Genomic DNA, 134,913 nt, shown 5'->3' with positions numbered 1-134,913 from the left:
TTTTTGTACTCTTTCCTTTTATTTCTCAGGCCGCCGACACTTAGGGAAAATAGAAAAGAACCTATATTGAATTATCGGGGGCTGGTTTCCCCCGATAGGAAGCAGCACTGGATCCTGAACCACCAGGCCTTCCCTGGGTTGTAGGAGCCTCATGTCGACAGGCAAGCACCATGCCTTTTGTACTCTCGCCTCCATGTTTCAGGCACGTATTGCATGAGTGCACAGATGATACTTAAAATGATCTAGAATTATATTTAGTTATAGTCCTATCCCCTTCCTTTCCAGAATGACTAAACTGAGGCACAGCCAAACTGAGTAAAGTTTGCTCAAGGTCATGAAGTTGAATAGTAAGAAAAATAGAATCCAGGTGCACCAGCAGATCTTTGAAGTCATCTTGCCTTCCTGTTGAACCAAAAAAATAATAATTCCTGGGTAGGGAATAGATAAAGCAAGGGTTTCTAGAGAAAGGAGAAGTGGTACTAATGAGAAATTACAGGAAAGCTTGATATTTTAGACAGAGGAATTTATATGGACTCTTAGTGCCAGTTTTAGAACAAGGAAATGATGCAGAGAAAATTAATGTGTTGGGGAAACCGGGGCTCAGAAACACATCCTTCCCTTCAGGGCTTGTGAAGTGCTGGAAGATCTATAGCAGGTAAACCAGGCAAGGAGAGGACCAATAGGAAGAGCATGGGGTTCTGAGCCAGAGGGAGCTGGATCAAGTCCCACACCATCTGCATGGCCTTGGCCTAGTGACTCCATCTCTCTAAGCCTCAGTCTCTGCACCTGTGAAGTGGGGATGACAACAGTGCCTGCCTCCCAGGGCCACTGTGAGAACTCATGCATTCAGCAAATCCTTATAGAGTCCAGGCCCTAGGCTAGGAATCACATATGGAACAGCAAACAGGACAGACACAGTCCAGCTGCCAGGGGTTCATTCTGGAGGGGAACAGGTAAACAATGAATAATTAAGGTAATCTCAGATATAACGTTACTGTGACAACAATACAAGCCAGTAAGGACAAAGAACGACTTGTTGGGTAGGGGCAGGGAGGAATTATTTATTGGAGTTGTCAACAAAGGCTTCCCCTTAGAATGATGAGGAAACACAGCTATAGGAGGGACCCTCATTCAAAGCAAAGAGCGGCAAAAGCACTGGGATGGGGACAAGACCAGTGTGGCAAGAGCAGTGAGAAGGTGGCCAGGTGACACAAGGTGAGTCTGAGGTGGGGACAGCAACCTGCCCAGACAGGGCTCTGGAGAGCATGGCGAGGCACTGGTGTTCCAAGGGCAATAAGGAGCCCTGGGAGGCTCTGAGCAGGAACATTCCACGTCCAAAAAGTAATTAACCTTTTATTATTTTTTATAGAGACAGGGTCTCACTCTGTCGCCCAGGCTGGAGTGCAGTGGAGCAATCTCGGCTCACTGCAACATCTGCCTTCTGGGTTCAAGTGATCCCCCCAAGTCAGCCTCTTGAATAGGTGGGACTTACAGCTGTGGGCCACCATGACCAGCAAATTTTTGTAATTTCTGTAGAGATGGGGTCTCCCTATGTTGCTCAGGCTGGTGTCAAACTCCTGGGCTCAAGTCCTTGCCCTCCCAAAGTGCTGGGCTTACAGTTGTGAATGATACGCCTGGCCAATGATTGACACTTTACGAAGGCCACTCTGTCTGCCATGTGGAAAATGTGTCACTGCTCAACGAGTTCTCCTTGCTTGTGCCTAAACACAGCCAATTTATCAAGACAGGGGAATTGTAACAGAGAAAGTATTTCATTCACACATTGATGGCTGGAGTTTTATTATTATTCAAGTCAGTCTCCCCAAAAATACAAGAATTGGGGTCTTTAAGGACAATTTGGTGGGTACGGGGTTAGGAAGTGAGGAATGCTGTTTGGTTGGGTCAACAATGAAATCATAGGGGCCTAATGGCTATTGTGAGCTATTACAGTAGCTCACAACTGTAATCCCAGCACTTTGGGAGGCCGAAGGGGGCAGATCATTTGAGATCAGGAGTTCGAGACCAGCCTGACCAACATGGCAAAAGCCCATCTCTACCAAAACTTCAAAAAAATTAGCCAGGCATAGTGGTGCATGCCTGTAGTCCCAGCTACTTGGGAGGCTGAGGCAGGAAAATCGATTGAACTCAGGAGGCAGAGGTTGCAGTGAGCCGAGATTGTGCCACTGCACTCCGGCCTGGATGACAGAGCGAGATTCTGCCTTAAAAAAAAAAAAAAAAACAGAGAGAAACCATAGGGGGTTAAAGTGGGTTTTTCTTGTTGTCTTCTGTTCCAGTGTAGGATCACAGTGTTGTAACCCAGCGAGTTGTACAAAACACCACACACTGAGACTAATTCAGGAGTCCTTTATTGCCGGTGACCGAGAGACAGCTAGAGCTCAAAATTCTCTCAGTCCTGAAGAAGGGGCTAGATTTCTTTTTATACCTTCGTCTAAATAGGGGAGGGGGAGTCTAGCTGAAGCCATTTTTACAGAAGCAGAACAGGCAAAAAGTTAAAAGATAAATGGTTACAGAAACAGTTACAGGAAAATAAACAGTTCCAGGTGCACAGGTTTAAACTATCACAAAGTGATCAATGCAGGGGCTTTGGGTGCCATCAACTGAGCATGTTGCTAGGAGCTGCTGGTACAGCTTGCCTCAGTATCTTATCAGCAAGTGCATTCCTGGATGTGCTTGGAGTCGGCCTGCACTAGTTATGTCCTTAAGGGAGGGAGTTAAGGGGCTGCAAGTGAAGGAACCAAAATGAAGTCTGTCCGGCTCTCTCAGCTAAGATAGAGTCAGTCAGGTTAAAACAAGGTAGGGCATCACAACAGAACTGGTTGAGCCAGATTACCAAGCACTGATCTCAGATTTTACAACAGTGATATTATTATCCCCAGGAGCAATTTGGGGAGGATCAGAATCCTGCAGCCTCCAGCTGCATGGCTCCTAAACCATAATTTCTAATCTTGTAGCTAATTTGTTAGTCCTACAAAGGCAGACTGGTCCCTAGGCAAGAAGGGGTTTTGTTTTGGGAAAGAGCTGTTATCATCTTTTTTTCAAAGTTAAACTATAAAGGGCTGTTACAAAGTTAAACTATAAACTAAGTTCCTCCGAAAATTAGTTCAGCCAATTCCTGGGAATGAGCAAGGACAGCTTAGAGGTTAGAAGCAAGATGGAGTTGGTTAGGTCAGATCTCTTTCACGCTAATCGTTTTCACTGTTAATTTTTGCAAAAGCAGTTTAAATTAGACTGGGAGAGACAAAAGAGGAAGGCAGGAAATGAATGCACAGGGCCATAGTAGGGGTGCAGGCAAGAGAAGAGGGTGGCTGTGGTGGTGCAGAGAAGCGGGTAGTCAGGATTTGCTTCTGATGTACAGCCAGCAGGACCTGTGGGCAGACCAGCTGCAAGCCGTGGGAAGGAAGAAGCACCAATGACACTTGCTGGGTTTAAGATGGAAGAAGACTGGGCAGCCAGGCAAGTTGGTGGGGAAAGCAGGAGTGCTTTTGGCCACACTGCATCTAAGAAGACAAGCTGCAATGCAAGGGCAGAATGCTGAGGAGGCATCCCGGATGGAGGAGTGTAGTGCTCAGAGGAGAGAGAAGAGAAGCAGCTGAAGGGAAATGTGCTGGGAGGAGGGGGAGTGTGTGAGGGTGGGCAGGTGGGTGAGTGAGCACCCTTGCACAAATATTGGATTTCATTTTCACATTTTCCCTCTTTCTGCTTTACTCGTGAGTGACCTAGAAACATATACAACTGTGTAAAAAACAAAACAAAACAAAACTTCTATATGGTGTAGTGGCATTTCTCCTATGCCATGGTGTTGTTGTGAAGATTAAATAAATTAATACATGTTAAGATGCTTAGAAAAGTGCCTGGCACATATACAGTGCTCATTGCATATTATTTTTATTTCAATTCAAATGGAAAAAGACTAGTTTACCTAGCAAGGGGCTTTTGCATAACTTACTATCCATTTTGAAAAAATGTCAGATGCTCTTACCTTTAATTGAAAATACATTTAATATCAAATATGTGCATGGAAGAAATCATACTAGAAAAGTATGAGAAAAACATCTGATTGGCCTGGCACAGTGGCTCACGCCTGTAATCCCAGCACTTTGGGAGGCTGAGGCAGGTGGATCCCATGTTCAGGAGATCAAGACCATCCTGGCCAACATGGTGACACCCTGTCTCTACTAAAAATACAAAAATTAGCTGGGCATGGTGGCACATGCCTGTTATCCCACCTACTTGGGAGGCTGAAGCAGGAGAATCACTTGAACCAGGGAGTCAGAGGTTGCAGTGAACCAAGATCGCACCACCGCACTCTAGCCTGGCAACAGAGTGAGACTCCGTCTCAAACAAAACAAAACAAACAAAAATCTGATTGAATAGTTAGTTGCCTAACCTTGACAAAGCAGGACTTTTTAGACCACATGGAAGACCCAGATGCAATAATGAAAAGAGTGACTTGTTTGATCACATACAAAATTCTGTAAAGTTAAAAAAAAGTTATAAATTATGCCAAAGATAAGGAAAAAGAAAATATTGCATCATATATGACAAGCAGAAAGTGAATTTCACCGAAATAAAAGATCTACAAACTGATAAATAAGGCCAGCAGCGGTGGCTCACACCTATAATCCTAGCACTTTGGGAGGCTGAGGCGGGTGGATCACGAGGTCAGGAGATGGAGACCATCCTGGCTAACACGGTGAAACCCCGTCTCTACTAAAAATACAAAAAAATTAGCTGGGCGTGGTGGCGGGCGCCTGTAGTCCCAGCTACTCGGGAGGCTGAGGCAGGAGAATGACGTGAACCCGGGAGGCGGAGCTTGCAGTGAGCCGAGATGGCACCACTGCACTCCAGCCTGGGCGACAGAGCAAGACTCCATCTCAAAAAAAAAAAAAAAAAAAAAAAAAAACCCTGATAAATAATCCAACAGGAGATTTCTCTTCATAAGAGAAAATGCAAACCATCAAGGGATAAATGAAAAGAGGATTTGCTTTTCACCCATCTAATTTGACCCAGCCTTCTTAGTCATTGATGCTGGGAATATGAATTGCTACAACCTTTTCTGGATGATCTGGCATATAAAAAATGTGCATATTATTCTACTCAGTGATTTCTCTTTTAGGAATTCAGACAAAAGAAATAAAAAGCACCAGTACTGTATGAACCAGCAAAGCACTAATTTTTTTCTGAATGAGCATCAATAGGAAAATAAATTATGGTTATTTATGTATTAAATAAATTATGTTTCATTACATTTTGTAATATGTTCAGCTATTTAAAAGCATATACTAACTTGAAAAAATGTCCGTGGCCTGCCGTTAAGGAAAAAAGGCAAGTTATATAGTAAAGAACTAACATTTTACTTTTGGTTTTGGTTTTGTGTGTGTGTTTGGTTTGTTTCTTTTTGTCGTGGTGGTGGTAAGTGGGGGGGGGGTGCACATTTATATATGTACTTAAGTGTATAAGGACATAGGTAGAGGAGACACCCAATTACTCATGTTGATCGCCTCAGAGAAGTGGGATGGAAAGGTGGGAAGAGCAGGGAAAAGAACTGTACTTTGGAAAAGTTAAAATGCCTATAGAGACGTAAATACATACTTTCTCTTTACAAATCTTTATATAATTTAGACCCCCCCCCCCTTTTTTTTTTTTTTTTTTTTAGATGGACTTTAGCTCTGTCGCCCAGGCTGGAGTGCAGTGGCACGATCCCAGTTCACTGCAACCTCTTTGGTCGTGATTCAAGCGATTCTCCTGCCTCAGCCTCCCAAGTAGATGGGACTACAGGCGCATGCTGCCACACCTGGCTGAATTTTTGTATTTTAGTAGAGACAGGGTTTCACCGTGTTGCCAAGGCTGGTTGTGAACTCCTGAGATCAAGTAATCCACCCGCCTTGGCCTCCCAAAGTGCTGGAATTACAGGTGTGAGCCACTGCGCCTAGCCAATTTAGCTCCCTTTTAAAATTAAAAATGGGCTGGGCATAGTAGCTCACACCTGTGATCCTAACACTGTGGGAGACTGAGGTGGGAGGATCCCTTGAGCCCAGGAGTTCGGGACCAACCTGGGCAACATAGTGAGATCCCCCATCTCTACCAAAAACAAAAACAAAAACAAAAACAAAAACAAAAGCTAGGTATGGCAGTGTGCCTGGTTCCCAGCTACTAGGGAGGCTGAGGCAAGAGAACCCTTTAGCCCAGCCCAGGAATTCAAGAATGCAGTGAACTGTGATCACACGACTGCACTCCAGCCTTAGCAACAGAGTGAGATACCATCTCAAATAAATAAATACATAAACAAATAAATAAAGCAGTCTAAATATGGGTCCACTATCCAGAATATACACATTAAAAAAACTTACAACTCATCAACAAAAAGACAACCCCAATTTAAAAATGAGCAAATAACTTAAACAGCCAAAGATCTGTAAATTGCCAACAAGCACATGAAAAGCTGCTCAAAAGCATCAGTCGTCAGGGAAATGTTAATCAAAACCACAATGAGATGCTACATCATACTCACTAGGAAGGCTACATTTAAAAAAAAAAAGAAGAAGAAAAGAAAGAGAAAAGAAAAAAAAAGGAAAAACAAATGTTAGTGAGGATACGGGGAAACTGGAACCCTCATTAAGCACAGAATTACCACATAACCCAGCAGATCTACTCGTAGGTATTATACCCAAAGAACAGAAAACAGGCACTCAAACAAATGCATGTACACACATGTTCACAGCGGCATTCATTCATAACAGCCAAAAGGTAGAAACAATTCAAACGTTCATCAACTGATGAATTGATAAACCATTGTGATACAGCCATACAATGGAGTATTATTTAGCCATAAAAACGAATGAATAACACGGTGAAACCCCGTCTCTACTAAAAATACAAAAAATTAGCCGGGTGCGGTGGTGGGGGCCTGTAGTCCCAGCTACACGGGAGGCTGAGGCAGGAGAATGGCGTGAACCCGGGAGGCGGAGCTTGCAGTGAGCCGAGATTGGGCCACTGCACTGCAGACTGGGCGACAGAGCGAGACTCTGTCTTAAAAAAACAAAAACAAAAACAAAAACAAAACCGAATGAAGTACTGATAGGTGCTCCAAGGTGGATGAAGCTCAGAAACATGCTAAGTGAAGGAAGCCAGACACAAAAGGTCACGTGTATGATTCCATTTATATGAAATGTCCAGAATAGGTAAACCCATACAGACAGAAAGCAGACTGGTGGTTGCCAAGACCCGGGAGGGAGGGGAAAATGGGCCATAAGTGCTTCATGGAGTTGGCTGTCCTTCGGCGTGATCGAAATATTTTGGTAATAGCAGAATGGTGCTTGCACAACATTGTAAATTTACTACACGCCACTGAATTGTTCACCTTAAAACGGTCCATATTACATTATGTGAATTTCACTTTAATTACAAAAAGAAAGAGAAACGCTAGCGTTTACGCATGCAGAGGGCAGGATGGAGACGCTCCTCCAGGCGGCCTCGTTGCTGGCAGCCCTTCCGCCCGCCGACGCCCCAGTCAGTACGGCGCCCGGCGAATCTGGAGGGCGAAGCTGCGGTGGAGCAATCACAACAGGACTGTCAGAGAGGAGGCGAGCCAGGAGGAAGATGGAAAGGCGAGTGGCAGCCTCATCTCTGGACTCCACCGCCGCAGCCCGGTCAAGCCGCTCCGCCCAGGGTCAAATCGGACTCCTAACTCCGCTGGGTACCTGAGACGACGCGGCAGGCGGAGGGGTGGTACTGAGGGGGCGGGGACGCGGCGGGCGGGTGGGGCAGCCTCCCGGCTGGGCACGCCTCCACGCCAGACTTGACGCGAAGGAAACCGGAACCTCTCTGCCGGGGTTGCCAGTTTCCGGAAGCAGCTTGAGTCTGGACGCCAACGTTGGCGACGCTGGGAAGCAGACTTCCGGCGCCATATAGTTTCACCAGGTATCTGCGGCGAGTTAGCGGCGGCGGCGGCGATGAGACAGAAGCACTACCTTGAGGCTGCCGCGCGGGGACTGCACGACAGCTGCCCGGGCCAAGCCCGCTATCTCCTGTAAGAGGACTGGAGAGGAAGCGGGAGGCGAGCGGGGAGGTGTTGTTTTACTTCTCACAAGTCTGTTTCTCTTTTACAGCTGGGCCTACACTTCGTCGCACGGTAGGAAGAACGCCTGTCTCTTAGTGCGTTGGGCTCCTGCCCCGCTTTCCTCCATTCTGCACAGCGCTCAAATAAGGATGATGGACTCTCTCCCCTCCTTAAAAACTACAACAAAACAAAACCCGCATGTTTCTGCGTTTCGTGAAAAATCCACATTCCTTAATGTGCCTTGTCTTGCTTTGTTAGCGGCATTTGAGACACTGATCAGTCTTGAAATAGTTTCCTCCCTTGGCTTCTAGGTCATTACGTAGTTCACCTCCTCTTTATTACTTCTCGATTTGCTTGCTGGTTCCTCCTAATCTCCCCAAGCTTTAAGTATTGTCGTGTCCCAGTACTCAGCCCTTGGACCTCCTTTCTAGGTACACTCACTTCTTTGGTGACAGTTTTTCATCCAATCTCATGGCTTTTAAATACCATATACTGAGGACTTACAAATGTATATACTCAGCGCAGACCTCTCCTCTGAATTCTAGACTCATATATCCAAATGTCTTGACAAATTCTTTTCAGTGTCTAGTAATTCAAACTTAGCTAATATGTCCAAAACCTGAGCTTTACCCCCCAACAAGATCCTCCAGTTTTTCTCATTTCAGTAAATAATTCCATCCTTCCCTTACAGTTATTGAGCCCCAAAACCTTGGAGCCATTCTTGACTCCCAAACTCTCTTTCTTCCCCCAAGCCAGTATGCGAGCAAATCCTGTTGGCTTTAAAATGTATCCAGAATCAGCCAGGAGCGGTGGCTCACACCTGTAATCCCAGCACTCTGGGAGGCCGAGGCGGGTGGATTTGAGGCCAGGAGTTCCAGACCAACATGGCGAAACCCCGTCTCTACTAAAAATACAAAAAAATTACCCGTCGTGGTGGTGCACGCCTGTAATCCCAGCTACTCGGGAGGGTGAGGCATGAGAATCTCTTGAACCTGGGAGGTGGAGGTTGCAGTGAGCAGAAGTGGCGCCAGTGCACTCCATTCCTCACCACATCCATTGCTACTACCCTGCTCCAGGCCATCACCAGCTCTCTCCTGGATTATTGCTAACAGCTCCCATGCTTTTCTAGTGTGTTCTCAAGCCAGCAGCATGAGTGATTCTGATAAAAACCAAAGCTAGATCATGTCACTTCTCTGCCACAAACTTAAATGGCTTCTCATCTCCCAGTAAAAGTGAAAGTCCTTTAAAAGGATTATAAGGCCCTGCATCATAGGCCCACATACCTCTCTGACCTACTCTCTCTTTCCTTCACACAACTCCAGTCACACTAGGCATCCTTGCTTTTCTGTTTCAGGGCGTTTGCAGCTACTCTTCACTCTGCCTGGGATTCTTGCCTGACACATCTGCTATCATGCTAATCCTCCGTTTCCATCTGGTCTCTATGATATCACTCAATGAAGCTTTCCCTAGCCACCTATTTAAAATTACAGTTAACTTCATCAACACTTCTATTCCCCTTTCGTATCTGCTTTTTTATTCCCAGCACTTAACATTTGATGTTGCTATATTTATTGTATGCCTCAGTGAATTGTCCTTTGTTCACTGCTGTGTCTCCAGCACTCAGAACAGTGCCTGGCATTCTTAATTGTCACTTAGTAAATATGAATGAATTTCACATTTGGTGGAGCTAAATTTAAGTGTGGTCTTTAGCTTCATAAGTGCTGCTATATCCCTGGCACTTAGCACAGTGCTCAATGGTAGATACTATTCATTGTGCTGATTATTTAAAAAAAGAAACAAAATCGCAGTGCAATTTGTTATTTTGTGGTAAATGCACTGGTAAAATTGGTGAAACATAACAGCCTTTTAAAACTTAGTAGCAAGTAATGAGAAGTGGCTAGATTTTGGATATATTTTAAAGCCTACAGGATTTGCTAGCATAGGTTGGAGATTTGCCTGTCTGTTGCTGAAAGGAGTGAATGGATGGAATTATATTTGCAAAGTAAATTACCGCCAATTTGTCTTTTTGTAAATGTTTATATTTTGAGTTTGCTTTAAAATGTATATCTGCTTATATTAAATATCAATATACTTTTTATAGTATTGGCAGTTTGAGGTACAAAACATTCTAATTTGCTGAATTGTGAGTTTCATTTGTATAATTTTAGATGATAAGAGCACTTTTGAAGAAACGTGTCCATACTGTTTCCAGTTGTTGGTTCTGGATAACTCTCGAGTGCGTCTCAAACCCAAAGCCAAGTTGACACCCAAAATACAGAAACTTCTTAATCGAGAAGCGAGAAACTATACACTCAGTTTTAAAGAAGCGAAAATTGTGAAAAAGTTCAAAGACTCCAAAAGTGTATTGGTAAGATTTCAGTCCAGCATGTATGAGTAAACTAGAATTTTATTTTCTTTCACTTAAAATCAGTTTAAGAATCAACCTCGATATAACTCAGATTTATAGTAGTATATTTGGATTATCAAAATATATACATAAACTATTTCTCTAGTGATTAGTGTTTCATTATAAGGACAGCTTATTTTTATTTTTCATGATTACCTAAACCAAACATGGTGAGCTCTCAGTTGTTTTGAGATCCCATTGTTGAGCATTATTTTTCACAAACGTGCAGATTTCTTGAACTGACCATTATGACTCCACCTAAATTGCAGTTACCACTACATTATTTTTTCAGTTAATGGTCCTTTGCTTCAAACAGTAGTATGTTATGTATGTAGGTATCATGCCACTTCTTCAGCTGTCCTCCTACTCCATGTCAGAGTGTGTATTTACAGGTATGCCCAACAAAGGTGAATGTGCCTTTTGTGCTTTAAACATTTTATTGAGGGTCTATCATATGCCAAGCAACATTTAATATTGGGGATATAAGACGAAATAAAACAACCAAAATCAGATTACGTATGGTTTACCATACGGAGGCCGGTAGCAAATACACTTTATATCCTGCATATTCTATGTTAACATTTATCAACTGTTCAAGTATGTGCTTATTGTCCAGCACTGTGCCGGGCACTGGACATTATGACAGCTTATGTCTGGCCTAAGACTATAATTAGTAATTACTTGGATTGAAAATTGCCATATTTAGGAGTTTACTAGTGTTGGTCACGTAGGTACATTTTGCTTTGTCATAAAATTGAATGGTTAAAGGGAAAGAAAGAAGAGATAGAATATTGAAGTGAGTATAGAATTCAGTTTCTTAGTTCTTGGAGAATTGTATTTTTCAAAAATCATTACTGCCACATATTTGGAAAATGTTCTTAAATGGGAAGACAGTAAATGCTGCCTCACTGTCTTGCAGTGTTTTGCCCTCATGAAGCTTACATTCTAATGTACTTTCATCAGAAGTCAGCTAGAAAGGTGCTAGAGGTGTTTTTCTGATTTATTTTAATCTGTATACAGCCTCCTTCCAAAAAGTGTAAAGCAACATAGACCTTTGATAGATGCAGATCTTCCATTGGCATTTTCATCTGCTCATGAACATCAAACTACTCACTTAAATTAGTTTGTATTAATTTGCTGAGGCATGGGCTGAGTCCTGTGCATAGTCAGTCAGATATGTAGAAGAAAGGAAATTAGCTAGAAAATGGACCATTTCTTGAGAAATGAATCCTGAAAAGAAAGTCAACTTCTAGATCTAATGATAGGAGTGAAGAGGTGTGGGAATATAACAACTCATTTGGTTGTATAAGTTACTTTAGACCTATATTTACAAAATTGCTAAGGATTTGAAGGGGCTACTTAAATTTCCAGTGATACTCTGCCATGTTTTTTTTGAGAAGAGGCTTGAAGTTCATCTGTAAAAAAATATTAAATGCTTACTGCTGTTACAAAGAACATTCCTCCAGATGTTAAAGAGTATCGTCTCCCATCTCTTCCCTAATTCCCCCCAAACATGGTTTTATATTTAAAAAGTAGAGAGTTCATTATCTTTGAAAATCTATTTTAAATTAAATAAAAATGTTTAGCCATTCATTTTTATTGAACATTTTCTCACTTTAAATTTGTCGGCTGGGCACAGTGACTCAAACCTGTAATCCTAGCACTTTGGGAGGCAGAGGCGGGTGGATTGCCTGAGGTCAGGAGTTCAAGACCAGGCTGGCCAACATGGCAAAACCCTGTCTCTACTAAAAATACAAAATTAGCCGGGCGCAGTGGAAGGCACCTGTAGTGCCAGCTGCATGGGAGGCTGAGGCAGGAGGATCGCTTGAACCCGGGATGCAGAGGTTGCAGTGAGCCAAGATGACGCCATTGCACTCCAGCTTGGGGACAGAGCAAGAATCCGTCCCAAAAAAAAAAAAAAAAAAAAAAAAAAAAAAAAAATTTGTCTTATTTGATTCTTGCTATTAGACTGCAAGTTCCCTAAGGACAGCCTCTATTTTACTTACCCCTATAGTATCTGGTGTAGTCCCTGACATTTAAGAATTCAATTAACATGTGGTTTATGGGGTTAAATTATGAGATAAATGACGGTACTGATATTTCTTCTTTTTATGGTAGTTGATCACTTGTAAAACATGCAACAGAACAGTGAAACATCATGGTAAAAGTAGAAGCTTTCTATCAGCATTGAAGAGCAATCCTGCCACTCCTACAAGTAAAGTCAGCCTGAAGACACCAGAGAGAAGGACTGCAAACCCAAATCCTGACATGTCTGGTTCCAAAGGCAGGAGTCCAGCATTGATTTTCAGGTATCTTTATCCATGAAGTTTTTGAATTGCCAGTGTTAACTCAAGTGTTTTCTTCTAATTTCCTGTGTTTAATATATACTCCCTAAATATGCCATGCATTTCAGAACTTGGCCATTTTTCTTCCATATGCTTTTCTAATGTCACATACTCCCATATCTTCAATGCTCATTTCAATGCATTTGACTTCTACATATGTTACTCTACTTCCAACATCTCCTGCACCTATTTCCAACTGCCTGCTAAATACATCCACTTCAGTCCCCTACATGTTCAAAACTTAGTTCATCATTTCCCCACAGCTAACCACTCAAACCTGTCCATCCTCCTTAGTTCCTTATTCTGTGAATGAACACACCTTTCTGGACATTTTGACCTAAAATGACAGATACATTCAAAAATCCCTATTCCCTTCATCCTTGTCACTGATTTATATTATACTTTATAATATATATATATTCTACTTCCATGTTTTCATCTTTTTACTCCTTTTTCTCTCTAGTGCTGCTATATTATATTCTGGTTCAGGTCCTTATGCACCATTTGTCAGGACTACTGCAGTGATTTTCCTAATGGGTCTCCCTGCTTCTAGGATCAAACTGTTTTCGTGTGATCATCTTTCTGGAGCATAGCTCTGATTAGAAGCATCACTGTGTAGCATATGGATCAGTGCTTTCCCTCCCTATCTGGCACCAATCTGTCTGCCTGTCTTTCTTTGCCTTAAATCATCCTATGTGCCAACAAAACTGAACCATTCATGGCCGGGCATGGTGGCTTACACTTGTAATCCCAGCACTTTGGGAGGCCAAGGCGGGTGGATTGCCTGAGCTCAGGAGTTCGAGACCAGCCTGTGCAACACAATGAAATCCCGTGTCTCTTGTCTCCTAAAATACAAAAAATGAGCCGGGCATGGCAGCGTGCAACTGTAGTCCCAGCTACTTGGGAAGCTGAGGCAGGAGAATTGCTTGAACCTGGGACACAGAGGTTGCAGTGAGCTGAGATGGCGCCACTGTACTCCAGCCTGGGCAACACAGCAAGACTCCGTCTCCAAAAAAAAAAAAAAAAATACCGAACCATTCATAGTATACTTTCTTGCCCTAAACATTTGTTCTTGTCCTTTTTCTCTGTCAGAAATTCCTGAGAAAATCTTAACAGGCATTTGTCAAATGATAATACACCAAGGATAGCCATTGCCTGTATATGGCCATAAAAAAAAAAAGAGTAGAAAATGATTGTCATTTGTTGGTATAACTAAGTGTGGGTTTTTTTTTTCCAGAACACCTACGTCTGGACAGTCAGTATCTACTTGCTCCTCAAAGAATACAAGCAAAACAAAGAAACACTTCTCTCAACTGAAAATGTTACTTAGTCAGAATGAGTCCCAAAAGAATCCAAAGGTGGACTTCAGAAATTTCTTATCTTCCCTGAAGGGTGGACTTTGAAAATAAGAGGTGCCTGATGTCAATTCTGAAACTAAAGTAAAACAACTTTTTAAACTTTTAGTTTTTGAATACGTGGAAACTAGATCTGAATGCAAACTTTTCTTGGCATCCTTCAGTGTTTATGGGGAAAGTACCTCATTAGTATGAATACCTGAAACCTGCCTACCTCGTAGGACGGCTGTGAGGATCAAAAAATATATGAAAGTTCCTTGTAGATATATATCTATAGATATGTATGTGTATGTATATAAAGATATATGTGTACATTGAGTAGTGGCATTATACTATTTTTTCTTCCTTTAGTCAGCAGTTTTTATTTATGTCATTTTCTTTCAAAAGGGAATTGAGATCTTTATGAGAGGGTCTATTCACTCAGAAGGGTTTCTTCCATGTGTCTATAGCATTACTGATAATTCAGGAAAAGGATCAAGTCCTATTTTCTCACAATTATCTGCATAACCGTTTTAGTAAAACCTGAACCTTATTCCTATTTTGATTGCAAAAGTAAATATCTGGAACATTCCTGATTATAGATCACTCAATAGGAGACTAAAATTTTCTTTCTGTTTAGAAAAGGGAACATACTGTTGGTGATACTATAAATTAGTACAGCAACTTTGGAAAACAGTATGGAGGTTCCTCAAAAAACTAAAGGTAGAATTACCATATGATCCCACATCTGCATATATATCCAAAGGAATTGAAATCAGTATGTCAAAGAGATGTCTGCCCTACAGTATTTCATTGTAGCATTATTCACAATAACCAAGATATGGAAACAACAGAAATGCTTGTCAAAGGATGGATTTTTGTAAATGTGTATATACACAATGGAATACTATTCAGCCTTTAAAAAGCAAGAAATTCTGTCAGTTGTGATAACATGGATGAACCTGGTGGACATTATGCTAAGTGAAATAAGCCAGACACAGAGAGACAAATACTGTATTATTTAATGGGATCTAAAAAAGTAGAGCTCATAGAAGTAGAGGATATAATGGTGATTACTGGAGGCTGTGGCTGGGGGTGGGGGGAGTAGAAAGGGAAAGAGAAATTTCAATTAAGAGGAATAAGTTCCAGTGATCTATCGTGCAGCATGATGACTATAGGTAATGTATATTTCAAAATAGCTGAAAGAGGGTTTTGGCTTTTTTTTTTTTTCTTTAGAGATGGAGTCTTGCTCTGTCATCTGGGCTAGAGTGCTGTAGCATGATTATAGATCACTGTAGCCTTGAACTCCTGGGCTCAAGTGATCTGTTGCCTCAGCCTCCAGAATAGCTGGGACTCTAGGCACACACCACTGCACCTGGCTAATATTTCATTTTAAATTTTTTCATTTCCCACTACAAGAAGCCATAATTATTTTTGTAGAGGCAGGATCTTACTATGTTGCCCAGGCTCATCTTGAATTCCTGGCTTCCAGCAATCCTCCCAACTCACTCTCCCAAAGTGCTACAATTACAGGTGTGAGCCACAGTGCCCAGCCAAAAGAGGATTTTTTAATGTTCTCGCCACAAAGAAATGATAAACGTTTGAGGTGATGGATCTATTAATTAGCCTGATTGGATTACACCAGTGTATACATGTAATGAAACACATTGTGTCACATAAATATATACAATTATTTGTCTTTTTTTTTGAGATGTAGTCTCACTTTGTCGCCTGGGCTGGAATGCAGTGGTACGATCTTGGCTCACTGCAGCCTCCGTCTCCTGGGTTCAAGCAATTCTCCTGCCTCAGCCTCCTGAGTAGCTGGGATTACAGGCGCCCGCCACTATGCCCAGCTAATCTTTTGTATTTTTAGTAGAGATGGGGTTTCACCATGTTGGCCAGGCTGGTTGTGAACTCCTGACCTAGTGATTTGCCCGCCTCAGCCTCCCAAAGTGCTGGGATTACAGGTATGAGCCACCGTGCCTGGCCTACAATTATGATTTGTCAATTAAAAATATACTCAAAGGCCAAGGTTAACCACTTGGTTTTATAGTTGCATGAAATAAAATTGTGCTAACTGGTGCCAGCACCAAAAGACCAGGTATTCACTTTGTGTCCACAGCATCTGGCACAACACAATGGTTATGGTAGCTGCTTTACCTTTCTGGCTAACTTCTCTCTAGAACATCTGTTTCTCTTGAACTCTTCTTGCTGCTGATCACCTGGTCATAGCGAGCTCTTTGCAGTTCTCAATACATACGATGTACTTGTCAGCTTCGGGCCTCTGCATGTGCTTTTTCCTTTAGGACTACTTTGGAGACTGCCCTCCACCTCAACCCCACTGCATTATGAGGGGCCACTTTTTTTTCCACAGTTCTGGTGACCCTGTAGTGTCTTGTTTCTGATCATTACCAACTGCCTGTGAGCTCTTTGCAGACCTGAGTGGTCTCATGTGTATCCCCAGTACTTAATTTGTTGTCCAGCACACAGCACAAGCTCTGCAGATTCCTAGACTACTACATTTAATGAGTTCTACTTGTTCCACACTAAGAACTAAGGTCCTTTCTGAGCACATGATTGGAAAGTAGATAAAAAGTAGTAAAGACAGGGACTCTTTGGTGGGAAGTTGTTCGCATTACTTCATTTGCAAGTGAGGGACACGATGGATTCTTGACTTTTCTATTTGGCAGAAAGGTCTTTGGGCATTTCTAAAGAATATTTGAAAACTGAAGTGTGGATATAAAACTATAAAACCTTTAGAAGGAAGATACAGGAGTAAATCTTCATAACCCTGGACTATATAGTGGTTTCTTAGGTATGACATCAAAAGCACAAGCAACAACAAGAAAAACAGATAAACTGGACTTCATAAAAATTAAAGACTTGTGTGCTTTGTTCAAAGGACACCATCAAGAAAGTGAAAAGTCAGCCCCCGAGTGGGAGAAAATATTTGCAAATCATATACAAATGACCTCCAACTTACGATGGTTCAACTTGAGTTTTTTGTTTTTTTTTTTTTTTTTGAGACAGAGTCTTGCTCTGTCGCTAGGCTGGAGTGCAGTGGCGCAATCTCGGCTCACTGCAACCTCACTTGAATCACTGGGTTCAAGTGATTCTCCGGCCTCTGCCTCACGAATAGCTGAGACTAAAGGCACATGCCACCACGCCCAGCTAATTTTTGTATTTTTAGTAGAAACAGTGTTTCACCATGTTGGCCAGGATGGTCTCGATCTGCCCAACTCAGACTCCCAAAGTCCTGGGATTACAGGCGTGAGCCACTGTGCCCAGCCTCAACTTGAGATTTTTTAACTTTACGATGGGTTTACCAGGACATAACCCACCCTAAATTGAGAAGCATTTGTATCTGATAAGGGACCTATATCCAGAATTATAGAGAACTCTTAAATTTCAATAATAAAAAGACAAAAGATGGTCAGAATCTGAACACAGTTCTCCAACATGGCTAATGAATACATGAAAAGATACTTCATACCTAGGCTGACTCACAGACACAGTACAAGTGGTGAAGATGTAAAGAAACTGGAACCATCACACATTGCTCCTAGGATTGTAAGATGGTGGAGTCACTTTAGAAGTTTGGCAGTTCCTCAAAAATTTAAACAGTTACCATATGACCCAACAATTCCACTCAGGCATATACCCAAGAGAACTGAAAACAGATGTCCACACAAAAACATATATATGAATGTTCATGACAGTAGTGTTTATAATATGCATAAAATGGAAAATTCAAAATAGCTATAAGAGTGTTTTTTGAATGTCCAGCAACTGTTGAATAAACAAAATGTAGTTTTTCCATACAGTGGAATAGTAATGTTCAGTCAAAAAAAAAATTACTGATATATGCTAGAACATGAATGACCCTTGAAAACATTGTATTAATTGCAAGAAGCCAGACACCAAAGACCACATATTGCGTGATTTCATTTATATGGAATGTTCAGAATAGGAAAATACATAGAAATAGACAAGTGGTTGCCAGAGGGATAGGGAGAATGGGGAGCAACTCCTAATGAGTGTGGGGTTTCTTTTTAGGGTGATAAAAATAGTCTGGAATTAGATAGTAACCATGGTTGTACAACTCTGACTATACTAAAAACACAATTCTACACATTGAAGAGGTAAATTTTATGTGAATTATCTATCCTTAAAAAAAAAATTACCTAAAATTTAATGTAGACATTAAGTTTTAAATCCTGTAAAGAGAAGCAGCAGAGATACAACATAGGCTCAGACTTTGAGCAGCTCTAATTTCATGGCTTTCCTGGGCCTCCACCATATTGCCATAGGGTCTGTCACATGCTTATGCATCCTACTGGCTACAGCAGTGCATCCTGAAGACAGCTCAAAATAGCCGTGGGCTACTTTTCTAGCCATGGGCTGTGGAGCCTGGAACATGTGACCAGAGTACCACTGACCCTGTGGACCAGCAAGCGTAAGTTAAAGGTAGCCATCATGAGGATGAAAGGAGATCCTCACCAACCAGAAAGGGATGTATGGGGTAAGCAGAACCCTATTAGAGAGAAAAGCCAACAGGAATGATTGGGAAAATGGCAAGAGGGGACAAAAACTGGTGTGCCTTGTTGGTGATACAAAGAATTCTGGGATGACAGAGTTGATGACAATCTGGAGGCCAAAATCATCTTTGACATACCCTAGTTCTAAAGCGGACACTATTCTCCCCCTCAGCACAGCCCTGTGGGGCTTTTACACAATGGTGACTTTTACTTTGATCCCTACTCAGATTTTAGAACTCCCAAGTAATGTTCCCAAATGGATCATATTGAAGAGGAGCAGTACCAGTGAATTAACTGGGTCTCAAAATATAATTGCACATTTCAGATGTTGCCTTAAAGTTGTGTCCTCTCATTTTCTCATTCCTGTTCAGTTATAATAGGCAGTCTTCCTCTTACTCACCAGGGGATTCCGTCCCTCTGATTCAGGACCATGGTATATGGAATCGCCCTGCCTTCTCATCTTCAGCCTCTTGCTGTACGGGATCCATCCTCTTAGCACTTTTTTTCTCTAAGTAAACTATTTATTGCTGTATAACACAGAGAAACACTCATAGCTCTGATCACAAATCTGAGTCAGATGCCTCCTGAAGAATGGACTTCTGAGGAGCATCGTACTCACCCGAGCACAGCTCTCACACAGGAGTTTGCTGAGAGTCTCCTGCCTGTGTGCCTGCCAGTATGTAAGCTCTGTAAGGGCCGTAACCCCAGGGTATAAGTAACTCAGCTAGAACATGTGCAATACACTTCTCTCTGTACTGACGTTAAACTTACAATGAAACAGTTTTCAGAATAAAAATAAATTTGTATATATTAGTTATTTGGAAAGAAAATCTCAATTTTTCTTTTAAAAACGTTATGATAGAAACAGTTTTTCACAGTCTACTTGTTTTAATTAATTACAATTTGTATTTTCCATTTTGGTGCTCAAGTTGTTAAATCTTGGCCAGTAGGAGCTCCTCGAGCTCCTTGAGCTCCTTGTAAAAGCTGGCTGCTTTGTTCAGCACCATCAAAACTTTGAAGGCATCCCCTCCTTGCTTCTCTGCAAAGAAAAGTTCCAGGACCATCTTCACTCCTTCAGCCCCTGACATGGAAGCAGCCACTGTCCAAGAAATCCTGCTACTTTTGAGCAGAAATTCATAGTGACACCAAAAACCGAAAACTGGGCTGCTTTTACTCAGGAACAGTAACGGTGCTGCTACCCTAGACCACGCCAGAGACAGAGCTGGAAGAGATAAATTCCTTTAAAACATCATGAGTTTGCATATCTTATCACTTAACATTACTTGAATGTTTTAACCCTTCAACCAAATAATAGTATCTTTTCTAACTTGATAAATCATACAATTATTCCTTTAATGAAAATTCGTGGCCAGGCATGGTGGCTCACGCCTGTAATCCCAGCACTTTGAGAGGCCAAGGTGGGCATATCACTTGAGGCCAGGGGTAAAAGACCAGCCTGGCTAACATGGTGAAACCCCATCTCTACTAAAAATACAAAAATTAGCCAGGCGTGGTGGCACACACCTGTAATCCCAGCCACTAGGGAAGCTGAGGCATGAGAATCGCTTGAATGTGGGAGGCAGAGGTTGCAGTGAACCGAGACTGCACCACTGCACTCCACCCTGGGCAAAAGCTTCAGGTTTTTTTGGAGACTGTCCAAAAAATAAAAATAAAAAAAATTCTTAATTATGACCAAGAATTACGTGTTTGAGAGGCAATATAGCCTGCTGGTTAAGCTTGTAGTCTTTGAGGTCCTGCCCTGGTACAGTACCTGGCTGTGTCATTTATTAACTGTGTAATCTTCAACAAATTCTCAATTTATCTGAGTGTTTCTTTATATGTAAAACGAAGGTATTAGCAGTACCTACCTCATAAAAACTTGTTGAGGTCTCAATGAGATGGTGCATGAAAAACACCTAGAAAAGCAGATGGAATATTGAAAGTGCTCAGCTGAGCTGTGCTGTTATCATTGATCAATACATCTATGAAATATTAATATCAATACCAACAATAAAACCACTGATGACCAACAAGATTTTAGCACCTACCCTACAGTGGTTCTTCCTTGAATACATCCCACTAATAATGTAGGCAAATTGTTTTGGGGTATTTGTAAACATTTTTTGGTTGTGATAATTTTGACAGACTCTCTTCTTTAGACAGGCTTCTCTGAGCCCTCTTGTCAACTAGGCCTCATCCTTGGGCTCTGTCTTTTTGGCTTTGCCTAGCCCAGTTTTAGCAAGAATCCTGCTAAATCAGTTTAGTGGGAATTCCCCACCCTTGATATCTGACCACTCTGGCCTGCCTTCAGCAAGAATCCTGTCAAAGTCAGTTTAGCAAGAATCTCCCTATCCATGATGTCTCCTCTTGGTAGTTTTCCATCCACTATCCCCCTCACCCTGCTCACTGGCTACAAAGCCCCAGCTGTCTTTGCTATATTGAGGTTAGTCCAGTCTCTCTCCCTTATTGTGATAGTCTTGACACCTATAGCAATAGTCCTGAATAGAATTTTCCCTACCATTGTAACGTGTAATTTTTTTCTTTAACAATATAAACACTTTTCTAATACATCCTTAGTTGTTTATGTTCATTTGAAGGCAGCTTAGTAAGTCTAAGACAGACTTACTTTCATAGCTGCTTTCACTTATGATCCTTTCTTGAAGTGGCATGTAGGTACTAGGGTTAAAGAAGCCCTGATCTGTGAATTCACTTCATGAAATGTAGAAAACACAAATGACCCGATCTCCAAAATTACATACAAGAGGTCCTTTCAGCCTCAGTTGGGTCTTCCTGTAATGACTTAGTTGTTTTTGTTCATCCTTAGTTGTTTATGTTCATTTGAAGGCAGCTTAGTAAGTCTAAGACAGACTTACTTTCATAGTTGCTTTCACTTATGATCCTTTCTTGAAGTGGCATGTAGGTACTAGGGTTAAAGAAGCCCTGATCTGTGAATTCACTTCATGAAATGTAGAAAACACAAATGACCCGATCTCCAAAATTACATACAAGAGGTCCTTTCAGCCTCAGTTGGGTCTTCCTGTAATGACTTAATGCATAGTTATAAGTACAAGATGTATATAAATCATTTTCGGCCAGGCATGGTGGCTCACCCCTGTAATCCCAGCACTTTGGGAGGCTGAGGTGGGCAGATCACCTGAGGTCAGGAGTTTGAGACCAGCCTGGTCAACATGGTGAAACCCCATCTCTACTAAAATTACAAAAATTAGTTGGACATGGTGGTACGCGCCTATAATCCCAGCTACTCTGAAGGCTGAGGCATAAGAATCGCTTGAACCCAGGAGGCAGAGGTTGCAGTGAGCCGAGACTGGGCCACTGCACTTCAGCCTGGGCGACAGACTGAGACTCTGTCTCAGGAAAAATCAGTCAATCAATCAATCAATCATTTTCTCTGAAATAATTCCAAATCTTTTATTTTTCTCAAGGATGGAAATTACAGCAAAACTTTTAGAACTGACATATTCTTTTATAAATTGGGCATCCCAAAATGATGGTTTACAAACCTTGGGTATGGTCCTCTGTTGTCAGTATTAACAGACAAAAGAAAATGCAATAGTATAGGTGTTTAAAGTACACAATTTTCAATATATTCAGTTCAACTTTAAGCCCTTTTTAGCCCGGTCTTAATATGAAAGCTTTTATATTTATCTATTCAGAGCTATCAGCTTTTTAGAGAATATTTTCTTACCAACTTTAATATGAAATCACACACCCCAGTATACCAAATTATGTTTAAATTTACAATATTTAAAGCATGTTTTAAAATCCTTAACTTTTAAAGATATAATAAAATCTCTAACATATCAATAGATCATATGTATTTCAAATTAGTTACTGCATTATTTCATTCTGGACTTAGGAAAAGATCACACAAAGCTTATGGGACAATTGGGTAGGGGTATTAAGTATCCATGTTTTGGATTTTTGTTTTGATATCTTGGAATTACATTTATAGCATACAGATCTAAATAATTCTCCCTGTCAGTCTTAGTGTATCAGAGTACTAGCTACTGTTCTTCATATACCCTCAGGGAAACACCTGGGGATGATACTTGATACTTGGTATTGAAATAGAATCGTATGTGATTCATATAAAAAGACTAGCCTAGGTGCACTCCAGCCTAGGTGACAGAGCAAGACCTTGTCTCAAAAAAAAAAAAAAAAAAAAAAAATTTTTTTTTTTTTCTCTCTAAGCCTCACCCTTTCCAACAGACCTACCCTAAGCTTAACCATGTAAACTTAACCTGCATTCAGATTCATTTGATGCTTTTGGATTTACACTGGGCAAAGACCATTAACAGCATGAACCCTTTTTTTTTTTTTGAGGTGGAGTCTCACTCTGCCATCCAGGCTGGTGTGCAGTGGCGCGATCTCGGCTCACTGTACCCTCTGCCTCCCAGGTTCAAGCAATTCTCCTGCCTCAGCCTCCCGAGTAGCTGGGACTACAGGCATGTGCCACCACGCCTGGCTATTTTTTTTTCTTTTGGTATGGGGTTTCACCATGTTAGCCAAGATAGTCTTGATCTCCTGACCTTGTGATCCACCTGCCTCAGCCTCCCAAAGTGCTGGGATTACTGGCATGAGCCACCGCACCTGGCCACAGCACTAACTTTTGGTAGTGATTTATAGTTTTAAAAAAGTATGTTTATATATACTGTCTCATCCTGTTTAATTTTCATTTAATTCATCAGTATGTTGAGACAGGTTTTCAAAAAAGAACTTTTAAAAGTCTTTTTCATTGTTTATTTGACCCATGGTCAGTTGATCAACCTTCAGAAATGAGTACATATGTCATTCCTAGAGCTATAAAGCACTATCCATCTATTGCCCACAGATATCAACCATTCTTTCCTCAGTGTTGTGTTAACTTTTTCACACCACTTGTGTAGAACTTATGACATTATTTAAGCATCTGTCTCCTACATTAAATTCTGAGTTCTATGAGGGCAAGCTGTATCTCACTCATCTTTACACCCTTTCTTATGCTTCTATAATGTCTGCCACATAGTAAAGGCTCAACATATCCATTCAACAACCTTAGAAACTATGCTTGCTATATTGAATGGATAAGAGGTGTTTATTTAGATACTCTGACTTATTAACTGGACTTCTGACAACTTAGGTCCATAAAATGCAGAAAAGCTGAGAAGAATCTTTCAATGGGTACCCTTAGGAAACCATAAAAGCCGAGACCATGTTCCTCTTACTGTTCACTATAGTTCAGTTGGCATCACTTTTTTTTTTTTTTTGAGGCGGAGTCTCACTCTGTCGCCCAGGCTGGAGTGCAGTGGCCGGATCTCAGCTCACTGCAAGCTCCACCTCCCGGGTTTACGCCATTCTCCTGCCTCAGCCTCCCGAGTAGCTGGGACTACAGGTGCCCGCCACCACGTCCGGCTAGTTTTTTGTATTTTTTTAGTAGAGACGGGGTTTCACCGGGTTAGCCAGGATGGTCTCGATCTCCTGACCTCGTGATCCGCCCATCTCGGCCTCCCAAAGTGCTGGGATTACAGGCTTGAGCCACCGCGCCCGGCCCCTAGTTAGCATCACTTTTGAAGCTGAAAGCAATCCATCAAACTTTTCACCCAGACAGATAGCAAAGAAATGTATTTTAACTCCTGTTCCAACTCCAGTCAACTTGGTAATGGCTACCTGGAATGCTGACTGTATTCAGGCTTCATAGAATTAGTGATGTAAGCCATAAGCAAGAGACAGAGGAATATAAGATGAGAAGGGCATATATGGCATACACCTGTCACCCTTCTCTGAAGGGATGATGGCATGGGTTCAGACACAATGCAAATCTGTAGAGTTCTTTGATACACTATTGTCCAAAGTAAAGAGAACTGAAGATGCTACAATTTTGAGTTTATAACTAAATTTTGTTGGCTTTTATTGATAAGTTCAGATGGTATATATGTCTAAAGACTAAGATTATTTTTAAAATCAGAACACATCTGCAAACAATTACTGAAGTCATGTTTCAATTTTATCCTTCGGAAAACAAAAGTACACTGTGTGGAGGATTTTTAGAAGATATAAAATACTATTTTAATTTCATTAAGTAGCATATAAAGAAGTCTGTGCATCTTTAACGTATTTAAAAAACAAATGAGATTTCTAGTACAGAATGAAGGAATTCTAAAGTGCTTACAGAAGCTATCTAAATCCACGCAATGTACTAAGTAACTTAGGTCCATAAAATGCTGCAAAGCTGAGGAAGAATTCTGCAATGGGTATTCTTAGGAAACTACAAACTCAAAGAGCACGATCCTCTTACTGTTCACTATGAATGTTCTAAGTAATATGTATTATAACAAAGATGGAAGCCAAATCAGAGTCCAAAACAAAATGAAACTGAAGAATATTTTAACCAAATGATGTATAATGATGGCAATAACTTTCTGTAATAAAAGTATTTAGAATTTGTAAAATGATAGATAACAAACACTTGATAAATATGTTCATTGTATCTAACCTCATTATAGTATTCAAAGGTTATTAACTGCCAAAAATATATGTAATGAATATTTTATTTCATATATGACTACAATTAAGATAACAGCTGAAAATAAAATTGCTTAACTATTCCCCTGGGTTATCTAAAAAAGCAATTGTTTCACTTTATAAATACTATAAGAATTTATAAACTAATTTAAATACTAAAAATATACAGCTTTTAAAAAAATTCATATTCTGAAAACGCTTCCCTTATATTTAAAAAAATTAAGCTTTCTGTTTCTAAGTGGTATTCTTCAAAAGAGATGCCCTTAAAAAAAAAAAAAAGATTTTTCTAACCCAAAGCTTTATGCCATACTGCAAAAACTGGTTAAAATTATATTTTAACCAATCAATAAGTTCGTCACTAGCAGTTAGCTTCCTACTGGTTCCTGGAGGGAAAATTATGCTCAAGTGGAAAAAGATGGTGCTTTATGCTACCGGTATAAAATTTTACCACAACTATAACTGTTCTGTTCCATCAATGGATATAAAAGCAAGAAAGTAAAGAGAGAGAAACTAGAAAGAAGTTGCAATCTTTCTTCATCATGCTAGCCAACACATAAAGATACTAGAAACTCAAACAGGGAGAATGCTAAGCACCGATGACATCTGCCTGTACTTGGGCATCCACAGCTATTAGGTATATAGGGATACAAGGAATTGAACATGAAGCTCACCAGAGGTCCTGCAGCACTCAAACACCAGCTCAGAACGCGGAATGCAAACAGACTTTAACCTCCCGCAGTTTACCACATTCCTGCTGCAGCCTAGCAACTCAAATCAGAAAACCACAACCCAGGCACCACTTCCCACCTTATGGCAGTATAATGAAATTACACAAAAATACCTCTAAAAGAATCAAATAGCATTGTGAGCACTCTACTAATCTTGTACTTTTCCTATAAAAATACAAAATTTTATAACTTAAATATCAAGAGCTAGAAAAGACAATAGATAAATACTAACACAGTATTTTGAAAAAGTCATGTTTTAATGTATGATTTAAACTTCTTAAAATTTCTCACTTGTTTTTCCATTAACATGAAATTTCCTTCATGTTAGAAATATGAAATATGACTCTAAAGAAATATGACTTTAAAAAGATTACAAAACTGGCTTGGTGTGGTGTCTCACACCTATAATCCTAGCACTTTGGGTGGCCAAGGCAGGAGGATCGCTTGAGGCCAGAGTTCAGGACCAGCCTGGTCAAAATAGCAAGACCCCAACTCTATCAAAAAAAAAAAAAAAAAAAAAAGACGATAAAACTAACCAAACAATACCTGTACAACTGAATTTTTAAAGACATATCTGAATAAACTTAATGGCTCTGGACCACAACATCATTTACATTAATTCAAAATTTCAGTTTTATACTTTTTCCATGAAGCACAGAACTCAGATATATGTATAATTCTATGGTTCATTGCAAATTCTACTTTAGTCCATGATCCATTTATCGAAGAGACATTAAAACAGTTTCCATTTTTTTACGTCATCCAAAAAACCTGTGGTGGTATAATCATACCAAGGGCTACTGAGTCTTTTATGGTAAGGCAGATGATGGTCAGACCCCAAAATGCATTTCTGTTTCTCTTTCACTCTCCCATCCTCAGAAGAATCATAAGAACTGTGCTAAACAGAGAAATTAAATAAGAAAATATAGAGGAATTTGCCCAGGTGGAGAACGGGGTTCTTGAGTTTAAAATAAGGAAGATGAGGAGGGAGAGCATCAGAAAGAATAGCTAATACATGCAGGGTGATGGGTTGATAGGTGCACCAAACCACCATGGCACGTGTTTACCCACGTAACAATAACAAACTTGCACATCCCGCATGTGTAAACTTAAAAATAAGGCAGATGAAAAGCATTTTTTTGGCTTGTCAGGAAGGCCTGCTATTACAATTGCTTTTGTTGGAACAAAAAGTCCTTTTAAAACCTCTAAAGGTTTGCCATATGTGAGAAGAAGTCTATTTGAGGTAACATGTTGGATGCCTACAAGAGTGGTTCCCAAAACAGACCTGGAACTTAAGTGGTCATCATAATTACCCAGAGGGCTAGTTAAAAAGATATATTGCTGATCCCCAGCCTCAGATTTTCTGATTCCGTAAGTCTGGGGGCCCAAGAATTTGCACGTCTAACAAGTTCCCAGCTGAGGCTAATACTACTGGCCTAACAAACCTGCTGGCGTGGAAGAAATATGTTGTCTAGAACATGCCTAGTAATAGTTCACTCTGACTCTGCTTTGTTGATGTGAATACAAATAATTGCTTTGAAAAAAACAATTGGAAATGAAAGTAGGGATTCAAACAGGTATTTGTACACTGACATTCATTGTAGCTTTATTCATCAACAGCCATAAGATGGAAGCAAACCCAAGTGTCCATCAATGGATGCGTGAACAAAACCTGGTGTACACATACACACAATGGAATATTAGTCAGCATTAAAGAGGAAGGAAATTCTGACATTTGGTACAAAATGGAAGAACCTCGAAGACATCAAGTGTAATAAGTCAGTCCTAAAAAGAACAAATATTTTATAACTCCATTTATGTGAGGTACTTCTAGAAGTCAAATTCACAGGAGGAGAGCAGTTGTTGCCAGGGGTTGGTGGGGAGGAGGGTGGTGTGAGGAGTTATTGTTCACAGGGTCCAGAGTTTCAGTTGGGGAAGATGAAAAAGTTCGAGACATGGATGGTGGTGATGGTTGCACAATAATGTCAATGTACTTAATTCCAGAGTACATTTAAAACTGGTTAAAATTTACCATATGTATATATGGCTAGACACTTTTTTTTTCTTTTTTTTTTTTTGAGACCGAGTTTTGCTCGTTGCTCAGGCTGGAGCGCAATGGCACGATCTTGGCTCACCACAACTTCCGCCTCCCGGGTTCAAACAATTCTCCTGCCTCAGCCTCCCAAGTAGCTGGAATTACAGATATGTGCCACCACGCCTGGCTAATTCTGTAGTTTTAGTAGAGACGGGGTTTCTCCATGTTGGTCAGGCTGGTCCCAAACTCCCAGTCTCAGGTAATCTGCCCACCCTCAGCCTCCGAAAGTGCTGGGATTACAGGCGTGAGCCACCGCACCCAGCCCTGCTGTGTATATTTTAACTAAAAAAAAGAAAAAAAGTATCCTCCCACAAGCCCCCATCCTTCGACAGTGCATTTAGCTGACATCTTGCTTTTTAGTTTGAATACTTGGATAACATTAATTTCACTATCACATGAAATGTTATGCAAAATATAGACTTGGTGATGGTGGAACTGCAACACAACACATCAGTGTAAGAGGCAGCATCATGTAGTGGTTAAGGGGCACCAGCTTGGAGTCAAACTTGGAGCCAGGTTTGAATCTTATCTTCACCATCTACTCGTGCAGAGTCACACAGAACTTAAATTATTTTCGTTGCCCAGATATAAAAGTGGAATAATCAGAGTATTCACCACAAAGGATAAGTGAGGTGCTTAGAACAGTTCCTGGTGCACAGTAAGTACCATATATGTCAGCTACCATTATTATCTGTTATAAACCATACATTGCTTTGTAGGGCATGTTTCTCAAAGTGCAGTCTATGAACTACCTGCATTAGAATCATCTGGGTAGCTTGTTTAAAATGCAGATTTCTGCATCTATCCCAAATCTTCTGAAACAGAATCTGTGGGTATGGGTTCCACTGTATAAAACCTGCTACTGCAGAGGCAAAAAAGTGGATGGGAATGGGAAGTATCTGAATTCAGATAAAGTGACCAGATGCCGCCCAGGAATAGAGAACCAGGGGTACTGGCCAGAGGACTGCATCTCCCCAACTTTTTAGATGGTAAGAATCACAGAAAATTTTCTCACTAGGTATGTATCCTTTTTGTAAATGCTCCAACTGAGTTTATCAAAAATTATGGCAAACACTGCCCTGGAGATTCTCACAGATTTCTAGTATTTTCAATTTTGCTTTAAATTCAAGGAGTGGTGAAAGGGCATAGGCTCCAGGAGGTTGAAAGTACCAATTGAATCTGTTCACTCAAAAGCACTTAATAAAGCACTACTAAGCAGTGGACCAGAAAAGAATATGTGGTCTTGTTCTTATCCCATAAGGAACTTGCTATATAATGAATTGTAAAAACCATACTTTATTATCTTGTTACCTGGAATTTGTTTAGAGCAGTGGTTGTCAGAACGTGGTCCGTAACCCCAGTGGCATCAGCATCAAGTTGTTTGAACTGTAAACCATCAGGCCTTACCCCAGACCTACTGAATCAGAAGCTCTGGGAGTGGGGCCCAACTCTCTGTAGTTTATAAATCCTCTAGGTCAGGGGTGTCCAATCTTTTGACTTCCCTGGGCCACAATGGAAGAAGAATTGTCTTAGGCCGCACATTAAATACACTAATGATAGCTAAATGAGCTTTAAAAAAAAATCTCTTAATGTTTTAGTTTACAAATTTGTGTTGCACCACACTCAAAGATGTCCTGGGTCACGTGCAGCCCACAGGTTGGACAAGCTGGCTCTAGGTAATTCTGATGCTCACTCAAGTTTGGGAACTACTGGCCAAGTAATCTCCTTCAGCAGTCTCTCTACCATAACATCAGAATTACTTCCAGTACTTTGCTTCCCTCCCAGTCCATTAATCTTTCCCCTTCCCACCCCACATCCAATGAATCAGATTCACAAAACAACCTACACATTTCAAAAAGAACATAAAACTTTATTAAGAACATCTTATACTGTCATCAGATACAGCCAAAGAAAAACGGGTAAACAAACAGGGAAAGTTCATCTTCCCATGTGCTATTGCCACCTCAAAACAGACTCCTGTGTGGATGGCTGGAACAACAGTTGGCAACAAATGCTCTGTATAAATAATTCATTAAGTAACACAATGTTTCCTTTCTATACAGAGAAGAATTGGGCTTACATTTTAAGCTTTGATATAGTGCAACAACTATGAAACAAGACTACATCTTTAGGAGCTATTTCTTAATAGAATACAAAGCAGTTTAGTAGCTTTATGTTATTTCAGATAATGTAATTGTTTTAATGAAAAGTTCAGAAAGGACATTCTAACTTTCCCAATTAGTTATATTTGTACTGTTGAGTTTTTTCTCTCTAAAGATTTCTCAGAATCAGTTCAGTAACTATACTTTAAAAAGATGAGCTGCTCATCTACAGTGATAATTGACAACTTAGTTTTGTGATTTTGCAAATCAAGATGTCTGGGTCATCCCCACTTTTGCTGATTCTGAAAGATTTCTTATAGAAAAACCCTGATTCAGAGTGCATGTGAGAGGAGATACCAAAATAGCTGCATCTGGACAAGGAGGTTGGCTATTGAGCACAGCTGATACTCTGATTCCTGGTTCCCCTCTATGGTCCTTTTACTTACTGTAGTGATGGAAGGAGAGAAGGAGCACCCGGGAATCTGTTCAGATTGCCACTCCAGACAGCTCTCTGCACTGTATGTGGAGAAAAGAGTGATGGTATCCATTCAAACCATAGTAGCCCTACGGCACCATGCTTTTCTCTTGAGGGGCCAGACCAAACTGCACTCAAAGATGCATGATTTGCCTCAGGTACACAGTGGAGAAAATGCTCATGATTTACAATTTGGTATTATAATACCCCCAACTAATCCCATTTCTTGAGAAAATGAAGTCTTCCTTTTAGGAAGAACATTTGCTGCTAAGGCTTACCATGTTAATTATCACACGGCTGAAAAGATGACTTCTAAATCAGACTGTATTGTCTGTGTTCAGTCAATAAGTTAACCAACAACTGAAGTTTGTGGAGGATTGGTCGAGGGGTGGGATTCAGGTTTTTGAGTACTATCACTTATCACAAATCTCATCAAGCTTTTTAAAAAAATAATGCATTTTTATCATAAATCTTTAGAGCAGATACTGGCATTAAAATCAGTATCTAAGTCAGAAGTCTGTCTGAAATGGTGAAAATATTTCAACAAACTTCTAAGATTTCAAATCTTCCCAGGAGTACATAGTTTATAAATTAGTTTTAAATGGAAAAAAATATATATTTTGAATGGATAAATCACCACATCAGCAGATCATAAATAAGGTCAAGAGATTGAAAATAAGTTAACATACAAGTTTTTGCTTTCACATTAATAAAAACTTAGTATACTTTCATAACATGTACAACCAGGTGTCATTAATTGTGCAATTGTCACCTCCCCACTTGGCTGAATCTTTTTCTTCAATTTCCTACACCTAGGGACAGAGGTACACAGTACAGGCAGACATCCCAGGGTGTGAGTGTGGCTGCTGCATGCTGTGTTCTACTTAGAGCGGTGTTACAAATGTTGGTCAGGATCTATGATTAGTAACCTGTGAACCACGTTACAAGTAAAGGACATTCATAGTTAAGAGGATTCAGTTCCCAGGTGAGCTATCAGCGGTAGTGTTAGGGAATCTACTATTCTTTCTGTGAGAAAATGCACCCCAAGTCCCAAAAGTTGACTAAAAAACTTTGGAATAAGCCATGTATTATTAGTAGTGCATGGAGGGGCACTACTTATATGTGTCTCTGTTTTGGAAAGAGGTCAAATTGTTAAAAGAACTATTTGCAGAACTACTTGGCTATTAAAAATAAATGTCTGCCTTCTTCACATGTAATTCATTTTAACTATAATTTCTAATACTGAGAAAGAAACAATGAAGCCATTCAGACTAGAGAGACATAATTGGCTTGTGGGATTTTCAAGATGTTTTATTGACTACCTAATTTGAATCTACTTACAAGGAGAAGAAAAATGTCTACTATGTAAAGCAATGAATGAAAATAAACGTTTATCCTAAGTCATTATTAAGTACAAATCCACAGCTTAACAACGTGTTTTTAAAAGCAGGAGAGCATGCAACTGCTCTAACACACAGGGTTAGAAATAAAAGGTAAAAGTACATTTGTTTTGGTAACTGTAAATATACAAATATAAAATTTACCATATCTACCCTGTAGTGTGGCACTGCTTAACTGCCAAATATACAGTCATTCAAAAACCTTAAGGAAACATTTAAAATGTCTCAGGCTACTTTACTGAACATTAACGAATATTGTGTTCTTGAGCTATTAGAGCTAAAAATACTATTTTTTAAAGTTATACGAGTAAGGGAATAATAAAAGTATCATTATTTCATGTGTCTTTTAATCCCATAGATGGCTTTTTGTTAAAGGGATCAATTATGTTAAAAGGAAACTGATTTGACAAACTGAAACCAGTTCCAGAACCAAAGTTGTCCTCTTGGTAGAATGTCAAAATTTGTTATTTCCAAAGTATTTTCATTATTAATCTACTCAAATAATTACAAACAGTTTAATCAAGGGAGTCACTATTTAACATTTTTAAAATCTACACTGGCAGTTGGAATGGAACTTTTACAATGCTATTAAGGAACAGTTTTCTAGACTTTCATCTGCCCCTCAAAGTGACTTCTATGTTGAATGTTAAATTACCGACCTCTAAGGAATCAAAGGCATGTAGAGACACAGAATAGATATTTTGTTTGGGGAGAAGGGTAAAGATTATGTTGGAACATTTAGTCCCTTCTACAATCAAGTCCTAACTATACCATAATAAAGTCTCAATCAACTCCTAATTAATTCATCCCCTTTAGGAATTACATAGCATACAGTGATTAGATGCTGAAGAAAATAAAGAAAAACAATTGAAAATACCCGAAGAAATAGAAACAAGGGATTTCTCACAAGGCCCCGGATCAAAAAAAAAAAAAATTTACAAAAAGATCTTTTGAAAATAATCACTATTTGTGAGCTTATTAATACACACAAATCATCACTTTGTTCAAATTAAGTCATGTTAATTTACCAATAAAATAGTAAACAAACCAACATTTTAAACAATTTTATAAATTACTCGTTGTTCCTTTTGTTAGTGTTTCTTTCTCAACAATATACAAAAATAACACTACAGGACTATCCACCTAACCTGTCTCCATCTCTTGCAAAGTCCTGGGACCTGGGAAGAGGCTGGTCCATCAATCTTCACTGTAGATGTCTCCCGCAAAGGGCAGGTGCATGTGGCTGCCAGTGACGTTGGGCAATCGAGATAAGTCTGGCAGGTTCTGGATCCGGGACCTGAGTTCTTTGCGCACCAGGGAAACTCTGGCTAGCTTGCGCTTGTACTCCTGTAACATCAAACCACTTTCATTAGCATTCAGGGATTGAAATAACTTCCTAGCTAATAATGACTTACATCAAGTCAGGTACTGTACATACTCAGTTAATGCCATATTTAAAAACGTTATTCTAGTGTGAGTTTTCGCATCAAAAGATGAGCTTTGGAAATACATAACTAGTAAACTATTATTATTAAGAAAAACCACAATCTTTAGCTGTTGCTTCACATCAGTAGAAAGAAGACTAACATTAATATGCTTAACCTCGACATATAAGATGTTCAGTTATTCTTGAGTTTGGGCAAGAAAAAGTACATATTTATTTTCACAAACCTTAACTAAAATTTGGCAAGAACATGTATGAAAACTCAATAAGAATGGCAAGAGTCTGCGGTGTTTGAAGCAGGACTGCTCCCTTCCTGTGCCCTCCCATCTAAGCAAGGAGGGTCCACTCCAGACTGCTGCAGCCAAGAATACAGGATCACTCTCCCTACAACTCCCAGCAGGAGGGCTTTATTCCCAGAAAGAGTGCCTCTCATCCTACCCCAGCTACCTGGTGCTGAAGCTAAGTCCTGAGATAGAGCAGGTAAGAGCCTGGGGAATCCCTCCTGCCCAGCCCCCACTCTTGGAAAAGTAGTTTTTTCTTATGCATGGAGAACTGAAAATACTTGGGCCCTGATAAGCCTCACTCCCAACTCATGAGGAGGTAGCTCCACAGAAGAAGAGGCAAGCCAAGACAGCCTTAGGTTGCTGCACCCCCTCCCCTTCTCCAAAAGCTCAGCACCCACAGCAGTGTATCACTCAGAGAAAAGCTTCCCACTATACCCATCTCAGTTCCACGGTCCTGACTCAGAGATTTGGTCTGAAGGAAGTAGCAGGCAGTAAAATAGATATGTCCATGGCAATTCACTACTACCACAGTGCATGGCACAAAGCAGGGATATTCAGGCTCTTTCCAAATGTCACAGGTAAGTCCTGGGAGGACCATCCTAGCGAGTGCATAGATAAGGAAACATCTAAGGAAGAAACCCAGCTAGAAGTTTACTGCTACTCTCCAGGAAAGAAAGGACTAGGGCCTGAACCAAACCAACAGTAGTAAGGATAGAGCAATGTCCTTTATAAACTACATTATATGTACATAATACCTTAATTTCAGACTAAAACAATGTTTAGAAAGAAAAATCAGCAGGAATTGGTTGTGGTTCTGCTGTGAGGAATAATAAGGGTTCAGGCTTCAAAAGCAGGTGGATATCAGGGCTGTCACCTGAGACAGCAAAGAGAGGGGCACAAACTCCTTTGGAGAAGGATACAGAGTTCATTTTTAAGCATGTTAAGTGTGAGTTATCCATGGGATTTCTAGTAGGCACTTGGAAATGTGATTCCAGTATTCTGAGCTACAAATAAAAATTTAGGCTTTATAACTGACAAATTCTAGCTAAAACCAAGAGAAGAGTATGAGCCACTTAGGTTTATATAAATAATCTACAACATTTCTCAATCATTTTGCCCCTCCCTTCTCTACTCTTCTGCACATCTACCATGAGCCAAGATTTTGTCAAACTTTATTTTCCGTGGTTTTAGTAAAAACATACATATAATGAATCTATCTGATTTTCTATCTTTTCCATCATACCACACTACCTCCTATGATTCTAATGTGTCCACCCAAAAGATGGCATGACCCCCCTCCCTCTCCTGGTTAAGAATCACAGTACGCACAGGAAGGAAGAGAAGTGAGCTAATAGCAAAATGCAGAAATGTCACCAATGTTGAAAAGGATCATGAAAAGAGCAGTAAAAGAGTAGCAGACACCAGGATAGAGAAGTGAGCATGTATTTGGAAAGTTTCCCACTTTTTTCTTATGAAAATACTGGCTTGCTGAACAGATGCTTTGGATGTGGTAACTATAATCCAACCCTTCAAGAACAATACCACTCACATCCATTATCTGAATAACTCAGTAATTATCCTTAACTAAGAATATCTGCTCTTTTTTTTTTTTTTTTTTTTTTTGAGACGGAGTTTTGCTTTTGTTGCCCAGGTTGGAGTGCAATGGTGCCATCTCAGCTCACCACAACCTTCACCTCCTGGGTTCAAGTGATTCTCCTGCTTTGGCCTCCCGAGTAGCTGGGATTACAGGCATGTGTCACCAAGCCTAGCTAAGTTTTTTGTATTTTTAGTAGAGACGGGGTTTCTCCATATTGGTCAGGCTGGTCTCGAATTCCTGACCTCAGGAGATCCGCCTGCCTCGGTCTCCCAAAGTGCTGGGATTACAGGCGTGAGCCACTGCGCCCGGCCTGCTCTCCAAGATCTTATAAAAGAATAACAAATTCATTGTAATTTGATATTTGAAAAAGGTTCACCTACAGCATTTCATACTTGAAGTTTCCCACTTCTTAAGTGTGGGCTGTACGTGATGACTGACTTCCAAAGAGTACAGTATGAAAAGGAGGGAAAAAAGATCAACTTTACAGAGGAGAAAAATGACAAACAATACCTAAGCCATGTGATAAAGGCCCTATCAACACTATCACTCAGGTTGACAGTATTTCCTTTGACACGAGACGAAAATGGCATTCTCCTTCTACGGTCTTCCTCCCTGAAACATGAGACTCCACTTTAGCTGTGAGAAAAACATCAGAAAACCCCAACTGAGGGACATGATAACTGAAAACTATCAAGGTCATCAAAGACAAGGAAAGTCAGAGGAACCGTCACACCCAAGAGAAGCAGAACAACCAAATCTAATGTGATATTCTGGATGGGATCCTGGAACAGAAAAAAGGACATTAGGTAAAAATTAAGAAAATCTGAACAAAGTATGGCCTTTAGTCAATAATGTATCAATATTGGTTCACTACTTATGACAATATGTATCATACTAATGCAAGATGTTACAATAGGGGAAACTGGATGTGAAGTATATGAGAATTTTCTATACTCTCTTCATAGTTTTTTGGTAAACCTAAAATTATTCTAAAATTAAAACTTAAAAAAAAAGTCTGATGGACAAATTAAACATTTTCCCAGATTATCAAAGCTGTTTTGCATAATTCTTAATCTTCACGAAAATGCTAAAACACAGGTATCATTATGCCTGTTCCATAGATAAGGAAACAGGCTTTAAAAACTGAAGATAACACGCTGGTTTCCCTTCAGGTAATACAAATCTTCCAACTTTTACTAAAAACTGAACATAAACTGCTCAAGGTTCATTAACACCAGGCACCACGTAACATAATTGATTTTGATACATCAAAATTGATGAATAAATTAATGTATCTTAGTTATTTCTGGTCAAATGTCAACATTTGCTATTCAAAAAGATACAACCAAAAACATTTTGAGATGTTTTGCAGAGTAGCAGTTGTGTTATCCACACTGTGATGCAACTTGGTTAAAAATACTGGCCAGGCACAGTGGATCACACCTGTAATCCCAGTATTTTGGGAGGTCGAGGTGGGTGGAATGCTTGAGCTCAGGAGTTTGAGACCAGCCCGGGTAATACGGTGAAACTTCTTGTCTCTACAAAAAGTACAAAACTTATCCAGACATGGGTGGCTTGCACCTGTAGTCCCAGCTACACAGGAGGCTAAAGTGGGAGTCACCTGAGCCCAGGAGGTCGAGGCTGCAATAAGCCATGATTGTGCCACTGCACTCCAGCCTAGGCAACACAGTAAGACCCTGTCTCAAAAAATAAAATAAAATTAAAAATAAAATAAAATAGAAATATCTGTATTTAAGATTACAAATAATGTATGGCCACTACAGCAAATATATTAAAGTTATTTTAAACTATATAGAATTTTTATGATATTAAGCCCAATATGAACAAAATTCCCTTAAAGTCAAATACAGTAAAAATTCCTATTTAGAATCTTTTGTTCAAGTTTTTCCTCCTTTACCTGTCCAGGATTCCAATTTCTTTCCATACTTCCAATTACCAGCTGAAATCCCAAACTCTACATTGAACCTTCCCCAATGCCTTTTCTCGTATCTAAACTTTCACTATTTTCTGACCATGTAACAATGTATTGCTTTAACATCCTATTGACCACTCACACATCACATATATAGAAAACACTTTTTAAAAAAACTGATGAATGAAATGTCAAAAAAAGACGGAAAAAATTCTATCATTTGAATGGTTAAACCTCTTTCACACACGTGTATATACATATGTATCTCTTAAGAAATGCAACATTCATAAGCAAAACATTCAATATCCAACATTCATAAGCAATTTCTTTATACTGACTTAGCTACATGCCTTTAAAAATTATTTTTGGAAAGCAAGAGAATGTAAATAAAAGGAATGTAACTGAGTATCTATTCTACTACAAATAAGATCAGCAAAGAAAACCAACTTTGCATGTTTTTCCTCTACTACAAATTTTGCTCTTCTTTCCATCTTAACCATCTTTAGTCAAAAGCTACTTAAAGTTTTTAAATTGGGGCACAACATAAAACTCCTAACTATTAAGAAGATACTTCAGTTAGTATATATGTGTATCCATCCGTGTAACCAACACCTAGATCAAGATAACAGCCTTTTTCAGAACCCCAGAAATTTTCCTCATACCACCTCTCCTAACTTTTAATCACTATTTTCCAAACTTAAATTAGTTAACTACCATCCTTCATAATGTTCTTTACACGACTCACTTACACTATTTACATAATATTTAAATCAATTCATTTTTTAACATCTTCATTCTAAGAAATAATATCCATGCAATCACAGGTTTGTTGTGCTCATTTTGGTTTTGACTCACACATCAAAATAAACGTAACTAGGGCCAGGTGCGGTGGCTCACGCCCGTAACCCCAGCACTTTGGGAGGCCGAGGCAGGTGGATCACCTGAGGTCACAAGTTCAGGACCAGCCTGGCCAACATGGTGAAACCCCGTCTCTACTAAAAATACAAAAATTAGCTGGGTGTGGTGGTGGGCACCTGTAATTCCAGCTACTTGCGAGGCTGAGGCAGAAGAATCACTTGAACCTGGGAGATGGAGGTTGCAGTGAGCTGAGATTACACCATTGCACTTAAGCATGGGCGACAAGAGCGAAACTGTTTCAAAAAATAAAAAAAAAAGTAACTATTAAAATAATGTTCTCAGGTGGCACCATGGCATGGGTGCATTTGGGAACCAGTGCTTTACCTCATTCTTCTTACTCTGTTGACCTAAGCCACTTTACTTCCCGTTTTCCTCATTCAACAAGGCCCACCTTTCTGTCCTTAATTTACCCTTTACTTGCCACCAGTGTCATCACTACCACCCTAAAGTTTGTTATCACCTCAGTCATGAGCAACCCTCAGGTCAGTTTCTGCAGTTCCAGCTTCATACCAAGGCTCAATTCCACTGATCATATCCAAGCCCCTCCACTCTTCAAAATTTTGCTCACCTGTCTGTCATAAGCCAGGCAAATTTTCACTTTGCCTAAAACGTTTCCACTGTTCTTACCATCCTTACTCTAGGCTCCTAGCTGAAACTATCTCTGCACTGTTTGGTTGTTAATACGTGTAAGCCTCTGTCTTGTCTTTCCAAGGGCAGAAGCCTTCTTTACACTGCTGTACTTCAACACTAGTGAAATAGGAAGTGTGATTTGCCTCGTGTGCACTGAAAGTGGGCTACGGCTTCTTGAAATCTGAACCACCATTACAGATTTCTTTACAGTTAATACTAAGTATATATTGAGGATCCAAATTTTATATATTTTTCAAGATCTACATTAAGACTAAACACTGCCATAGAATCTTTTCTGACTCTGGCCTCAAGCTAACTTCCTAAGATATGCTACTACATGAGTTATTTCTGAATTACTACTGGATTGTTTTCTAATTTCATACCCATAATTAGGAGAAAACACACTTTCTATGTATCGACATTACTTGCAGTGTCCAGCAGGGGACTGAGTATCAACAGTACGCCCCAGTCAACACTCCATGAAGTCAGAAGATCTGGATGGAGTACTGTTTCCTCAATCTACTATCTATGTAACCCTGGGCAAGGACTCCCGAAGCTTATCTAAGTAAGTCTCAGATGTCTCCTTCATAAAATAAGGGTACTATTTTATACTGCTGTGTGGCCAAACTGATGTGGAAATTTTCAAATTAGGAAATGCTATATAATTGTGGTTATCATTCTGAGATGATATCAGAATCACCTTGCAGTTAAGAACATCTAAGCGAATAAATTTCCTGAAATTTGTAATTCTTGTTCATTTTAGGACTGACCCAGATAGCTGTTCTAAACTTCTAGTTGCTTTAAATATATATTATTTCTGAAATTAAAATATTTACATTGCTGCCTTTTTCTTGCAGATGCTGCTAATAATTCTGCTTTTATCTTTCCTACATAATTGTAACAAAAAAAAAAAAGAGAGAGAATTTCAACTACATCCATATGGGTATTTTTAGTGGTCAATTAAAGGCTTTGGTCAATTCTAAGCATCATACTTACTGTATTGCAGACCTATGGCTTCCTACCCATTTCTTGATAAAAACAGCAGAATTTGTAGAGAAAAAAGGTACAAAGTTTGTTTTCTCCGGTGACCTCATTTATCTGTAGTATAATGTCCTTTGCCTCTTTTAAGAAGTTAACATACAAGTCTTTCTTAAGCCACTGCCTTCAATAGAACTACTAAGAAGCTTCAGTTCTCATTTTTAGGAGCCATCACCATTTACTTTTACTTCGTTTAGCATGTCCTGGAATTGGGCCTCTTTTCCAGATTAGAGGGGAAAACTAACTGAAGTATTAATCAAGATATAACACGCACACATCCATTTTCTTTTTTAATAAGGCCAAGAAATTCCATGACGCCAGGGAGTTTCTGAAACTGCAGACTAGTCAAGTCTGTTACCATCCCCAGGGGACAGACTGCAAAGGAGATAAAGATCTCAGTGGCTTGCCCTTACCTTCTGGGAAACAAATGCTCAAATTTAGCTTGGTCTCTAATCCTGGAATTGATAATTTTAAAAATATAAACTCCAATGTATCAAATCCTTTCTCATTTCTTTTCACAGGTTATCCTATACATCTCAGATGGAGCAGTCATTTTTTTCCCCTTGACTGCAGAATTAGTGTATCACCTAACGAACTGTCTCACTTCCTTTAGTTCATTTCATTCTCTTAAGAAATCTACTACTGCAAAGTTTCATTAATCTTCCAGATTGTTAACAAGCATGTGGAAAAAGGTATTTATCAGGTTTTCGGCAAGGAATCCAATGCCTGACTGTCAACTGGGTTTTGAAAAACCGGTAATGTTAAATTATTAGGGTAGATGCTACAAATAAACTTTATATATTCCAAGATTTCATATACCACTGTGACCCTAACCAAATAGCTACTACACTTTTCATCTTACTACATGCCAAACATTGTTCAAAGTGCTCCATTTAACCTTCAGAGATAGATTATTACTAATCATGTATTACAGATGAAGAAACTAAATCACATTTAACCACTGATTAAGAAACTTCACCCAAAGTCAACAGACAGGGGCCAAAGGGGGCTCCAACTTAAGATAATCTGTCTTCAGAGTCCTCATGCTTAACCATTATGCTAACCTCTCTCTCGTGTCCTGGAATTATTTTGGGGGTGGGCATTCTGAAGATGTTATCCAAACGAAAGCTCAACTAAGGGATCAGCACAGTGACAGGAGAACTAGTTATGTTCCTAAAACTCAAAATCCAACAAGGAAACACTGTGACTTGTATCAGGTAGTCTACTTCTGTCCTTAAAACATCTCTGACATTCCTAGCAGTGAAGCAGAGTTGTCATTTTCCCATGAATAACAGCATATGGGCCCCACGATAAATTTTCTTAAACAAGAGTAATAGCAGCAACATAAAGACACTAGGGAAAAGGCAGCAAGGGGCTAGTTCAACCAGAAAAGGTGCCCAGTGTCAGGAAAGCTGAACCTCCTAATAATGTTTTGACCTTGAGGGTGGAAGGATGGAGCAGAGAGAGTAAGCCAGCAGCTGATAAGCAGCATTTAACTTTGGTTATTTCTGTTAACAAATTTCAAATCAAGCAGAGAGAAAGAATTTAAAGAAATGACCCTCCATAATCAGTCTTTCTACATGTACTCATATTCAAATGAGGAAGTTAATACTGTTACCTTTGTTTTCTAAGTAACGTTTTAGCCTCACTCACTTAGTACATATATTATCCAGTTAATAAAGAACCCATTTCTCAGGGTCATAAATGTCATCTAATCTGGTGTTTCCCAAACTGGGTGTTCCATGAAACATCATTCCATAAGGTTTTAACAAGTAGGCCAAAAGTCAGAGATTCTGGGCTTATGTTTGTAAGCAAAAATAGGGTTCTTTGCTATTTGTAAGCAAAAATAGGGTTCTTTGCTAAGTTCCAAGAGTACAATCTGGTTTGCAACATTCCTCAAAATCACTGAAATACATTTCTGCTGAACACTTACTACCATCTTACAGAGCTAACAGCTTATGTACCGAATACAGTTAGGCAAACATTGAACCCAGCATTTCTCGTCCTTGTTATTTAAGGACGAGACTCTTTTTGACCACCTCCAGCAGCAGCAAACTCACTAGTTTGTCTTTCACTTTTGAAGAATAATTTCATTGGGTATACAATTCTAAGTTGGTTTTTTCTTTCAACACTTATCATCTATCTTCTTGCTTGCATGGTTCTGCTGAGGCGGCCATAATTTATCTTTGTTATGCTACAGGTAAGGTAAGGTGATTCCCCCTCTGGCTTCTTTCAAGGTTTTTACTTTACTTCTTTCAAGGTTTTACTTTGGTTTGCTGCACTTTGAATATGGCATGCCTAAGTAGAGATTGTAGGCATTTTGGTATCCTGCTTGGTGTTAGAGCTCTGAGTTTCCTGGATCGGTGGTTGGGTGTCTGTCACTAATTTTTAAAATTCTTGGCTATTTTTACTTCAAATATTTATTCAGCTTCATTCTCCTGCTTTCTAGTATTCCAAGCCCATGTACATTATACCTTTCCAAATGGTCCCACAATTCTTGGCTGTTCTGTTTATATGTGGGGACTTCTTTTCCATTCTGTTTTCACTTTGCATTTCAGTTTGAGAAGTTTCTATAGACCTAGTCTTCAAGTTCACCACTTCCTTCCTTGGCAGTGTCCAGTCTGCTGAACTGCCCATCAAAGACACTTTTTTTTTTTTTTTTTTTTTTTTCTCCACAGTCTCACTCTGTCACCCAGGCTGGAATGCAGAGGCACAATCACAGCACATTGCAGCCTTCACCTCTTGGGCTCAAGTGGTCCTCCCACCTAAGCTTCCCAAAGTGTTGGTAATTTTTTCCCCCTAGCATTTGCTTTGGATTTTTTCTGGGCACTTCCACCTCTCTACTTATATTACCCACCTGTTCTTGCATTGTATCTACTTTTTCTGTTACACCCCTTTACATTTCAATTATTTTAAATTGTTGGTCTGATCATTTCAAAATTTGTGCCATATGTAAGTCTGGTTCTGATACTTGTTTTCTCTCTTCAGACTGTTTCTTGACTTTTAGCAGGCCTTGTAATTTTTTATTGAAACCTGAACATCAGGTAACAGTGAGGTAAACAGGTCAATAGTGTTATTAATCTAGCTAGGAGTTAGACTGTGCGTAAGATCTGCTATAGAGGTAGATGCCAGAGACTAAAACTCACTACTTTATTAAATAGCCCTTATACATTAGGAAGTTTTAAATGGCAGAGTGGTCCTGCTTGTCACCTGTAACACATCCGCTTGTCCTAGTTCTGCTCTGAGAAGTAAACCCAAATCCTCTTTTCTGATAGCTTTCAAAGGTTCTGAAGATAGGTATTCACATAATTTATATCCCTCCCCAGCTCTGATCTCCCCAGTTCCCTCAACCATTCTCCAAGGAACCTTAGTTCCATTGCCCTTTGTTCTTGTCTCTGCCTCTGGATACACTGTAGCAAGTTAATTCATTTTGGTAATATGGAATCCAGAGTTGAAGTAGAAACCCTGCTGTGGTTTAACCAGCATCTGATGAAATAGAACCTATCTTCCACATTCTGATCACTTAGTTTATTAGCGTAGCCTAACACTAAACAAGCTGCATCACCACGCTAATAGCTATACTTGTTCAGTGCTTTCTCCCATTAAGTGATGCCAAGCCAGGTCCAGACAATACTGATGCAAATTAACTTTGGAAAATCAAAATAAGGGAATTTATACTAGAAATGTTTAGGCAAATAAAGGTATAAAGAAAGAAATGCAGTGTTTCACAGTGATCTCCATTCAATTTGCACTGGTTATAGACGAATGGTCTAACCTCTCAAGAACATTACTCGACAGAAATGTACCTTAACCATGGTTTAAGTGAATTAGCTACTGATGGGTGAGTTTCAGAAGCAGAAGTTCTAAGTAAATTCATGTGCATATGTGCATTTTTCAAAGCTGCTGGCAACTCAAAAAGTTAAAACTTCTATATTCTGCTTTTTGATATAACTGCTTTAAGAGGTTTGTATTTTAAACTTCTTCAGTGCAATGATATCAAAATATCAAAGTCTAAAGGTTTTTTTGTTTCGTTGGTTTTTTAAGAAAAGGTCTCACTCTGTTGCCCAGGCTGGAGTGTAGCAGCACAATCACAGCTCACTGCAGTCTCGACCTCCTGGGCTCCAGTGATCCTCCCACCTTGGCCTCTCAAGTAGCTATGACTACAGGTGCACACCACCAAACTTGGGGAGGGAGAGGGAGACAGACAGACACAGAATTTTTCTTTTTTTTTTTTTTGGTAGAGACTGGGTTTCACCATGTTGCATAGGCTGGTCTTGAACTCCTGGGCTCAAGTGATCCACCCAAAGTGCTGGGATTACAGGCATGAGTCACCATACCCAGACAAATTCTAGCTCTAACATGAATCTTACTTCAAAAGCTAGGAGGGGTTAAATACATTTAGAAGGTATTGTTACCAATGATAGCATTCCACCAATAAATCACAATGGCACACTGACAGACCTCCAATCTTACTTTCTTTTTTCCAAGATGGGTTCTCACTCTGTCACCCTGGCTGAAATGCAGTGGTACAGTATCAGCTTCCAACAACCTCTGCCTCCTGAACTCAAATGATCCTCCTGCCTCTGCCTCCTGAGTAGCTAGGACTACAGGTGCACACCACCATACCCAACTAATTTTTTTATTTCTTGTAGAGACAAGGCCTTGCTATGTTGCCCAGGCTGGTTTCGAACTCCTGGTTTCAAGCAATCCTCCCACCTCGGCTTCCCAAAGTGCTGGGATTACAGGCATGAGTTGGCGCCCAGACTCAATATTCTTTTCAGTAATCCACTGCCTGATTTGTTATGTAGGCCTAGTTCTTTCAATAAATCCAACAAGAATAACTTATTTATCCCCATGTGGATAAACAGACCTTAAAAAAGTTCCACTCTTATTTGAAATGAAAGAAACAAGAGATACCAGTCTGGCCAATATGGGGAAACCCCGTTTCTACTAAAAATACAGAAATTAGCTGGGTGTGGTGGTGTGCACCTATAATCCCAGCTACTGAGGAGGCTGAGGCAGCAGAATCACTTGAACCTGGGAGGCAGAGGTTGCAGTGAGCCAAAACCCTGCCATTGCACTTCAGCCTGGGCAACAGATCGAGACTCTAACTCAACTCAAAAAAAAGAAAAGAAATAAAATAAATTAAAAAAATAAAAGACAATATAAATCTGGCTACCTAAGTTGAAGCAACTCACTTTCACAAAGACTTTTTAAAACATACAACCACATATTTGCAACTATTTAAAACAAAAAAACAGTGAAACAAAATATATGAAAATTTTAATAATGGTTTTCAGTGACTGCTATAAATTTGTGGGTGGTTTTTCTATTTTTCAGTATTTTCCAAATTTTCTCTAATAATTATGTATTGCTTTCATGAAGGGAAAATTCTTAGCAAAAAGAGGCAAGGAAAGAAAATTTTAAACTCTGTAGTTCACTTTCATAAGCTGAATTAAAGTACTCAGAAGTATTCAACTATGAGACAAATACGGAAAAAGTTAAAGGCACTGAATTTTAGAGCTAGGTCTTATAAATCATTAAGTTTGAAATCCACAGCATGAAAATGAAGAATGCCTTGATAGTATACAATTTATTCAAGTTCATAGAGTCACTTCTAGAACCCATAACTCTCAATTCCCAGTTCATGATTTTACTCCATGTATCACTCACTGGAGACTAATCAAGATAGACAGCCAAGCAGGAATTAACTTTGTACACACAGCATGGCTACAACTATGTTGTTGTTGTTGTTGTTTTTACAACTAGGTTTACAATGACATTTTTAATCATGATTTTTTTTGTAAAAAAAAAAAGACTAAAGAAAATATATCAAAATGTGACCGAGCTGTTTGAATGGTTTTAATGTATTTTTTCACATTTCCCTTAAAGACAGTAATGTTAATACCTCTGTGCCTGTTTTCATTTATAAAATAGGTAAGATTAGAATCTACCTATGACACAGTATTAATGAAAATAGAAAAAGTACTCAGAACAGTGTCTTGGCACAGAGCTAATGCTAAGTATTATGATTAAATTTTAGAGTATTATCTCACATACAAGGGAGTTTGAGTGCCACGGCAGGGTTTTATTTTTTGGAGACAGATCAGACAATCTGGAGTGCAGTGGCATCACCATGGCTCACTGCACCCCTGACCTCCCAGGCTCAAGCAATCCTCTCACCTCAGCCTCCCAAGTAGCTGGGATTACAGGCACGTGCCGCCATGCCTAGCTAATTTTTTAAAAATGTTACGTAGAGACAGGGTCTCGCTATGTTGCCAGGGCTGGTCTCAAACTCCTGGGCTCAAGCTATCCTCCCACTTCAGCCTCCCAAAGTGTTGGCATTACAGGCGTGAGTCACCATGCCTGGCCATAGCAAGGTTTCAGTTAGGTATAGACAGTGGCAATTTTTCACCCCCGTAGTGTACAGAAATGTTTTATGTAGTATTGGAGATTTAATTTGAGAGGCTTAAGAATTCTGAGAATCTTGAAACTAATAAGCTATTGGAGGCTTCAAGGGCAGCATCACCTGATAAAAAGGGAGCCCCCCCATCCCCCAGCCCAATTGTGCCTATAAATCCTCAAATGGAGGGAAATGGTGCTGGATGATTAGCCAGAAAGGGGTAAAAATGCCAGAATACAGACAAAATAAAATCTAGCAGGCTAAGCCCAACCTAACAATCCTAGAACCTGACAATCCTAGAACTCCTAGCTCACTAGCAGGAGACACCTAGATGCTCCCCTCCTTCCCACAGATACATTCTAAGACAGAGTTGAGGGAAAAGGGTCATCTGGCCTATATACCTGCTTCTGCATGGGGACACAACATTCTGGCAGGCATGAATAAAGCTGTATTATGTGTTCCTGTCTTCTTTCCTCTTCCCAGTTTTCCTTCTGTCCTTTTTTCTCTTCTTTACTTTCAGGTTTTGTCCCCTTGCCATCCTGTGTTTTACTGTCAAAGGAAACTCTTAACACTTTCATCATTTACAAGTGTACTGTGAAATTTCCAGTAGTTCTGAATTATCTACAAGAGATCTCCAACTTTCACACAAAGTCCACTTTATTACACAATACACTGTTAATCCTGAATGGCTTTTTTGAAGCAAAATTCAGGCTTTCACATATCAACTAATAAGCAGGTCAGAACTATCCCATGATGATGTTAGTCAGCATTTCAGTTTTGTACAACGGGGTCTGCAATGTGGGTGATACTTGTGATAAGAAACAAGGATAGGTATTAGACATGCTGAGTGGCAAATATTCAGGTAGCTCACGTTATGTTCAATACTAAAGGAAAAGAATAAGAGAATTTTCTGATTCTGAATTGGAATTTAGCATCAAAAGATTCTAGAGATCCAAATGCAAAGGAATTCAGAGAACACTGCTTCTTTACATCTCATGAAAAAGCAAGAGAATATAATTGTTACACATTTTTGCTTGACAGATTTAAGGTAAGTTAATAAAAATGAGACCACCATCAAAATCAACATAATTTCCAGATTGATCTACTAAAAACTAAATTCTGGCAGGGCGCAGTGGCTCATGCCTGAAATCCCAGCATTTTGGGAAGCTAAGGTGGGCAGATCATGAGGTCAAGAGATCAAAAACAGCCTGGACAACATGGCAAAACCCCGTCTCTACCAAAAATAAAAAATTAGCTGGGTGTGGCAGCGTGTGCCTGTAGTCCCAGCTCCTCAGTAGGCTGAGGCAGGAGAATCGCTTGAACCTGGGAGGCGGAGGTTGCAGTGAGCCGAGATCACGCCACCACACTCCAGCCTGGGTGACAGAGAGAGACTCCAACTCTAAATAAATAAATAGACACAACTGCTTTTGTCCAAGAGTTTGAGACCAGCCTGGGAAATATGAAAGACTGTCTCCAGAAAAAAACAAACCAAAACAAAAAATAACCTAAACTTCCCAACTTGAGGACCAGTTCCACTTAACTACTAAAGTTACTTATTCCTGTTTAGCTGGGAGAGGCTACATTTTTAAAAGGCATTGACTGCATTTAATAATTTTTCCTATGATTTTACTAATTTTAAACTATTCCTTGGGTGCTTAAAAAGCATCAGTAACTGTAATTTTTAAAATTATAATTAGACTGGCGCTTTGGGATGCCGAGGTGAGAGGATCACTTGTGCCCAGGAGTTGAAGACCAGCCTGGGCAATACAAAGAGATCTCCTCTCTACAGAAAATACAAAAATTAGCCAGGCATGGTAGCATGCATCTGTAGTCCCAGTTACTCAGGAGGCTGAGTAGTGAGGATCACTTGAACCTAGGATGTCAAGGCTGCAGTGAGCCATGATTGTGCCATCACACTGTAGCCTGGGCGACACAGCAAGACCCTGTCTCAAAATATATATATATATATAAAACTTTAAAAATCTCTCTAGGAAAAAAATAACTGCCCCTCATGGTATATCAATTTTGATATACTGAAATTCTGTATATTTTTATACACATTTGATGCTGGAATTTTGTATGACTTATTTTCATATATATTTTTAGGAATGCATTATGTGCAACGGTAGAGCACCATTTACTACATCAAGTTTAAACCACATCAGCACAACTCCAGTTTTCCAAAATCTCACAAAATCTCTCACTTGTTCCACTCTCATTCATCTCCTCTCATTTCACAGTCATTATGGCTTTGACTCTGTTACTTATGTTGTTCCTTGCTTACCTGCCTAGAATTCCCAAACATTCCTTTGCTGATCAGAAGTGAAGATACTCTCATCACACGGCTGGACACCCTGTTTTCTGATGGACACTAACTGGGCATGGGAGTAGGGAGAGGAAACTCCAGATGTTCAGGCATTTTCAGCAGTTATTTCACATAATTTTTTTTTTTTTTTTTTTGGTATTAACTATTTCCTAGGGGAAAGTTCTTCCCTTTGAGCTTTTTCTCTTACGTACTGTCTTTCCAAAAATGCTTAGTGGTTCAACCATCTTTACTTAAAGTACAGACTGTATGAATAACCCACTTGGGCTGTCAGAAGGGTGGAAGAGATTCAACATGGATTATCCCAGCAACTGGTTTTCCATATCGATTATCTCAATCACTACTGGCCCTCATCAGCCTGGAGAAGACACTGCCCTTTTCCTCTGTTCCAAGCTCCAACACAGGCAGACTCCTCACCATTGCTACCTGGCCCAAGAAAGGATATTGAGGGGTTTACCCGCCTGATTGTTTCCACTGCAATAGAGTCACTGTGTGTTGTTCCAAACTCCTGCTTCCAGGTGTCTCACTTCTGGCATGGAACATTTGTGTAAATGCTTCCACCTTTACAACAGTACATGCTAGGATGTGAAATCTTTAATTCAATCCTGTCACTGTTCCATCTTCCATGAATACTGTCTCTTCTGGGGCACCCACAGCATTTCTTCTCTTATTAGAACAGAGATATTACATATATATTATAATTTCTTCATTTCCTATGTATCTATTTACTTCATCAATACTTATCTTTTTGGCAATCTTTATCAACCATTATGAATAGAACTGTGACAATGAAAATGTTCTTTATCTGCATTACCCAACATGGTAGCTAACAGCCATATGTGGCTAGTGAGCACTTGAAATGTGCCTACTGCTACTGAGAAACTGGATTTTAATTCTTATTTAATTTTGATTAAACAGCACATGTGGCTGGTGGCTGCCTAGGGAACAGTGCAGCTCTGTAACTCCACAGTGCACCCTCTCAACCCCTGCATTTCATGTGTCCCTCCCCCATTTCATTCCCATCTCCATTTCATTTCTCTCCCTTCATTATATCTATCTTCACAGTCAACAGATATGTAACTTAGTATATATTTACATACATCTTTGTAAAATATGAATTTTGTATACTATATAATATGGTATGATATATAAATTTTATAGTTATTTTAATATAAGGACAGAATATACTGTTTTATGTAATTATTATATTCTAACATATATTCTCTTTTCTATAAATTCTAGGAAAGAAAAGCTACAGACAGACCTGGTGGCACACGCCTGTAATCCCAGCACTTTTGTGAGGCCAATGCGGGTGGATCGCTTGAGCCCAGGAGTTCAAGACAAGCCTGGGCAACATAGCAAGACCTTGTCTCTACAAAAAAAATAAAAATAAAAAATAAAAGATCAGTCAGGTGTGGTAGTGTGTGCCTGTAGTTCTAGCTTCTTGGGAAGCTGAGTGGGAGGACTGCTTGAGCCCAGGAGTTGAAGATTTCAGTGAGTTATGATCATGCCACTGCACTCTAGCCTGGGCAACAAACAGAATGAGACCCTATCTCAAAAAAAACAAAACAAAAGTTGAAACTCAGTCTAATACCTTAAAATAGAAGGGTAGGACGTAAATGTCTTTTGTTTTTCTCTACAAAAGAGTGTGAAAATCTAAATCAGGCAAGGAAATGGGGCAAAACACCACTTTAATTGAATCCAAGAGTCCTAATTTCATCAATCATATTTGGGAATACTGGCAGGTTGGGGAAGATGGGGAGAAGAAAACACTTTGCACCAACTTGATTTCTGAAACAACTACTTCCAAGAAATCATGAAAAACTGCCAAAAGGGTAAACAGCAAATACTTTATTACCTCCAGTTGAAAGGAGACAGACTTCATAAACAGCAGACAAGTAGGCTTGACTCAGATAAGGCAGAATCTCAAAAAAATGATTGAACAGTTTAAAAGAACTTGGGAACCCAGTTGCAATCACTGAGATACTAAGACTTAACTAGCAAAACACACACTTCCTCTTTGGGAGGACCACTGAGCTACAGATAAAAAAAATACTACAGACATCTGAAAACTCGAGTATCCCCATAAAACTACCTGATTTCATGGTTAAATGCTAGAGATATGCGAGCTAGAAAATCTCCAGGTTTTGTTGTTGTTTTTGGGGGCTAAAACCTCTGAGGTATTTACTGCATGTGTGGCAGTTGAAGCACCTAACTCACTTAAATCCCATAATAACCAGATAAAGTCGGTACAATTATTATCCCTATTTTACAGACAAGGAAACAGAGGCCAAATGTGTTGTCGAATGTCACTGAGATAGTAAGTGGTGAAGCAGAACTGAAACTTAGGCAATCCTGCTCGAGTCCCCACTCTTCACCACAAAGCTAATCTGCCCCTCCAAATGTTTACTAATATAAGACCAAAGTCAACCAGGAAAAGTTAATAACCACTGGCCTCTTTTCTGGCCTTGTATCTTCAACATGTAAAAATATTTTTATTTTTTTCTGTAATTAAAATACATCCTTAAGAAATCAGCAGAAGAAACAAAGCCAAGAGAGCCAAAATAAGAAATCACAAAAGTCACGTTTTTAAAAAACTCAACAAGCTAAAACACTGGTTCAGCAAGATAAAAAAGACACATATATTTTAAAAACTACATAAGAATCTGATGAATATCTCCAAGATTAACAATGGCAGATGTTAAAAAAGAGAGGTTTGAGATAGTCCCAAAATTAACACAAGCAAAAAATGCCAATGCCACACTGCCAAAAATGTGCACCTTCCACAAACAAAAAAGCTCAGAGTCTGTAAGTAAAATAATAGCTTATATGCAGCAAAAATAAATGTGATAAACTATTTATGCCACACTAAAGATTTTGTAAGAGTCCACCCTTGTCTACAATTTCACCTTCCATGATTTCAGTTACCTAAGGTCAGTGTTGGTCCAAAAATATCATATGAAAAGTTCTAGAAATAAACAGTTTCTAAGTTTTAAATTGCATGCTGTTCTGAGTAGCATAATTACATTTTACATAATTACATCTTTTTGTCCATTCCACCCAGGACAAAAATCATCCCTTAATCCAGCGTGCTGTGTACGTTACTGCCCCCATACAATGTGACTGTATAGAAACAACAGTACAGTCATACACTGCATTACATTTTGGCCAACAATGAACTGCATATACAACAGTGGTCCCATAAGGCTATAATGGAGCTGCAAAATTCCTATCACCTAGTGACCATTCCTATCGCCTAGTGTAGCCATCCTAGCATCATAGCACAATGCATTGCTCATGTGTTTGTGGTGACAGCCATGCTACCAGGTGTATAAAAGTACAGTACAATTATATACAGTATATATATGATAATGAAAATAAATGACTTTGTTATTGGTTTATGTATTTACTACACTTTTTATTGTTAGATTATATTCTATTAAAAAAAAGTTAACTGTAAAATGGCCTCGGGTCCTTCAAGAGGTATACCAGAAGGTATTATCAGATACACAAATACTTACCAGTGTATTACAACTGCCTACAGTATTCACCACAGTAACATGCTATACAGGTTTGTAGCCTAGAAGCAACAGGCTATACCATAAAGCCTCAGTGGGTAGTAGGTACACCGTCTAGGTTTGTGTAAGTGCATGCTACAATGTTCACACAATGACAAAATGCCTAACTATGCATTTCTCAGAATGTATCCCATCGCTAAGTGACACATGACTATATACAGTGTATAAGGTTCAGTATCATCACAAGTTTCAGGCATTCACGATGGGTCTTGGAACACAGGACCTACAGATAAGCAGGGGACTACTGCATTTACTGAAGTTTGTTTAAAGAGTCTCTATTCAAATAATAATTAAAAATGTAAAAATTCATTAATGTTTATTAGTAGGCTAATTAAACAGTATTTTGCATTTACATTAAATAGGTCCAAACATTCCTACAGACTCTGCCAAGCTCTGGAGGTGTGAATATTTTAGTCATTACTCCACATCATTTTAACAAGGACAGCTGGTGACTGCTGTGGTTTCCAGAGGTACAGGGAGGATTCAGGGAGTACAATACCAGAATAATTGGATGGCAGGCCTGGTGTGCTGGCAAAAATAGAGGCAAAGTCCCAGTCAGATCTGGGCTGACTCAGCAAACTCTGGCACTAACATCTACGACTCCTGATTCCTTCTTAACTTGACTTGAGTTGTAGATCTGTGAACTAGCCAAGTAAACAAAATGATAAATCCCTTTCTTCAACAGAGACCACAGAAATCTGACAAACAATCTACGCTCCCAACATTAGACAAGCAGAGTTCTCATGCAGTAAGGAAGCATTAGTATAACAAAAAATAGCAACAACAACAAAACCATAGGAAATACTGAAGGAAAATGAGAAAAGTGAGGCAAAACAAAAGATGAGCAGCATGAAAAGTCAGAACATTCAATATACCTATAATAAGATTTAAGAAAAAAACTATAAACTGAGAAGCAAAAATAAAAGACAACTTGGGTCTTCCTAATATAAGGGCACATCAACTATCAAGCAAAATTAATGAAAGACCAATATCCGAGATATGTGCTAGTCAGTGTAGGATAAAGGAAAAAAATACAATATCTAGGCCAAAAGACAAAAAGATACTCAGTCAAGCTATTGTTCACAGGTGAACAGGAAGGACAGCCATTCTCAGACATGCAAAGACCTGGGCCATTTTTGTTGCTCTTCATGACATCTTTATTTTTATCCCTTATTTTAAAATTTTAAAATGTAATTTCTCTTTTCTTTTTTCTGGAGTATCTTTTCAAGTAAAAAAAAAAAAAGTTTTTTTACATTTCTGACACATGAATCAAGTAAAATTTTAAGTGAAAAATAATGCATGAATAATGATAATGAAACAGTAAAACGTTTCAAAAATAAAATTTCTTAAACACCAACAAAATGATCTATCCAGAATCCTATAAACAAAGTAAGTCCATAAAAAACCATAAGGAAGGAGTCTGAGAGAAACTGATAATGGGCTATTGTTTCAAGTCATACATTTTCAGTATTTGTGGTTTTTATTATCTTCCTGTGATTTTTGGTACTCCACATTTTCTCCAAAGTGAGAGTATATAAATATACACACACCTACATACACATACATATATAAAAGAATATATGTATTTGGACAAATATTTTTTGCTAATTTCTTTAAAAAGCTTATAAATTTCTATTACTGCCAGCATGTGTCATAAATATTTCAACAAATAAAAAAGCTTATAAATTTCTAGCAACTGTCCAGAAGACAGAACAGACTACTCTCAAAACAGTATGTTCCCTTTACACCAGAAACTTCCAAGCAGAAGCTGGCTAAACTATCTCATCTTTCAGGAAAGATTCTAGAATCACATCCAGTACAAAGTCAGTTAGATGGTCTCCAAATTCTTTCTAGTTCCTGGCTACAACAAATATCATCAACCTAAAATGATACCATCACTTATGACAGAAAAACAACCTGATTTTAAACTAGGAAAAGGACTTGAACAGACATTTCTCCAAAGCTAAACAGTCCATGAGCATGAAAAAGATGCTCATCATCATCAATTATTAGGGAAATGCAAATCAAAACCACAATGAGATACTACCTAATACACATTAGGATAGCTACTATCAACAAAAACAGAAAACAGCAAATGCTGGTGAGGATGTGGAGAAAACGGAACCCTTGTGCACTGTTGGTGGGAATGCAAAACGTTGTAGCACTATGGAAACCAGTATATCAGTTCTCAAGAAAATTCGAAAATAGAATTAATGTATAATCTAGCAATTCAACTTCTCAGTATATGCCCCCAAGTTGAAAGCAGGGTCTCAAAGACATATATATATTATATATATATATTTTTTGAGACAGAGTCTCACTCTGTCACCCAGGCTAGAGTGCACTGGCGTGATCTCGGCTCACTGCAACCTCCACCTCCTGGGTTCAAGTGATTCTCCTGCCTCAGCCTCTCAAACAGCTGGGACTACAGGCATCAGCCACCACGCCCAGCTAATTTTTGTATTTTTAGTAGAAGCAGGGTTTCACCATGTTGGCCAGGCTGGTCTCAAACTCCTGACATAAAATAATCCACCCACAAAGTACTGGGATTACAGGCATGAGCCACCAGGCCCAGCCTCAAAGATATTATTTGCACACCAACATTCATAGCAGCATTATTCACAATAGCCAAGAGGTGGAAGCAACCCAAGTATACATCCATAGTCAAATGAAAACATGCAGCGTATACATTCAACGGATTACCATTTGGCCTTAAAAAGGAAGGAAATTCTGATGTGTACTACAAATTGGATGAACCTAGAGGGCATTATGCTAAGGAAATAAGCCAGTCACAAAAAGAGAATACTGTATGCTTTCCCTTATATAAGGTATCTAGAATAGTCAAATTCATAGAGACTGAAAGAAAAATTGGTGGCTGGGTGCAGGGGGAAATGAGAAATTGTTGTTGAATGGGTAGGTACAGTGTTTCAGTTCTGCAATACGAAGAGTTCTAGAAATAAGGTGCAAAATCATGTGAATATAATTAACACTAGTGACCTATATACACTTAAAAAAGCTTAATATGGTAAATTGTATGTGTATTTTACCTGAAGTTTTTTAAAACAGTAAAACAAAACTATACCATCCCTTTGACTGAACCCAGAATTTGGTCTACTAGTTACTTTAAATCACTACATACATTTAAGTAATCTGATAAAAGGCAAAGAGAAAAAAACTATGTAAAATAAATGCTTCTGATACTTATTACCAAACTGTCCTCCACAGAGTGGACCAAATGAATTTACATCAACAATGTGTTAAGAGTTCCCATTTCCACAACCCCACGTCATTACAAAGAATATCACTTTTTTTCTTTTTTCTTTGTTTTGAAATGGAGTTCCGCTCGTTGCCCAGGCTGGAGCGCAATGGCGCAATCTTGGCTCACTGCAACCTCCGCCTCCTGAGTTCAAGCCATTCTCCTGCCTCAGCCTCCCGAGAAGCTGGGATTACAGGCGTGCGCCACCATGCCCAGCTAATTTTTTATTTTTAGTAGAGATGGAGTTTCTCCATGTTGGTCAGGCTGGTCTTGAACTCCTGACCTCAGGTGATCTGCCCGCCTCGGCTTCGCAAAGTGCTGGGATTACAGGCGTGAGCCATCGTGCCCAGGCTGTTTTCTTAAACTGTCACTAATTCAAGCATGAAAACCATATCTCCTTATTGCTTTTTCTTTTTCTTTTCTTTCACTTCTAGGAATTTATGAGAAGACTAACACGGATAAGCCAAAACTTAGCTGAAGGGTGATTCAGAGCAATGTTTTCAGTATCAAACTGGAAGTAACATAAATGCCAAAAGGTGACTTAGAGCAACGTTCTTCAAGAGCAAGGAACTGGAAGAAATATAAACACTAAATAGTTAGCTGGCTAAACAAATACTACTACTTTTTTTTTTTTTTTTTTTTTTTTGAGATGGAGTCTCGCTCTGTCACCCAGGCTGGAGTGCAGTGGCCGGATCTCAGCTCACTGCAAGCTCCGCCTCCCGGGTTTACGCCATTCTCCTGCCTCAGCCTCTCGAGTAGCTGGGACTACAGGTGCCCACCACCACACCTGGCTATTTTGTATTTTTTAGTAGAGACGGGGTTTCACCGTGTTAGCCAGAATACTACTTCTACAGAACAATATAACTTAGCTATTAAATGAAATTTATAATCAGAAAATGTTTATAGTAAATGTGCAAAAAGACACTATATAAAATGGCATGTACAGTCTGATTCTATCCTTCTAAATCTCGCCAAAGGTTATTTAATGGGTGATAAAAATTTTAGATGGTATCTGCATGTGCCTATCAATGATTTTTCAACTATGATAGGCATGTACTACTTTTGCAGTTAAAAAAAAAAAAAAAAGTCAGATGTGGTGGCTCACGCCTGTAATCCCAGCACTTTGGGAGGCGAAGGCAGGTGGATCACCTGAGCCCAGCAGTACGAGACCAGCGTGGGCAACATGGTGAAACACTGTCTTTACAAAAAGCACATAAATTAGCCGGGCATTGTGGCATTCGCCTGTAGTCCCAGCTACTCGGGAGGCTGATCCCGAGGCCTGTGAGGTCGAGGGTGCAGTGAATCATGATTGTGCCACTGTGCTCCAACCTAGGTAACAGAGTGAGACCTTGTCTCAAAACACACACACACACCTCACTGCTACCACCTACTGTAGTTCAGGCTTTTACTGCTCAGAACATAAATTTTTGTAATTAAGTTGCATCTGGTCTCCCTACTGCGAATCTTTCTCCAATCCAATCCACTCAGCAACTTTAACCATTTTCAGACACTGCCAACACCACCATTCCTTTCTTCCCTTTGGCCTGTTATCAACCTCTACCGGGCCTGACATTCAAGTGCCTTCCACAATGTGGCTCCAAACTACTTTTCAGTCTCATCTAACTTCTAAGAACTGATACAGTAACAACAAAATGTAGTCTTTGTTACCAGTTTATTAAGGACTTCCTTTGTCTCAAGAAAATGTAACTGCCCATATGCATCATTGTTTTAACCATCAGAGTTCCATGAACGCCTCTCTTGACAGTTATTAGTATTAGTATTACATTTCCATTCCATGAATGAGTGAACAGGCACAAAGGGCAATAGACTGTAAATTCCTCTCTGTTACAGACTTTCATGTAAAAGAACGAACACTGGCTTAAGGACTCTGGTTTCATCTGTAGCTCCAGTTCTTCCACTAGATGGCACTTTTACTCTTTGCAAATTCAGTACTTATACAATGCTATGGATTACTACCGTTCATTTCTTATTCATGTTATTCTCACATATTGTTAGTGTTATTCTCCTACAGAAGGGAAAAAAACACAAGCTGGTAAAATAATTCTACAATTTCAAAATGATCATTTACTCCTTTGTTCAAAATGCTCAGCTGCAGCTCTACAAACTGCATGCCTTGAACACAGCCCACTTAAGACTTTTTAAGTATTGGACTCTACTAAAATGATTTAACCAATTATGTTGGATATAAATTTTATTCAAAATCCTCAAGGGTCTTTCAATCATTTTTATTTATTAAAGTATCATTCTTTCCTGATTTAGTTGCAAATAAGTTATCAATTTAAAATATATACCTCTTGCAGGTTACATTTCTAAAGGCATTCATTTACTTAACACAAACACCTGAGTGCCTACCAGGCGACAGAAACTACTCTAAGCATTGAGGGTATGGTAATAAACATGAAAAACAAAACAAGGTTCTTCATCTCACGAAACTAACATCCTAGTGGCAGGTGCACATGAAAACTAAGTATATAAAGTATTAATAGAAATAAATAATATGGAAGAAAAACAAAAACCAAAATGACAATGTAATACAGTTGGGAAGAGGGTGCCAGAGGAATGGGTAGGTGGGACCAAAAGAAAAGGATGTAGGACTCTCTGAAGATCTGACATAGGAATATAAACCTGAGTGGAAAAGGAGCCAGCTAAGGGAAGAGCAGGAGGCAAGAGCATTCCAGTCTCTCTCTGTTAACAATCAGCAAAGCAAAAACTCCGATTTTAGAACATGCCTGATATGCCTGAAAAACAAAATGCACGCCAAGGAGATGATACAAGATGAGGTTAAATGGTGTCTGATATGAGTTCAAAATAAGATCCAAAAGTGTATTGGGGGATCATTGATGAGTTTTTAAAGAGGGGTGTGATGGGATCTTATTTCTTAAAAGATCCATATGGTTGCAATGATGTAGGAAGTTGTGAGAGGGAGCAGGAAGATCATCTTTCAAGCTAGGTAATACATGACAACCACTTAGACGGGGGTCGTTTGGCAGCAGTTATGAAACACATATATTACAGTTCTACTTAATTAAGACATAAAAAGTCTTCCATTTATATGATAGAGCAAACTCATGTTTATCTGCTCCCTCCCAATAAGTCACTAAAATGATAAAGCAATTTACACAGGCAGAAATCCATAAAGACAGAGGAAAGTGGACCACAGCACACAGACGGCAAGAACCTGCTGGAAGGCCGGGTGTGGTGGCTCACGCCTGTAATCTCAGCACTCTTTTGGGAGGCTGAGGTGGGCGGATCAACTGAGGTCAGGAGTTTTGAGACAAGCCCGGCCAACACGGCGAAACCCTGTCTCTGCTAAAAACACAAAAATTAGACAGCCGTGATGGCACGCACCCGTAATCCCAGCTACTCAGGAGGCTGAGGCAGGAGAATCGCTTGAACCCAGGAGGCAGAGGTTGCAGTGAGCTGAGATCATGCTACTACACTCCAGCCTAGGTGACAGAGTGAGACTCCATCTGAAAGAAGGAAAGGGAAAGGGAAAGGAAGAACGAACCTGTTGGAAGATGAGGACAACTGCAACAGGAAATAATGACCAAAAGTAATGCAATTCATCCCAAGGAATTGTAGATACGTTGCAGACTTTGAAGTACCAGCCTCCTTAATATGTAACGATGAGTCTTAAGGTTGACAATAAGGATCAACTAAAACTCTTTACACAAATCTGGTAAAACCCTTATCCCATAGAACTAAAAGATGGTAGAGAGAAACTCAGCAAAACAGTGTGTGCATTTAGGGACCCAAATCACAGTGCTAAGAGGTAAAGCACTGTTCTAAAACAGATGTCCTATGTTATCTAACCAGTAAATCTGAGGTGTTTCCCTCTGGAGAAAATGAATGGCCTTGGACAGAAGACATATAGATAATATTCAGAAATCACCAAAGACGGCAATAAGACTGATAACAAGGATCAAGTCTTTAACATGAATCAGCGATTTCATCTTTAGAAATTTATCAGAAGAATTAACAGTATCAATATATACAGGCGAAAAGTTAACTAAAGAGATGTTCCCTGAAATTCTGTTAAGAATATAAAAGCAATAAAAATAGGCAGTCTGAACAACATAGCAAAACCTTCTCTCTGCAAAAAATAAAATAAAAAATTGGTCAGGCGTGGTGATGTACACTTGTAGTCCTAGCTACTTGGGAGGCTGAGGCAGGAGGAGTGTGAGGTTACAGTGAGCTGATCTTGCCACTGTACTCCAGTGTGGATGACAAAGTGAGATCTTGTCTATTAAAAAAAAAAAAAAGTAACAACAGAGCAGTTAAATAAATTATGATACATCCATATATTCAAAGAAAAACAATGACATATAAGATGCATATAATGTATTACATGAAAACAAAAGGACAGAAAATATAGAGCCCATAAACAGGGCTAAGTCTTTTGCTTAAGAAACTTTTTCCCTATTATGGAAATAGATTACTTGTATCATTAACAACTAAAAGACTCGATTCCTGAAAAAACTGAGTTAAACATAAAATATTTTAGACAATATTTAGACCTCAAAAATATAAATCAAGAAACTAGTCACATGCTTCTCTGAAACATCCACAGAGCTGCATCTTACCAAATTCTCAATTTAAATCAAAAACAGGCATACCTTGTTTTATCATGCTTCATTTTAATACACTTTCAAGATATTGTGTTTTCTTATAAGCTGAGTTTGTGGCAACCCGGCACCAAACAAGTCTACAGGTACCATTTTCCCAACAGCGTGTGCTCACTTAAGTGTCTGTCAAATTTTGGTATTTCTTGTGCTATTTCAAACTGCTTCACTATTCTCATGCACTATGGTAATCTGTGATGAGTGATTTAAGACAGCAAACTTAATCCACACACATTGTCTGTGTTCTCGCTGCTCCAGTGACTGGTTGTCCCTGTCTCTCTCCCTCTCTATTTGCTGAGACACAATATTGGAATTGGGTCAGTTAAGAATCCTACAGGTATCTCACTTTAAACCAAAAGCTAGAAGTGATTAAGCTTAGTGAGGAAGGTATGTCAAAAGCCAAAACAGGCCAAAAGTTAGGCCACTTGCACCAATTAGCCAAATTGTAAATGCAAAGGCAAAGTTCTCGAAGGAAACTAAAATCGCCACTCCAGGCCAGGTGTGGTGGCTCATGCCTGTAATCTTAATACTTTGGGAGGCCAAGGCAGGAGGACTGTTTTGAGTCCAGAAGGTCAAGACCAGCCTGGGCAACATAGTGAGACCCTGTCTCTACAAAAAAATTAAAAATTAGCCAGGCATGGTGTCACATGCCTCTATTTCCAGCTACTCAGGAGGCTGAAGTAGGATTGCTAGAGCCCAGGAGGTTGAAGTTGCAGTGAGCCGTGATCAAGCCACCGTACTCAAGCCTGGACAAGAGTGACACAGTATCTCAAAAAAAGGTGGGGGACTACTCTAGTGTACACACAAACAAGAAAGCGAAACAGCCTTACTGGTGATATGTAGAAAGTTTTAGTAGTCTGGATAGAAGATCAAACCAGCCACATTCCCTTAAACCAAAGCCTAATCCAGAGCAAGGCCCGAACTCTCAATTCTGTGAAGCCTGAGAGAGGTAAAGAAACTACAGAAGCCAAGCTTGAAATCAGCAAAGGGTTTATGGGGTCTATGGAAAGAAGCCATCTCCATAACTTTAAAGTACAAAGTGAAGCAGCAAGTGGATACAAAAACTGCATCAAGTTACCTAGAGGCTCTAGCTAAGGTCGTTGATGACGGTGGCTAAACTCAACAACAGATTTTCCATGTAGGAAAGGAACCTGGTATGGGAAGATGATGCCATCTGGGACTTTCACAGCTAGAGAGAAATAAATGCCTGGCTTCAAAGCTTCAACAAACAAGCTGACCCCCATCAGGAGCTAAAGTAGCTGATGACTTTTAAGCAGAGGCCAATGTTCATTTACCATTCTGAAAATTCTAAGGTCCTTAAGAATTAATTATGCTAAATTTACTCTGCCTGTGCTTTATAAATGAAACAAGTATGGATGACAATACATCTATTTACAGTATAGTTTCTGAATATTTTAAGCCCACTGTTGAGATCTGTAAAATATTACTATTGGCCAGATGTAGTGATTCCCACCTGTAGTCACAGCACTTTGGGAGGCCAAGGTGGGAGGACTGCTTGACCCAAGAGTTCAAGACTAGCCTGGGCAACATAGCAGGAACTCTTCTTTACAAAACATTTACAAATTACCCAGACATGGTGGCACACACCTGCAGTCCTAGCTACTTGGGAGACTGAAGCAGGAAGATAACTTGTACTCATGAGTTCAAGGTTACGGTGAGCTGTGATTGCATGACCACTCCAGCCTGGGTGACAGAACAAGAGCCTGTCTCCAAAATAACAACAGTAATGAATTACTATTCATTGACAACGTACCTGGTCACCCAAGAGCTCTGATGAAGATGCACAACGTGACTAGTGTTCACGCCTGCTAACACATGTGTTCTGCCACTTACAGATCAAACAGTAATTTCCACATTCAAGTCTCACTATTTAAGAAATACATTTCATAAGGCCATATAGCTGCCATAGTGATTTCTGTGATGAATATGGGCAAAATAAACTGAAAACTTTCAGAAAATGATTCACAATTCTAGATGGCATTAAGAACATTCAGATTTATGGGAGGAGATAAAATATCAACATTAACAGGAGTTTGGAAGAAGTTTATTCCAATTCTCATGACTGACTTTGTGGGGTTCAAGACTTCAGTGGTGGAAATAACTGTGGATCTGCTGCAAATAGCAAGAGAATGAGAAATAGAAGTGGAGCCTGAAGATGCAACTGAATTGCTCCAATCTCGTGAAACTTGTTGATGAGGAATTGCTCCTTATGGATGAGCAAAAAAAAGTGGTTTCCTGAGACGGAATCTACTCCCAGTGGAGGTGAAATGACAACAAAGGATTTACTAGATAAAGCAGTAGCAGGGCTTGAGAAAATTGATTCTAATTTTGAAAGAAGTTCCACTGTAGGCAAAATGCTATCAAATTTACTGCATCCTACAGAGAAATCTTCCAAGAAAGAAGTCAATTGATACAGCAAACTTTATCACTGTGTTAATAAATTGCCACAGCCACCCCATCCTTCAGCAATCACCACCCTAATCAGTCAACAGCCATCAATAACGCGGCAAGACCCTCCACTAGCACAGAGGATGACTACCAGAAGGCTCAGATGATTAATTTTTAGCAATGAAGTATTTTTAACTAAGATATACACATTTTTACGCGTAATGCTAATGCAAACTTAGATAACAGTAAAGTGTAAACATAACTTTTTTATGTACTAGGAAACAATGTCAAAATCAAAATGTCATTTTAATTATCCTATTCATGTATGCCTTCCAAGACAATAAGCTAACCAAACAACAGTTTATACAATACTTTCAACTTCGGAATGGTAACTGATTCCTATAGCAATCCCTAAAATAAATAAATGTAAATTAAATTTATTTTACATTTATTTTAAATTTATTTTACATTTATTCTACAAAGGAATAAATTTAGTTAAATGTAAACTAAATTAATTTATGTCTATTTTAACAGTTATCTGCTGTATGTGTGCGTGTGTGTGCGTGTGTGTGCGCGACGGAGTCTCACTCTGTTGCCCAGTCTGGAAGGCACTGATGTGATCCCAGCTCACTGCAACCTCCACCTCATGTTGGCCATGCTGGTCTTCAACTCCTGACCTCAAGTGATTCGCCCAGCTCAGCTTCCCAAAGTGATGAGATTACAGGCGTGAACCACCACACCCGGCCCAACAATTATCTGCTTCTGCTTGTAACCAACTATAGTCAGAAGTTTTAAAAATAATGATTAATGATTTCTTAAAACACAAATTTTAAACCACTTCATGTTTTCATTCATTACACATGCTTTAATAATGGCTTCCTTAAGAAATATGAAATGGCCAATTTCTGAATTGATACTTTAAATTTATGTTCCATTTTCAAAAAAGCAGCAACTAATGATACATCAGTATCTGGTCAATCACAGTTAATGCTCAAAGTTACACAGTAGATGAAAATTATTTGATGGTATCACAGCTGATTCAGAAAATATAAATCTTCGCCTCTCAGTCTCAACTTCAAAGTGATGCCACCTACTTGGTACAAAAAAGTCTAAATATCTCAAATCATTTCCACATCTTCTACAAAGGAATAACAGTTCTAAGTGATAATTTACAAAGAGTTCTGTGGAATAACTTTCAAGTTTATTTCTCTACTTGTAAAGAGTATTTCTTTTTTTTTTTTTTTTTTTTGAGACGGAGTCTTGCTCTGTCACCCAGGCTGGGGTGCAGTGACCGGATCTCAGCTCACTGCAAGCTCCGCCTCCCGGGTTTACGCCATTCTCCTGCCTCAGCCTCCCGAGTAGCTGGGACTACAGGCGCCCGCCACCTCGCCCGGCTAGTTTTTTTTTTTTGTATTTTTTAGTAGAGATGGGGTTTCACCGTGTTAGCCAGGATGGTCTCGAACTCCTGACCTCGTGATCTACCCATCTCGGCCTCCCAAAGTGCTGGGATTACAGGCTTGAGTCACCGCGCCCGGCTAGCAAAAACAGCTGAACATAATTGAGGTGATTTCTTCTTTATAATATAAAATCCAGTTATGCAGAACAACAACAATAAAAGTTCCTAGAAGGCTTTATTTCAAGACAATAATTACCTCTGAGGAGAGAGGGAGCAGAAAAAGTTGGAAAAATAGGGCTTTAGCATTTGCTGTCATCTTAGATTTAAGTAAAAACAGGAAGCAAATGTGTCTTTTTGATGAAGTGCACTGGCTCTGGAGGCAGATTCTCTGGGTTCCAAACAACTCACTAGCTCTTTGTGACCTTAGGCAAGTAAACCTCCCTGCGCCTCAGTTCTGTATCTATCAAATGTGGATAATACATCCTGCTGTATAAGATTAAATGAGTGGATTATGTGAAGGGCCAAGAATAGTACCTGACACATGAATGTTAACATTATTATTATCATCAGCCTCATTATCTATGACTGTTATTATCATCAGCCTCATAATCTATGACTACCAACTATGAAATGTGGCTGGAAGGCACTGGGAAAAGAGTGGATTATGGGGAGTGGCATCTGATCTATTTTCTACAGTTACACTTCAAATATAAGTTCTATTTTTGTAAACAGTGACAAAAGACCATCATCATAAGTGAGAAAGTATAAAGAAGAATAAAGTTAGTCTTCTCTTCAATTTTCAAAAACATGAGACAATACAGGCTTTGGGGTTTGATATTTATTTTTAGCAGGAAGAATACACTAATGGTGATGACATCGTTAGAAGATACGCCCATGTCCAATATCTGCAACAGAAGCTCAATAGAAGTTAAAGAAACCGTACTGAAACACTAAAAAGACAAAAATTGTATGACATTACTTACCCTTAATTCTGTGGACAATAAAACAAGTAACACTATGTTTAAGATTGAGGTTTCATCACAAGGTGAAATACTGGCAAGTCAATTATCAAATTCATCTTTTTAAGAAAACCATCTTTTCCTTTCCATGTAGAAGTGGGCAACATCTTCAAAGGTAGAGCATAGTGCCCGCCAACAATTATCATCTGAGGGTATTTACATGAGCAGAGAAGGAGTAAATTGAAAAGGAGTAGTGCTAACTTGAGAGCCAGGAATTTGAGGTGGGAATAATTAAGTAGCAGCTCTCATTGGTAGCAATGGCAATCTAATCTAAGCACCATTTTTGGCACAATTAGAGACTGCTGAATCAATAACTAAACACGAATAAAAATAACTTAATGGGGTGGTACCATCACATCCCTACAGATTTACAGTGAGCTTTCTGTAAATAAAGGGATTCAAATAAGAAATTCTCCTACAAATTATTACGATAAGAAATTGCCACAGTAATACAAGTTAAACAAGAACTCATCAACTAAAGATTTTTTTTACATAAAACCAAATCTGGCTCATGTATCCCTAACAATTGCTACTCTAATTAAAGGAAATATGAGCTTTTTTTTTATTATTATCTCCTGCACTCCCAGATTTCTCATCAGCAGTACTAATTATTACTTAATTCACAGGAGCAATGAATTTCTACCTAAGGGTGTGAGCCAGGAGTGGGGCTGGGAACACGTAAGCATTAGAATCGGTGGGTGGAATTAAGGGAGTAATTTAAAGATTTAATGGTGTACCTAAAAGACTACATCTTCTCAAAACAGAAACTAAATAAATCCTACAAGTTACTGCCACCTGCTATTTTCCTATTATTTCTGTGATAGATAAGGGTTAAATTGGTAAGACAAATTACAGTTGCATGGAATTTCACAAGAATAATTTTTAAATGCAACCAATTTTGCTAATTCTAAATTTCTAAGTTTACTTGCAAGGTTAATTTGGTTCAAGTAGAAGAAAAACCATTAATACAAGGAGAAGCTTACCTAGGCTACTGCCTAAAAAGGTCTATGTTAAAAAATGCAAAATGTGCATATAGATTAAAATATTTAAAAATTCCTAACAAAAAGTAAATTAAATAGATAAGCACTAAAGAAGAAAAAGGTTACGCACTTCCAATTTATGCTCTTTCTCTGCAAGGGCTTCCTTTTGACAACGAAGAAAATCTGCTAACATTCGAGTGAGTTGCTTCCTATCATCTATTTCTGCCGCCAATCTGCCATTGTAATCTGCCAGCAACATACACGCATCCTCTACCATTTTGGAAAGCCTTTCTCCAGATTCTTTATCTAAGAGAAGCACAGGATAATAAAATATTATACAACAAAAACAATGACATATGCTGTTCTCTCATCCAACTCCCAAAAAAGTTCTGGATCACATTTTCTTTTCTTACCTGTTATTTTATCTAATAGAGATACTTCTTGGACTTCAACAGGTAAAGAAGCTATCCTCTGATGAACTGCTGCATCACCTGAGGCTGCATTTTCTAGATCTTGTAATGCTCTAACGAGATCTAGAGTCTAAAAAGTACACAACTTCAGAACCAAAACAAATTAAGTTTAAACAAGTGCAAAAGACTTCAATTTCATATTCTTTCATCCCCATGGGCTATTTACTAGCACAAAGCTTCTAATATAAACTGCTTTTGAAGACAATCAATTTCTTTTATATATTAAGAAAAAAGGAAGCTATACTATGTTAGGTGTTGAAAATATAAACAAGACAAGGCCCTAGACCTTGAAGACAGCTTACTCCAGTGGTAGAGACAGAGTGTAAAAATAATTATCTGAGTACTAAAACGAGGTAAGCAACTGATTTATATGGCAAATACATCAGTGGTAAAAGAGAAGGTAGACTTTAACTTCAACCTAGAGAATACAAGTTTTATGTATGATATATTCATTACATTATCATTGTACATGAGATTTTTTTAGTATTAAATTGGATATTAGGGAAAGAGGGTTACAAATCATCTACTACAACACAGAAGAGTCTCCCAGATTTCATTTCTAAGTGCTGTAATTAAAGCCCAAGAGAAATGTAGTTCCGGAATATGTTCAAATACGATATCTTCAACTACCCAATGGCTTGTTAATAAGATCATTAAAATATTTCAAAATTCCATAATCTGATGACTAGTATTTACATATTGCTTAACCAGTACTGAAATTATTTTATCATTAAAATATTTTACTTCCACTGTTTTCATACAAGCTATAATTAGGAGGGAAGAGCAACTCTTTGCTGGTGATTTCACAATTCATAATGTCTATAAAGTTATTCCAAAGAAAAACAATTGAATTTTATTTTACTAGTCTTCACTCTCCAGCCCATCTTTTTCATCTTTCTTTCTTCTTTTAATTTCTAAGACTAGATTCAGAAACACTAGGAAATTACACATATGCTTTTAAAAATATACGGTATTAGTAATTCCGTGTATATATAAAGATTTTTAAACTATTCCCTTGAAAAAAATGGTATCACATGACAAATGATCAAATGTGGTAGGAATCAATGAAACTAATAAGAAATATACTATCCTACGTGTGCTCACTCATTAGAAGTGTTTAAAATTTCAGTATTTTAAAAAATAATTTCATTGTAAGATATATCCTCTCTACAATTCAAGTGTGCTTAAGAGTAACAACAATTACCAGAAAGCTTGTTTCTCATGTTGCCCCAACTAACTACTATTTTTTAAATCATTCTTAGAAAATTCTAATTGCCTGGAGTTCTAAGAAGAAATCTGGCTTTACTGTCTTGGCAATGCATTGATGCTTTAATTACAACCTGATCTCATCACGCCTTCACAGTCCTACATAAGTACATTCTAAGTTCCCAATGCCTGATCAAGGATCTGGTAAGAAAGCAAAGTTGTATGAAACAACACTAAGCCTAGTACTTTCTACTAGAGGAGAATGAAATGAGTTTAACCGGATCCTACAAAGAGATTTTAGCCATTCTTATAAAGAATAACATACACAAAAAATGAAAACCGCAAAGCTGAATCATTGATAGTTAAGCAGCACAACTAATATAAAAAACGGTCATTACAAAACAAAGAGCAATAGCATTTTATACAAGTATTAGAGAAAAGGCAAATGATTACTTAAAAACATTCCTAAGAGATGCAACTGTGGTTACTCTTTCATCAGGGAGAGTGGAAGGAGGCCAGATCCTTTATCTAGAACTCAGGCAAAACACTGTTCATGGAATCATGAGGCTCTTAGCCAAAAATGATTTTCTATCATGAGTTATTACCAAATAGGAAGAGACATAACTCTTAGCATTTGGTTGTTCCAAATGTTACGTTTTTATCACTTTTCTATTCAAGCTCTTGTCCATAGTGGTCAGCGGGCTTCAGCATTCCTATCACTGAACAAACAGGTAGGCTGACTCAGGTCTTGGCCTTGGTCTCATTCCTTCTGCTTCTGCAGTACTCAGACTAATATAAATCCACAGTTACAGGTAGTAATTGATTGTATTTTCTTTCAAGCTCCCTTTATGGGGGAAAGAGCTCCTCCAAGCCTCTGATTTTATTCAGTGAATTTGGGTCCAGTCCTCTCACTCCCACGGAGCACTGTGAGTTCCTGTTGTCCTTGTGAGTTCCTGTGACCCTAGAGGATACTAATTTCTGGCAACCCCATGTCTGCTTCTGGACCAGGGCTCAGCAGGAGCCAGGTTTTGTCTCACCGCACTCGGCCACTCTAACACTACTTTTTACATTTAAAAACAAAAATACTTAAAGGGGCAGTGTTTATGTCCAAGAATGAAAATTTTAGTGTATATAAATCATATATGGGCCGGGCACAGTGGTTCATGCCTATAATCCCAGAACTTTGGGAGGCCAAGGCAGGAGGATCACTTGAGGCCAGGAGTTCAAGACCAGCCTGGCCAACATGGTGAAACCCTAACTCTATTAAAAATACAAAAATCAGCTAGGCTTGGTGGCCCATGCCTGTCATCCCAGCTATTTGGAAGGCTGAGGCAGGAGAATCACTTGAACCTGGCAGGCAAAGGTTGCAGTGAGCCAAGATAGTGCCACTGCACTCTAGCCTGGGGTACAGAGTGAAACTCCATCTCAAAAAAAAACAAAAAACAAAAAACAAAATCATATAACAAAATAGGCGTGTTTTATTTTTAAAAGAATCTGTTTAAATAGCTGAAATCTCACCATATCTAACCATGCTTGGCAATTAAAAATCCTCTTTCTATGCAAAATATGATTTCTATGCAAAATATACAATATATACAATATACAACATACTACATTAATTTGTTAATGAGGAAATAAGAGATATTCATGTGGCTTCTTTCTTATACCCAAAAGTATAATAGAAATCAATTTACAAAAGTGAAACAAAATTAATAAAGCTTGGGTGGCAACATGAAGTAGAAGTCTGTAACTCTTTTAACAGGGTAAAACTTCTACCTGTGGTGGTTCACTTGGAGATCCCAGAGAGGAACAGTTTTCATTTTCATCCACCTTTATCTGTTCATAAGTTCGCTTCCTAGGCTTCTTATCGCCATCTGAAATGAAAGAACATTTAAGTTTTAATGAAGAATACATTTTAATGAAGAGATCAAGATAAGAGATCAGGATTCTACACTTACACAGAGCTTGTTTAAGTTGTTCCAACACGTCATTTTCATAAACAGACCTTTCTTCCCAAATAGATAACACTCTTCCAAGATGCTTCTTACAACTTTCATCAGTTTCACTAAAAAAAACAACAAAAAAAAGAAAAATGTTAACAGTAAAAATACATAGTGCTATTAAAAAGGTAATGGTAACTTTAAAGATAATCAGACATTCATTCCCTGGAAAAAAACTGTCCAAATATCTACTTAGCATCACCATGTGGCCAGCAGTTCAAAAGTGAATTGATCAAGACATACTGCTTGCTTCTGGTAAACATTTTATAAACAGATTACTAAACAACCAAAAAAAGTTTAAACTGTAAAAGTTTTAGTACTGGCTACTAGGGATTTTCCTATCCTAATGGGGGCTAGACATAGGGCTAAGGAAGATTTCTAATAGATTTTTTTAAAATTTACTCAACAAATATTTATTGATCCAGTTACTATCTTTGACATGGAGATACAAACGCAGCTTACGGCAGCTGTTACTTTATAAGTATCACAAAAGAGAACAAAGTGCTTAAGACAGACCTGGCCCAGTTTAAGAGATACCCGGAAGAGTATTTAAGGAAATGATACTGAATTTGAGATCTTAAGACTAGACATATGGGGAAATGAAAAACAGACTACTCCCAACTGTTTCCTACCTCCTTCACTGCTATCACTGTAGACTGAAACACTATTATCTCTTGCTTAGAATTCTGTAGTCTTCTCACGATCTCCCCACCTCTACTCTTTTACTCTATTCTGTACAAAGCATCCTAATGTAAATCAGGTTATACAGCTCTCGATCCTCCAAGAGCTACCAATCATATCAAAAATAAAACCAAAATCCTTACTCTGGGCCACAAGGCCCACATGCTCTGCTTTCTGCCAATCCCTCAGTACATACTCCCTAATACCATATAAATTTCCTTGCTAAGGTCCTCAAACATGTCCAGTACACAGCTATCTCATTTTTTTTGGCCACATATTCTCTCTGCCTAGAATCCTTTCTGCCTAGTCAAATGGCTCATTTCATCCCTTCCTTTGGTCTTTGTTCAAATGCCACCTTCCCCAAATTGTTGTTCTTTATCTCATCACATAACTGAGCACCCTCATACCATCTAGTTCCTTCCCTGCTTTGTATCTCTTGCTAGCATTTGTCATCTGACATTACGCATTCACTCATCTATCTACTTATTACCTTTGTCATCCACTGAAATGCAGGCTCCAGTAGACCAGGCTTGGTCACTACTACTCAGGGTTTTTGCATATAGTAGGCAGCCAATAAATATTTTATTGAATTCTAGGGAGGGGCAACATATATATAAGCCTTAAGGCAGAAAGAACTAAAAATTAAGGTTAATTTAGTTTAAACTGTATACTACAGATTGTGTGGAATAAATGTGAGACAGGAGTCTGGGGACATAGGAGTGCCACAAAGGAACATCTTAAGTCTTGCTCAGGACTTTAGACTTCATCTCTAAAACAAATGGGAACCACTCAAAAGCAAGGAAGTATTATGACCAGCTCTGCAACTCTGTTTAGTTTTCTAAAGAAATTAAACAATACTAAAGACTATTGCAATTATACCAAAAAGACACTATGGTAACTAAAAGGGAAAGAAATCCAAAGAACTGAGTCAAGGTGTACTATATGAGATATGGGGAGTGAAGGAGAAAGAAGAGTTTAAAGATAACACAATTTCTTGCACAGGCATCTGGATAAATCGAGTTGCCATTCACAGAGTATAAAACCTACGGGAGGGGCAAGTATGGCAGGAAGCAAGGACATAATGAGTTCTGTACCAGACACAGCGAGTCTGAGATGTCTGAAGACGCATACAACTAAAAATGTCAAAAGGCAATTGAGCACACAGGTTTGGAACAAAAAAAATCTGGACTGGAGCATAAAACTATAAATCATTAAAGTGTGGAGAATAACCAAATACATACAATGTACAAAATTACCCAGAGGGCAAGTAAACAATAGAAACAGGCTGGGCATGGTGGTTCATGCCTGTAATCCCAACACTTTGGGAGGCTGAGGCAAGTGGATCATGAGGTCAGGAGTTCAAGACCAGCCTGGCCAAGATGGTGAAACCTTGTCTCTACTAAAAACACAAAAATTAGCTGGGCGCAGTGGCAGGCCACCTGTAATTCCAGCTACTCGGGAGGCTGAGGTAAGAGAATCGCTTGAGTCCGGGCAGCAGAGGTTACAGTGAGCCGAAATTGCACCACTGTACTCCAGCCTGGGTGACAGAGTGAGACTCTGTCTCAAAAAAAACAACAACAACAAAAAAAATAGAAACAGTACTAAGTGCATATGGAAATATTCATTACAAGACTGATAGCTATATAAACACACAAATTTTTAATTGTATACCTTCATTCATTTTTAATGAAGTTCATTCCAATATAGGAGTTGGTTCTCATCTCTTAAAGGAAAGCTGTAATTCAAGTACTGCAAAGGCCCACCTTAGCAACAGTTCAAAAAATATTTTTCCTTCACAGAAGGCATGTAATACATTTATAAATGCCATGTAGAGGGAAGTCTTTTCAAATAAAAGCATCAAAGAACTATATTCCCTATTTTTTATTCTAATAGCTTAAGGCAAATTTCAGTGAAAGGATATACGGTACATTTAAAACAGATTACCTAATACCCAAAACAATGATCATACCTTGACACATGCTTAAAAGCCTCCACTATAACTGGTGCAAAATCTTTTGTAAACTCTGGTCCCTTCCTCTTGCTGTTCTGTATGACATCATTGGCTAGGTAGAGAAAAGTAAGCTTCCTGTTTGGTTTGGCTGAAAAATAAGAAAAAGTTAAAAATCTACTTAAAACATCTTTACTTGGACAAACTTTCTCAATATCTGAATTAAGCATTTTGAGAACTAAAATAACCCTACTAACCTTATACATCATTTCAACCCTAGTTTCTCATTTTACTACCAACTAACCAGAGTCACTGCTGCTAAACTCACCAGAACGACTAATGTCTATGTAAAAATGCATCTTGGAGACTCCTGTCACCTAAATTTTACCTATCCTGTTACCAAATTTTAGTAAAACCATTACAAACTATATGAAATACAGTCATTTAAAATAAGATGGTGATTAGTCATGTTATTAAGATGGCACCCTAAATCCTACATTGAATTTAGGATTGTTTTAATAGACATGTTAATTCAAAATCATTGTTAAGCTACTGTAAAACAACAGAAGAGCATAAAATGTAAAACAGGTTGAAAGAGACATCCCTTCAATCAATTATACATTTTTTGTTTATGCAACAAATATTTTCCAAGGTAACAGATTAACAGGGAGAATAAATGGGAAAAGTTTAGATGTTTCTGTCTTCAGAATACACGGCCATAAATTTTAAACTGAATTCATTGTGACAAAAATATTCCCCTACTCACTATGCTCTGTGGGTGTCATCATTTCTCTAAGGAAGTAGACAAGATTTCAACAGTTGTGGGCCAGAGTACATTTTTACTGGTTACAATGTTAAATAGCATAGTAGTACTGAATATGACTCAAACAAGACTATACATAAGGAAAACAGTGTTGAACATAATCTTTTATACTATTATTATATTTTACTAGAATTAAACTTGAATCACTCAACGTAGTACAGTCATATTCAGAAGCATTATACCTTGTGGCATCCATAGTACAACGCTGTAGGAAACTTACGGTCAGGACCAATTATGCAGTATCCTATTGATTTGGGCGATCTTATTGGATTTAAGACAAAAATTTTGATCAGGCTACATGTGGTCTTCTAGATGTTAAGAATTCAATTTACAAATTTAAGCATTCGACATATTAAAAAGTCACCTCTGAGTTCACATCATTCTTGAGGTACAACCAGAAGCCCAACCTTCTCACATACTGTCACAACTGATCAAACTTTACAAAACCTGTGCCATGCCACTGTATAACCTGGTTTGTCTGTTTAAACTGCTGTCTACCACTTTTCCTGCTTTTGAAAGTTGCTGGCATGGAATAAAGATAAGAAGAGATGGCAATAACAGAGACCAACTTCTGGTTTTCAGGCTCCTTGTCTGGTTAGACAAACCACAGTGTGTAACTGGTTAAGATATCAGGACCCTTTCCTAACATTCAGTCCTGTCTCTTTTTTACCCATCCCTGCCCTCTCAATCTCACCCACAAAATAGGTTGGTATTATTCAATCCAGGTTTTTGCCTTACCAGTGTCAAATGAGTTTAGAAACTCAAATTTGTATTATCTAATTGGGAGGTGGCCTGCAATACTTTTGAATGAGTACCTGAACAAACGGAATCCTTTCACTGCACTTTTACTATGTGCTATACACTATTCCAAGCACTTTACATATATTATCTCACTTAATCCTAACAATATGTCTCTATTTGGCAGTTGAACAAAGTCAAAAACGTTATTTGCCCCCAGGGAAATAATGAGGAAGAGATCAGCCAGGATTGGAATCCAAAAAGTCCAACAGCCAAGCAAATCCCTCTTAACAACTAGACCATGCTTCCTGTCATAATTAAAAGGGCATGTTAACCTTTTGAGACTCAAAATTAGCAACTCAAAAGAAGAAAAAGAAAACAATGCAAAACAAAAAGTAGCAACTCAAAAATATTTTACAACTTTAGCAGCATTATTCACAATAGCCAATAGGTAAAAGCACTGATCAATGAACAAACAAAACGTGAATTATATATTCAATAAAGTATTATTCAGCCTTATAAAAGAAGGAAATGTTGACACCTGTTACAACATAGATGAATCTTGAGGACACCATGTCAGGTGAAATAATCGAGTCATGAAAAAAGACAAATGACTGTCTGTTCTACTTATTGGAAGCAGTCAAATTCATAGAAAAAGAGAGCAGAAGGGTAGTTGCCAAAGGCTGTGGGAATGGGAGGAGAATGGGAAATTATTAATGGGTACAGAGTTTCAGCTTTGCAAAATGAACAGTTCTGGAAACTGGCTACACAACAATGTACTTAATACTACTGGACTGTATGCTGAAAAAATGAAGATGGTAAATAATATTTATTACCACAAAAACAAAAAAACTTCAGTGTTTTTTTTTTTTTTTTTGAGACAAGGTCTCGCTGTCTCCCAGACTAAAGGCTCACTGCAGCCTCCACCTCCTGGGCTCAAGCAATCCTCCTGCCTCAGCTTACCAAGTAGCTGGAATCACAGGGGCATGCCACCAGGTCTGGCTAATTTTTTTTAACTTTTTGTAGAGATAGGTCTTACTTTGTTGCCCAGGCTGGTCTTGAACTCCTGGGCTCAAGTGACCCTCCTATTTAGGCCTCCCAAAGTGCTGGGATTACTGGTGTGAGCCACTGTGCCTGGCCCTAGAATGTTTTTAAAATTCATGGGTTAATTTCTCAAAGAATCCAGAATTGCTTTTACAATATACACTAAAATAAAAATTTACAAGATTTAAAAATATATTTACCATTGTTTTCCAAAGGACAAATTCTATATTAGATGATTGAGCATAGGGTCCAAATACCAAGATACTATTTTTGCTTTTATCCTTGTAGAACCAAGCAAAAATATGAAAAATACCCAGCAATCATCACAACTTATGCCCTTCCCTAAATTTTCAGGGAATGAAATTTACTTCCATTTAAAATTATGTGTCCCTATACATACAACAAATAATTAATGGTAGTAATCACAACAAGCAATGTAAGAAAATTACAAAAAAAAATTTCAAATGAATTTTGATATTTTTTAAAATAACAGAGCCATAAATTGTTATTAAAAGAAAAACAGAAAGCTAACAGAAAGGGAAAACAAACCATTTCATAATTCCTCAAAGAAATGCCACTGTTGGCAACAAAGAATATAAGACTCAAGGACAGGTCTGACCTAGTTAATTCCTATATTTCCGTTGCTCATGGGGTTCCTTCCAAAAACACCTGTTTTCCAAACCTTCCATTCAATTGAAATAGCATTTATTATTTTAATGTTTTCTATGTACCAGGTACCACTCTAAGTACAGACTAAAATTAATCTTTCCTGTTCAATCAGGAGTTTGCAAGTTTCATACAAATTGGCAGATGATAGGTCACATCACTAAAATGTTAGTTCTTTTTTTTCCTTTATTTTTTCTTCCCATGAATATATCACAGCAACACAGAAACAATCATAAATAATATATACTTGTGATACGGTTTGGCTGTGTCCCCATCCAAATCTCATCCTGAATTATGGTTCCCATAATCCCACGTGTCATAGGAGGAACCAGGTAGGAGATAACTGAATAATGGGGGCAGCTACCTCCATGTTTTTCTCATGTTAGTGAGTTCTCATGAGATCTGATGGTTTTACAAAGGGCTTTCCCCCACTTCACTCTGTACTTCCTGCCACCGCCATGTGAAGAAGGACGTGTTTGCTTCCTCTTCTGCCATGATTGTAAGTTTCCTGAGGCCTCCCCAGCCCTGAAGAACTGTGAGTCAATTAAATCTATTTCCTTTATAAATTACCCAGTCTCAGGTATTTCTTCATAGCAGCATGAGAACAGACTAATACAGTAAACTGGTACCAGGTAGTGGGGTACTGCTGGAAAGATACCTGAAAATGTGGAAGTCACTTTGGAACTGAGTAACAGACAGAGGTTGGAACAGTCTGGAGGGCTCTGAAGACAACAGGAAGATGTGGGAAAGTTTGGAACTTCCTACAGACTTGCTGAATGGCTTTGACCATAATGCTGATAGTGAAGTAGACAATGAAGTCCAGGCTGAAGTGGTCTCAGATGGAGATGAGGAACCTGTTGGAAACTGAAATAAAGGTGACTCTAACTACGCTTTAGCAACAAGACTGGTGACATTTTGCCCCTGTCCTAGAGATCTGTGGAACTTTGAAGTTGAAAGAGATGATTTAGGGTATCTGGTGGAAGAAATTTCTAGGCAGCAAAGCATTCAAGTGATTTGGATGCTCTTAAAAGCATTCAGTTTTAGGCATTCACAAAGATATGGTTTGGAATTGGAACTTATGTTTAAAAGGCAAGTGGAACATACAAGTTGGGAAAATTGGCAGCCTGAGGATGCAATGGAAAAGAAAATCCATTTTCTGAAGAGAAATTCAGGTGGGCTGCAGAAATTTGCAAGCAACAAGGGGCCAAATGTTTATCCCCAAGACGATGGGGAAAATGTCTCCAGGGCATGTCAGAGACCTTCATGGCAGCCTCTCCAATCACAGGCCCACAGGCCAAGGAGGAAATAATGGCCTCCTGAGCCAGGCCCAGGGACTTGTTGCTTTGGGCAATCTCAGGATTTGGTGTCCTGCATCCCAGCTGCGCGAGCTCTAGCCGTAGCTAAAAGGGGCCAGGGTACAGCTTGGGCCATTATTTCAGAGAGTGCAAGCCCCAAGCCTTGGTGGGTTCCAAGGTGGTGTTGGGCCTGTGGATGCACAAAAGGCAATAACTGAGGTTTGGGAACCTCCACCTAGATTTCAGAGGATATATGGAAACACCTGGATGTCCAGGGAAGTCTGTTGCAGGGGTGGAGCCCTCATGGAGAACCTCTACTAGGGCAGTGCATAGGGGAAATATGGGATTACAGTTCCCACATGGGGTCCCCAGAGGGCACTGCCTAGCAGAGTTCAAGAAGAGGGCTACTGTCCTCCAGATCCCAGAATAGTAGATCCACCAACAGCTTGCATTCGTGCCTGGAAAAGCCACAGGCAGTCAACATCAGCCCGTGCAGGAGCTGCCCAAGGCAGTGGGAGCCCACCCCTTGCATCACCGTGCCCTGGATGTGAGACAGGGAGTTAAAGGTGATTTTGGAGCTTTAAGGTTTAATGGCTGCCCTGCTGGGTTTCAGACTTGCGCGGGGCCTATACACCCCTTGTTTTGGACAATTTCTCCCTTTTGGAACAGGAGCATTTACCCAATACCTATGATACCCCTATTGTATCTTGGAAGTAACTAATTTGTTTTTTATTTTACAGGCTCATATGTGGAAGGGACTTGCCTTATCTCAGGTGAGACTTTAGACTTGGACTTTTGAGTTAATCCTGGAATGAGTTAAGACTTTGGGGGACTGGTGGGAAAGCATGATTGGTTTTGAAATGTGAGAAGGACATGAGACTTGGGAGGGGCCGGGGTGGAATGATATGGTTTGGCTGTGTCCCCACCCAAATCTCATGTCAAATTGTAATCCCCACATGTCAGGGGAGGGGCCAGTCTCAGGTATTTCTTCATAGCAGCATGAGAACAGACTAATACAGTAAACTGGTACCAGGTAGTGGGGTACTGCTGTAAAGATACCTGAAAATGTAGAAGTCACTTTGGAACTGGGTAACAGGCAGAGTGGGTGCCATGACTGTAAGTTTCCTGAGGCCTCCCCAGTCATGCAGAACTGTGAGTCAATTAAATTTCTTTTCTTCATCAATTACCCAGTCTCACATAGTTATATATAGCAATGTGTGAGGAGACTAATACAATCACCTAAAAAGTTGAGCACATCCCCCAGAAGGGGCATGGTAATAAAAGTTCAGTTCATCACATAACCAGGAGACAGTTATAAAACATACCACAAACAATTCAACTAAAAGATCAATTACCAAGCTTCAAAAAGAAATCAGAGTATGCACTATTAAACAATATGAAGCAGACTTAGTGAAAGGATTAAAACATCATCTCTAGTTCCATTAATTCATAATCAGTTCATAGTTTTAGTTGTTCATAATGGTAGAAAGTGGTAGAAGTGGTGTTACCTATTTTCTTACATTGTAGATACCTTATGTATATTCATTTTTATATGCTCCGCGATATCATAATCTAATTAATCATCCATGGTTTATGAAGATTGAATTTAAAACTACAGTAGATGGCAATGCTGATAAATACAATAAACAGCCAAAATCCTGTTATCTATAAACATAAGAACCATCGTTCCGAGGGAAACCTTCTATATGGAAAGCAGCAGCAGGAAACTGAATAAGGAAACACACACACACACACGCATGCACACATGCACATACACACAAAAAATATGTACATGTACATATACACACACACACATATCAATGGGAGGAATGAGCATTACTGCAGGTCTTGTACAAGGAAATCAGGAGAAAAGTCATTTTGAAAAAAAAATCTATTAAAGATTTATTAACAATTACTGGACATCCTCATTTATTTCCCTGGTAAAATGAATGACTATAGACTAGAAAAAGGTTCTATATATCCTGCTTATATAGTATATACATATTAAATCCTCAAATTTTAAGTACAATTTAATTATCTTCTCTAAGTTTGAGTTGGGTGGAACTATAAATGCATTTAACTAAAAGATAATTATAAATGATTAAGGTCTCATGCCACTCATACAGTTAACAAATAATTACTCGGTATCTACCATTCACAGACACTGCATTAGCTACTAGGAATAAAAGACGACTCAACAGTCAAGTTGATAAAAGCCTACTTAAGCCTTATGTGTAAATGTGTGATGAAGCATTAGTGAAAAGAATATCCTTGGCAGAAAGAAGCTCTGCTCATGACCTAATGAATGCACTGTACATTATATATGAGGGAATAATGAAGTGTAAAGCTGGAAAGAAAGGAAGACTTAAACTAAATACCAAGCTAACAAGTGTTTCAGCTTCATTTTGTAAATAAAAAGAGAAGTATTGAAGTTTTAATTTGGGAGCAGGGGCGAACAGGAGACCCTGAGGTACATTAGGAAAACTAGAAGTAGGTAACACTGAACACTAAGAATACTGCAATAGGCAAGGAAAGAAGAAAGAATTCAAAACTAGAGTTGTGATAACAGGAATTTTGCCTTTCATTTTTCTATGCAGTACCTCCTTTCCCCACATCTAATCACCCCTAAAAATTTCTAAGCTTTACAGAAGAAAAGCTTACACAGAAGGTACTTACACAGAAGAAAAGTGTTTTTATTAACTTACAGTAAATTCCTGTTTTACAAAATCTCCAATTGGAATTTCTCTTTTGTTGTACCTCCATTCTAAAAGGAAGCAATTAACAAGAAAATATTTACTACACCTTTTAGAGTTAAATAGTTCTTTACAGTAACTGTCTTTCAGAATGAACCAGAAACACTGCTCAATTTCAGGTGAAAAAAAAGAATCCCACATAAGGGTTTAATGCAAAACACTACTACATTAAGTATCTTGAAGTTGAGTGAAATTCAAATGCGAATGGAAGAAAGGTTTTCTGCATAGTCTCAAAAATACTAGAAAAATTAATCAAAAATAACTTGTTCCTAACTTTCTGGATAATCTTCGGGTTTTCTCAATTATCACCTATACCAGCTCCATTTATAAAAAATTTTTTAAATAATACATTTTTTCATTAATAATCCCCACGTACCTCTCCTGAAACCAAGGAGTTAATTATGTAGCATTTCCTATTATGTATGGCTTTTAAAAGGCCCTAAACTTATCTTCCATCTTATAGAACCCTTTTCTCCGAATTCCTCGGTATCCTCATGCTCTTTTAAGTCCTACTACAGTAATAACTCTCCCCACAGCAGGGCTATCTCCAACTTACTAGACTCTCTCCCAACTAAACCCTGTTTCTTTTAGTTCAGAAAAGCATGGAGATGGATCTAATTCAGTTCCTTAACCCTGAGATAATTTTATACCTAAGCATTCATTTCTAAAATGTAGTGCAACAAACAAATTAAAAACACATTTGTGGAAATCAGCATTTTCTGAGGCAAAAAAAGAAAGGTCTGTGCTGTGTAGACTTGTATCCTGAGAGTGTTTCTCTGAACCTGTTTCCAAAACAACTTCAAGACTTTTCCTTCTGCCTGTGGCATTGCGGGGAAGGCATGTTCCTATGGATGGATAGGTGGCTGTAAGCCAAAAACTGCTTTAAGTCAGTCAACATCTTTGTCACAGAAAGCATATAATCAATAGATGATTCTTCAATGGATTCTATCTGTCCCAGACAGGACAAAGAGTTCAGTCAGACACAGCTGGCTGCTTCTCCATAGCAGAGGTGGGTGAAAAGTGGGTAGAGGTGATGTACTCCTGTACTACTGCCAGGAGGTCTCAGATTTGGCAGCCTATTCCTTGGAAGAGTTCAGGTTCACATTTCAAATTACACAGTAGGGACTGATCCTGTCAATTCTTGCTTACAAGCCTTTGAAGATTTTCTACTGTTCTCCAGACAACATTTTAAAATCCTTAATATGCACCAAAGGCCTTAAACAAAGAGGTCTCCACCATCTACACTACTCTTCACATCCAACACTATCCTCCAACTTCCCCAACTCCTACCATACTTTAGACCTCAGTTAAATGGGTTCCTCCAGTTTTCCCTGACCAACAAGACCACACAGGTTAGGCAGCCCTGAGATGCTTTCATAGCACTCCACACTATTTCTATGGCACATCTACCCTAACTATAATTATTTTTATTTCATAGTGCTTCCCAACTAAACTAAGTTCCACTGAGAACAATGACTGTCAAATCTACCAAAATCAAACCCAACAGCCAGCTCCTAATTTGATCAACGTTTACTGAATACATTTTGGCCTAGACCTGTAGCTTTAATTGCTTGTCCCAGTAACTTAGTTTCTGATCATTAACCTCAGCCAGCACAGGAGACAGGAACACATGTAAAACTACACTGCTGTCAGAAACCGCAACAATTTTTAATTCAGATTATGAAAGACAAACTTCCTTAGCACTCTTATTTGTATTTTTTTTAACGTACTGAGTTCAACTATTTTCATTTTCCTTCCTTCACTCTACAGTTCTCACAAAGCAATAACTTATAGAAAAACAGTCAAGACATGTGCACAGGAAGTACAAAAACAGAAATGTTAAATAATTAAAACCAACTACCATTTTCAACCTACTAGAGTGACCAAGACTAAAGTCTGACACGAACTAAAACTGACAAAAGTATGGGTGAGATGACCAAATTTAGATACCTTCAGACACTGGTGGTTAAATCATAAATTAGTACAACCTCTCAGAAAAACAACTTGGTAATACCTATCAGAATTCAGAAAACGTAATTGCACATAGCTTCTTGACCTTACAAATTTTACTTGTAAGAATTTATCCTATGGATATATTTCTCATAAATGCACAAAGAAATCATTAAGGATATTCATGACAGCATCAAGAAAGAACTGAATAAACCATGGCACATTCATACAATCCACACAATATTCTGCTGCTGTTCAAAAATGAAATAGAGGTTGATGTACTGATACAGAAAAATATCAAAGACATAGTATTAAGTTACACACAAACACAGTAAACAATAACTATATCTTTGGGAAAGACCAAGAAGAATCTGGGGGGCAAGAGGCAGAGTTACCAACAAAGAATTAAGTTATAAAAGAGAAACATATAAATTATATGTTAAACAATTACTCTGAGCCTACATGCTGAAAAAGGCTTCAGCATAGTGCTGGCCTGGTACTCTACCAACCGACTTCGTTGTGTAGGTGCATTTATTCATGGCTTCTCCTGTTTCAATGCTTGGTTAAGGAGAACAAAAGAATATCTAGGTCCAAGCAAAGGAACATCTTTTCCATTCTAAAAAGCCAAAGGAAATTCAAATTGCTGAGAAACTTTCATAAACAAAATAATTTTTAAAACCTTGGTTTCAGTATATGCAACAAATGAATTATAAAAATCCTGAAACGAATAAACTTCATTCTGGACCGTTAGACCACTATAAAATACACTGTCAAGTGGAACAGTTCTGGAATACACACCATACCCATTTATTCACATTACACTTCTAGAATGAAATTGAGACTAAAACTTTTTTGCTTTTTTACAAATAAATTGAAAGAAGTAATACTGACTACAATTTTTATGACCTGAGCATTGTTCTAAAAGTTTATTATGTATCTCATTTAATCTTCAAAACAACCCTACAAGATAAGTTATTCTCATTTTACCAACGATGAGAAGTGACAGCGTGCTAGTAGCAGCCCTCACTCTCAGCGCCTCCTAGGCCTCAGCGTCCACTCTGGCAGCACTTGAGGAGCCCTTCAGCCTGCCACAGCACTGTGGGAGCCCCTCTCCGGGATGGCTGAGGCCGGAGCTGCCTCCCTCTGCTTGCAGGGAGGTGTGGAGGGAGAGGCGCTGGCAGGAACTGGGGCTGCACGCTGGCGCTGGCGGGCCAGTGCGAGTTCCCATGGTCGCAGGCTCGGTGGGCCCCGCCTGGCCGGCTGGCGCCACCAGCCCAGGGCAGTGAGGGGCTTAGCACCCGGGCCAGCAGTTGCGGAGGTTGTGCCGGGTTCCCCAGCAGGGCTGCCCCAGCAATGCTGCCCCGCCAGTGCTGCACTCAAATTCTCGCAGGGCCTTAGCTGCTTCCCCGCCGGGCAGGGATCGGTACCTGCGGCCTGCCATGTCTGAGCTCCCACCCTGCAGTGCACTCCCGCGCAGCCCAGCCTCCCCAACAGGCGCTGCCCCCTGTTCCATGGCGTACAGTCCCACCAACAGCCCAAGAGCTGAGGAGTGCAGGTGCGGCTCGGGACTGGCGGGCAGCTCCGCCTGCAGCCCCCTTACAGGATCCACTAGGTGAAGCCAGCTGGGTTCCTGAGTGGGATGGGAACTTGGAGAACTTTTATGTCTAGCTAGAGAATCGTAAATACACCAATCAGCACTGTGTCTAGCTCAAGGTTTGTAAATACACCAATCAGTTCTCTGTATCTAGCTCAAGGTTCGTAAATACACCAATTGGCACTCTGCATCTAGCTAACTCTGTGTCTAGCTAACCTACAGGGGATTTCGAGAACTCTTCCGTCTAGCACTCTGTGTCTAGCTCAAGGATTGTAAACACACCAATCAGCACTCTGTGTCTAGCTCAGGGTTTGTAAGTACACCAATCAGGACTCTGCATCTAGCTCAAGGTTTGTAAATACACCAATTGGTACTCTGTATCTAGCTAACTCTGTCTGGCTAACCTACTGGGGACCTGGAGAACTTTTCCATCTAGCACTCTGTGTCTAGCTCAAGGATTATAAATGCACCAATCAGCATGCTGTCAAAATGGACCACTCAGCTCTCTGTAAAATAGACCAATCAGCAGGATGTGGGTGGGGCCAGATAAGGGAATAAAAGCAGGCTGCCCAAGCCAGCAGTGGCAACCGGCTCAGGTCCCCTTACATACTGTGGAAGTTTTGTTCTTTCTCTCTTTGCAATAAATCTTGCTGCTGCTCACTCTTTGGGTCCACGCTGCCTTTATGAGCTGTAACACTCACCGCGAAGGTCTGCAGCTTCACTTCTGACAGCGAGACCATGAACCCACCAGAAGGAAGAAGCTCCAGACACATCTGAACGTCTGAAGGAATAAACTCCAGACACACCATCTTTAAGAACTGTCACACTCACCGCGAGGGTCTGTGGCTTCATTCTTGAAGTCAGTGAGACTAAGAACCCACCAATTCCGGACACAAAACAATTATTAAAGTACAGCTACCCTTCAACAATGGGGGGTAAAGAGGGTCAAGCCCCTGGGCAGTAAAACACCCATGTATAACTTCTGACTCCCAAAAAACTTAACTACGAATAGACTATCACTGAGCAGAAGCTTTACCGATAACATAAATTACACATATTTTGTATGTTAAACTATATACTGTATTCTGACAATAAAGTAAGCTAGAGAAAAGAAAATGTTAAGAAAATCACAGAAAGAAAACATTTATTATTAAGTGGAGGTGTTTTCATCAAAAAGGTTTTCTCTTCGTCATTTTAATGTTGAATAGTCTAAGGAGGAAGAGGGGGAAGAGGAGCGGTTGGTCTTGCTGTCTCAGGAGCATCGGAGGCAGAAGGCGTTGGAGGAGGTGGAAGGGAAGGCAAACACACTCATGTAACTTTTACTGAAAAAAATTCACATAGAAGTAGACCTGGGCAGTTCAAACCCATATTGTTCAAAGGGAAACTGTAATTAAATGTAAATTACAATGAAATCAATCAGCACTTTCAAGCCCCATACTGTGTCCCTAAAAAACATTTCATTAATAAAAGCAGATCAAAGCCAGACACGGAAGCTCACACCTGTAATCCCAGCATTTTTGGAGGCTGAGGCGGGTGGATCATCAGAGGACAGGAGTTCGAGACCAGCCTGGCCAACATGGTGAAACACCATCTCTACTAAAAATACAAAAATTAGCCAGGCATTGTGTAATCTGTAATTACACAAGTAGCCTGTAATCCCTAGAGCTACTCAGGAAGCTGAGGCACAAGAATCACTTGAACCCAGGAGGTGGAAGTTACAGTGAGCCAAGATCACACCACTGCACTCCAGTCTGGACAACAGAGCAAGACTTGGTATCAAAAAATATAAAAAATAAAATAACTAAATAAAAGCGTGTCAAGTCTCACGTCCTCTGGCAAATAAAAGCAGGAAACGCACAAAATGTACCAAGGACATCTTGTCATGCTAGAAAGGATAAAAGTGATTTTACAAACTGCAATTGTATCCAAAAGACACAAGCAAACTTCCAAGAGGCTGCCACTGACAAAAGAGCATCAAAAATAACAATTGTCTGAAATACAAACATATAAAAATCCATGAGCTGAAAATGATACTTAAAAAAAGAAAACAGGCCAGGCATGGTGCCTCATGCCTATAATAACAGCACAAAAACAGTTCTGCTCCAGCCAAACACCATAGAAAAAAACTTCTGCCACACCCATACTAGCAAAGAAAACGGTAAGCCTAGACTTCCACCCTCACAGTACTGTAATGTGGAGCCCAACATTCCCACTAGAGTAGTGTCAGAGAAGGCAAAGTAGGGAACCTGGACTTCCAACTCCACTTAGCAATAAGAAAACAATCCCCACTGGGCTGTATCACAGGAGGCCTAGGGGAACAACAGGACTTTCACCATGGTACGGCAGTAATGGGAACATATACTCCTCCTCCCCTCCCCACGATGTCAGCGGAGACCTACTGGAAAGCCAGAACTTCTACTCGCACACAACAGTACCACAGTACCTCCTTCTCCTGATGAGGCAATGTCAGAGAAACCCAGTTAAATTAAAATTAAATAAGATCTATCATCTTGGCTAAGCACAGTGGCACATGACTGTAATCTCAGCATTATAGGAGGCCGGGGTGGGTGGACTGCTTGAGTTCAGGAGTTCAAGGCCAGGCCGGGGCAACATGCTCAAACCCCGCCTTCACAAAAAACACAGAAAAAATCACCCAGGCATGGTGATGCATGCCTGTAATCCCAGGTATTCAGGAGGCTGAGATGGGAAGATTCAGAAGGTGGGAGGATTGCTGAGCCTGGGAGGTCATGAAGTGAGGTGCCACCGTACTTCAGCCTGGGTGACAGAGTGAGAGCCCATCTCAAAAACAAAAACAAAAACCAACAACAACCACCTAGAGTCTCATAACATCCCCAAATCCATTGTATCCATTAAAAAAAAAAAAAATCACTCCATATCAAGAACCAGGAAGATATGAAACAGAATGGGGAAAAACAGCAACAGATCCCAACACAAAGTAGAGAGGTTTACATGATCTTACAAAGACTTTAAAGCAGCCGCCAAGGCTGGGCAACACAATGAGACCCCCATCTCTACAAAAATAAAAATTAAAAAATTAGGCATAGTGGCTCATACCTGTAGTCCCAGCTACTCAGGAGGCTTGCCTGAGCCCAGAGGTTGGAGGTTACAGTGAGCTACGATCACACCACCATACTCCAGCCTGGGCAACAGAGCAAGACCCTGTCTAGAAATAAAAAAATAAATAAAGCAAGCAGCCATCATAAAAATCCTTTATTAACTAGCATATAAAATATGCTAAGGCCGGGCGTGGTGGCTCAAACCTGTAATCCCAGCACTTTGGGAAGCCGAGACAGGCAGATCACGAGGTCAGGAGATCGAGACCATCCTGGCTAACACGGTGAAACCCCGTCTCTACTAAAAAATACAAAAACCTAGCCGGGCGAGGTGGCGGGCGCCTGTAGTCCCAGCTACTCGGGAGGCTGAGGCAGGAGAATGGCATAAACCCGGGAGGCGGAGCTTGCAGTGAGCTGAGATTCGGCCACTGCACTCCAGCCTGGGCGACAGAGCGAGACTCCGTCTCAAAAAATAAATAAATAAATAAAATATGTTGAAAATACAACATATCAAAAATCTGTGGGGCATAGCTGAAGCAGTGCTGAGAGAAATTCTGAACACTAAAGGTACAAATAGTCTCAAATCAATAATCTGTAATAAGTTCCCACTTCAAGAACCTAGAAAAAGAACAAAATTAACCCAAGCGAGTAAAAGGAATGAAATAATAAAGGCTAGAGCAGAGATCAATGAAAATAAAAAATAAAAATGCAGAAAAAAATTAAATAAATGAAGCAAAGCACTGGTTATTTGAAAAGATCAATACAACTGAAAAGTTTCTAGCCAGAACGACAAAGAAATAAGAGGGAAGACACGAATTATCAATATCAGGAATAAAACAGGATATCACTACAGACTTTACAGGCATCCAAAGGATAAAAAGGAAATACTATGAAAAACTCTAGGCATATAACTTTGACAACTTAGATAAAATGGACCACTTCCTCAAATAATACAAGCTACCACAACTCACTCAGTATGAAACAGATTTGAATAGCTCTATAACAATTAAGGAAATTGAGTTCTCAATCTTAAAATTTCCCCCTAAAAAAATCTTCAGATCCAGATGGTTTCCACCAGAGAATTTTACCAAATGTTTAAAGAATCTTTAAAATTCTACACAATCTCTTCTAGAAATAGAAGAGGGAACACATCTCAATTCATTTTATGAAGTTAGTGCTATGGCACTCTGATATCAAAACCAGACACAGAACCCAAAAAAAGGAAAACTACAAACCAACAGTCTTCGTTAATACAGATGTACCCATTCCTTTTTTATTTTTTAATAACAGAGTTTCGCTCTTGTTACCCAAGCTGGAGCACAATGACGTGATCTGGCCTCACCACTGCCTCAGCCTCCCAGGTTCAAGCAATTCTCCTGACTCAGCCTCCCAAGTAGCTAGGACTACAGGCATGCACCACTACACCTGGCTGATTCTGTATTTTTAGTAGAGACGGGGCTTCTCCATGTTGGTCAGGCTGGTCTCGAACTCCCGACCTCAGGTGATCCACCCATCTCAGCCTCCCAAAGTGCTGGGATTACAGGCATGTGCCACCGCGCCCAGCCAGATGTAAACATTCTTAACAAAATATTAGTAAATAATATTCAGCAACATACAAAAAGAATTATACAACACAGATAAGTGTAATTTATTCCAGGAATGCAAAGCTAGTTCAAGATGAGAACATCAATGTGATCCACCGTATTAACAGGCTAAAAAGAAAAACTGCATGGTCAAACCAATTAATGCAGAAAAGGCTTCTGACAAAATTCAACAACCATTCATGATAAAATCCCTCAGAAATCAAGAATACAGAATTTCCTCAATTTGATAAAAAGTACCTAAAAAAAAGAAGAGAAAAGAAAAAAACCCTACAGCTAACATTCCATAACAATGGATAAAGACTGAATGTTGATCAGGAACAAGGCAATAACTGTTTATTCTCATCAGTCTTATTACACATGATGCTGGATATTATAGCAAGTACAACAGGGCAAGAAAAGGAAATAAAAGACCAAAAATTACAAAAGACATAAAACTATCCCTATTTGCAGATGACATGATTATCTACAAAGCAAACCCCAAGGAATTTATCAAAAAAAAAAAAAAAAAAAACTTTTACAGCGAATAAGTGTGTTCAGCCAGAGCTGAATTGTGCAGGCTGGAGTGCAGAGGCATGAACTCGGCTCACTGCAACGTCTGCCTCCCAGGTTCAAGCCATTCTCCTCCTCAACCTCCTGAGTAGCTGTGATTAGAGGCGTGCGCCACCACTGCCGGCTAATTTTTGTATTTTTAGTAGAGATGGGGTTCTGCCACGTTGGCTAGGCTGGTCTCAAACTCCTGACCTCTGGTGATCCACCCACCTCGGCCTCCCAAAGTGCTGGGATTACAGGCGTGAGCCACCAGACCCTGCCGTGTATTATTTTTACCACAATGAAAAAATGCACACACACAAAAATGTACTCAAGGATCAAGATTTAACAAAATTGGCCATTTTTACTGCTTTTAATGTGCACATTAGGTAAAACTGACTTTTTTTTTTTTTTAACTGTGAGTGTGTGGCGTTAAAAATAGTTGACTTTTGAATAGCACAGGTGTTACAGGCACCAACCCATCACATAATCAAAAACTTGCATATAATCTTTGACTCCCCCCCAAAACTTAGGGAGTTGGTGGTCTTGCTGCCTCAGGAAGAAAATTCATGTATACATGGACCCATGTCAGACCTATGAATTTGACTACTCTAGGTGTCTCATGTACATGGAATCATACAATTTGTTCTTTTGTGACTGGTTTAATTCACTTAGCATAATGTTTTTGAGGTACATCCATGTTGTAGCATGTGTCAGAATACCTTTTCTTTTTAAGGCTGAATGACTCCACTGTATGTATATACTACATTGTGTTTATTCATTTATCTGTTGTTGGACACTTTGGTTGCTTTCACCTTTTAGCTATTGTGAATAATGCTGCTGTGGAACACTGGAATTATGGGTGTGCACATATCTGTTTGAGTCCCTCTATTCTTTAGGAGTTTATACTCAGATGGAATTGCTGAATCATGGTAATTGTATATTTAAATTTTTTAGAAACTGTCATACAGTTTTCTATAGCAGCTGCACCATTTTATATTCTGGCCAGCAGTGTGCCAGGGTTCTTACTTGTTCTGACATCCTCACTAACATTTGTTATTTTCTGCTTTTTGATAATAGCCATTCTAATGGATGTAAAGTGGTATCTGCTTGTGCTTTTGATGTGCACAGAGACGGAAAATAAAAGAGTTGCTGGGGGAGAAGAAAATGGGGGGTTAATGTTTAATGGATACAAAGTTTCAGTTTGGGGAAATGGAAAAAAGTTCTGGAGATAATGATGAGTGCTAACAACAACTGAATGTACTTAATGCCACGGAACTGTACAATAAAAAAGGTTGAAATTGTAAATTTTGTTATATATACATTTATATATGTTATACATACATACGTATATATGTGTGTATACATATACATTAAAAAAAAACAAAACAGGGTCTCACTCTGTCACCCAGGCTGGAGTGCAGTGGCACAGCCATGGCTCACCACAGCCCCAACCTCCTGAGTCAAGGATCCTCCAACCTCAGAGTATGTTGTTCAATGGAAAACTGTGCAATGATTACTACTATAGTTTGCCTTAATTAATGATTAGGTGCTACTGGTTTTCACCCAGCTTTGCTTTTGTATCATCAAGATGCATGTCATATATGGCTTGCAAATCATTGAACTTCTAAGAGATTAATAGCCAGTATATATATATATACACACACACACACACACGCGCGCACACACACATATAAAACTCCTACAATTCAACAACAAAAAACAACTCAATTCAAAACAGGCAAACTGCCTGAACAGACATTTATCCAAAAAAGATATACAGAAAATCAGTAAGTACATGAAACTATGCTCACCATCATTAGTCATCAGAGAATAGCTGAGACTACAGCACACACTACCAAACCCAGCTAATTTTTGTATTTTTTTTTTTTGTAGAGACGGGGTTTCACCATGTTGCCCAGGTTGATCTCAAACTCCTGGGCTCAAGCAATCCACCCACCTCAGCTTCCAAAAGTGTTGGGATTACAGGTGTGAACTACCACACCAGAATTAATTTTTTTTTTTTTTTTTTAACGGCTTTTAATGTGCACATCAGATACAACTGATTTTTTTTTTAAACTGTGAGTGTGTGGCATTAAAAATACAGTTGACTTTTAAATAACACAGGTGTTACAGGCACCAATCCATCACACAATCAAAAACCTGCATATAATTTTTGACCCCCCCAAAACTTAGGGAGTTGGTGTCTTGCTGCCTCAGGAAGAAAATTCATGTATACATAGACCCACGAAGGTTGTTTAATGGAAAACTGTGCAATGATTACTAGTACAGTTTGTCTTAATTAATGATTAGGTGCTACTAGTTTTCACCCACCTTTGCTTTTGGTATCATCAAGATGTGTGTTAATATAACAAGTATAAGGACAAACAAGCCTAAGTAAAATTATTGAGTCTGGGGAGCAGAAAGAAAAAGAATGAAGAGAAATGAACACAGTCTAATGGATCTGCCAATTAACAAATGCATTATGAAGTTACAAAAAGAAAAGCAAGAGAAAAGGATGAAGAAATGATACATGATTAAATAATGGCTAAAAACTCCAAAACTTGAAGACAGACATGAATCTACAAATCCAAAAAGCTTAACAAACTTCAAGCAACATAAACTCAAAGAAACCCATACTAAGACACATTATAATCAAACTGTCAAAAACAAAGACAACGAGAATCTTGAAAGCAGCAAGATTAAAAGCCAATTTCTCATCAGAAACCATGAGACCAGAAAACAGTGAGACAATGTATTTAACATCCTAACAGAAAAAAAAAAAAAAAACTGTCAACCAAGATTTTATACTTAGCAAAACAATCCTTCAAAACTAAAGGAGAAATTAAGGCATTTCAAGCTAAATAAAAGCTGACAGAGTTTGCTACTATTATACCTGACCTACAAGATATCCTAAAGAGAGTTCTTCAGGATGAAATTAAAGGATACTAGATAGTAACTAGAAGCCATAAGAAATAATGAACATCAATAAAGGTAACTCCCTAAGTAAATATAAAAGCCAATATTGTTGTTTTTTTGGTCTGTCACTTCTCTTTTTGTTTCCTATGTGATTTAAAAATCAAATGCATAAAATGTAAGTTTATCAAATGGTATACAAAATGTAAAGATGTAATTTGTGATAACATAAAAGGAGGATAGGGCTATAGAGGAACAGAGTTTTTGTATCCTATTGAAGATAAGTTGGTATCAATTTTTTAAAAAATTATTTTTTTTTATTTTTATTTTTTTGAGACAGAATCTTGCCCTGTCACCCAGGCCGGAGTGCAATGGCACGATCTTGGCTCACTGTAACCTCCACCTCCTGGGCTCAAGTGATTCTCCTTCCTCAGCCTCCTGAGTAGCTGGGATTACATGCACCACCACACCTGGCTAATTTTTTGTATCTTTAGTAGAGACAGGGTCTCACCATGTTGGCCAGGCTGGTCTCAAGCTCCTGACCTCGTGATCTGCCCACCTCGGCAGATCACGAGGCGGGCAGATCACAGGTGTCAGCCACCTGGGATTACAGGTGTGAGTCACCATGCCCAACGCCCAACGCCCAACCTCAATTCAAATTTAAGATGTTAACTGAAATAATAAATTTAAATTATAAAGTTTATAAATTATAAATTTAAATTATAAATTTAAAGTTTTAAAGTTTAATTCAAAAATGTTTTAAAGAACCCATCTCAAAAAACAGAACTAGGGATGATGGGTGGGTGAACAATTAATTCTTCCCAGGAGAGACTATAAAAACCTGAAGAGAGGAGTTGTCATGAGAGTCTGGAGACTAGGGGATAGAGGAGAAACAGAAAAAAGAAAAAGTACATAAAAGCACACAGACACATTAAAGTACAAGATACATCATTTATAAAACTGAAGTGAATCTCACATACCATAAATTTAACCACATTAAAGCATACAATTCAGGGGTCTTTACTGCATTTGTAAGATTGTGCAACCATTACCTCCATCTAGTTCCAAAATATTTTCAGCACCTCCAAAGACAAGCCCACACCCACTAAGTAGTTATTCGCCATTCCTCTCTTCACTCTAGCCCCCAGGAGGATTATGGACTTACCTATTCTAGATATTCCATATATTATGAAATTACACAATATGTGACTTTTTGTGTCTGACTTCTTTTGCTTTGCACGTTTCTGAGGTTGCTCAACACTGTAGAATGTATCAGTATTTCATTCCTTTTTATAGCTAAATATAATATTCCAGCATGTGGATATACCATATTTGTTTATCCATTCATCTGCTAATGAACATGCAGGTTGTTTCAATCGTTTGGTCACTATGAACAGTCCTATTATGAGAATTCTTATAAAGTATTTGTTTGAATATCTGTTTCCAAGTCTCATAGACATGTATCTAGGAGTGGAATTACTGGGTCATATAGTAATTCTGTGTTAACATGAGTAAGGAGGACAGCTAGTAGGTGAATGAGATTAGATACAAGGAGATCTGCTGGGAAGCTACAGCAAGAATATTAGTAAATATGAGACCTAGGCAGTGGGGTGAAAAAGGAAAAGCAAGGGAGATACTGCCAAAAATAATTTAAAAAGCTGAAGGTGAGAAAACTATGAAGAAAGAGGTTGAAACAATCTTGAAGTTCTGAGCATAGGCAACTAGAAGATTAGTAATGCCCTTCACTGAAATAGGAAAGGCAAAGCAATAGAAGAGGAATGGGAATAGGGGAAGATGACAAAAAAGCGTTTATGTGCACAATGAGTTTGGGATGTGCAGGAAATGCCATTCAGTGACGCTGAGACTGGGGCTACAGAAAAAGATCATCGAATCATCAGTGTATTTATGACAGAAACTAAAAACATCATCTAAAGCATCAAATTATAAACCCGTACTAACTGATTTACCAATTAAATGCTAGTGAATCTATGGCCGGGCATGGTGGCTCATGCCTGTAACCCCAGCACCTTAGGAGGCCAAGACAGGCAGATCACTTGAGGTCAGGACTTCAAGACCAACCTGGCCAACATGATGAACACCGTCTCTACTAAAAATAGAAAATTAACCAGATGTGGTGGTGGGTGCCTGTAATCCCAGCTACTCGGGAAGCCGGGGCAGGAGAATCACTTGAACCAGGGAGGCGGAGGTTGCAGTGAGCAAAGGTCACATCACTGCACTCCAGCCTGGGCAACAGAGCGAGACTCCATCTCAAAATAAATAAAGAAGTAAATAAATAAAATGTTAGTAAATCTAGATGAAGTGCTCAAATTACTTTTACTTGGGGATCTCCAAAGAAATAGAATCAATAGGACAGAGAGAGAAATAGTGACTGATTATAAGGAATCAGCCATGGGAATCTGGAAGCTGACAAGTCCCAAGATCTGCAGTTCAGACTGCAGGAGAGCCTGAAGACCCAGGGGAGCCAATGGAGTAGTTCCAGTCCAAGTCCAAAGGCCTAAGAACCAGGACTACCAATGGTGTAATTCCAGTCTGAAGGCTAGCAAACTGGAGACCTGGAAGAGCAGCCAATACTTCAGTTTGAGTCCAAAGGCAGGAGAAAAAAAGAAAAAAGAGAAAAAAAAAAAAAAAGTCCAGGCTCAAAGGCAGTCAGCAGAAGTTCTCTCTTATTCATGGAAAAATCAACCTTTTCGTTCTATTTATGTCTTCAACTGGCTGGGTAAGTCCTACTTACATTAGGGAGGGCATCTGCTTTTCTGTCTGATTCAAATGTTCATCTCATCCAGAAAACACCTCCACACACATATCCAGAAATGGCTGGCTGAATGTCTGGGCATCCTGTTGCCCAGTCAGGTTGACAAAGAAAATTAACCATCACAAATGCTGTTCAAGATAATACCTCATGATATTCAACTAAGAAAACTGAATTTTTTGATAGTTTGGCAAAAATACAGTCCTTGACAAAAATGATTTGCTAGATTAAATGTCTAAGGTATTTTTAAACCATATGCTGAAGCAAAATGATGTTCCTTTAACTGGACCACAATGTGCTATCACAAAAATCAATCAATACAAACCATTTTCCCAACTTACAGAAAAACTAATTGATGTTTTCAGTTTTAAGTCTTTTTTCATAATGCGACTTAATCCTTCAATACTTCCATTAGCCTGTACAAGAATCAAGTTAAGATACATTTAGCACAAAGTTAGACAATTATTTTTAACTTAAATGTGCATTTCATGATACTCTTTACAGAGTTTTTTTACAAAGCATCAAGAAGTGACATCTGAAGAAGTTTGAAAATCACTTAAACAATTAAATACACATTTAAAATAAGATTGCACAGTTCTCAGCCTGACATCTGCCATCATAAAGACATACATTCTCTTTTAGATACCGTAACAAATTAAAGTGATAATTCCAGAAATACCAAAAAATTTGTTCTTGTAAATAACAAGTTGATTCTAGAGTTTATATAGAAAAACAAAACAAGAATACACAAGAAAATTCTGCAACAGGGAAGAGTAATTGCTGAAGGGAAAAAAGCATGTCAGAGAGGGTATATGTCCTATCAGCCATGAAAACATAATAAAGAGTATAACAGTGCTACATGAGTAGACAGATCAATGCAACAGAGTGAGAGTGAGAATACACACCGATACATAGAAAAACTCAAAGTAATGAACTTTTCACAAAATGGTGTGATACACTAATGCCTAGCCCGTCTATCAAGGTCTCTTAAATCATCACCTAAAACCATTAAGAAAATACTAGTATATTTACTAACGACATACACATTTTAATAGAAAAAACAGACATCCTAAACGTTCATCAACAGAGTAACAATTACGTAAATTTTGACATATCCATAAAATGAAATATAATACAATCGTTTTTTAAAACAAAGCAATGCCATTAAACTGTTAACAGACTGATTCTGGGTAGAGAAATGGTTAAGGAGGAAATAGGAATGGAAAGAACCCATATATCATTCTTTACAGGCTTTCGGCCTTTTTTTTTGTTTTTTTTAGGTGGGATCTAGCTTTGATTCCCAGGCTAGAATGTAGTGGCACAATCTCGGCTCACTGCAACCTCCACCTCCCAGGTTCAAGTGATTCTCCTGCCTCAGCCTCCCAAGTAGCTGGGATTACAGATGCCCGCCACCACACCCAGCTAAATTTGGTATTTTTAGTAGAGACAGGGTTTCACCATATTGGCTAGGCTGGTCATGAACTCCTGATCTCAAGTGATCTGCCCACCTCAGCCTCCCAAAGTGCTGGGATTACGTCAGCCACCACGCCCAGCCTTTTATGCCTTTTAAATTTCATTTTATACACATATTACCTACTAAATGTTTTTAAAAACACACCTGGAAAATCCAAGCATTTAACATAAGCATGGTAAACCTTGTTAAAAAAAAAATTATAAGTTATTACAGGTAAAAAGGAGTAAGAAAAAGCTATAAAAAGGAGAACAAGACGAATAGGCACCTTAGAACAGCCACGAGTTATGCAAGAGAACCAAAATGACCACAACACTCAGATGACAGCAAGGTGACTAAATAAATAATTCATCATTATAATCCTTTTATTTTTCTTTTTTCTGTATAATCCTCTTAATATATTTTTACAAACAAAAAATAAGAAAGGCGAGGAGTAATGTTGACACCTATAACCCCAGCACGTTGTGGGGCCAAGACAGGAGGATCATCTGAGCCCAGGAGTTCAAGACCAGCCTCAGCAACATGGCAAGACCCTGTTTCTATCAAAAAAAAAAAAAAAAAAAGAAAAAAAGAAAAAATCAGCCAGGCATGGTGGCATGCACCTGTGGTCCTAGCTACTTAGGAGGATTGACTGAGCCTAGGAGGTTGGGGCTGCAGTGGGCCCTGATCTGCCAACACACTCCAGCCTGGGCAACAGAGCCAAACCCTGTCTCTCAAAAACAACAACAAACATATCTCTCTCTCTCTCACACACACACACACACACACACACACACACACACCTTAAGACACTTATTTTCAGACATAAAACACTAAAAGTTTATCTAACCCAGGCTCCATGGCTCATGCCTAAAATCCCAGCACTTTGGGAGGCCAAAACAGGAGGATCACTTGGGCCCAGGAGTTTGAAATCAGCCTGGGCAATATGGCAAACATGGTCTCTACAAAAAATGCAAAAACAATTATTAGCCAGGTATGGTGGTATGCACCTAGAGTCCCAGTACTCAGGGGGCTGAAGTGGGAGGATCACTTAAGCCCAGGAGGCAGAGGTTGCTGTGAGTCGAGATCATGCCACTGCACCTGGGTGAGAGAGTAAGACCCTGTCTCAAAAACAAATTAAAAAATTAAAGTTGATCTAAATGTGTATTATCCTGTCTACCTCCAGAAAGGACTTATGAACGGAAATGTTCTATTTGAAAACTCAAATAATGTTGTTCTACATTCGAATGATTACAACAGCTAAAACCTATGTCTATATTCTTGGTACAGCTCCTAGTAAATTCTACATATACTTCAAATCTTAAATCAAAGGACCCTTCCCTAATTCCATAAACTAGGATAGGTTCCCAATTACATTTCTCCTTTGTATTACTGTGCAGTTACTAGTTTAGCAGAGTGCACTTGCCTGGCTGATACGTAAGCTCCATGAAGACAGCTATATGTCTTTTTATGTGCCCAATCATCCTTGTTCACTAAGAGAGTAAGGAGGTCAATAAGTATTTCTTGAATAAAGAAAACAGAAGAAATTTCTTGTATTTTTTGTGACAGGGTCTCACTCTGTTGCCCAGCCTGGACATGCACTACATGGGAGTCATCATGGTCAGTTTGACAACATTAATCCTCTTCAATATAAGAACTTAGAAGGTGCAAGCATTGTCTACTTTTTCCAATTCTAACTCTGAAAGAGAAACGAGTAACAGTATCAGACAATATAAAAGTCACTGAATTGTCAACTTAAAACAGAATCTCCTCATTTTTAGGATTTATATTGCTATATATTTTTAAAGCAAATGAAAAATGTTCTTTAACTTCTCCATTTTTCTAAAACCAAATTAGTAAGAACAGCCAAGAATATACAGTACTTATTTTAGCACATCTTACAAATTTAAAGTCGTATTAGTGAATACGAATGTTAATTCAACAAATATTTAAGATCTTTCATCCAACGCAGTATGCTGGGGCTATGGAAGCTAAAAATTGAAATGGGAAAACAACGCGAAGGAGCCTACTATCTACTTCACAACCAATATGTAACTCCCCAACCTATAATACAATATGAAATGGTAATTAGTTCCCTGAAAGATATCTAGCATAGCTTACTGATGAAAAAGTGCTCATTTCAACAAATGATTACAAATAGGAGGAAAATCTAAACCTTAAATAATGTATTATTTTAATTGTTGCCAACCCTATGGTAGTGTGCACCTGTAGTCCCAGCTACTTGGGAGGCTGAGGCATGAAGATTACCTGAGCTCGAGTTCAAGAGCAGCCTCCGCAACATAGTGAGACACTGTCTCATTTAAAAAAAAAAAAAAAAAAAAAAATTAGGAAACACAGTTAAAAGGCATTCAAAGGCCGACCATTTCCAGGTTTGGCTCTTTGCATCCAAAGCTATTTATCACCTCAGCACTTTCACATATTCCCAGTGGCTGCAGGCCCAAACCCCCCCAACTTGTTCAAAGAGGTCTTCTATTAAACATCACCTTGCAGAGATGATTTCCCTAACTAAAGATTTCCTCCTTCAAAGAACTAAACACAAAATTTATATTAAAAATGTTTTGTTTATTGGTTGCCCTTACCACGAGACTATAAATTCTGAGGGCAGGAATAAACTTGTCTTTTCTTTACCACCGTAATACACAATCAATAAATACAGGGTGAATTAACATACTTTAAGGGGTTGAGGCACTTATAGTTTTGTTAAGACACCAATATAACATAAAAGAGGCTGGTACAAAGGATACAATCACCAGACAAGGGAGGGCAGTGACCTTCACCAACTACAAACAATTTCTTCCTATCTATCTTGTTTTCTACAGCTCTTATAGAGATCTTTCAGTGAGTGTGTGTAGAAAAGAGCCCAAATGTTAGTGTTGGTTTCTAAGTTCAGGTATGTTCATGGTCAATATTTCTACAGAAATGAATATAAATAATGTATATTAAGTTTTATAATTTAGCCTAGCATTGACTGAGACATTTACAGTTTAAAACAGTTTAAAGGACATTATTATGAAAGTAAAAAGACAACCCACTGAATGGAAGAAAATATTGGTGGTATGAATATAATACAATACTTGTACCTAGTATACATTGGGAACATTGGGAACACTTACAACTCAGTAATAAAAAGACAAATTTTAAAATAGGCAGAATAAATATTTCTCCAGACAACATCCAAATGGCCAGTAAGTACATGAAAATAGGCTCAGCATAATTAGTCATCTGGGAAATGCATATCAAAATCATAATGAGATACCACTTCACACCCACTAGGACAGCTGTAATCAAAAAGACAGATAACAAATATTAGCAAGGATGTAGAGAAATTGGACCCTCATACACTGTTGGTAGGAATGTATTTTAAAAAGATGTACTCACTGCAGAAAATAGCCTGGTAGATCCTCAAAAGGTTGAACATAGGATTCCCATATGACCCAGAAATTCCACTCCTCAGTAAATATCCAAGATGAAAACATATCCACAAAAACAAAACAAAACAAAACAAAACCTTGTACAGGAGTGCTCACAGCAGCATTACTTATAACAGCCAAAAAGTGGAAATAACTCAAACGTCTATCAACTGATGAATGGCTAAATTCATACAACAGAATATTATTCTGCCATAAAAAGGACTGAAGGACAGAAAGTGGTCTTTTGCAACTGGCTTCTTTTAGTTAGCATGTTTTCCAGGCTCATCTATGTTATAGCCTGGATGGAAAACGTGCAAAAGACCACATACTATGTAATTCTATTTATATGAAACAGTAAAAATAGTCCAACTTATAGAGGTAAAGTAAATTAGCAGTTGCCTAGGGTTGGGAAAGATGGGGGACTGGGGACAACAGCTAAATGGCATGGAGTTTCTTTCTGGGTAACAAAAATGTTCTAAAATTGGTGACAGCTTTACAATTCTATAAACATATTAAAAATCACTGAATAGTATACCTTGAATGGATGAACGGTGTGGTATGTGAATTACATCTTAATAAAGAAGTAACAAAATGGTCACTTACATTTTTGGTGACACTTTACTGCATTTATCAGGAAAATTATATGTCATTTTGGTCTTCATAAAGGTCTTGAGGTTTATCCCTCCAAACAGAAATTCTTTCATTAAAGGAGACAAAGATAAGGAAGGTAGAAAAAGAAGGGAAACCTTCATAACTGAATGGCTACCATATCTAACATATATAATTTAACCATTCATTCTTAATTTTTTTGTTTATTTTCTGAGACAGGGCCTTGCTCTGTCGCCCAGGTTGGAGAGCAGTGGCGCACTTGGCTCACTGCAGCCTGTACCTCTTGGACTCAAGTGATCCTCCAACCTCAGCTTCCTGAGTAGCTTAGGCCCGCGCCATCACGCCCAGCTAATTTTGGTATTTTTTGTAGGGACAGGGTTTTGCCATGTTGGCCAGGCTGGTCTCAAACTCCTGAGCTCTGGCAATCCACCTCCCTCAGCCTCCTAAAGTGCTGGGATTACAGGCATGAGCCACGGTATCCCACTCATTCTTATACTTTGAACAGTAGCTTCTCCCACTGTCACATTTTTGTCTTTACACTTTGAGAAACTAAAGAAGGCCTGGCTTAACACAAAATGTTCAACTAATTTTCCTTAGTTTGTTGTAATATATTTTCAAGATTGATTGATTTCTTTTGTAATTATTCTGCAGAGATAATGTGATTCAAGATATGGGAAAATAACTAAAAGAATGTCTGGTACTCAGTAAGTCATTGCCATTATCATTAAACCACTGGAGATGAGAATCCTGAAGTTGATGAGCAAAACTGCAAGGAAGGGGAAGGACACAAAGGCTACACTCTACAAAAGCAGTCATCCGTCAAGAAAAGGAAACCCTTGGCAGAGTAGGCCAGGCTAATATGAGGATTGCAGCAGCAGCGGTATGTTCATCAGCATCACCATTACTATCAACACCATCATCACTACCACCCTCCTCCTAAAACATCTTTTTATATGCTTTAACTTTTTCTACTTATGAAACACTTAAACATATGGAAACATCACAAACCTTGCTAAAAGCATATCTTACAATTTTCCTACATTTGCACCAACATTTTCTTAAATACATGAAATATTAGATAGCTTTCTTCTATGGCAACCACTATCTTGGAAAATGGTGTTAATCACTACTACGCATATTCTAATATAGGTATCTATAAATAAAAGGAGTACTGTTTTGCATGTTTTTAAACTTTACCCCATAGCATTATTTGTCTGTACCTTGTTTTCTTAGCTCAAGATTTTGTTTGTTGTTTCCCAGTTCAGACACGTTGTTTCATGCAGCTCTAGTTCACTCGTGAGAACTTTTGGATAGTATTACATTTTATCAATATCACAATTTATTTGCCCATTCTCAAGCTAATGGAATGGTTTTTTGTTTTTCTTATTTTTTGTAAAGACATGGTCTCACTTGCTTTCAATTTTGTTATGAAGCTGCAATAAACATAATCCTTGAGCACAATACTTATTTCTAGAAAATATTCCTAGAAAGAAAACTGTTAGGTCAAAGGATATATTTAATATATACCTCCAACTTCATCAACTAAGTTGATCTACAAAATAGCTACATGTTTTTACATTTCCGCCGAGTGGTGTAAGAGTTTCTGTTTCTCTTCGTCTGCAACAATTAACCATACTGCCATACTTTTTGCCAAGTGATGACCATAAAGTGGTACCTCACTGGCTTACTTTTTCTGACTTGTAAGATTAAGTATCATTTATTGACCTTTCAGGTTTCCTCATGTGAAATGCCTATAAACAGTATTGCCATTTTTCTACTGATTTGTAATCGTTCTTAAGACAGTCTAGGTACCAATCCTACATTGATTACATGTGTTTCTAAATGCTCTTTGCAAAAACAAAAAACAAGATAAACCTGTTACTGATTCTGAAATCTAGTAAAATGTAAAAACAAAGCTAATTCCTGACTTTTCAAAGTTCACAGCTACATTCCAGATCTTTATGTCAGTGTTTCTCAAACCTTTCTGTCCACTCACAGAAGATGAATTCCTCATTCAGGGCCAAAACACATATACCTACACATAAACTGAAAAATAGGGCCGTAAATCAATTTCTTCTAAACAATGGGTGACGTTTTCATAACCACAAACAATATACAAGGACAGATTGTCTCCATTCTATACAGCCAACATTTTGGTTCACATTTTGTCTGTTATGTAAATACATCATATAGCTTTCACAAGGTTCAGTAAGCAAGCGTCTATTTCGATTAATAACAGTTTGTTAAAACCTTTAACACTTGATAACCATCATATCCATCAGGATGTTTGCAACAATAACGAAGAGTGTCCACTCTACCCCACGAATTAAGAATTAAAGTACAAGCTCAGACTAAGCAAATGAAATTTTTCATTTTCAGTCGCACTAGCATAATCAATTTTTTACACATAAAGTTGCTCAAGTTGCTCTGCATACGTGAACTGATTCTGAATGTTTTAGTGACAGACATCTCAAAAAAGTTTACTTCATTTACAGGAACACTATCAAATGTTTCGGAAAACAAAGACACTGCATTAGGGCATATAATCATTGAACAGGAAAGGACTTTAGGTCACTTAATCTAAATCTCTCATTTTCAGGTAAGGCATCTGCAACCCAGAAGTTGTAAGAAACTTGCCCAATTGAGATCCTCTAAAATCTACAAATTCAGAGTCTTTTCCACTGCATCACCCATCTTCTTACATTAGACTTCTAAAACTATTTCTCTATTAATTTCACAAGAATAAGTTGTTGCGTTATAGAAATGACAGAAGTAACTCCCAAACCCACATCAATCTTTTTCTCTCCACTCCCCTACCTTTTCTCTCCCATATCCTCCATTATCATTCACAGAATGAAAAAAAATACCTGACCACCTGAATTTCTCGCCCTAATTGGCTGTGGAGTCCCGACCCCCTGCTGTTTCCTTGTTAAGCTAACCGCAGTTTTTAAAATTATTCATTCCTTTATTCAATAAATATCTAAGCCCAGACTTTGCAGAAGCGTGGTGCACGCAGCTCCTCCAAGCCCGCAGACCACCGCGGGCTGGCATCCCGACGCCAGGAAGCCGGGGGCGCTGGAGAAGCGGGGTTCCCGGGGACGCCTGGAGGCCGGCCGGGTGGTGGGGGGCGGCCGACAGGTGCGGGGGACTCACCTTTCCGCAGCTCCCGCTCCCACACGGTGACGATGGGCCGCGAGTGTTTACGGTGGTGAATGAGCCACAGGGACAAGGTCTGCACGCTCTGCTGTGAGTTGCTCAACTCCGACAGCTTCTTCTCCAGCGCCGCCTCAGAGAAGGCTGACATCCCTCCGACACCACGTTCACGCCGTCCCACGCGGTGGGGCCGAGGGGAGGAGAGTTTCGCCGCCCTAACCGCGGCCTCGCCCCCTCACCCCACCCTTCCCCACGCTCTCACCACTGCCGCCTCTTCATCCAAGTCCGGCCGCAAACCAGCAAGATGGCGTCCGCCCGGCAGTGACGTCACACGGATCCACGCCCCGCCCCTCCTGCTGCAAGCCCTGGGAAAACGCGCGGCCTAGAAGCGGAACCACCAGGCGGAAGGGGCGGAGCCGAAATAAGTTCAGGGGAGATGGGCAGGGGCGTGACGCCTGGGTTAGTCTCAGAGGCATGGTGGGAGTTTGCCAGGCCTGAACCCTCCCTAAGGGAAACTCTGTCAAGGAAGCAGTGATTACAGATCTCTATATAGGCGTGTAAATTGGGATAAATTGGGGCAGGCACTTTAAAGACTATTTGCATGACATTTAAAAATACACCTTCCTAAATAGAGTATAGGATGGTTACCAGACGCTGGTAAGGGTAGTGGAGGAGGGCTAAATAGAAGGACTAATGGAAGGACTAAATATAAATAGGACGTAGTATTTGATAGCATAACAGGGGGACTAGAGTCAATAATAGTTTAATTGTACATTTTAAAATAACTAAAAGTGTAATTGGATTGTTTGTAACAAAGGATAAATGCTTAAAGGGATAGATACCCAACTTTGCATAATGCGATTATTAGGCATTGCCTGTACCAAAATATCTCATGTACTCCATAAGTATGTACACCTACTATGTACCCACAAAAGTGAAAAATGAATAAAAATTTAAAAACTATAAAAACACACTTTCCTAGCAATTTCACTAATTGCTGTCAATGCTGGAAAAAAACACCAGCATGTTTGCACCAGAAGGCTTACTCTAAGTGTTCAGTCCAACACAGTAACAGTGAAAAATTGGAACATTCACTGTTGTAATCTACACAAATACATGTATATTCCATAATATATGCAGCAGTTTAAAATAAGGATTAATCCAAGATATGGTGGATTTGGAGGGGTTTGAGTGGGTTTTTGTGGGATCTTTTTTGAGAGAGGGCCTCACTCTCACCCAGGTTGGAGTTCAGTGCCATGATCACAGCTTACTGCAGCCTCGAATTCCTGGGTTCAAGCATTCCTCCCACCTTGGCCTCTCAAAATGCTGGGATTACAAGTATGAGCCACCGTGCCCAGCTGGATTTTTTTTTTAATTACAGAAGCAAAAGTATAGTATGCCACTTGTTTAAAGGTATGTAATTCATATGGGTTCACAAGTACGTAAATGCATGGCAAAGGTTTGGAGGAATACACACCACATGAATATTGGTCTCAGGGAGAGGATCAGAATTGGAGCCCTTAAATTGTGTCCATATTGTTTTCATTTTTACAAAAAGAATATGTGAATATATTACTTATATAGTTAAAAATTAATTACAGAAATCTTATTATTAATCTAATGCAAACACTGTCACATTCTAATTTTTTTTTTGAGACCGGGTCTTACTCTGTTGCCCAGGCTGGAGTATGTGGTTCAGTCATGTTCATGGCAATCTCAACCTCCTGGGCTCAAGCAATCCTCCTCTGTGTCAGCCTCCCAAAGTGCTGGGAATACAGTTGTCAGCCTCTGTGCCTGGCCCTAAGTATTAATACAAGAAACTTCCCAAAAGATACATAAGAAACGATAGGAATTCCTAAACTATCTTTTGTGAAGCACCATTCAAGAACTTTGTGGCCAGATGCGTGGTTCATGTCTATAATCCCAGCACTCTGGGAGGCCAAGGAGGATCGCCTGAGCCCAGGAGTTAGACACCAACCTGGGCAACACAGTGAGACCCTGTATTTACCAAAAATTTAAAAATTAGCTGGGTATGGTGGCATGTGCCTATGGTCCCAGGAAGCTGAGGTTGGAGGATCACCTGAACCTGAGAGGCAGAGGTTGCAGTGAGTCATGATCGTGTCACTCCACTCCAGCCTGAGCAACAGAGCAAGACCCTGTCTCAAAAAAAGAAAAAGAAGGGCAGGGTGCAGTGGCTCACACCTGTAATCCCAGCACTTTGGGAGGCCAAGGCGGTGGGGGGCGGTGTGGATCATGAGGTCAGGAGTTTGAGACCAGCCTGGCCAACATGGTGAAACCCCGTCTCTACTGAAAATACAAAAATTAGCTGGGTGTGGTGGTGGGCGCCTGTAATCCCAGCTACTCAGGAGGCTGAGGCAGTAGAATCGTTTGAATCCGGGAGGCGGAAGTTGCAGTGAGCCAAAACCACACCATTGCACTCCATCCTGGGCAACAGGGCGAGACTACATCTCAAAAAAAAAAAAAGAAAAAGAAAGAAAGAAAAGAAAAAGAACTTCCAACAAGTAGGAACTGAATATGTATATCTGTGCCTGAGGTTCAGAGATATTGTTGTAGAGGTGAAGTTCACTCTTTCTTCACCTCCTTTCACTCCAATATCTATTCCTATCTTTACATTTCTTTCTCCATTGTACATCTTTTTGTTTATCCAATCTATTTAGCCTAGTTTTTAATTTTAATTTAGTTCGAGTTTAACCTTTTTTTTTTTTTTTTTTTTTAAAGGAGACAAGATCTCTCTTTGTTGCCCAGGCTGGAGTGCAGTGGCATCATCACAGCTCACCGTGGCCTCAACCTCCCAGGCTCAGGTTTTCCCCCCACCTCAGCCTACCAAGTAGCTAGGACTACAGGCGTACCGTCATGCCCACCTTATTTTTAAATTTTGTTTGTAGAGATGGGGTCTCGCCCTGTTGCCCATCCTGGTCTTGAATTCTCAGGCTCAAGCCATCCTCCTGTCCCTGCCTCCCAAAGTGCTGGGAACATGAGCTACTGAGGCTGGCCAAACCTATCTATCCTCTGAGACCTTAAAAGTATCTTCAACGCTATTCCCTTCCATGAACCCTGTAGCCACCAAAGACTACTTCCCATCTCCCAGTGTCTTCACCTGAGATTTCCACTATTCTCATTCTCTATCTCTGTCTTCCTCTGTGTCTCAATTCTACCTAAAATTTCAGCTTAAATTCTGCCTTAAATTTCAGCTTTCTTTTCTTTTCACCCAGTCCAATGTTAGAGTCCCTCCTTGTGTTTTTGAATTACTTGAATGCCTTATTTAGCACTTACACTACTAGTCTATGTTATTTACTATTTAATATCTGTATTCTCTCTCTCCAGCTAGATTTTGCACTCCGTGATTCAGTCATAGCACCAACTCTTCTGTCTTCCTTGGTCCACAGTCTGATTTGACTGTCCCTGCTCCAGGCTCCCAGAACATTCTATGTATGAATGTACTATGGCTTTTGGCACTAGGCTGTTAGATCTACATTTGTTGACGTTGTTACTTATAGTTATATTGTCAAAATATTGACTATTTATACCTTTAGATACTTATGACTTGTTTTTATATCTTGTCTCTAAATTGGAAAGCAGGAGGTAAAATGGTCTCCATTTACAGAAGATATAATCTTACATATAGATCTTAAAGAATCCACCCACAAAAATTAGAGATGATAAACAAATTCAGCAAAGTTGTGGGATGTAAGATCAACACACAAAAATGAGTTATATTTATATACACTGATAATAATTTTAAAATGACATTAAGAAAAAAATCTTATTTACAATAACTTCAAAAAAGGCTGAAATACTGTGAAATAAATTTAACCAAGGAAGTGTAAGACGTGTATACTGAAAACTACAAAATATTGGTGAAATAAATCAAAGATCTAAATAAATAGAAAGCTATCCTGTGTTCATGGATTGGAGGATTTAATATTCCTAAGATGGTAATAATACCCCAAACAATCTTCAGATTCAATGTAATTCATGTTAAAATACCAATGGCCTTTTATGCAGAAATGGAAAACCTGACCTTAAAATTCATATGGAATTGAAGGGAGCCCTGAATAATCAAAACAATCTTGAAAAAGCAAAACAAAGTTGGAGGATTCACAGTTTCTTATTTCAAAAATTACTTCAAAGCTACAGTTATATCAAAACATATATCAGGCTGGGCATGGTGGCTCACACCTGTAATCCCAGCACTTTGGGAGGCTGAGGTGGCAGATCACGAAGTCAGGAGTTCAAGACCAGCTTGGTCAATATGGTGAAACCCTGTCTTTACTGAAAATACAAAAATTAGCTGGGCATGGTGGTGTACACCTGTAGTCCCAGCTGCTCGGGAGGCTGAGGCAGGAGAATCGCTTGAACCCGTGAGGTAGATGTTGCAGTGAGTCAATATCACACCACTGCACTCCAGCCTGGGCAACAGAGCGAGACTCCGTCTCAAAAAAAAAAAAAAAAAATCAAAACAGTGTGGTCTAGGCACAGTGGCTCATGCCCATAATCCTAGCACTTTGGGAGGCCGAGGCAGGCGGATCACTTGAGGTCAGAAGTTCGAAACCAGCCTGGACAACGTGGTGAAATCCCATCTGTACTTAAAATACAAAAAAAGTCTCCAGGCGTGGTGGTGGGCACCTGTAATGCCAGCTAGTCAGGAGACTGAGGCAGAAGAATGTTTGCACCCGGGAAGCGGAGGTTGCAGTGAGCCGAGAATGTGCCAGTGCACTCCAGCCTGGGTGACAGAGTGAGACTCCATCTCAAAAAAACAAAAACAAAAACAAACAAAACCAGTGTGGTATATTATTCAGCCATAAAAAGAGATGATGTCATAATGCATGATACAAGACAGATGAACCTCAAAAATATTATGCTAGCTGGCACAGTGGCTCGTGCTTGTAGTCCCAACAATGTGGGAGGCTGAGGCAGGAATGAACCCTTGAGGTCAGGAGTTCAGGACTGTCCTGGACAACATAGTAAGACTCCATCTCTACAAAAAAAAAATTTAAGCCCAGGCATGGTGGCTGACACCTGCAATCCTAGTACTTTGAACTCCTGGACTCAAGTAATCCCCCCATCTCAGCCTCCCAAAGTGTTGGGATTACAGGTGTGAGTCACTGCTCCCAGCATAATATATTTTATGAACTAAATTAAAGGCTTTAAGTCTAGGCGCAGTGGTTCATGACTGAAATTCCAGCACTTTGGGAGGCCAAGGCACGTGTATTGCTTGAGGCCAGGTGTTCAAGACCAACCTGGGCAGCATGGCGAAATCCTGTCTGTACAAAAAGCACAAAAGTTAGCCGGGCATGGTGGTGCGTACCTGTGGTCCCAGCTACTTGGGAGGCTGAGGTGGGAGGATCTCTTGAGCCCAGGAGGTCCAGGCTGCAGTAAGCTGTCATCGCACCACTGCTCTCCAGCCTGGGTGACATAGTGAGACCCTATCTCAAAAAAAAAAAAAGAAAAGAAAAAGAAAAACAAAAAATTAAAGGCTTTGGAGTTTAAAAAATACTATCTATAATATGTTAATACTCTCGATATCTATTCCAATAAGACTGGTAAATATAATCATAATATAATTAGGGGAAATTGTTTAGTCTCATCACCAATAGATATGAGCTGCCACTGTCTCACCAGCCACCTAAGAAAAAAAATACATGATTTTTTTTTTTTTTTTTTTTTTTGAAACATCATCTGACTCTGTCACCAGCCTGGAGTGCAATGGTGCAATCTTGGCTTACTGCAACCTCCACCCCCTGGGTTCCTGCAATTCTCCTGCCTCAGCCTCCCAAGTAGCTGGGATTACAGATGTGCACTGCCATGTCCAACTAATGTTTGTATTTTTAGTAGAGATGGGGTTTCACCATGTTAGTCAGGCTGGTCTGGAACTCCTGACCTCAAGTGATCCGTCTACCTTAGCCTCTCAAAGTGCTGGGATTACAGGTGTGAGCCACCACACCTGGCCTTCTACATGATCTTAGACCAGGAGATTTTAGGTTCTGGAGGAGATCAGATAATAACCTTAAAGGAAAGGACTTTAACAAGCACTGTTACCAATTTAAACAACATAAATTCCAGAGTATTTATATAATATTGATCTCATGAGATGGAACATGTGCTATCTTAAAAAAAAATCATACACTTACATCTCTACAGACTTCTCTGGAATATTTAATATTCCTAAAAAGTTCCAGGAAATAAATAAACAAATTAGGAGGTTAGGTATTCTAGCTGACTCTAGCTGATACTCCCATCGTGTAAATACTGCCTTAGAGCCATTGTCACGTCAGAGAACTCAACAGCCCATCTTCCTACAACAGGAATATGAAGTACTGCCTTTAGTTGAACAAAAGATGATGTTCTCTCTGCAATCTTCCGATCAATAGAATCTTGACAATGAGCCTGAATTTCACAGAATAACATTCCTGCAGGTTGACTTCAGCTACATCAAAATGGGGTACTGAGAAAGTAAGAAGATAACTGTGGTTACTGACAGCTAGACTGCAGTCTTGCCAGTGAAACATAAACTGTTCTCACAGGATATAAACAATAATTAGGCAAGTTCATTCTATGACTGTAGTAGAGCAAAACAGAGCCAAGGCTACCCTGCAGCCATGAAAATTGCTAGTATCGCCTTCTGATAACTAACATGAATAATTACACCTTCTTAGCCAGTGACATCTCTACCCCCATCTCAACCCTCTGACCGCCTACATAAAAAATGATCAAAAATCTACCCAATCACCTAGTTGCTCCTGCCCCTCACAGCACCTAATCCAGAACTGACTCTGCACCTCTAAAGTATCCTTAGAATCACGCAAGCTGAAATCTTAAAATAAGCCTTCCCAATTCCTTCTTAATACACACCCCATAGTTTCTGTGGTGTGTTCTCATTCTTGTTTGCTGCAGCAAACTAAATATACTTTGTTTAAAGTTATATGGTTCTTATGGTCTTTGGCTGGTGGGTTTGGTTTTTGTTTGTTTGTTTGGTATTTTTAAGATAGGGTCTTGCTCTGTCACCCTGGCTGGAATGCAGTGGCACGATCATAGTTCACTGCAGCCTCGACCTCCTGGGCTCAAGCAATCCTGCCACCTCAGCCTCCAGAGCAGCTGGGACTACAGGCACATGCCAGTGCATCAGGCTAACTTTTAAATTTTTTGTAGAAACAGGGTCTCCCTGCGTTGCCCAGGACAGTCTCCAACTCTTGGGCTCAAGCAATCTTCCAATCTCAGCCTCCCAAAGTGCTGGGGTTACAGGTATGAGCTATGGCACCCAGCCCATGGGCTTTCATATGTACCACACATCAAACTGTTAATAGTGACTAGCTCTATGGGTAAGAATACAGGTAATTTCTTCTTTCCAATGTATGTATTTCTTTTCTTTCTTCCTTTTCTTTTTGAGACAGGGTCTTGTTCTGTCGCCTAGGCTGGAGAGCCGTGCCACAATCACAGCTCACAGCAGCCTTGATCTCCTGGACTCAAGGAATCCTCCCACCTTTCAGTCTCCCAAGTATCTGGGAGCAGAGGCATACACCACCATGCCCAGCTAATGTTTTGTATTTTTTATAGAGGTGGGGTTTCACCATGTTGTCTAGGCTGGTCTCAAATTCCTGGTCTCAAGCAGTCAGTCCAACTCAGCCTCCCAAAGTGCTGGGATTACAGGTGTGAGCCACCATGCCTGACCTATACTTCAGTATGGTTTGAATTTTTTATTACAAGCATGTGTTTGTTGTATAATGAGAAAATAATCAATATATCTTGACTGGGGCAGAAGAGGGACCTCAACTGACTCCCCTCTGCAAATAAGATGAAGACTACATTTTTAGTATGGCATACAAGGCTCATATTAATCCAGTTCTACCATTTTCTGCAGCCCCATTGCCACAGCTCCCTCACTATGTTCTTGAATCTCCAGCAGGGCCAAACTTCTCTATTTCCCGAATTCATTCCTATTCCATTTTCCACTGCCTTCTATCCATTAAACAGGCAAACATCATTCTTCCTGCAGCACTCTAAGCTCACCCCACCATCAAAATAAAGAACTTTCTCAGCTGGCTCATGTCTGTAAGCACTTTAGGGAGGCCGAGGCAGGTGGATCACTTAAGGCCAGGAGTTCAAGACCAGCCTGGCCAACATGGCGAAACTCCATCTCTATGAAAAATACAAAAGTTTGCCAGGTGTGGTGGTGCATGCTTGTAATTGTCAACTGCTCGGGAGGCTGAGGCAGGAGAATTGCTTGAACCCGGGAGACAGAAGTTGCAGTGAGCCAAGATCACACCACTGCACTCCAGCCTGGGCAACAGAGCAAGACTTTGTCTAAAAAAATAAATAAAATAAAATAAAATAAAATAAAATTTGATTTGAACCAACATGTGAATGTATAGTCAAAATGTGGTATAATGCACTGCATAATGACATTTGGTCAATGACAGACAAATAAGGTTATAATGCAGCTGAACACTTCCTATTGCCCAGTGATGTGTAACTGTTGTAATATTGTTGTGCAACACATTACTCATGTGTTTGTGGTGATGCTGGTGTAAACAAACCTACTGTGCTGCCAGTTGTATAAGTATAGTGCATAGAATTATGTACAGTGCGTACCACTTGATAATAAACAACTCTGTTACTGGTTTAAGTATTACTGTGGTTTTTATCTTTATTTTAAAGTGGACCTCTACTTCTGAAAAAGAGTTAACTGTGAAACAGCCTCAGGCAGGCTTTTCAGGATGTGGAGTGAAACTAACCCAACAGCCATGGTGAGTGAGAGCAGCGCAGTCACACCCCATTTGATCCTGGAGAGGGAAACTCTCTGAGCTGAGACACTGTGGTGGGGAAAACTCCCACCAACCACTTGAAAGGGGTATCCAACAGAGACTTCTGGTTTGGGCTTGGAAACTACCAAATTGGGACTCAACTGTTTTCAACCAATCAGGACTGAATTAGTTTGAGTTCCTCATTTGCATATACAGACCTGATTGAGGACTGGGGCAGAACCTTTCCCTATTTAAGCCAGAACCCCTTTTGGTTCTCCAGAGCATGCTTTCTTTTTATATCAGAGGCTTCCTCTCCTGAATCTGCAGATTGCTCATTTTTAGAAAATAAAGCTCACCTTTGTTTTTCCTCTGCACACCTCATGGTCTTTTATAAAAAGAAGGTATTTCAGAAGGCATTGTATAAGAGATGACAGCTCCATGCATATTATTGCTCCTGAAGATCTGCTGGTGGCATAAGATGTAGAGGTGGAAGACAGTGATATTCATAATCCTGCCCTTGTTTAGGCATAGGTAATATGTGTGTGTCTTAGTTTTTAACAAAAAAAGTTTAAAAAGTAATTTTTTTGGCAAAAATAAGTTTATAAGATTAGGATGTAAAGAAAGAATTTTTGTACAGCTATACAGTATGTCTGTGTTTTAAGCTAAGTGTTATTAGGAGATAGTTAGAGATAAGGATTCAAAATGGAAGACTGGAGACAGCTCACGTGCAGCTCCCACTTGGACAGACAGAACAATGTGTGGAGACTTACACCATGGACTTTTGCTCTAGGAACCACTGCAGGAATGTACCAGGAAAACCAAAAGAATTCACAGATCCTTTGAAAGAAGTGGTAGGCTGCTTCAAATTCTGTGAGACAGGTGAAAAACTGGGAGTTCTCAAGGTGTGAGTGGGGGTAACCTGCCTTTGAACACACATCCCTACTGGGGAACCCGAAAGTCCAGATTATGGGAGAAGGATTTAGCCTTACTTAGACCTGAAACAGACTTAGTGTGAAATATGAAAGTCATGAGAAGAGCCTTGTAGGCACTTCCATTCTCCAGCTTGAGCCCAGGGAAGCCATTCCTGACTGTATCTCACAGAGGCCCTCGGGAAAGGCAGCCAGTGGAATTTGGGAGGCGTCGCCAGGTGAAAGTAGCTTCTAGCTAAACTTTTTAATAACTTTGACTGGGCACAAACTCTCTTGAGCAGAATCCAGGGCAAATGGGAACTGCTGCAGAAAGGAAAGCAAGAGTCACAGCTGACAGTGAGGGCAGATGGGGAGGGGCGTGGCTAAAAGCCATGCTTGCTTGCTTTCTTAGTAGGTGAAACTTAAAGCTTGGAGCTAAGTCTGAGTCCTGTGCACAGGCTGTTTGAAGATAAACTTGCACTGTTAGTGGGGTACGTTGAGAGTGAGACTGGCCTTGCCAACTGGTTGGGAGTTGGCTGAGGTCTATTGCTACCAGCTTTCCTCCACTTCCCTGGTGACAGAAGCAGCCATAATCCCCTCTGGAACATACCCCATTGGTCCAAGAACTGCCTTTCCCATCTCCCACAGTGGCTGCAGCAAGCCTACCCAAAGAGAGTCTGAGCTCAGACCCACCTAACCTTGCCCCCCGCCATCTGATGGTATTTCTCTACCTGCCCCGGTAGTTGACCACAAAAGACAAACTCTTGGGTGCTTTATGACCCCACCCATCGCCTGAGAAAGCTGAATACTTAACATGGCCAATTTAGGGCAAGCCTATATCCCCCTTCTACTGTTGCAGCTGGTGGTCTCTTAAAATTGCTACCTCCTGGCTAAAGGCCAACCAACTCAGGACATTACAGCAACTCATGACTGAACATATAAAAAATACATCTAAAAAATGCTCATATACAACAAACATATAAAAAATGCTCAATATCACTAATTATCAGGGTAATGCAAATCAAAACCACAGTGTGATACCACTTTACTTCTGCAAGAATGACCATAATTTAAATATCAGAAAATAACAGATAGTGTCATGGATGTGGTGAAAAGGGAATGCTTTCACACTGCTAGTGGGAATGTAAACTAGTACAATCACTTTGAAAAGCTGTATGGAGATTCCTTGAAGAACTGAAAGTAGAACTGCTATTTGATCCAGCAATCCCACTACTGGGTACCTACCCAGAGAAAAAGAAGTCATTATATGAAAAAGACACTTGCACAAGCATGTTTATAGCAGCTCGATTTGCAATTGAAAAAATATGGAACCAGCCTAAACGCCCAGCAACTGAGTAGATAAAGAAAATGTGGCATATATATATATATTTTATATATGCATATCTCTATCAGGTAATACTACTCAGACATAAAAAGGGATGAAATAATGCTATTTGCAGCAACCTGGATAAAGTTGGAGACCGTTATTCTAAGGGAAGTAATTCAGGGCTGGAAAAACCAAATATCATATGTTTTCACTTGTAAGCGGGAGCTAAGGTATGAAGACCCAAAGGCATAAGTATGATGTAATGAACTTTGGGGACTCTTGGGGGAAGGTTAGGACGAGGGGTGAAGGATAAATGACTACACATTGGGAGCCAGACATGGTGGCTACTGGGCACAGTGGCTAATGCCTGTAATCCCAGAACTTTGGGAGGCCAAGGCAGGCAGATCACTTGAGGCCAGGAGTTCGAGACCAGCCTGGCCAACACAATGAAACCTCATCTCTACTAAAAATACAAAAATTAGCCAGGCATGGTGACAGGTGCCTGTAATTCCAGCTACTCGGGAGGCTGAGGCAGGAGAATCACTTGAACCTGGGAGGCAGAGGTTGCAATGAGCTAAGATTGCGCCACTGCACTCCAGCCTGAGTGACAGAGCAAGACCCTGTCTCAAACAAAAACAAAAACAAAAAACAAACCCGACGGCTACATATTATGTACAGTGTACACTGCTTGGGTGATGGGTGCACCAAAATCTCGGAAATTACCGCTAAAGAACTTTCACATGGGACCAAACACCATCTGTTCCCCAAAAACTATTGAAAAAAATTTTTAAAACACAAAAGAGTCAAAAAATAATTTAAACATTTATAAAGTACAGTAAGCTAAGGTTAATTTATTATTCAAGAAAAAAATCATTTTTACAAATTTAATGTAGCTTAAGTGTATATAGTATTTATAGAGTGTACAGTTGCGTACAGTAATGTCCTAGACCTTCACATTCACTCACTACTCACTTACTGACTCACCCAGGGCAACTTCCAGTCCTGCAAGCTCCATTCATGGTAAGTACCCTATAGAGGTGAACCATTTTTTATCTTTCATACCATATTTTTACTGTACCTTTTCTACATTTAGAAAGATTTAGATACATGAATACCATTGTGTTATAATTGTCTACAGTGTTCAGTACTATAACATACTATACAGATTTGTAGTCTAAAACAATAGGCTATGTGATATAGCCTAGTTGTATGGTAGGCTATACCATCTAGATTTGTGTAAGTATACTATATGATATTTGCACAAAGATGAAGTTGCCTAATGGTGCATTTCTTTTCTTTTTCTTTTTTTCATTTCTTTTTTTTTTTTTCAGACAGAGTTTCACTCTGTCACCCAGGCTGAAATGCAGTAGTGCAAATATGGGCTTATTACAACCTCTGCCTCCTAGGCTCAAGCGATCCTCCCATATCAGCCTCCCAAGTAGCTGGGGCTACAGGCGACATCACCACACCCAGCTAATTTTTGTATTTTTTGTAGAGACAGGGTTTCATCACATTACCCAGGCTGGTCTCAAATTTCCAGACTCAAGCCATCCTCCTGCCTCAGCCTCCTAATGTGCTGGAAATACAGACATCAGCCACCATGCCTGGTCTGGAACATTTCTTAAAACATATTCTTGTTATTAAATGACACATGACTGTGCATTCAATGGAAAATTATTCAGTTATTAAAAGAATGAAATTCTGGCCAGGCATGGTGGCTCATGCCTGTAATCCCAACCTTTGGGAGTCCAAGTTGGGTGGATCACCTGAGAGGTCAGGAGTTTGAGACCAGCCCGGCCAACATGGTGAAACACTGTCTCTAATAAAAATACAAAAATTAGCCAGGAATGCTGGCATGTGCCTGTAGTCCCAGCTATTTGGGAGGCTGAGAGAGGAGAATCGCTTGAACCCCGGGAGGTGGAGGTTGCAGTGAGGCAAGATCACACCACTACATTCCAGACTGGGCAACAGAGTGAGACTCCGTCTCAAAAAAACAAACAAACAGAGAAAGGTTTAAATGGTAAATTTTATGTTATGTATATATTGCCACAATAAAAAAAAATAAAACTCAGTTTGAAATGCTATTATGGAAATTTCTAAGCGTATACCAAAGTTAAAAGTATAATGAACTTCCATGTATCCATCACTAGTTTTAACAATTATCAATTTCTGGCCAAATTCTGCTCTTTTACACATCACCCTCCCTACTGGATTATTTTGCAGCAATATCCAGACATTTTATTTTATTTTATTTTATTTTATTTTATTTTATTTATTTTTTTTTTTTTTGAGACGGAGTCTCGCTCTGTCACCCAGGCTGGAGTGCAGTGGACGGATCTCAGCTCACTGCAAGCTCCGCCTCCCGGGTTTATGCCATTCTCCTGCCTCAGCCTCCCGAGTAGCTGGGACTACAGGCGCCCGCCACCTCGCCCAGCTAGTTTTTTGTATTTTTTAGTAGAGACGGGGTTTCACCATGTTAACCAGGATGGTCTCGATCTCCTGACCTCGTGATCCGCCTGTCTTGGCCTCCCAAAGTGCTGGGATTACAGGCTTGAGCCACCGCGCCCGGCCCAGACATTTTATTATCTACAAATATTTGAGAATTTTTTCCAAAATAAATTAAGTATTTTTTTTTTTTTTTTTTGAGACAGTGTCTCACTGTGTCGCCCAGGCTGGAGTACAGTCCCGTGATCTCAGCTCACTGCAACCTCTGCCTCCCAGGTTCAAGCAATTCTCCTGCCTCAGCCACCGAAGTAGCTTGGATTACAGGCCCATGCCACCATGCCCGACTAATTTTTGCATTTTTAGTAGAGTCAGGATTCTGCCATGTTGGCAAGGCTGGTCTTGATCTTTCAGCCTCAAGTGATCCACCCGGCTTGACCTCCCAAAGTGCTAGAATTACAGGCTTGAACCACCACGTCTGAACATAGTAAGCGTTTCTTTACCAAGGATTTCCTATTCCTCCCTCAAAACCCACCTCAGATACCACCTTCTCTGTAAGACCATTTGTTTCCCATTTCCCTTAGAAGCAGCATGACCCATTCCTCTCTATGGGTACTGACAACTCCTTACCTCTTCCTCTGAACCATGGTTTCTCGACCTTGGCGCTGCAAGTTGCTCCCCTTATCCTAAATGCGTGGGGCAGTGGCTCAGCCTGTAATCCCAGCACTTTGGGAGGCCGAGGTGGGCTGATGATTCGAGACCAGGAGTTTGAGACCAGCCTGGCCAACATAGTAAAATCCTGCCTCTAAAAACAAGCAAACAAACAAAAATCCACAAATGATTGGGACCAGACGTAGTTCAGATTTTGGATTTTTTTGTGGATTTGGGAACATTTGCATATACATAATGAGATATCTTGGGAGCGGGATCAAATCTAAACACAAAATTCACATATGTTTTATATATACGCTGAAGGTACTGTAATTTTGTACAATATTTTAAATGATTTTGTGCATAGAACCAAGCTGAACCATCAGAAAGCAAAGGTGTCATTATTTTAGTCACCCATGTGGACAATTTGTAATTGATTGTCATTATCATCATTCCTGGCTCTGAATTTATACACTACCAATAAGCCATCATTTTCTTACACTTATTCACACGCAAGTGCTTAATAGTGAAACATGACATACATGTCTGGCATGTGTGGAAAATACCCCTGAAGGGGCCTGGGAAGATCTTTTTTCCGTTGGGGCTGTCGAATAAACTGTGTGTTGTGCACCTGCACTTTGTCTGCAACCCATCATATGAGGTCAGGTATGGATTGTCCACGTGGCCTCATGTCAGCAAAAATGTTTGGAGCATTTTGGATTTTGGATTTTTGGATTAGGAATGCTTAACCTGTACTGATTTTGACAGGGATCATTCTTTGATGTGGGAAGTGGTCCTGTGCATAGAGGATGCTTTGCAGCAACCTGGCCTCTGTTAACTATTTGTAAGTAGCAAACTCCTCACTCCTTGTGACAGCAAAAGATGTCTCCACACATTACCAAACGTCATATGGGCAAAATTGGCCCCAGTGGCAACTACTTCTTCAAAACTACCCTGAAGAACTGCACTGCAGATATTTGCTTTTACACCTGTCTTCACTTCTCTTCTGTGAAATCCTTAAGGCCTGGACAATTTCTTCCTTATCTTAGGGTAGCCAGTGACTGATTCTTGCTCAGATCTTCATAGGAAGCATGCTGAAAGGCCAAGGAAGCATTGGCAGATCTTCCTAGAACTTCAGGAAATCTGAGGCCATCACATTCAGGACTCCGTGCAGTGTCTTTCTACAATGTCCCCTCCAGATTCTGTTAAGAATTCAAGTGATTGACACTTATCTCTCTGCAGGGGCGGGGTGCTCATTGTATTTTTAAGTTTTTATGGTAAGCTGAAGCTTACTCACTGTCTGACTTTACCCACTGTCTCAATCCTTTTTGTTTGTTTGTTTGAGACACAGTCTTGCTCTGTCACCCAGGCTGGAGCGCCATGGCACGATCTTGACTCACTGCAACCTTCACCTCCCAGGTTCAAGTGATTTTTTTGCCTCAGTCTCCTGAGTAGCTGGGATTACAGGCATGCACCACCACACCCAGCTAATTGTTGTAGTTTTAGTAGAAATGGGGTTTTGCCATGTTGGCCCCCCAAAATTGTTGTAGTTTTAGTAGAAATGGTCTCAAACTCCTGGCCTCAAGTGATCTGCCTGCTTTGGTCTCCTAAAGTGCTGGGATTACAGGCGTGAGCCACCCTTGCCTGGCCCCATTGTCCCAGTTCTACTCTCTGAATTCTTATAAAATTAGCCTAACTACTTCCACATCATAGCCTTTTAGGTTTATGAAGACTACCATTATAATCAGTCACTCAATCATTTAACAAATATATACTTGAAAAAGAGAAAAGAAACCACTGACATGGGCAGTTGGCCTGGCTCTATCAGCTGACCCTCTGTGATGTTAGGAGCTCATCTGGCATCACAGACAGGTCATGGTATTCTCCTGATGAACATAAACAATCTCACAGAGCACCTACATCAGACAAGGGCACTCTATGATCTTGGTAAAGTGAGATAAAAACCAAACCAAACAAAAACAAGACCACTTCATAAATCTTATCCAAGAACAGGAAAAAAATAAAGTCACTGTGTAAACCACAAAAATAGTCCCCTCTTCCTGCTAATATAACTGCTGCTTCTTTACCAATTATATCCTTAGCCTTGCTCTCTTCTTCCCTCCTTCTAAAAAAAATTTATTAAGATACCCAATCAGAGAATTATTCCTGCTTCCTGGCATCATCCAATTCAGAGCAAAACCTCACTTCCTGGAAACCTCTGCCAAATCACCTAACTTAAGCCCAAATACTCCTTGCTAACAATCCACTCCGTGGTTCCGCCTCTTGTACATTCTCTCTCATGACAACAAGCCAAAAACTCAATTTGTTCAATTACGGGTATGTTCCTGGTGGTGTTTGGCTGAGAGGCATTGACATACTGAACACCTAATATAAGCCAGGCACTAGGGATAGGGCAATGAATAAGACAAACAAACATTTGTGCCTCCATCAGAGCTTCCGTGAAAGTGAAGAGTGAACCACTTGAAAGCGTAATAGGGTGTGTTGGTTGTGCCATGCGGAACAGTGTCGAGGAAGGGATGTGGCTGTTGGGATTTTGGTTCGCTAGGAACAGCCTTATTGAGGTGCCACTCTAAGATCTGAGGGAGGGGACATGTGAGCCGCGCAGCTATTTCGGGGTGTTCAAAGAGAGAATGGCCAGTACAAAGGCCCTAGGACAGGAGGGTGCCTGGGGTGGCTCAGGAGCAGCAAGAAGACCTCCTGTGGCTGGAGTGGGTGATCAAAGAGGAGAGGAGTAGGAGACAGTCAGTAAGATGAGGCGTGAGGCGAGAACAATGATCAGATAGGGCCTTATAAACCTCTGCCAGAATTTTGGCTTTTACTTTGCATGAGTGAGAAGGGAAGTTGTTGCAAAGTGTTGAACAGAAAAGTCACATGGTTTCTTCTGCTTTCATTCTTTTTTTTTCTTTCTTTCTCTTCTTTTCTTTTCTTTTCTTTTTTTTTAGACAGAGTCTTTCTCTGTCACTCAGGCTGGAGCGCATTGGCACAATCTCGGCTCACTGCAGCCTCCACCTCCCGGGTTCGAGTGACTCTCATGCCTCAGCCTCCTCAGTAGCTGGGATTACAAACACATGCCACTACGTCCAGCTAATTTTTGTATTTTTAGTAGAGACAGGGTTTTGTCGTGTTAGCCAGGCTGGTTTCAAACTCCTGACCTCAAGCGATCCTCCCACCTCAGCCTCCTACAGTGCTGGGATTATAGGTATGAGCCACTGTGCCCGGCCCAACATTTCTTTTTCTTTTTTTTTGGAAAAATGTCTCTTTCTAGCACACTACATTGTTTATCTATTTAGCCTATTTCTTGTCCACCTATTCTTTCTTTCTTTCTTTTTTTTTTGTAAAGACAGGGTCTCGCTATGTTGACCAGGCTGGTCGAACTCCTGGCCTCAAGAACTCCTCCTACCTCTGCCTCCCCAAAGTACTGGGATTACAGGAGTGAGCCACTGACCCCAGCCTCTCTGCCTATTCTTACTAGAATAAAAGTTCCATGACAGCAAGGATTTGGGTCTATTTTTCTAATTAACAAACACTGCATAGAACAGTGTCTGGTTACAGTAGGGGCTCAATTAGTACTTGTTGAATGAATAGTTTTCAGATCCATTGTGACCTTTGTCTCACATCCATGAGCACATTCCTTTGGCAGTATTTCTCTAAAATGATCAGGGGTTGTTCCAGCCAAATTCTGGAATAGTAGGGTGTTTCCCCTTTGTTCAAACCCTGGCATTTTACGACGCAGCCCAGCAAGCCTAGCTTGTTTGGCAGGCATATCAGCCACTTCATGCCTCCCTATCCAGAACCATGTACTTTTCCTGCAAAGAAGAAAAACCACAGTCAGCCAACCCCTCATAGCTCAGGATATGTGCTGTATCTTTAATGGTGGAATCACACATCTCAAAGGAAATGGAGAAAAAGGACATCAGACATCCGATTGGGAAATCTCTTTTAAGAAAGGATGTCCCCAAAAAAGAAAGAAAGAAAGAAAGAAAGAAAGAAAGAAAGAAAGAAAGAAAGAAAGAAAGAAGAAAGAAAGAGAGAGAGAGAGAGAGAGAGAGAGAAAGAAAGAAAGAAAGAAAGAAAGAAAGAAAGAAAGAGAAAGAAAGAAAGGAGGGAGGGAGGGGGGAAGGGAGGGAGGGAGGGAAGGAAGGAAGGAAAAAAGGAAGGAAGGAAAAAAAGGAAGGAAGGAAGGAAGGGAAGCCCCAGCCTAGGCAACATAGCAAGATCTCATCTCTACTAATATATATATATAAATAAATAAGCCAGGCATGGTGGCATGCACCTGTAGTCCCAGTTACTCAGGAGGCTGATGTGGGAGGATCTATTGAGCCTAGGAGTTTGAGGTTGTAGTGAGCTATGATTGTGCCACCTGCACTCTGGCCTAGACAACAGAGTGAGAACCTGTTTAAAAAAAAAGAAAAGTAAAGATGCCCAACTTGAACTCCCAAATTTTCAACTTTGGAGACCATAGACAGGAGTTTAAGTTTCTTCTGTGGCGTCCACTAGCTTTGGGACTTTTACCAAACCAATCAACCTCTCCAAACTTCATTTTGTCATCTGCAATATGAAACTAATAAGGCCTACACAGCGAGGCTGTTATGAGGATTGGAGAGAATTATGTAGAGGACTATAGTAGACCTCAGTAAATGCTATTTTTCTTACTTCATAACCTCTTCCCATTTGCCAAATGTTTTAAGCTAAGATGAAATGGAAGTAAAGGGCTTATTTTTAAAGGATGACACCATATTGAAAAAAAAAAACAAGGGCCAGGTGCAGAGGCTTACGCCTGTAATCCCAACATTTTGGGAGGCCAAGGGGGGGGGGCAGATCACCTGAGGTCAGGAGTTCAAGACCAGCCTGGCCAACATGGTGAAACCCCCATCTCTACTAAAATACAAGAAAATTAGCTGGGTATTGTGATGGGTGCCTGTCATCCCAGCTACTCAGGAGGCTGAGGCAGGAAAATGGCTTGAACCCCAGAGGCGGAAGTTGCAGTGAGCTGAGATCATGCCATTGCGCCCCAGCCTGGGCAACGAGAGCGAAACAACGAAACTCCATCTCAAAAATAATAAATAAATAAATAAATAAATAAATAAAGGACAACTATGATATCTATTCTTTTGTATCTGGCTTTTTCCATTTTACCATATGTTTTCAAGTTTCATTCATGTTGTAGATAATTTTTTGTCTACAACTTTTTTGGAGACAAATTTGTTCTGTCTACAACTTTTGTAGACAATTTTTAAATTGCATTTTTTTGTATGAGTGAGATTGAAATCCTGTAATATGTAAGCTTTTATATGATAAAAAGCCATTTGTGTCTTTCATGTTTGTAGTCCATTCCTCCTATCCAAGACTAGGAAATAACTTTACATTTACTCAAATATTTTGGCCCATCAGCAGCATTTGAAGTTCTCTTCACATACATCTTGCACAGTTATGTTAAATAAAACTAGTTCTTTAAATTGACACCAGAATATAACTAGTAATTGAACACTAGTAGCACCATTTCTAAATTAATCATCCTCTCGATTTGTAAAATTTGAAGTTGCATTAAAATTCCACAAGGTGGCAGAGTGGTTCTACTAAGTTGGGCTCACCGCATGGGTTTACATTCTACATGTGTTACATGCATTCAATGGAATAGTATTTAGCTTTAAAAAAGAATGATATTCTGACACATGCTTCAACAAAGACGAAAAAACTTTGATAACGTTGTATTAAGTGAAATAAGCCAGTTATAAAAGGACGCATATCGTATATTCCACTTATATGAGTAGTCAAAATCAGAGAGACAAAGTAGAATGGTGTTTGCCCGGGGCTGGGAAAAGAAGAAACGGGGAGTTATTGTTTAATGGGGAGTTATTGTTGAATGGATCCAGTTTCACTTTCAGAAGATGTAAAAATTCTGAATATGGATGGTGGAGATGACTGCACAACAATGTTAATGTACTTGATGCCACTAAACTATACACTTAAGAATGATTAACGTGGTAAATTTTGTGTTATTGTGTATTTTACCACAATAAAAAAGATGGTCAAAAATAAAATTCAAGTAAAGAAATGTATAAAGGATACAAAAGTCGGCCAAGGGCCGTGGTCTACGCCTGTAATCCCAGCACTTTGGGAGGCCGAAGCAGACGGATCACGACGTCAGGAGATCGGGACCATCCTGCGAATGGTGAAACTCCGTTTCTGCTAAAAATACAAAAAATTAGCTGGGCGTGGTGGCTGGCACCTGTAGTCCCAGCTGCTCGGGAGGCTAAGGCAGGAGAATGGCGTGAACCCGGGAGGCGGAGCTGGTAGTGAGCAGAGATCACACCACTGCACTCCAGCCTGGGCAACAGAGGGAGATTTCGTCTCAAAAAAAAAAAATTATATATATATAGATATATATATGTGTGTGTGTGTGTATATATATATATAAAAAAGTCTTCCACTGTACTGTGTATCCTTCCAAAATTTCTCTAAGTACACCCACACCCAGGCATAAATAACTCAATATTTTACACTGTATGGTTCAATCAAGAGAAATATCCACCTCATCCTTCTTTAGAAAAAAAAGCTTACAATTAAGTTTTTTCCTATGCAGTAGAATTCTGTGAGTTTCAATACATATAGATTTGTGTAACCACCACCAAAATCAGGATACAGAATGATTCCATTACCATCTCTCAACTCCTGTCCCCCCCAAAATCAAACTCCTATGCTACTATTTTACATTACAGTCACACCCTTCCCAAAATTAACCCTGGGAAACCACCGATCTTTTCTTCCTATCATATTATCTTTTCCAGAGCACCATATAAATGGAAACATGTACTATGTAACCTTGTGAGTCTGCTTTCTTTCACTTAGCAAAATCACTGTGATATTCATGGACGTTGTTGCCTGTGTCAATAGTTTATTCTTCTCAATACTGGGTAGTATTGCATTATACAAATATACCACAGCATTATTTATCCATTCAACTGTTGAAAGACGCTTGGGTGGTTTCCAGTTTCTGGTGATTATAAATAGAACTGCTGTACAAGTTTTTGTGCAAATGTTAGGTTTTAATTAGTCTAGGGCAAATACACAGGAGAGAGATCGTTGGGTCATAACGTACCCATAATGTGGTTATATATTTACCTTTGTAAGAAATGACCAAATTGTTTTCCACAGAGGCTGTACCATTTTGTATACCCACCACCAGTGTATGAAAGTTTAGTAACTCCACATGCTTGCTGGATATTGATACTGTCAGAATTTTTAATTTTAGCCATTTTAGGAGGTGAGAACTGACAGGTTGTCATGGTGTTAATCTGTATTTCCTTAGTGATTTATGCTACTGAACTTTTTTTTTTTTTTTTTTTTTTTTGAGACGAAGTCTCACTCTGTCCCCCAGGCTGGAGTGCAGTGGTGCGATCTTGGCTCACTGCAACCTCCGCCTCCCGGGTTCGTGCCATTCTCCTGCCTCAGCCTCCCGAGCAGCTGGGACTACAGGTGCCAGCCACCACGCCCGGCTAATTTTTTGTATTTTTTAGTAGAGACGGGGTTTCACCATGTTAGCCAGGATGGTCTCGATCTCCTGACCTTGTGATCCGCCCACCTCAGCCTCCCAAAGTGCTGGGGATTACAGGCATGAACCACCATGCCCGGCCCTATTGAACTCTTTTCATGTGCCACCATGTGTTCTCTTTGGTGACATATCTATTCAAGGTGTTTCCCCATTTTAAAGAACTAGGTTGTTTGTTTTCTCACTGTTGTGTTATGAGAGTTGTTTTTATATTCTGAAAACAAGTTCTTGGTTGGATATGTGATTTACAAATATTTTCCTCCCAGTTCATAGCTTCTCTTTTCTAGTCTGACAAAACAAAAATTTTCAATTTTTTTTTTTTTTTTTTTTGGTGGAGGAGACAGGGTCTCACTCTGTTGCCCAGGCTGGAGCACAGTGGCACCAACATGGCTCACTGCAGCCTTGACCTCCTAGACTCAAGGGATCCTCCTATCTCCGCCTCCTGAGTAGCTGGGACCACAGGCACATGCCACCATGCTCAGTTAATTTTTTACTTTTTTATTTTTTGGCAGACATGGAGTCTCACCATGCTGCTCAATTGCTCAGGCTGGTCTCGAACTCTGGGGCACAAGCTTCCTGCCTTGGCCTCCCAAAGTGCTGGGATTACAGGTGTGAGCTACTGCTCCAAACTTTGCCTGTCCAAACATTGCCTGTCCAAACATTTTCAATTTTGCTGAAACAAATTATCAATTTATTCTTTTATGGATTGTGCTTTTGGTTCAAGTTTTGCCTAACCCCAGGTTAGGACGATTTTTCTCCTATATTTTCTTTTAAAAGTGTTACGGTTTTATATTCATATCTATGATCCATTTTGGATAAAGTTCTGTACAGGTATAAAGTTTGCATGTTCATTTTTTTTTTTTTTTTTGCCCGTAGTATTCAATTGTTTCAACACTATTTTTTGAAAAGACTGCTATTAAACCATTTAATTGTCTTTTCACCTGTATCAAAAATAAGTTGGTTATATCTGTGTAAGTCTATTTCTAGGCTTTCTATTCTGCTTCATTGATCTGTATGCTTTTCCCTTGGTCAGAACAACCAAGTCATGATTATGGTAGGTTTATAGTAAGTCTGAAAGTCAGATAGTATGATTCTATCAACTTTATTCTTCTTCAGAAAAGTTTTGATTGTTCTCATTCCTTTGCCTTTCTATATAAATTCAAGAATCAGCTGTCTATACTTAAAAAGATCCTGCAATGATTTTGATTGAAATGAAAATATTTATTATGTTGAGTTTTCCAATCTATGAACATAGCATGTCTCTCATTTAGCTTTTTTTTTTTTTTTTTTTTTTTGAGATGGAGTCTCGCTCTGTCGCCTAGGCTGGAGTGCAGTGGCACGATCGCTGCTCACTGCAAGCTCTGCCTCTCGGGTTCACGCCATTCTCCTGCCTCAGCCTCCCGAGTAGCTGGGACCACAGGTGCCCACCACCACGCCTGGCTAATTTTTTGTATTTTTAGTAGAGACAGGATTTCACCGTGTTAGCCAGGATGGTCTCGATCTCCTGACCTCATGATCTGCCCGCCTCGGCCTCCCAAAGTGCTGGGATTACAGGCATGAGCCACCACGCGCGGCCGCTTTTTTTTTTTTTTTAATAGCATTTTGTAGTTTTTAGTATAAACATCCTGTACATGTTTTGTTAGAATCACACCTAAGTGTTGCAATCTGGGGGGAGCAATTTTAAATGGAATTTTATTTCTTAATTTTAATTTCCAATTGTTCATTGTCAGTAAATAGAAACATAATTGACTTTTGTGTGTTGATATTGTATCCTGTACAAAGCTAAATTCACTTATTACTTCTAGAAGTGTAACCAAACTCAGGTCCAGCTGCTCACCACCTATCAAGCTAAATACACAAGAAACAATGCATGGTAAAAGAAAAGTAACCTTTAATTCAAATGCCATCAGTTAGGGAGATAGCTGAGCTCAAGTCACAAAGAGATCATCTCAAACTCTTGGGCTGACTGAGGGAATTTCAAAAGAGAAACTTGCTGTGAGAATCATGTAGGAGTGTTGCAGAGTGCAGCTCTGCATGCCTTGTTCTGATGGCTATCTTGGATAATCACCTATTCAGAAGTCTTGTTGGTGTTATCTTGACTTCAGCCTGATGATGGTGAACTAATTGTTTATGGACTCCTCTAAATAGAAGGATTTCCCAAGGGCTCCATGCCTAGCTTGTTTCAAGATTAGCCCCTGGAACTTTTAAACAAGCAGATGGTTAGATAAGTGAGTATGGTGCAAGGGAGTGTCTGGTAGAAAAGGGAGAGAAACAAAGAGTTTCAAAGTACATTTCAAGCCCATATTCTGAGTTTGGAGAAAAAAGTTCAAAAATGCATTTTACAATGAAGACACTCAGGTATAGGAGGGTCTATATGCATTTCTCGTACTTTATTTTACTAATGAACATTCTTTTAAAAATTTAACTTTTACTTTTAGAGACAGTCTTGTTCTGTTGCATAGGCTGGAGTGCAGTGGTATGATCATGGCTTACTGCAACCTCAAACTCCTGGGTCCAAGTGTTTCCTCCCACCTCAGCCTCCCAAATAACTGGGACTACAGGCACATGCCATCATACCTGGCTCATTTTAAAATTTTGCATAGAGACAGGGTCTTACTATGTTGCCCAGGCTGGTCTTGAACTCTTGGCTTCAAGCAATCCTCCTACCTTGGCCTCCCAAAGAGTTGGGATTAATAGGCATGAGACATCATGCCCAGCAGACATCCTTGTTTTATATCTGAGTTTAGATGAAAAGCATGTGTCTTTCACCAATAAGTATGATGTTAGCTATAGTTCACTGAGTTGTTTTTCTTAATCATATATGGTTAACTTTTTTTTAAAGAGACAGGCTCTATTGCCCAGGCTAGAGTGCAGTGGTGTGATCATAATTCACTACAGCCTTGAACTTCTGGGCTCAAGCAATCTTCCAACAAAAGCCTGCCTAGTAGCAGGTGCACACCACGATGTCTGGCTTATTTTTAAATTTCTTTGTAGAGAGGGAGTCTCACTATGTTGGCCAGGCTTGACTTGAACTCCTGGACTCAAGTGATCCTCCTACTTTGGCCTCCCAAAGTGCTGGGATTACAGATGTGAGCCACCACACTCAGCCTATAACTGGTTATTTTCTTTTTCTTTTTTTAAAATTAAGTTCCGGGACACATGTGCAGGATGTGCAGGTTTGTTACCTAGGTAAATATGTGTCACAGTGGTTTGCTGCACCTATCAACCCATTACCTAGGTGTTAAGCTCAGCATGTATCAGCTCTTTTCTCTAGTGATCTCCCACCACTACCCTCCCCAAAAAGGTCCAAGTAAATGTTGTTCCCCTCCCTGTGTCCACGTATTTTCATTTTTCAACTCCGACTTATAAGTGAGAACATGCCATGTGTTTTGTTTTCTGTTCCTGCATTAGTTTGCTGAGGATAATGGCTTCCAGATTCATCCATGTCCCTGCAAAAGACATGATCTCATTCCTTTTTATGGCTGCATTGTATTCTATGGCGTATATATATCACATTTTCTTTATCCAGCCTATCATTGATGGGCATTTGGGTTGATTCCATGTCTTTGCTATTGTGAGTAGTGCTTCATTGAACATACGTGTGCATGTGTCTTTAAAATAGAATGATTTCTATTCCTTTGGGTATATACCCAGTAATGGAATTGCTGGATCAAACGGTATTTCTTGTTTTAAATCTTTGAGGAATTGCCACACTGTCTTCCACAATGGTTGAACTAATTTACATTCCCACCAACAGTGTAAAAGCGTTCCTATTTCTCTGTAACCTCGCCACAAGGGAATCTCCTGATCCACGGATTGGAAAAAACTGTGGGAAAAGCGTAGTGCTCCTGGTTGGTGGCACAGTCCCTCACCACTTCCCTTGGCTAGGGAAGAGAGGTTTCCCTGGTCTGTGCACTTTCTGGGTGAAGTGACACCCCACCCTGTTTCTGCTCTCTCTCCATGGGTTGCACCCACCGCCCAGCCAGTCCCAGTGAGATGAACTGGGTACCTCAGTTGGAAATGCAGAAATCAGCCACCTTCTGTGTTGGTCTAGCTCAGAGCTGCAGATGGGAGCTGCTTCTATCTGGCCATCTTGGTGCCTCCCCACCGTTAATTTTTATCAGACATCTTTTTCTGTACTAATTGATATAATCATGAGGTTTTTCTTGGTATGTAGTTTTCTTGTATTGTCCTTGTGTTGTGGCTCTTGTAGTTCAGCAAGTGGAAGGGAATGGCTCCCAGCAGTTTTTTTTTTTTTTTCTTTTCTCCCCCATTGCTCAGCAAGCAGAAGTGAGGGTTTCAGTGTTACAGGATTCCTTTGGTGTTACATTGGCAGCTGGAAATCTCTTTGGCTGCTGTGACCTCTGTCCAGGACCTCACTTGAGCCTGCTGGGCTCACTCTGCGGGCTCGACCCAGAAGGCTCTGTTTGGCTCGCGCTGGGCTTGGATCCCACACAGGCCGTGGGATCTGCACTCAACCTGTGGCTGGACCAGGCATGCTGTGAATGGTTTCCATGTTAGGCACCGGCATCTAGATGAGGGGAACATGGTGGCACCTGAAAACTTGGAGACATCAGTAACCACAGAGCCCCAAAGAGTGTTACAGCTCTTGCCTGGGGAGTCCCAAGTTCTGCCCCCAAGAAATGTTACAGCTCTCTCTCATTCCTGCTGCCCACAGCTTGACGAACGGGGTCTTGTTACAGCTTGTTCAGTCCTGCCGCTCGCAGCTTGGCAAGTTCCGGGTTCTTGTCCCAGGACCAAGAGGAATAAGGTACAGAGATACCAGAGAGTGAGTAGGGCAGAGAAGAATTTTACTGAGCCACAGACAGAAAGCTCTCAGCAGAGAGGGGGCCCGAGAGCGGGTAGTGAGGCTAAGTCTGGGGTTTTTATGGGCTCAGAATGGGGGAGTACATGCTGATTGGTCCATAGGTGGGCTGGAAAAAGCACCATTTGATAGACTAAAATGTATCAAGAAAGTTCTCACTCCAGTCATGGACTCTATCCACAACTGGCAGCTCGGTTTTCAGGCTTCAGGCTGTCTTTGGCTTGAAGGTTGGGTTTCACCAGGGACCTCTCCCTGTCTGCCTAGGAATTTGTCTGTCTCCTTTTTGCTGTCACTTGTCTGGTTTTGATATCAGGGTAATGCCATTATAAAATGGGTTAAGAGGTGTTTCCCTCTCTTCTATTTTCCAAAAGAGGTCATGTACTATTGCTATCATTTTCTTTACATATTTGGTAGAATTCACCAATGAAACCATCTCAGCCTGGAATTTCTTCTTCAGAAGGTTTTAACTATAAGTTCAACTTTTTATTTATTTATTTTTTCCAACAGAATCTTGCTCTGTCACCCAGGCTGGAGTGCAGTGGCATGATCTTAGCTAACTGCAACCTCTGCCCCCCAGGTTCAAACGATTGTTGTGCCTCAGCCTCCCAAGTTGAGTAGCTGGGACTACAGGTGTGCACCACCACGTCTAGCTAATTTTTGCATTTTTAGTAGAGATGGGGTTTTGCCATGTTGGCCAGACTCGTCTTGAACTTCTGGCCTCAAGTGATTCACCTGACTTGGCCTCCCAAAGTGTATAAATTCAACTTCTTTAATAGTTACAGTGCTATTTAGGTTGCTTATTTATCCTGGGTGAGTTTTGATAATTTGTGTGTTTTGAGGAATTGGTCCATTTGATCTAAGTTTCCAAATTTATGCAAGTGTAATTTTTCAGTATTCTTTATCCTATTTTTTTTAAAGATAGGGTCTTACTAAGTTGCCCAGGTTGGTCTTCAACTCCTGGGCTCAAGAGATTTTCCCACGTCAGCCTCCCAGGTAGCTCTCCTTTTAGGACTCCCTCCTTTTCATTTATTTTCAAGCAGACAAATTGAAAATGCAATATATCAAAATTTGTGGGATTGTAGGTAAAGCAGTGTCTAGAGGGAAATTTATAGTATTAAATGCTTGTATTAAAAAGATTTCAAATCAATATTCTAAGGTTCCACTTTAATATATTAGAAATTAAAATCAAAGTAAAACCAAAACAAATGGAAGAAAGGAAATAATGAAGATAATTGCAGAAATCAATGCAATTGAAAACAGATGAATAAGAAAATGAAACCAAAATATTATTTGAAAAAAAAATCACCAAGATTGATAAACCTACAGTCAGACTGATGAGGGAAAAAAGAGAAAAGATACTTTAACAATAGTATGAATGATATCCCCACAGAAGCTACTGCTGGCAAGAAAATAGGCAAAGACTATGAATAACTCTATGGCTATAAATTTGGCAACTGAGGTAAAATGGAACAACTTCTTGAAGGACACAAAGTCCTAACTAAAACTCATTCAATATCAAATATGTATCCTGAATGTTCCTATATCTATTAAAGAAATTGAATTCATGGATAAAAACTTTTAAAGAAAACTCCATGCCCAGATTGTTTTAATGGTAAATTCTACAAAATATCTTCCAGAACATAGAAGAGGAAAAAATACTTCTCTGCTCATTTTATGTGATCAGGATTACTCTGATACAAAAACCAGACTTACATAAATATCGTGATATGGTTTGAATTTGTATCCCCCCAAATCTCATGTCGAATTGTAACCCCCAGTGTTGGAAGAGGGTCCTGATGGGACTTAAATAGATATTTCTCCAAAGATCTATAAATGTCCAAAAAGCACATGAAAAGATATTCAACATCACTAGAGAAATGCAAGTCAAAACCACAATGAGACACCACATCCATTAGGATGGTTATCATAAAAGAAAAAAGAACCCTAAGAAACAAAAATAATATAAACATTGCTAGTGGGAATGTAAAATGGTACCACTATTGTGGAAAACTGTATGATGATACCTCAAAAAATTAAACATAGAATTACCATATGATCCAGCAGTTTCTCTTCTGAGTATATACCCAAAGGAATTGAAAGCAGGGACTCAAACATGTATTTGCATACATATGTTTATAGCAGCATTATTCACAATAGCCCAAAGGTGGAAGCAACTTAAGTGTCCATCAATGAATGAACAAACATGATGTGTCATACACTTACAATGTGTGATGGTTAATTTTAGGTGTCAACTTGATTAAGGAATACTCAGAAACCTGGTAATCCATTGTTTTGGGGTGTGTCTGTAAGAGTGTTTCCAGAGGAGATGAGCATGTGAGTCTGAGTGGACTAGGTAGGGAAGATCTGCCCTCAATGTGGGCAGGCACATTGCAATCTGCTGGGGGCCCAGAGAGAACAGAAACAGAGACAAGGTGAATATGTTGGTGTATCTGTGGAACCTGGGGTACATTCTTTCTCTTCTGTCCTTATACAACAACTCCAGGCTTCCTGGCCTTTGGGCTTCAGGACTTACACCAGTGGCTTTCTGGGTTCTCAGGTCTTTGGTCTTGGTCTGAGAGTCACACTCTCAGCAACCCTGGGTTTGAAGCCTTCAGACATGGACTGAACCATGCTCCTGGCATTCCAGGGTCTCCAGCTTGCAGACGGCCTGTTGTGGGACTTCTCAGCCTCCACAATTGTATGAGTCAATTTCCCTAATAATCCCATAATCCCCTCTTATCTATCTATCTATCATCTATCTAATCTCTCTCTCTATCTCTCTATCTGCCTATCTTTCTATCTCCTATTGGTTCTGTCTCTCTGGAGAACTCTAATACACATTCATTTTCAGCCTCAAAAGGGAATAAAATTCTGACACACGTCATAACATGGATAGACCTTTAAGACATTATGCACAGATAAATAAGGCAGGCAAAAAAGGAGAAATATGGTACGACCTCACTTACTTGACGTATCTGGAATACTCCAGTACGTAGAGGAGAAGAAAGTAAGACAGTGGTTACTAGGGGTTGGGACCACTGTCCTGCTTTCTGTCAGGGAGGAATGGGGAATTATTGTTTAATGGCTACAGAGTTTCAATTTGGGATGGTGAGAAAGTTCTGGAGACGGATGGTAATGATTGTACAACAACGTGAATGTGCTTAATGTCACTGACCTGTACACCTACAAATTGCTAAAATGGTAAATTTTATGTCATTTGCATTTCACCGCAATTTTTAAAAAAGGAAAAAAAATAATTGTAGCTATCAGTGACTCAGTGCTTACGATGATAGCTATGGAACTGCAGCAATTTGCTACCTCAATTTTCATAGTATTTTATAGCTAAGCAGACAAGCTGAGAAAGTCAAGCTCTATCCATGAGTTGTATGATAGTTTATCTTTCTGGTCTACCAGTAGTTCCTTCCTCTCTGCACATTTTCACCCCCCTCTGCTGCTCATTCTTAAACCCTTGACTTCACAGGATGGGAGTATTGAGGAAAAAGGCAAGTTTTTAATAGACTTTCCGAATTGTAAACATTTTCTTCTATTTTTGTATGGTGAAATGTTTTTCTTTAATCCTGAATATTTTATTAAATTTGTGATTTTTCTCTTTAATCTGTTAACGTGGTATATGATGGTACTAGGTTTTCTGATGTTGAGCCATTCCTTGTATTCCTTGGGATCACCTTACTTAATCATAGTATATACTGTTGAGCTTGATTTGCTATTTTATCTAGGATTCTTTTATCTATATGAATTTCTGCTTTTCCTATGAGGTTTTGTCCAGCTCTGAAATTTTACCCACCTTACAAGTCAGCCTGTTACTGTTTCATGGATGCTGGAAGATGTGACACCCCTGGGTCACCGAAAAAGAACTTTATGGCTCACAGCAATAAAGTTTACATAAGTTCCCCTTGACCCCTGAATCCCACAGGAGCAAAGTGAAAAGTTCCAGAGAGGGGCTGCACATGCAGTGAGTTTAGGTGGCATTTAGCAGTTGAAGGTCACTGGGCTTGGGGAATCTACTTCCTTTATATTATACAACACCTGCCCTTTGCCTCAGGACCTCTTTTTTTTTTTTTTTTTTTTTTTTTTTTTGGCTTGTTTTGGTTTTTTTTTTGAGATGTAGTCTTGCTCTGTCACCAGGCTGGAGTGCAGTGGCGCCATCTCAGCTCACTGCAATCTCCGACTCCCTGGTTCAAGCGATTCTCCTGCCTCAGCCTCCCGAGTAGCTGGGATTACAGGCATGCACCATCACGCCTAGCTCATTTTTGTATTTTTAGTAGAGACCATGATTTCACCATGTTGGCCAGGATGGTCTCGATCTGACATCATGATCCACCCACCTCGGCCTCCCAAATTGTTGGCATTACAGGTGTGAGCCACCGTGCCCAGCCAGAACCTCATCCTTCAAGGTTGCTCACTGATAACTGGCCAAGGCAAAGAGTGATCAGGGCCTTGCATTCTTGACATATCCAGCAAGAAAGTGCAGGAACTCTTAGGGTCCAAGGCAAATTGCCTTTCTTAACACGGTTTTGGTATCAAAGTTACACTAACCTCAATTAACATGAGCTTTCTCTTTTAAATCCCAGAAACTATTTGGATAAATGAGGGATTTATGTCTTGAAGTTTTGGTAAAACACTGTAAACTGGGCCTATGTTTGGGGCGGAGAAGGGGAGAATTTTGATGTGGTGATCATATTTTTTTTCTTGAGTGAACATTTTGTATTTTCCCAGAAAATGAATCCATATCAAAAAGTTCTCAAATATGTAGGCTGATTCAGATAGCTCGAATCTACTCTATTTATATCTCCCCTTTCATTGAAGATATTTCTATTTGTGACTTTTTTTTTTGCCAGTCTGACAAGTTTTGTTCCCTCCCAAAAATCAGCCTTTGGTCCATATTCTACAGCTCTTGCATTTTCCTCTCATCTCCATCCTCTGACAGAGAGTGATGGGGACTATTTGAATCTTCCACATACCCGTTAACAGGTTCCAGCTGGAGTGGGAACCATAGTTCCTATTTCATCCTGTTTCTGTGGGCTGGTCCAGCACACCTTCTACCTTCAGAATCCCTGTGAAAGAAGGGACAACTGTGCTCACCACACTCCTAGAGGTGCATTTTCAGTTATTACAAGAACTTCCTCACCTTGCACTGATCTAGCAGTGGCACTATGGTAGGTCTGTGAGTTTCTGAAGCAGAGTAATCTATTCAACCAAAGGGGATGCTTAGTTTCATCCATGTAGGCATCCCCAACCAGGTAATTCTGATACCCATCCCCTTCGCTTGGTCTGAGAAACAGAAATGCTGGTGACGTGGTCTCTCAGTAAGCCCTAGATGAAGGAGGGGTGGTGTTGTCCACTTGTTACTGACTGTAGCAAATGCTTATAATAATTTTATGTGGCCTTGGCAGTCATTGTGAATATAAGTTGGACTTTCCCATACAGAAGCAGAGCTCAGTCACCCTCGAGTTTCCAGTTCTATGTCTCCCAGTTCCCCAATGTGGTCCATCCAGATGGCTGCCTTATACAGCTGCTCACTGTCAACCACTTTGCTATGGGACAGCTAGATGCAGCTTGCCTGACTGGCCTCATTGACCCTCACATGGGCTGTGTGGATATGTCACAGTGACCACCTCTCAGTCACAGAGTGGTCCCCTGGAACTGATGCCTGCTTGCTTTCAACCTAATTGAAACTCCTCATAGGAAATTTGTTTGAATAATGCCCTGGACCCAATAAAGGCACTGGCCCACAGGTCCCTCTCTTTCCCTGCCTGCATTTCCTGACCTTCATGTGTGTGGCCTCCAGATGTGCCATGTACTTCCCAGGACCTATAAATAATAATAC

At 39.7% G+C, this 134,913-nt stretch overlaps 2 protein-coding genes across 6 annotated transcripts; one reads left to right on the top strand and one right to left on the bottom strand.

The window, feature by feature from the left end:
• Positions 1 to 7,847: 7,847 nt before the first annotated feature.
• Positions 7,848 to 14,505, top strand: RMP24 (ribonuclease MRP subunit p24). Of its 2 annotated transcripts, XM_007974256.3 has the most exons (5): positions 7,864 to 8,050; positions 8,130 to 8,152; positions 10,249 to 10,448; positions 12,606 to 12,796; positions 14,070 to 14,505. In XM_007974256.3, exons 1-5 carry the CDS (start codon positions 7,974 to 7,976, stop codon positions 14,233 to 14,235), a joined length of 657 nt encoding a protein of 218 aa, XP_007972447.3. In that variant the 5' UTR covers positions 7,864 to 7,973; the 3' UTR covers positions 14,236 to 14,505. The 2 variants fall into 2 exon arrangements, with proteins under 2 accessions (XP_007972448.3, XP_007972447.3); XM_007974257.3 differs by lacking the exon at positions 12,606 to 12,796 and having other exon boundaries at positions 7,848 to 8,050.
• Positions 14,506 to 29,894: 15,389 nt separating this feature from the next.
• Positions 29,895 to 102,900, bottom strand: RPRD1A (regulation of nuclear pre-mRNA domain containing 1A). 4 transcript variants are annotated; one of them, XM_007974255.3, is made up of 8 exons: positions 102,581 to 102,889; positions 72,204 to 72,333; positions 69,512 to 69,618; positions 69,330 to 69,427; positions 66,291 to 66,417; positions 66,008 to 66,183; positions 33,175 to 33,373; positions 29,895 to 30,667 (listed from the first exon to the last, which is right to left on the bottom strand). In XM_007974255.3, exons 1-7 carry the CDS (start codon positions 102,729 to 102,731, stop codon positions 33,224 to 33,226), a joined length of 939 nt encoding a protein of 312 aa, XP_007972446.1. In that variant the 5' UTR covers positions 102,732 to 102,889; the 3' UTR covers positions 29,895 to 30,667; positions 33,175 to 33,223. The 4 variants fall into 4 exon arrangements, with proteins under 4 accessions (XP_007972446.1, XP_007972445.1, XP_072862489.1 ...); XM_007974254.3 differs by having other exon boundaries at positions 29,895 to 33,373; positions 102,581 to 102,900; XM_073006388.1 differs by lacking the exons at positions 29,895 to 30,667; positions 33,175 to 33,373 and adding an exon at positions 59,524 to 59,694.
• Between the last annotated feature and the right edge of the window lie 32,013 nt (positions 102,901 to 134,913).

The sequence above is a fragment of the Chlorocebus sabaeus genome, chromosome 18, assembly GCF_047675955.1.
Source record: "Chlorocebus sabaeus isolate Y175 chromosome 18, mChlSab1.0.hap1, whole genome shotgun sequence".
NCBI classification, from domain to species: domain Eukaryota; kingdom Metazoa; phylum Chordata; class Mammalia; order Primates; family Cercopithecidae; genus Chlorocebus; species Chlorocebus sabaeus.
The sequence above is the reverse complement of the archived record's forward strand: the minus strand, read 5'-3'. Positions and strand labels throughout refer to the sequence as shown.

Bases quoted from the DNA above. Each gene is read 5' to 3' on its own strand.
- RMP24 (XM_007974256.3), top strand. From the start codon at position 7,974: ATGAGACAGAAGCACTACCTTGAGGCTGCCGCGCGGGGACTGCACGAC. The intron at 8,153-10,248 runs GTAGGAAGAACG...GTATAATTTTAG, and splicing joins GGCCTACACTTCGTCGCACG to ATGATAAGAGCACTTTTGAA. The intron at 12,797-14,069 runs GTATCTTTATCC...TTTTTTTTCCAG, and splicing joins AGTCCAGCATTGATTTTCAG to AACACCTACGTCTGGACAGT.
- RPRD1A (XM_037982364.2), bottom strand. From the start codon at position 102,731: ATGTCAGCCTTCTCTGAGGCGGCGCTGGAGAAGAAGCTGTCGGAGTTG. The intron at 69,428-69,511 runs GTAAGTGTAGAA...CTTTCATTTCAG, and splicing joins ACAACTTAAACAAGCTCTGT to ATGGCGATAAGAAGCCTAGG. The intron at 64,784-66,007 runs GTGCGTAACCTT...CTTCTGTTGCAG, and splicing joins AGAAAGAGCATAAATTGGAA to ATATTGGACATGGGCGTATC.